General features: G+C 33.7%; 15 protein-coding genes and 1 long non-coding RNA gene across 27 annotated transcripts; 8 read left to right on the top strand and 8 right to left on the bottom strand.

Moving 5' to 3' along the window:
• Positions 1–3,297: 3,297 nt before the first annotated feature.
• Positions 3,298–6,052, bottom strand: LOC114739574 (laccase-17-like). Its single transcript, XM_028927655.1, has 6 exons — positions 5,935–6,052; positions 5,668–5,819; positions 5,201–5,445; positions 4,970–5,098; positions 3,875–4,834; positions 3,298–3,656 (listed from the first exon to the last, which is right to left on the bottom strand). Exons 1-6 carry the CDS (start codon positions 6,043–6,045, stop codon positions 3,526–3,528), a joined length of 1,728 nt encoding a protein of 575 aa, XP_028783488.1. The 5' UTR covers positions 6,046–6,052; the 3' UTR covers positions 3,298–3,525.
• Positions 6,053–9,978: 3,926 nt separating this feature from the next.
• Positions 9,979–13,474, bottom strand: LOC114739571 (WD repeat-containing protein 44-like). The gene is made up of 7 exons (XM_028927652.1): positions 11,834–13,474; positions 11,666–11,756; positions 11,429–11,586; positions 11,273–11,324; positions 11,115–11,194; positions 10,929–11,022; positions 9,979–10,772 (listed from the first exon to the last, which is right to left on the bottom strand). Exons 1-7 carry the CDS (start codon positions 13,472–13,474, stop codon positions 9,979–9,981), a joined length of 2,910 nt encoding a protein of 969 aa, XP_028783485.1.
• A 4,292-nt stretch (positions 13,475–17,766) lies between these two features.
• Positions 17,767–18,385, bottom strand: LOC114739581 (cyclin-dependent protein kinase inhibitor SMR3). Its single transcript, XM_028927665.1, has one exon. It carries the CDS (start codon positions 18,347–18,349, stop codon positions 17,783–17,785), a length of 567 nt encoding a protein of 188 aa, XP_028783498.1. The 5' UTR covers positions 18,350–18,385; the 3' UTR covers positions 17,767–17,782.
• Positions 18,386–29,609: 11,224 nt separating this feature from the next.
• On the top strand, positions 29,610–32,621 carry LOC114739573 (laccase-17-like). The gene is made up of 6 exons (XM_028927654.1): positions 29,610–29,794; positions 29,906–30,057; positions 30,277–30,521; positions 30,602–30,730; positions 30,954–31,913; positions 32,449–32,621. The coding sequence occupies exons 1-6, from the start codon at positions 29,672–29,674 to the stop codon at positions 32,577–32,579; spliced, it is 1,740 nt and encodes a 579-aa protein (XP_028783487.1). The 5' UTR covers positions 29,610–29,671; the 3' UTR covers positions 32,580–32,621.
• Positions 32,622–33,285: 664 nt separating this feature from the next.
• On the bottom strand, positions 33,286–35,067 carry LOC114739578 (DNA ligase 1-like). 4 transcript variants are annotated; one of them, XM_028927658.1, is made up of 2 exons: positions 34,727–35,067; positions 33,286–34,234 (listed from the first exon to the last, which is right to left on the bottom strand). In XM_028927658.1, the coding sequence occupies exon 2, from the start codon at positions 34,200–34,202 to the stop codon at positions 33,369–33,371; it is 834 nt and encodes a 277-aa protein (XP_028783491.1). In that variant the 5' UTR covers positions 34,203–34,234; positions 34,727–35,067; the 3' UTR covers positions 33,286–33,368. The 4 variants fall into 4 exon arrangements, with proteins under 4 accessions (XP_028783491.1, XP_028783492.1, XP_028783494.1 ...); XM_028927659.1 differs by having other exon boundaries at positions 34,805–35,067; XM_028927661.1 differs by having other exon boundaries at positions 33,286–34,228; positions 34,805–35,067.
• A 13,529-nt stretch (positions 35,068–48,596) lies between these two features.
• Positions 48,597–53,843, top strand: LOC114739572 (putative respiratory burst oxidase homolog protein H). Its single transcript, XM_028927653.1, is given in 15 exon segments — positions 48,597–48,957; positions 48,960–48,992; positions 49,082–49,247; positions 49,720–49,768; positions 49,848–49,961; positions 50,049–50,858; positions 51,456–51,551; positions 51,631–51,746; positions 51,843–51,945; positions 52,366–52,451; positions 52,533–52,692; positions 52,833–52,964; positions 53,067–53,195; positions 53,289–53,367; positions 53,464–53,843. Coding segments are annotated over 15 exon segments (2,544 nt in total). The 3' UTR covers positions 53,574–53,843.
• LOC114739575 (dol-P-Glc:Glc(2)Man(9)GlcNAc(2)-PP-Dol alpha-1,2-glucosyltransferase) lies at positions 52,685–72,177 on the top strand. Of its 2 annotated transcripts, none has more exons than XM_028927657.1 (9): positions 52,685–52,696; positions 57,120–57,125; positions 67,781–67,839; positions 68,884–69,217; positions 69,887–70,157; positions 70,281–70,418; positions 70,504–70,708; positions 71,353–71,495; positions 71,583–72,177. In XM_028927657.1, exons 3-9 carry the CDS (start codon positions 67,817–67,819, stop codon positions 71,840–71,842), a joined length of 1,374 nt encoding a protein of 457 aa, XP_028783490.1. In that variant the 5' UTR covers positions 52,685–52,696; positions 57,120–57,125; positions 67,781–67,816; the 3' UTR covers positions 71,843–72,177. The 2 variants fall into 2 exon arrangements, with proteins under 2 accessions (XP_028783490.1, XP_028783489.1); XM_028927656.1 differs by lacking the exons at positions 52,685–52,696; positions 57,120–57,125 and adding exons at positions 65,384–66,210; positions 67,296–67,648 and having other exon boundaries at positions 67,751–67,839.
• LOC114739603 (WUSCHEL-related homeobox 3-like) lies at positions 57,240–58,716 on the bottom strand. The gene is made up of 2 exons (XM_028927682.1): positions 58,150–58,716; positions 57,240–57,470 (listed from the first exon to the last, which is right to left on the bottom strand). Exons 1-2 carry the CDS (start codon positions 58,552–58,554, stop codon positions 57,240–57,242), a joined length of 636 nt encoding a protein of 211 aa, XP_028783515.1. The 5' UTR covers positions 58,555–58,716.
• Positions 72,178–72,676: 499 nt separating the features above from the next.
• Positions 72,677–75,945, top strand: LOC114739561 (pentatricopeptide repeat-containing protein At5g16420, mitochondrial). Its single transcript, XM_028927638.1, has 2 exons — positions 72,677–74,876; positions 75,136–75,945. The coding sequence occupies exon 1, from the start codon at positions 73,174–73,176 to the stop codon at positions 74,785–74,787; it is 1,614 nt and encodes a 537-aa protein (XP_028783471.1). The 5' UTR covers positions 72,677–73,173; the 3' UTR covers positions 74,788–74,876; positions 75,136–75,945.
• LOC114739567 (uncharacterized) lies at positions 73,102–92,639 on the bottom strand. The gene is made up of 3 exons (XR_003739615.1): positions 92,504–92,639; positions 87,950–87,953; positions 73,102–73,113 (listed from the first exon to the last, which is right to left on the bottom strand). It is a non-coding gene; the product is annotated as an uncharacterized LOC114739567 (long non-coding RNA).
• Positions 79,666–82,616, bottom strand: LOC114739558 (pentatricopeptide repeat-containing protein At3g54980, mitochondrial-like). Its single transcript, XM_028927635.1, has 2 exons — positions 79,767–82,616; positions 79,666–79,678 (listed from the first exon to the last, which is right to left on the bottom strand). The coding sequence occupies exon 1, from the start codon at positions 82,359–82,361 to the stop codon at positions 79,788–79,790; it is 2,574 nt and encodes an 857-aa protein (XP_028783468.1). The 5' UTR covers positions 82,362–82,616; the 3' UTR covers positions 79,666–79,678; positions 79,767–79,787.
• On the bottom strand, positions 86,480–107,545 carry LOC114739565 (uncharacterized). Of its 2 annotated transcripts, XM_028927648.1 has the most exons (4): positions 107,541–107,545; positions 106,872–106,878; positions 86,910–87,022; positions 86,480–86,819 (listed from the first exon to the last, which is right to left on the bottom strand). In XM_028927648.1, the coding sequence occupies exons 3-4, from the start codon at positions 86,994–86,996 to the stop codon at positions 86,724–86,726; spliced, it is 183 nt and encodes a 60-aa protein (XP_028783481.1). In that variant the 5' UTR covers positions 86,997–87,022; positions 106,872–106,878; positions 107,541–107,545; the 3' UTR covers positions 86,480–86,723. The 2 variants fall into 2 exon arrangements, with proteins under 2 accessions (XP_028783481.1, XP_028783480.1); XM_028927647.1 differs by lacking the exons at positions 106,872–106,878; positions 107,541–107,545 and having other exon boundaries at positions 86,910–87,150.
• On the top strand, positions 92,520–93,477 carry LOC114739564 (metallothionein-like protein 2). Its single transcript, XM_028927646.1, has 2 exons — positions 92,520–92,645; positions 93,018–93,477. Exons 1-2 carry the CDS (start codon positions 92,581–92,583, stop codon positions 93,187–93,189), a joined length of 237 nt encoding a protein of 78 aa, XP_028783479.1. The 5' UTR covers positions 92,520–92,580; the 3' UTR covers positions 93,190–93,477.
• On the top strand, positions 99,070–101,790 carry LOC114739562 (tRNA-splicing endonuclease subunit Sen54). 6 transcript variants are annotated; one of them, XM_028927640.1, is made up of 6 exons: positions 99,071–99,196; positions 99,530–99,594; positions 99,731–99,873; positions 99,978–100,109; positions 100,417–100,821; positions 101,423–101,790. In XM_028927640.1, the coding sequence occupies exons 3-6, from the start codon at positions 99,749–99,751 to the stop codon at positions 101,559–101,561; spliced, it is 801 nt and encodes a 266-aa protein (XP_028783473.1). In that variant the 5' UTR covers positions 99,071–99,196; positions 99,530–99,594; positions 99,731–99,748; the 3' UTR covers positions 101,562–101,790. The 6 variants fall into 6 exon arrangements, with proteins under 6 accessions (XP_028783477.1, XP_028783473.1, XP_028783472.1 ...); XM_028927639.1 differs by having other exon boundaries at positions 99,530–99,609; XM_028927641.1 differs by having other exon boundaries at positions 99,530–99,609; positions 99,708–99,873.
• LOC114739563 (mitochondrial import inner membrane translocase subunit Tim9-like) lies at positions 103,431–105,281 on the top strand. The gene is made up of 2 exons (XM_028927645.1): positions 103,431–103,654; positions 104,879–105,281. Exons 1-2 carry the CDS (start codon positions 103,557–103,559, stop codon positions 105,063–105,065), a joined length of 285 nt encoding a protein of 94 aa, XP_028783478.1. The 5' UTR covers positions 103,431–103,556; the 3' UTR covers positions 105,066–105,281.
• Positions 106,681–115,778, top strand: LOC114739559 (transcription factor MYB3R-3). 2 transcript variants are annotated; one of them, XM_028927637.1, is made up of 11 exons: positions 106,681–106,751; positions 107,242–107,393; positions 107,655–107,706; positions 107,971–108,028; positions 108,778–108,872; positions 108,955–109,058; positions 109,428–109,556; positions 109,782–110,936; positions 112,112–112,319; positions 114,726–114,847; positions 115,091–115,778. In XM_028927637.1, the coding sequence occupies exons 2-8, from the start codon at positions 107,248–107,250 to the stop codon at positions 110,857–110,859; spliced, it is 1,662 nt and encodes a 553-aa protein (XP_028783470.1). In that variant the 5' UTR covers positions 106,681–106,751; positions 107,242–107,247; the 3' UTR covers positions 110,860–110,936; positions 112,112–112,319; positions 114,726–114,847; positions 115,091–115,778. The 2 variants fall into 2 exon arrangements, with proteins under 2 accessions (XP_028783470.1, XP_028783469.1); XM_028927636.1 differs by lacking the exons at positions 114,726–114,847; positions 115,091–115,778 and having other exon boundaries at positions 112,112–112,536.
• Positions 115,779–132,631: the final 16,853 nt, after the last annotated feature.

The following is a 132,631-nucleotide window of genomic DNA, read 5'->3' as shown; positions in this document are numbered from 1 at the left end:
TTTACAAAAAATATTTTTAAAAAGTACTTTTTTTTTATACCCTAACACCCCCTTAAAATCAATTGAGGTAGCCCTGGAAGTGATGCCCTAAGAAAACTTTATAAAATTAGGTAACCACTAACTGTATTTTTGTTTTGTGTCATTTATCAACTAACCAATGAAAAACATTTTATAATCTTAGACTAAAGAAAGAATTTGATGTTCGAACTATCATGTGATGGAAGGAATAGCTTTAAAAAATTTTAAATATATAAATTATAAAGTGTAAAACCTAAAAACAAAATGATTTATATTTTTCCAAGAGATTTAATTTTTTTTGTCAAAAAGTATCAATTGCCATTACTTTTAAAAACATAATAAAGAAGTGTCAAGTTGCTAAGGGACCTTAAATCCCAATAAAGTGTGGCTAATTGCTACTTCCTCACAACTTAATTATAACAAGTTACATCACCTAAAAGTATATTAATTCATAATATTTGGAATTCACTTTTCACTCCTTAATTTTACAATTGAATAGATAAAAAAGCTATTTTCACTTAATAGAATAACTTAATAATTTCTTTGAATAAATGTATTATCTTCCATTTTTGGTTATTTTAAAGAGTATCGATTGTCATTATCTTCTTGATAAATGAAACTAAGTTTAATTAATGGGGAAAATTTTTTAAAGTTTCAGATTCCAAGGCCTGAGGGGAGCATTAACTTTTCCTTTTAGGTCCACAAGCATCCATCACGCCCGTCATAATCCTGTTTAAGCATTATGAACTCTAGCCCGCTCTGGGTTCGACTAATACTTTTTTTAAAAAAAATTTTGTGTTAGGCATAGATATCTTTTCGGAGGTAATTTTAGTCCAGACACTCTTAGATTTCTTTGGGATTATTTCTACATAAGTTAAGATAAAACTGTTCTCACATGCGTATTTTATATTTTGTAAATTACTATTAAAAAACTGCTTTTGAAGACTTCAATCACTTGTCCACAAACAACTCTCCAAACAGGAATTTGAACATTAGTTCATCACGTAGTGTGCTTCATTAGTTGAGTTGGCTGTTTTCAATTAATTTTAATTTCTTATATTTATAAAATATAAATGTAATATTCTGCTGGCAAAAAAAATGTAATATTCAAAATTTAAAAAAGATATGTTATTAGTAATATATTCAGCTCTGTTCCATCTTTATTTTCTGCTTATGGGAATAGAAATATATGATTATATGAGCAGACCTAACTTTGTCATAAGCATGTTTAGCTTAAATAAATAGCCCCTCGAGCACACTTTTTGAGAACTGATTGCCATTTTTTTTTTAAGTCTAAAATGCGGATTTGGATTCTCTCTGCTTTTTCTCCCATCCTCTCCCTCTCCACTACCCTTTTTTTCCCTTCACAATTATTGGATCAAAATTTCAATGGTCCAGATTTAACATCTTATAAAATAATATTATTAAAAATAAGTAAATAAATTTAAACTGTTAAAATCTGATATAAATAGTTAACAACTGTAATAAAAGAAGTTGAAAAAAATTTGCTCTGTAATAACAGTCTGTAGATATGAGCTGTTCAAATTAGATTTTAACAGTTTAAATTTATTTATCTATTTTTATAATTATATTTATTTTTATAAAATGTTGTAAAATATTAAATCTGGATCATTAAAGTTTTGATCTAATGGTTGTAAAGGGCCAAAAAAAAGTAGTGGAGGGGAAGAGGATGGGAGGAGAAGTGGACAGAATCCAAATCCCCAAAATGCTGTCTCATGCATTGTACATATGTGTCTTAAACCAATACGTTTGTAATATGAAAGCTTTTTTTTTCCGTTTTTTTTTAAGGTTACGAGTTTAATTATGCGTGTTATTATCTCATGTTATTAGCTTGCATTTATAGGCAAAGAATAATTAAAAGCTAATATAACTAGATAAAGCAAAGCAAGCTACTGTTCAGCAAAAAATATAACTGAGTTTCTAAAAACAATATAATTATTAATGCCAAGACATCATATAATTTTTTATTAATATAAATTTAGTATTATTTATAAATAAGATTTTATAATTAAAATTGGAGGTAATATTAACTTATCGCCAGGCTTTGCATGCAAATGTCCAATCTGATGAGAGATGTTGTGGGTGTCATAGTAAAAAGACATGAAAGGAATGTTTCTGTCATCTCAAAAGATGCGAAACCCATTTGAATTACCTCTTCCCAAGTACACAATGAGATGTCATGTCTCACTGTAAATTAGATACCTTCACTGGGAAATTTATTGATTCAATTGCGTTAAATGTATTTTACATTTTTACTCAGAGTGTAAAATGAGACAGTAGTGCTCAACTTACTATCTTTATTGTGCATTAATTAACTTTTAAAAGCGTCTCCAGCCCCATGGGTGTGTGAGTGTGTTAGTGTGTATAAATAGGATATTCGGGCTGTTTAAGTACCACCCGCGTTAGGTGATTTTCCCTTCAGTCTCTAGTCCCAAAAAAAAAAACACTTTTAAAGGCACTGATAGGAAAGATATATCGGACAATATAGAACTCTATAAAAAACGATGGATAAAGAGCAAGAACAAAGAAAATGCTCAATAAGAAAAAGTACGTGATAAATTATTTGTAAAATGGCTCTGTTGCGTCCCATATCACTTGTAAAACAAATTTCTAGAATTATGAAACCAATATGAGGTGCAGAGGAATAATTTATTGTATTTTTCAAATCACCTGTTGGCCCAGTAGTATGGGGGTGTGCGTGGGTGTGTGTGACGCGGGTTCGATCCCGCTCCCTTGTAACTCAAAAAAAAAAACTAAGAGACGTTGAAGTTGAACAGATTGTTTGAATTGGCCTAATAGAATTAACTAGGAGGAAAATAAAGAATGAGTGCGGGCTAATAATTTCATATTAATTCCAGCCACTCCATAATACTACTTTCGATTCTATTTATAAGAATTAGTTGACAAATTTGAGGAGATTAAGAAAATAAGTTAAGTTAGTTATTGGTCATAAATAGATGTTGTCTTTCTTAAAATATCCTTGCTAATCAAGTGTATTGGTTAGAACTATCATTACTAGAAAGACTACATTAAAAAAAATATATAAATATAAGAGATAAAGTGGATTGGGATCTTATATTTAGAACCAAAATAAAAGTTAAACGAGGTTTTATATTAAAGACCGGAGGTAGTATTCAATAAAGTTATTGAATGAGATTTTTTGAATAATGACATGTCCAAAGATTTAGTTATATATAAAACACAATAGTATCATGTGATTCTTCAATTGTGTGAATGTCAAATTTTATGATGTCAAGAAGAAAGAATACTCATTAATTAAAATGGAAGAATGTTACAATTTCGCAGAAATCAACACTTTTGGTAGTTAAATATAGAGGCATCAAACGATCAATGCCTCTTCTTTCGACCAAACACTTAAAAAAAAAAAAAAAACCAAGATGCAATCAATCACTCGCCAAAAGAATGCCATAAGAGGCAACAAAAGCCGGTTCAAAGAAAGGAAGGGTCGCAATTTCAAGCGAGAGTTTAACACTTGGGAAGATCCGATGGTGGTGGAAGCAGTTTTTGATTGGGAAGCTTTCCGTCCAAAACAAGCCACGCCATTTTCAGACCCCAGCTTGTGTGAACTTCCAGGTGACAATGCATGAACCATACCCCTGCACAAAATCGTTCTTCATTAGCACCAATCAGGTGTCTAAGACAAGACTTGTACACTGGCTGTTTGTTCATTTGTCAGAACTAGTGGAACATTTAAACATTAACTTGTGTTTAATTACTTGTCTAATCGAAACTGAAATCTGAATTTACTATTGTGGTTATAGAAAAAATTAGCTTGCTTTGTTATGAAGTATTAGGAAACACAAATCTTGCTAACCTGGGTTATCTGCTAGGAAACGAATGGCAACCCATCCACCAGAGGGGACGCCCACTGTGTTCCTCTCAACAGGATCAACAAGATTGAAATTTGCAGGGTCCTTATTTGGATCGAAGTTGCCAAAACCTTGGCCAACAACGAAGAAGTTAAAGCCATGCAAGTGGAGAGGATGGCTTTCAGCACCTAGTATACTTGTGTCCTGCATGATAAGCTCCACGCTAGTGTTGAAAGGAAGAACAACCAACTTTGTCCCATTGCTCACCATGCTGTTGTTTGGTGGGGTGCCTGTGTAGTTGAATGGAATCAAGGGGCTACTTGGAAAGTCAGGGGAGGAAACTTCGTTGGATTGCCCAAGGTAGTGGGCTTGAAGAAGAGCGGTGGTTGGGAGAGTGAAAGATACATTATTGACTGAAGCTGCAAACATTGTTCCATTGGGTCCCTGACATGTTTGATTGTTCTGACAAGGATTTGTACCAAGGCCTACAGTGAAGAAAAAGTGCTTGTCCACTTTTTGTGGAACATTAGCAGGAAACTGAGCATTTGCAAGGCTTCGGAGTTTGTTGGTGAAATTGGTTGCAAAGGAAGTGTCGTTAAGGGCAGGGAGGAGTGGTTTGAAGAGTGGAAGCTTCTTCAAGTGAAGAGATTTTGATGGGGATTCATATTCCAGGATACCAGCGACAGTTGAGTTATCAAAAGTGCCAAGGCCTGTCACATATGGTCTGGCAGTCATAAGGAATGTGGCTTTGGGGTAATGAGATTTGGTTTTAAGAAGAACATTTGTAGTTTGTCCTGGGGTAATGAGAATAGTGTTAGTCTCAAACGGTTTAACATATACTGCATCCGCTTCAACAACTGTGAGGGTGTGATTCGCAATGCTGAAGAAGAGCTCATCATTTAGTGCTGCGTTGATCAAACGAAGAAGGTATGTTCTTCCAGGCTTCACCTTCAGCTTGAATGTATCTGCCAAAACCAATAATTAATGTAGAATGAAAACATTGCAACTGCAATCTTATTACCTTGCATCATCTTGGGAATTTGGCCACTAGTAATATTCGGTATCATACAGAAGAACATCTTAGCACTTGAGGCCGATACCTTTAGCAGAGCAGTTATATAACGGCCCTGGAAATCCATTGATAGTGTAAGCATCAGATACATTCGGTCCTCCACCAGTTTGTATGGCCTGGGCTATGACTGCCTCAGGATCAGCATTCCACCATTCTCCTGAAAAGTTGAATGCACATCAGATTAGGTTACTAGGATATGAATGTTATCAAACAAGGAAACCCAAACTGTCAGTAGAAGAAGACATCACTATTTCATTACCAAAGATGATGGGAGCTTCCTTATAGGGTTTGGTGAAAGGATATGGAACACCACGCTTGGGAAGGATGACGATAGGACCATAGACAGTTGATCTTAACCATGAAATATGAGCATGCCAAAAGAGAGTGCCTCTCTGGCCAACAATGGTGTAATTGTAGACATAACTTTGTCCAGTTTGGATGGGACACTGTGTCACATATGCTGGTCCATCTGCCCACCCTGTTCGAAGTTGTCGAATCCCATGCCTATTTGAAAGATAACCATATTTTTGATATATAATTAAGGATTTTTTTTTTCAATATCATAAGGAGAATCCTAGGTAGAAGCAGTCTTAAAAACAACATAAACAAAGCCAAATGTGAAAAGATATTTAAACATGTGAGAGATGAGTCCTATTGAAACTGTGCAGACTAGGTCAACCAAAGAGTTTTTCCTTCAAGTTTTTTAAAAACAAAAATTTTCCCTACCAATGGATGGTGATGTTGTTCTGTACATGGTTAACCACTTTGATGACAAGACGATCACCCTCCCTTGCTACAATCCGAGGTCCTGGAAACTGACCATTGACCGTGACCATGCTCTTGGTGTGGCATAGTCGTGTTACATTTTGGTACTTGATCTGCATTACAAAGTCAAGCCCAAAACAGAGGAGTAAGAATGTGGAATGCTAAAGATACAAAAACGAAATATAATTTAGCTTCAAGATAAGAGCATCAAGTCCTTAGGACAAGTACTTCAAAATGGTAATGCCTTGTAACTCCCCCTTGTGCTACAGAAGGGAAAATAATCACTGAGAAAAGGAAGAGTGCCGGGAATGCAAATGATGGAAAAGGAAGAACACCCATTTGCTCTCTGTTCTTTGAGAAGCTAATGATTGCTTTAAGAGAGCTGGAGAGAGCAAAGTGTTCCTTTGTAAACTGTGGATGCAAAAGAGACCGTGGGTCGGCAATAAATAGAGGAACGAGATCAGTAGTTTGAGTAGGTGATGCAATATATCCACATGTTTCAAAGAGAAGCTAAGCTCTAGAAGAGCTACAATTGCTGTATTTTAACGGGATGAGTTGTTTGAACAACTTTAGATTGGTGTCCAAGACAATCAATTTCTTTTGATCTCCTTCCTGTTCAAGTGAAATCCTCGTAATATTGCTTGTCTGAGACACTGTTCTTAGAAAACCCATGTTACCAGCTGTTTTGTTACACTTCTTAGTGCATGCAAAGTGACATAACCTGGTCTACAGGTGAAAAGAACTTGTTGATTTACTATGGGAATGTAAGGCAGAACAGGTTTACTATATAGACCACCTAAAAATTCATGTCTATTGATGATCAGTTTAATTTACAGATGAAAACTTAACCTAAGATTATGCCTATTGATGATGTTAAATATCTAAGCTTGGCTTACGTAAGAACTTATGGAATTTATCTTTACTGCAGCTTGTTATCTGGGTTTAAATCCACAGGACATGAAGCTTCAGAATCAGAAGTGAAGCTTGAAAAACCAAATCTCACTGGTCAGAAGTAGCTGTCTCAACCGAAGTTCTTGGTGGCAAAGGAATATAATAATGTTGAAGGACGTGAGAGAGGGTTTCTATATGGCCTCTCAATGTCAAGAAGTCCCTTTGAGAGGTGGAAACAACGTCTCTTTTCCATAATTTTTTATATTATCATGAACAACACGACACAGAACATGCATGAAGAGTAAGGAAACCTCAAGCAAACAAGGTTGTATTAGAGAAGAAACCAAACAGAAATTTGACATACATTGAATTTCAAGGAAAATGATGGTACCCATTTTATTTTTGACATTATATTTTCTAGGGGTGTTCACGGGACGGATCGGGACCGGGACAGGCCCGTCCCGGTTCTGTCCCGATGAACAGTAACGGGACAGATTTCTGTCCCGTGTCCGGCCAGTCCCGGGGTTGTCCCGGTCCGGTCGGGACGGGACCGGGACGTCCCGAAATTATTTTTTTTAATTTTTTAATTTTTTTTAAAAAATTTGATTTTTTATTATATTTTTTGAGCTTAAATCTTATAAAAACATATTTTTATTTGTTTGGCACTCTTAAACAAAAGCTCAAAATATTACATATAATAGTTATTAAAAACTCTAAACAAAAGCTTTTAACACAATAAAAACTTGCTAAAAATTCTAATCATCAATAATCTCAAATCATTAACAAATATAAAACTCTAAATAAATATATCCATAATTCCATACAATAGTCTCAAATCTAAAAAAATATGAAAAAATGATATTATATAAAAAATTAAAAAAATTTAAAAAAAAAAAAGAACCGGGACGGGACCGGGACGGGACAACCCCGTCCCGTGTCCCGTCCCGTCCCGATCCCTTTTTTGTCCCGTCCCGGTTTGTCCCGTCCCGTTCCAATAAGACCAGGACGGGCCGGCCTTGAACACCCCTAATATTTTCATTACTGTCCTCTCTTCATTGTAATCTGGGAATGGCTGGCTGGTAGTTGGCTGCCTTAAAATAAACACACACTTCATTAACATGTGCTAAAAGCCATAATGCTTGACCAAAAATTAAACTGTAAATGATTTAGGAAAGGGTCCCCTCTATTTAACTCAAAAAATTAAATCTCACATTGACCCTCTGATCTTTGCTTGGCTTTTGCTTTTAACAGAACTTTCTCCTCGTCAATATTTTGAATCGACCCCCAGCAACCATTGGACTTGTAAATGTTTTTAAAAGTTTGGTCATGCATAGTACTGCTGTATATGGACCTAAACATCATCTTTGTGACCTTTATATAGTAACATAGATTATATATGCTTTTTCTTCTCACCAAACTCTTCCAAAAATGCTAACAAAAATTAGCTCATTTGGTGAAAACTGAGTTAATGGGAACACAAAAGGCCTTAGATTTGACTCTTTTTTTTTTTTTAAATTAAGAGGGACAAACTTTCCTGTTTTATGTGCCCATTTTTTTTGCGACATATTCTTTCATTTCATCTACTATTAAGTTTATCTCGGGATCATGCATGTCAAGGCATGCCTGGGTTTTGGTGAATTTAAACACTCAACTCATCTAAATTTTATTGGGAAAAAAAAAGAAACTCCGAAAATATTAAATAAATTTTGTGAATTCAAAATATTATAATGTTAAATTTAAGTGCATATTCCAATTCCAAACATGCGGGGATCATGCCGTTATGGCAAACCGGTTCCTTAACATTTTCGTCCAAACCAAGTCTTGCGTATATATTTTCAATTATAACCTTTTTTTTTAAATAATAATAGAGAATAAACAAATTAAGATCAAATATAAACTGCCGTTGCTATATTGTTAGAAAAATATAAGAATTAATAAAAGATAGTCATGTATGCAAAATGTTATTGTAATTAACTAAGTGAAAGTTCGTAATTGTTAAGTAAAATTCATAAATTCAAAATAATATGGTTTTAAACTTAAATTATATATATTTCTTAACTTTTGAGTATTATAACTTAATGGTAAGTGGTTTACTTGCCATTAGCAGTTTTATTAGATATCAGGTAAATATATTTTTTCCTGTTAATAAAGATATTCCAGTTGGTAAATCGGAAGTCTTTCATATTAATGCGAAGTCCTTGCTACACGTGAAGCATAGGTACTCTGTTTTGTGTCTCTTTAAATTATTTGTACCACCACCAATCCTTAATATAAAAGTTACTTTAACATTTAATTTGGTCCTAGATATAAAAATCTAATTCATTTTATCTCTCATATTTATCTTTTTTTTCCAAGATAATTCTCGTCATAGTTACCTATGTTAAAGATTTGGTCAAATAGTAGTTCTAGTTAATACACTTGATTAGTAAAGGTATTTTAGAAAAAAAATAACACATATCTATTATAAATAACTAATTTAACTAATTTTCTTAATCTACTCAAATTAGTTAACTAGCTCTTATATTAAATTCGAACGTAATATCATTTTCCTTGCATGCAGCTTATGTGTCATGTATTTATTTCATAATCTTGTAAAAGCCCAGTGTTTTTATGTAAATGCTGAGTAAAATTGTCCTTTTATTTAAAAATATAAAAGTGTTGAGCCCTCACAAGTCATAATACGTAGCCGCCTAAATCGTTTTTTATAAAAGAAAAAAAAATCAATCTCCTTTTTGCAGTTTGATTGTTGTCAAGGCTTTTTTCTACCTAAATTCCTTCTTTAATTGTATTCCCTTTTTGAATATTTAGTAATTGGCAGTGGGGTGGTTTTAAATTTCAATGTTCAAGTTGCTTCCAAAATCCCCAAATTGAAGAAGCCAAAAGAAGAAACACATAGCTTGGTGTACCCAATCTCCACTGTACGAAGTAACAAAGAAGTCTGAATTTCATGTACTTGCTGCTCCCTGGCTTTATATCATATACCTTGCAAAAAGTATCAAGATCTTCTTGCCCTTCAAAGGCCTACAATACAAACATAAAAAATTTCCCCATGTATTGCCAATCTCATGAGACAAAAACTTGACATGATCTTTATATGATTCCTGCATTAATTACAACTCTTTCACAAAACTGCCATGTCATGGGACAGAAGCTCTGTCATCAGAGTCTGCTACCTATGATTCCCATGACAAAAACATATTTCCTCATTTGCCTCGTATTCTCTTCCGGTGGAAGAATATATACTGAACATATGTATGCACGAAGCATTCCGCTATATGACAAAGGGTGTGGTATTCTTGTGCATTTTCGGTATAAATATCAAACGCTACTTTTTTTTTTTGAGCAAAAAATATCAAACACTACTTTTAAACTGTATGTTTTTCATACTTTTCTAGGTAAGCCGAAATTTTGGTAACACCTGATTTCACCTCCAAACCCAGCTGTTACAATGACCAAGCCCCAAGCTGAAGCATGAGAACTTGAATTGGCAAGGCCATTGTCAAACTGCATTGACCAAGATGCAGAAGGTGATCTACCAGAAGCAGACATGGAAGAAGGCGAGTCGCAATACCTCATGGAAGCAGACTCAGAAGAAGAAAACGAGTCCCCAAGTCCAGAACTGGTGCGAGATATGGCTCCAGGGTCTTCCTCTTCCATGGCATGGTGACCATTATTACTGCTCTTCCTAGAAAATGGGGACCACCTGCTCTTACTACCACTATGAGTGAATGAAATCCCTCCAATCCCAGACAGGGTACGTGAAATGGCCGAGGGCTCCTCTTCCCGGGAAGGGGAGGCAGTATCAGAGCCATGGTTATGGTTGTTCTTCTTTTTGGGAAGAGGAGGCAAAAATGTTGGCTTATTGTTGTTATTAGAATGGTGATGTGGAGATCCGCATGAAGGAGCTGGAGGGGCTGAAGAATGTTTTGTGTGCCTCTTCGAGTGTAGGGCTGGCCCTACTGGAGGGTCACCCTTGATGGTGCGAGGCCATGGTATTGCTATTGCCACATCTCTGCATTGGAATTGCTCGTGGGATTGAGTCAGAATCAAGTTCCTGGCTTTTGCGTGGCCTTCATTCTTCCACACATATACGTTAGAGTCTTCACTTGCACTTATCACGTATCTTCCATCTGGACTAAATGAAGCTGATATTTGGCTGTTTGCATTTCGAAAACCTGTTGTTCACCAACAGCCAATCCATTTTATGATCTCTTCGTTTTTCTGTTTTCTTATTTGCACCTTATCATTCTATTTCTAAGACATGTTTTTCATCTGAATTTGCTAATTAAAAAATAAGACACAGAGAGGTTTTAGAATACAAGAGTAAGCACCTACAAACTTATGAACAACTCTGGAATCTTCCACAATTCTGATCCTGGAATCAGCTGAGGTAACAAGCACTTCTGATGGATTACTTGGAGCAAACTGGATATAAGGATACAAAGCCAGTAATATTAATTACTTAACCTCTTATCTTATGGTTTAGAATGCAATCAATGGCATGGACTACGAATTACCTGAAAACCAGTCACCTTTCTTAAGTGAGATTTCTTCTTTCGCCGAAGCTCAACTGTGCCTATTTGACTTAGTTTGCAATCTGTGTCACCATTTTGAACCGAATTAACGATATATTTCAAAGTTTCAAGTTGAACTTTTTTCGACTTAATTAAAGTACCTTCTGTGCTATACATGCGACAACTTCCTTTATGAGTACCAACAAAAGCAGCCTGCATGAACAAAAAACACAATCCATCAATAGACAAAATATATAGATGGTAACTTTTCAGTTCATGCTTCTTCATAAAGAGGGTAATAAGGAGAAGAAATATACTTGAGCGTCAGGGGTGTAAGAAATAGCAGTGACCATTTCGTGGGCATCGATCCAATCCACTACAAAGCGTTGAGGTATATTCCATATCCTCACCTTAGCATCCAGACACCCACTTATGAAATAGTCTTCGTCCATTGGGTTGAATTGTACGCACGTTACTGCAACATATATATTCCCATTCATTCATTCTCTAACTAGTCTTAATTAATTAATCAATCAACTAAACTTCCTTCTCACCATAGTCACTGTGGGTGAACACCTGCAAGCACGCCCTGCTTTCCATGTCCCATAATCTCACTGTTTTATCCATTGACGATGACAGCAGTAACTGCATGCATGCGCGTTCGAATTCATTAAGAAATCACAACTTGACAATTAGTTAACTAACTTAGTGAAGAAGCTGACCTGAGATCTAGACCAAGACAGGTCCAGAACGTCGTCGGAATGGCCATGGAAAGAGCAATGAGGTTTCTCAGAGAAAGAAAACACTGTTTCAGGGATATGAACATAATCCGGAATCGTAAAACTACTTCCTCTCTTGCTTCCATGTTTCCCCTTCTTCTTCTTCTCATGCCATTCTTCCTTCCCATTTCGTTCTGGGGTTCCAAGTAACGATGGATGAATCGGAGTTAGACTCCCTTCGTCTGGCTTCATCGACGTAACCTCAAATTCTTGAACTTCCCATACGTGAATTACCTTGTCTTCCCCTGAACTCGCCAAGTAATGGCCATCATTACTGAACCTGATCGTCCAGATACATCCTTCATGAGCTTGAAATTCCTGACACAGATGCAGAGCTGAGAGCTCCTTCATGGATTTACCACTCTGCCGTACTCTCACCCACTGTTCGTTCTTCGTGGGCTTCTGCTCAGAAGTTGACAATTGTGCGGACAGCGATGACGATTTCTGTGGTTCATCTCTTTCTCTCTCGCCGATGAACCCAGACGCTACTCCCTTGATGTTCTTCAACAGAGCCGCCCCTGTTCTTTTGCTCTTCCTTAAGCTCTTTGAGAAATATGAATGTTGTGTTGTGAGTTTTCTATCGTACCCAAGACCGTCGCTGGTACTTCTGGCGACTTTGTTACGACTCATTAGCTCTTTCACCATCTGGGAATGCCCAAGGTGTCGTTCAAATTCCTCCATTGTTAATTTCTTCCCCGTTTGCAGATCGCTTAGCCTGTTCCACATCCCGTCTTCGCTTGACTCGTTAACGATGAACTCTTTTCCCGTGTCCAAATTCTTGATCAAGAAGAAAGCCCCTAATCCCCAGTTAGACTTCACCGACGTCATCTTCGAGCCGTGCTGCCGTGGCGACCGCCCCGGTTTCTCCTTACCTTTCAGTGCAGCTCGGGATTCACCTTGGCAGGGACGAGAGCCGCCGCGAGAAAATGTCACGTCCGATGTGGTTCTCGTGAGGCGTTGCTTGGAGACTTTACCGATGAATTCCTCTTTTCTGCATTTTGGCATCGAGAAGGAGTCAATGTCGCCTTCAGATCGCGAGCGACCCAGAACGAAGGGAATGATGGACGGCTTTCTTGACCTTCTATGCTGTTTAACCTCTGATTGTGAACTTACGGTGGAAGAAGATGAATGAGGAGGAGAAGGAGAAGATTTACTTGTGCTTGTTGGTGTTGAAGGTGAACAATCGGCCTGGTCGTTTTCAAATTTTTCCGAAATGGCGCGATCCAGAGCCATGCTTGTGATTCTTAAGAACTCTTTGTTCTCGTCCAGACCCATACCAAGAAGTAACCGTTTTCTTCGCTCCGTGATTGATCCTGGAGACGCGATCCACATGTCGTAATCGGAGCCCAAGGAGGCGAAGGGCACCGGAATTGGCTTGACTCTCTCGGATCGTTTGGGAGAGATGTTGGCGCTAAACGACATGCGGCTGTCTTCAAAGCCATCGTCTTCATCGGAGGAAGAAGCTTCCAGATCGATCGGAGCGGCGGAGGACATACGTTCGCGCGTCTCGAAGAAGTGGTCGTCGTCTTCATCGTCGTCTCGGAGACCGTCCCAGTTGAGTGTGAGTGATTTACGGCGCTGCATGGCGGCCACCGGCGGTGAAAGGCGGAGGTGCTGGTGGTGATGGGTTCGTGAAGAAGCGGAGAGAAAACTACTTAGCTAAATTTAATTTGTGTTTTTCCTGAAATCGTAGAGAGATTGGAGAGAAAGGAGAAGAGAGAAAATGAAGGGTCAGAGGCTGGTTACCGTTATGGATGTTTTGGAGGCAAAGAAACGGTCAACGATTTTCGCTATTTGTTTATTCATTCAATTACTTGTGAATTTTTTGTGAGTGACTTTGCTTATTGTGCATAACGAGGAGGAGACTACTTATGTTGCCACGTCACGTTAGTGACGTGCCTATCACTACTAGCCACGTTTTAACTTCTATTTTTTATTTGCCAAAGTCAACCTATTTGGGCCTTGTTTGACATCATGATTGAAATTATTTATAAACATATTTCATGTAAACCGGTACAAAACTTTTCTCATATATTTATCTCGTATTTCATATAAACTATTCTAAACGGATTCTTAGTTTCATGTAGAGGAAAGAAAAGGCCGGATTATAAGCCTCAGTTGACTAGAGTAAAAGAATTAGTTTCTCAACATCAAACATCTGAATTTATGTTGAATGAATCGAAAGAAGTACCCCCACACTTTTAGGTTTAGTTAGGGGAAAAATAAGAGGAAGAGAATATTATGAATCAACCATTCGTCTTGAATTTTTCCAATAAGTGTCATTTTCCTTCTTATTTGCTATTTCATGATTTTGAATTGAATCGTATCGATCTCTAATGGGGTTACTACTCAATTTTGTACTTACTATTTTATTTTTCCATTATTTCTTCAATTAGAAGAGTAGTAGTGTGTGTATATATCAGGAATTCTCTCAACCCAAAGTATGACTCTTTATGTCTCTAGGCATGACTAGGTACTTGATGAAATGTGGAGGAAATTAAAGTGGGACAAAGCTTATACTATCTCCGATCCTGAATATAAGACTTTGTTTAATTTTTATTTTAGTCCTAAATATAAGACCCCAATTTACTTTGTCTCTCATGTTTATATATTTTTTCTAAGATAGTCTTTCTAACAATAATAGTTTTAGATAATACATTTAATCAGCAAGGATATTTTATCAAAGACAACACATATTTATTATAAATAACTAACTTACCTTCTTTTATTAATCTCCTCAAATTAGTCAATTAGCTTTTATAATTAGGACCGGAGGTAGTACTACTAAAAGGATTCTTCTTTGAATAATCGGAACTGTAACTGGTATTCCTATAATCTCTCTAATTGTTATTTTCTTTTATAATTCATATTTTGGGTTGAGTTAATTTGTATAGAAATCAATAGAAGTAAATTTTCAGAATGAAAGCGTAAGAACTCAAATAGACCCCTCTTAGCCCTCTTATTTTCTAGGTGGGTCTTTCCTTTCAATCGAATGAAAGCCATGAAAGCCTTCTCGACGTTGACTATGCCTTTCATTCAAACTGAAGTTACTTTTGTTAGAGCATCTTGTGCAACAACTTTAAGAAAACAAATCATATGATAAAAATACTGAGCATTTAAAGGAGAAAATAAATTCATATAGCAATAAATATTATTTTTTGGGGGAAAAAAAACACACACACACACAAGCGACGTAACTTGTAATATGGAACATTTACATCAAATTAATGCAATCCATGTTGGAAGAGTTATTTTTCATTTAAATATGGCAATATTCATATTTGAATTAGTAATTAGCGGTATTGGATTGGCTCTTCACATCCCAAGCCGACCGCTAAAACATCTTCTTGTACTACTCTCTGAAAAAATTTAATTAGAAAACGGAGTTGATGGATAATGGGAAAAATAAACAAAATGTTGTAAAACTACAAGAAATAAGGAGAATGAAGAGTAGAAAAGAAAGCAAAAGATAGAGAAGACAATGGCCTTTTCTCATTCACTTTGGTTCAAGGTACAAATGCCTCATGTATGCCCTCTATTTATAGGCCTCCAAGCATTGAAGTCCTATACTAAGGTTACAAAGGAATAAAGAACATCATAATAGCATTAACAATGAGAAACTCCTCCCAAGTCATTCATTAGGGAGGTTATGTAGTTTATGACACTTGAAGGTAAGGAATCCTATGATAATTCTAACGGTTAGGGGTTATGGACATCCACTCATGCAATATTCATAACACAAAATATATATAGCAATCAACACATATTTTATTAACACTCAATTTATGGCTGTAGTAAAATTAATACTCGAAAAGTTAAGGGAGTTAGAAATCAAGGAATAAATTTTACAAATCTACAATCTATTAGTATAAAATAATGTAAAAGCATAATATGAGTCTACTAAACTTTCCCAGTCTAAGATAACCGTATTCTAATTGAAGCTCGAACGCCCATTCAATAGTCATAAAATTATTGTTTAGTACGTTATTTTAAAAAAAAAAAAAGCAAAGAAAGGAAAATAAAGGAAAAGGGATAGCAAAGTTAATTATATTATGGTTTCATATTTAAAATAGAGTAATTAAATGTGTGTGTATTTGTGGTAGGAATATAACTAAGCATATTGGTTGGTAATATTGGGAAGGGAGAAGATATCTCCCCACGTTGGTGCATGTTTGTCATGGATTGGATATTTCTTTCTTTCTTTCTTTTTTATGGATAGATCATACAATGCCATTAGATTAATGTAATAGTGGCAGTCTGGGACCCAATAACACCGAACGCTTTTTTAAGTCTTTATATTAAGTATAATACTGCCAGTTTGAACTGTCAATAAAATAAAAGATATAATGGATCTGGGGTATGTCATAAAAACAAACAAATCTAATTCCTATATTTAAATTTGGATTAAAGTCTTATATTAAATACTAAACAAATTCTTTTTTTTTTGGGTGAAATACTAAGTAAATTCTTTAACTAGCTAACTCATATATTTATGATCGAAACTAGTATTATTTTTGTTTCTAGCTATCTTATCTCTATATTTTTATATTTGAATTTCGATTCGAAATGTTTGATGTAAAATTTTGTTGAGACTAATATATGTTTCAGTCCAAAAATTTCCATCTAATTTAAAGACATTATAGTTTGAGGTAAAAGTTAATAAAAATAAATATAATTTTCAAAGTAAATATATGAATTTGGCACAAATTAATTATATTACCTCGTATATATAAATGAGCAAATATAATTTATCTGAAGTCATGATCAAATTATATAAGGATTTTTATTATTTTCATTTCCATTTTCATTTCTTGTGAAGTTTCATCCAAGGGGACGAATACATTAAAGTATGGACCATTGATGAAAGCATGTTTGTCAAGTGATGAAAGCCAATATTATAATCTTCAGGGAATATTAAAGATTTATATAAATTTCAATAGACAAGTATATAAGCTTGGGATTTGAGCTTCTCCGTAAATTGAAGTCTTGAATTTATACCCAAAAAAAAGAATGCTAAACAAAATTAAAAAAGCAGGGAAAAATATATTCTTATTATTCTATATATCCAATCATAGTGGAAAAAGTAGGCCAGTATTGAAGAATATATATAATCATTTCAACCATTACCAACTGCTTCTTCTTCTTCGTCGTCGTCCTCTTAGTTTCTCTTTAATTAAGAATCCGAAGACAAGTTTCCCAAGCGTAAAACAGAAGGAAGAATCTTTCAGAATTGGGAAAGAAAACTAAACCCAGATTTAAAGCTTTAATTAACAAAATCAATAGAATAGTATATATTCTGCGTATTATAAAAACAAAAAAAGAAATCTACCAGAATAAGTTCTCCTCTACCTTTAGCTACATAAAGTGGATACATAGACCGTAACAACAAGGTAGGAACAAAAGAAGCTGGTAGCAGCAGTAAAGTTATAAACTTCTACACCCAACTGTTCTACATATTCCTCTCTCTCTCTCTCTCTCTCACAATTCACATTAATTGATCTTTTTCACTTTACACCATCACAAGCGCTTTACAACATATCACTTGAGATCTTAACAAGTAAAAACATGTTCAAAACAAAAAGTAGAAAAGAGAAACGTAAATCTGACGTTTGGCAGTTGCGTAACGTTAATCTCACCGAACGCAGCTAGCATTATCTGAAATATATGCATTCCCAATTCAACTGCAAGTCCAAATCCAAGAAGCTTGACAAAATATTGAATGAAACCAAATATTGATCGATCCATAAATATCTAACAATTGAAGCTTTAAGACTGAGACGATGAGATATATAAAGTTTTGGAACAGTTGAACTCACGAATACATGTATATAGGTCCTTGTTTCTGCATCGTGCTGAGGAACATTTGAAGAAGTGGCACATGGGTGGATATAATTACATCTTACACTCCTGTCTTCGAGATTTCTTGGGGTTTTGGTGAGAATCAGAAAGAGGGTTACGTTGGGTTTGGAACAATAATAATTCAACCTCTCTGGAGAGATCAAGTGGGTTTCTTCTGCATGATGATGATGAAGAAGATGTGAAAGAAGTAGTGTCAGAAGCAGCTTTTCTTTTGAGAGATGGTTTGGGTTTTCTGGGCGGAGCTGGGCATTGTTTGGCTTCTGGGATTCTGTGGTCCAAAGACGTTGGAGTTCTGAACCCATCATTATCATCGTCAACATGATCATCATCTTCTTCCTTTTCTTTCTCTTGTTGCTTCTTCTTGAGCTTGATCTGTTCCTTTGACTCTTCTCTATTCTCGCAGCTTTCTGCTTCTGCTTCTTCTTGGGCTGTAGAAAGAGTCTCTGAAGTGTTTGAAGCAAAACTCTCACTGTGTGGAACGAGCCTTTCTGCAAGCTGCGAATTGGCTGTATCTTGTTGGTCCTTTCTAAGAAGAAAGATGTTATCAGAAGTACTTGATGACATGGTTGAGATGAAAATGGGAAGGGTTTGAGAGTACATGAGAAGCAGAATCTCTCTCTATCTTTCTGTCTCTCTCTCTCTCTATCTCTGCAAAAGAAGAAAAAAGGAGAGATGAGAGGAAGAAGGGAGGAGGAGGAGGAGGAGCAGTTGGGGAGGGTAGTTATAGAGATACAAAAAGATGGAATGTAATAATCAAATCTCACACTTTTTCATCTTTTTCTTCAAGTGTTCTCTAGTTTGGCTAGCTTCTTTGCCCGTACTTTTTCTTTGGGAATTTAAATATGCTTGAAAGTCTCATGGATCACCCAATTTCTAACAAAAATCATATGTATTACTAAATTATAAACTACACCCTTTAAACGACTTGGACCACTCCTATAAAATGTTGAATAAACTTCACCAAAATATATATATTTGTACTCATATAAATATATATTAGACATCATGTATTGGTGAGATCTTGAGACTAAAAGTCATACTCTTTAAAATTCTTTAAGCCAAGACTGGTTACCAGAGAGCTAGCTAGCTTTTAATATATATTTATGGAGAGAGATATCTATGGTAAAAATGTGGAAGAAACTTTTGGAGGAAGTGTGTTTCTAAATGTAACCAAATTGGTGTAAAGAGAGTGCATCGGATCCTTCGCCAGAGACCTGTACATCTTGTCACAAACTAATGTCTCTTTCTTTTTCTTTGGTCGTCACTATTTGCTTACAAGTCTCAATTTTCTTAATATTCTTCTGCTTCTTCTGTTCCTTTCCCCTTTTTTGTTTTCTTTTTTCAACTAAACTGATAGGTACTAACAAACTGGGACTCTAAATGAAATCAAACCTATAATTTCTTAAGGAGCACGATATAACTAGACTCTAAGATTACAAGCTTTTTGGTAATAAAAAAGTTTGAACTGAATCTCAGAAACCCCTCAAGATCATCCCCGGCGTGTTTTAAGGCTCAAAAAATCCTTCAAAGTGTACTTATATGTCTTCTGCTAACAATATTCTTATTACCGGTGGGATTTAAACTCATAATCCTATGAATTATTATGAATATGTTTGTTTCCCACACAGTACAAGGCAAAACAGGTTTTGCTTTTTTCTGACTTGTCCGAACTTTGATGCATCTCTCCCACGTGCTTTTGCTTCTTCCTCTTCTGGGACCATTTATACGCACTTCCATATATTTTCATTATTATTCACTTAAGCATTTACCCCTCCCATCATTTCCTCCCTTGCATGCCTTTCTTTTCTCTTTCTTATTTTTTTCCCCCAAAAAAATTGAGACTTTATTATGATGTCTTCATCACATATTTAATAACTTCTTCATTCTTCATTTGTCTTATTCGTCTCAAGTCTTGCTTATTTTCTTCCTAATCTCATATTCAAAGTAACTATTTAGTAGTTTGATTTAATCTTGTTCTCTTGTCTAATTCATTCCGTTAATTACGTAAGCATTCGATATTATTGATTACTGAACTGTAGTTCTTGTGTCCAATAATTATATAAGTTGTTCAAAGATAAGGGATAACTCTGGATTTTGTCCTCACGTGTGTTTGATTTTATCCCATATTTAAACTTTCAAACTTGGATTTGAAGATATGTAATATAATTCTAACATTATTACCAAGTAAAAGCTTGACAATAATTGCAAATTTCTTTTATTTCTTGATTTGAATTTTTGTATCATTTATTTTGCATACACTGTATATTGCCTGCTAGCTTTATATATGTTCGTGAAGTATTTAGCAGTGATATATATATATATAGATGTCGAAATTTGTTTAGAAAATTGTAAATATTTAATGAATAAAACTGAAAAAAAAAATTAAACATAGCGAAAAGGATCCGAGGAAAGCTCACATCAAATCACATAAAGTTCAAACTTCAAAGTCTAAAATATTACCTACCAAATAAATAAGTGACCTCTCTTTGGGTCAATGAACTATCACGAAAAATCTCTTTACCTCTCTGTCTTTTTCCCTTTAAGTTCAAATATGCATTTCTTTTCTTCCTTTTTTTTTGGTGAAGGAGGGTAGTTCAAATATGCATTTCTGTTTCTGTCTAATTTCTCGATTATATAAAATAATCTTCATTAATTACACGCAACAATTTTTGTTTAAGTTTTCATTTAAGGTATATTTATTCTCAAAAAATTTCCTGAAAAGCTTAACGCAGAGTATTAACCATTAACCCACAAAAAAAAATATTTTTATGAGTTCAGCCATATATGTAGATTTTTTTTTTAACCAGATATATGTAGATCTTTTTAAATTTATATATTTGTGCGCATCTAAAATTTGAAGCAGTCATAGGATTCCTTGACTGAAAATGGAAGTAAAAATTTCAGATTTGGTTGAGCTTCCAAAGCTGCTATGCCTATACCTGTTCCCTGACGTTATCAACTATCACTATCATATCTACAGCCCAAATTTTCATGATTATTTATGACTAACGGTGATAACAATATTATATTTTATAGTATATATATATATAAGAGTATGTTCTTGTTACGTTTCCATCAACTATCAATCACCGAAATATATTTTGCCCATAATAATATAACATTAAACCGCGTGGTAGGTTGTGTATTTGTTGGCCCTACGATGGTTTAGGAACTTAAAAAAATAATTAAAAATATAATTTAGGTGAAATAATGAGGAAAAACGATAGTGATGCACGAATGGATTTGACTTTTGATGTAACTTCCAAAGAGTTGAGATCACCAATCAGTATTTTACCAAATATTTCTAAACAAAATTCAATCGTGCAAAATAATACAAACAAAATCAGTCTAGCAGTTGAATTTTGATGTAGTGCCAACTACAAATATTTGAGTACTAATTTAAAAGCAATCCAATCATTAAAACCATCAGACTTTTGTTACTTCGTTTCAATCTTCAATCACTTTTTAAAAAATTATTTTTTTAACTCCTATTTATATCAATTTTTGGAACATCTATGTATGGTATTTATTAAATATATCTCGTCATGTGAATTATTTGTTATCACATATAAAACATTCTAACTACTTTATTTTTACTTATAATGAAGTGTGAATGAATATTTACTTTGCATGGAAGATTTAAATTATAGTAATTATCTTGTTTCAAAATCCGAAAACATAAAGCAAAGGCATGCCGGGAATCTCATAAGCAAGATAATGATTCAAATATTGGAAGTTAGTGAATAATAATGGCGGTTTTACATTTTTTACTATAAAATAATATAATTTGCTGAAAAAGAAGAGCAGCATGCATGCAGAGGCATTGTTTAATTAGAGAAAATAATTATTAAACTGTACGTAAAAGAACATAGAGACTTTCACTTTCATTGGTCATCATTAATTTCAGTTCATATTATTGTGACTTTTGATCATTTTGTTTCCATACCTCTTACTATGTCTCTTTCATCCTTTAATTTGTACTATTTTGGATATGCATTAACGCTGGATCTACCATAATTAATTATATTGTAAAACATGTTTTTATCTGTGCATGTTTGGGAGAGCTTGAAATAAGCTCTTGTACGTTTTCTTAAGAGGCAAGATTATTCTCTCTCTCTCTCTCTCTCTCTCTCTCTCTCTCTCTCTCTCTCTCTCTCTCTCACACACACACACACTTATCTAATATAGTGCAAATTAAAGTTAAGTCAAGATCAAATAATATTTTTCTATTATATTATTACCTTTAGTCCTAAATACAAGAGGTAGATGAGAGATTTTTTTATAATCATAAATATAAAACCTTAATCAATTTTTCTCAAAATTATAATTTTGCCCAAAGTATCCTTAGTAAGAAGTTTTTATCAAGGACAGTTACAATATACTACCTCTAGTTCTTAATATAAGATCTCGTTTGACTTTTATTTTGGTCATAAATATAAGATCCCAATTCACTTTGTCTCTTATATTTATCTTTTTTTTTCTTAATATAATTCTTCTAATAATAGTAGTTCTAGCTAATAAACTTGATGAATAGGGATTTTAGGAAAGACAACACTTATGTATTACAAATAACTAGCTTGACTTATTTTCTTGATTTACTCAAATTAGTCAACTAGCTCTTATATTTAGGATCGGAAGTAGTATATAAATAGAAAGTGGATGTTTGAAAAAAAAAAATCAACATGCTTTTGTCACAAATTAAATAACTAATTTAATTATTTTTCTTAATATTTCTAAATTTATTATCTAACTCTTATATATATATATATATATATATATATTAATAACAGGAGGGAGTAATACTAAATGATACTCCTTCTGGCTCAAAATATAAGCTAAATTTTGTTGGAGGGATTTGACTTTTTTAATAAGATAACATTCACTTTGTCTAAACATTTAATGAGTTTTTTTTTTCAATTTTATCTCCATATATTCTCTTTCCTCTTTGATTCATTTATTACATCTTTTACCTATTCTTTTTATTAATAAGGGTATATTTGGGGGAAAAAATGCATGCCTTACATATTTATTATTTTAAACTGATTTAACTAGTTCTTGATAAATATAAATGGATAAAGTTTACCTTATATTTTGAACTAGAAGGAGTAATTATTCATCAAACTATATTCGCCCCAACTCTAATTAAAACCATAAGAAAACAATAAAAAGCAACAATAAATCAATTATTTTCTATTTATACTAATATACTAAATGATTGTACAATCAATATTGAATGTTTCATCTACATGCACTGCGTGGAGTCAATATAAATATGGTTGCATTATAAGATTCTGAATACACACACATATATATTGTGTCATGTGGTCGGGTGAATAGAAATAACTCACATTCTCATAATTCAACTTCTGAATATTTCCTACCCCTTTTGCTCTTGATTTTAATTTAAGGTTGTAGTTTAATCACGGAATCAATTTCGGTGCTCATATGTAGAGATGAGCATCAACCATTCAAATTTAATATTGACGGTTAAGATTTAATATTTAATACTTTTGTTTTTCAAAAACTATTTTCTTTTAATAGGCACACAATCCAAAATAAATATAATCTGTTAACTGTAAGTTTCTTAAAAAAATATTTTTATTTAAAAATTATGAATTTAAAATTTTAAATCTAAACTATTAAAATTAATTTTAAATAGTTTAGATTTCACCTCAACGATGATTATTATTGTGCCCATCATTGCCATCAACACTAAAGCTGGTTTTGGTCAATCACTCTAAGTTTATTGTGATTTTCATCATTTTCTTTATGAATATATATATTTATGAGAACTTCATCTTCTAGAAGCTATATGAAGATCAAATGCTATATCCGGAGTTTATTGTTGTTGTCGACATGGATTAGATATCGATTTTATTGGGTGGACGTCATCTAATCTAAACCACCATTTTACCTACTACAAATAATTCCAAAATTATTTTTATTGTTGGTATCATCAGATCATGTGATTCGTGTCTGACTTGATCTGCCTGACCTATTAATTGGATGAGCTAGGTTGCGTAAACTGCAAGTTAACTTATTAAGACACGCACACACATGAATCCTCATGGTACCTACTCGGTCATAACTAATGGTAATTAACCATACAAATTTTGAGTTATAAACCATGTGCCTCATCTCAATATATAATATCTAGGTAATAGCTCTTCTTATCCTTAATATAAAACATATTTAATTAATTTGATTAGATTAAAGAAGTTAAGTAAGTTGGTTAATTATAAGAAATATTACATGTTTTTCTTAAAACACTATAATCATCTTTTTTAATATTCTCCCTCCCTCTTCTATTTGATTATGGTTGAGGGAGTATCTATAGGGATAATTTAGAAAAAAAATGATAAATATGAGAAATAAGTTTTATATTTAGGATAAAAATCAACTCAATAATTATATCCTATATTAATGACCGGAGGAGTAATATTTTCACTCTCTCAAATGTCTCATTAACTTTTTTTTTTCCTTCCATCCTCCAACATTTATTTTCTAGGAAAAATCTATTTTTCATATGTATTTGAGTATATATTGTCAAGCTTAATTAGAGGTGACTTTCCTATAGACGTTTTTTGACATTTACACATGCTCAAACTTGAGACTTCGTGCTTAAGCGATTAAAACTCCTTCTACTTGTACCTATTTGTTTGCAGAAATCTATTTAATAATTCGATCTTTAATTTGAAACTAAATTTTCCTCCATATTAATTATATTATCTTCCCCACAAAACTCTCTCCCAAGTCGTTAAATGGTGCGGGCTAAGTGGTGAGTACTAATATGTTCAAACTTGTAGAGAGGGGGGCAGCTCTATCATATAAAGTTATTCAAAATTACAATTTTAATTTTTTTTTAAAAGAAAAGATCGTAGTAATACATAACTTTTCAACTAGGCAAGTGGCTTTTGACCAAAAGAAAAATTAAGCAAGTAGTTTAGTTACCCTTGCACGGGTGAACTGAATCTAATTATCTTTAAACATTGTCTTATGATATATTTTTATTCAAACGATATCTTTTGCTTTGTTATACTACCTCTAATAAGAGCTTGACTAATTTGAATAGATTAAACAATTAGTTAAGTTAATTATTTGTAATAAATATGTATTGTCCTCCTTAAAATATCTTTATTAATCAAGTGTATTAACTAGAATTACCATTATTACAAGGATTACTTTAGAAAAAAAATAGCTAAATATGAGAAATAAAATAAATTAAAATCTTATATTTATGACCAAAATAAAAGTCAAACAAGTCCTTATATTAAGGACTAGAGATAGTAATTTAAAAAAATTATATATTTATCATAACAGACTACAATATACTCCTCTGGTCCTATTTATAAGGTAGAGAAAGAATATTTTTTTGTCTTATTCATAGGGCACTAAGAGAAATTTTTTATATGAAGGTACAATTTTACCACTCGCTTATTATTGTGTTGACTTTATTTACATGAGGTATAATATATATTGAATAGGGATAAAATTGAAAAGTTATTGAATTTTAAATAAGAGTTAATGAAATTTAAAGTTTTTCTTAACTATGTAAAACATACTGAAAGTGACTTATAAATAGAACTAAAAGAATAATATTTTGCATATACTTATCAAATGACTTTAAGCTCCGAGGGTTGATCGGTAGAGGCATTCCCCGCTGGTTGGCCGTCGACGGGCAATGGAGACTATTTGACCACAACCCCATTAAGAGAGATTTTTGTGTTTAATCATGATTAAAACGGCGGAGAATTACACTGAAAGCAATTTTACTCACGCACAAATCCACGTGTATAATTATCTTTTCAGACACCATTCAACAATATTACTTTATATACATGCTTGTCTGTATAAAAGAAAAACATGAGTGCTTCTTTAATTCTTTCACATTTTTTTCAAAAAGAAGAAGATAATAGTGTGATTAACAAGCTAAGGAATTTTAACATAGACCTTTCTTTTCTCCCTGAGACCAAAAGGAGTAACTTCTCTATCACAAACATCAGCACCATGCCAAACATATCTGGGCATAAATCGCCGGAAATAGAAGAAATCGGAGCTCAGGCGAGACGAGGACGCTCCGAGCACACGGACCTGGGCAAAGCCGGGCCGCCACTCATCGGAGCCGATCATTTTGAGGTAGAGACGGCAGATGGGAGAGTCCAGGCATGGGGCAGTGACCAGAAACTGGTCCACCATGCAAGCCTGAAAGGGCTTTCTGGGCACATCGTCCACAACCTGAGGTTGCAATGGGTCCACTTTTCTGATGTGCTTGGAGTTGAGGTGACGAACCACTATGTCGTTTGAATTGGTGCCTCCGAATCTTAGGCTCACATGGTTCGACGTTTCGGCTCCCACCATGCATGTTGTTTCTATTGTGATTACATATGTGCAATTTTTCTGTTGTTTTTACATGAAAATATTAGTGTAACTAATTATCAATGTGGGTGTGAGTTTTTTCAACTAGTTACACATAATCTATAATAAATTAGTACTACCTCCGATCCTTAATATAAGATTTTTTTACTTTTATTTTGATCCTAAATATAAGATCCCAATCTACTTTATTTCTCATATTTATTTATTTTTTCCAAAATAATCCTTCTCTGACCAATAAACTTAATTAGCAAAGATATTTCAGAAAAGACTACATATTTATTACAAATAACTAAGTTAACTTATTTTCTTAATCTACTCAAATTAGTTAATTAGCTCTTATATTTAAAATCGAAAGCAGTAAGTAGTATGTTCAATTCATTTGAATTTTCACTTGTATTGACAAATCAGTGCCAACTCCTAATCTTTCTTGAAAACTCAAAAATGACAGCATCATCAAAATTTTATACTCCTTCTTATTCTTAAATCTAGATTTAAAAAAAAGTTAAATAAATTAGCTAATTATAATAAATATACTATGATGTTCAGAAAATGCCTATTTGTAATAGTGTTACCTATCGGCTTACAATTTTAAGTAAATTAGTTTGAAAAAAACTCTTATATTTAGAATCAAATTCATTTTCCCCTTAGTTTTTATATCAAAGAGCAGAGAGGGAGTAACAGATTGTGTTATTTATAAGTCATTAATATTAATAGAGGGTATGATTTACCTTATATTACACGCATAATATGGAGAAATATATATATATATATATATATGTATGTATGTATATGTGTGTAGTCCAAAATTGACGTAAATAAATAAATACCTTGATTTCAGAAGGAAGGATCTGCTCAGCTTGGAGGAGAAGAGGAAGCAGCAAAAGCAGAGGAAGACAGAGGAAGCATGGCCCCGTCTTTGCCATTTTCTCAGATTTCTAAGGCACACAAAGGATCTGATGGAACCATTCGCAGCAGTTGACGATGCTGTCTGTTGAGAGATTTATAGACATTCATTCTTAAGCTTCATCATCATATTCCTGGCTTGACTCCCTCATAAAGTGCAAATTCTGCATCGTACTTTACATTAACAAATGAATTAATTAATTAATGACATGGTTCTCGTGAAATGAGTACAATGAAGTTCCTTTACTTTTACTTATGCTTCCTCGCTTTAACAGGGCTAGCCTTTTCTTTGTTAAGGCAAAGTATCTCTTACTAATCTCGGTTATCTCCTCTCATTTTGTTGGTTAAAGCTAAGATTCCAACCATTTCCTCGTTGTCATCATTTGTTTAGTCCAAATCCCGTGTTTATCATTGTAATGAGATCTGAATAATCCATGTTTAATCTCAGTTGTAAGCAATCATGAAATTTAATTCCTTTTTTTTTCCATTAGTCTTGCAGGCGTTGATATTACTTAGATGATATACTCCTCCGGTCCTTATTATAAGACCCAATTTGACTTTTTATTTGGTCCTAATTATAAGACCCAATCCATTTTATTTCTTATATTTATGCATTTTTTTCCAAGATAATCCTTCTAATAATGATAGTTTTAGCCAATATACTTAATTAGCAAGGATATTTTAGGAATGACAATACTTATTTATTATAAATAACCAACTTAACTTACTTCCTTAATCTCCTCAAATAAGTCAATTGGGTCTTATAATTAGGACCGGAGGAGTATCTCATTTTGTTTTAAAATTAAGGAAAATTTATTTGTAAGTCTTGGATAAAACAATTAAATACAGAGATTTACAAAGAAACCCAATTTTTCTCACAAATTTTACAAGGCTAACTTATAAATGACGCGATACAGATTGGACTTGCAAATATAAATTTTTATCACTTTTCTGTATTTGATTTTCTCATTTAAAACCTTTGTGTAATTTTACCTAAACTTAAATGGTTTGATGAGAATGTATCCTTTAAATTTTAAATAATTAATATGCACTCAGAAGATAAACTAGACGGTATGGAACTTACCAACAGTGATAATGCTAACGGCTAATGATAAAGCCTGAAATAAAAAATATAAGATAATTTTTAAACTTCATCGCCTTCCACTTTCTACAATGAAAACACTGTTTGAACCTTTAAATTTTATCGATCCATTGAATGCTGTTTTTGGTAGAAATCAAGTAGTATCCTTCAACCGATAGCCAGAGACTAATTCTCTCAAAATGCAGACTTGAAACTTAGAAATTTTGGGAATAACTCAAAACAATATGGGTCCATGTGCAAAAAGTTTAGGTCTGAAACCTTTCTTGTCCAATGCTATAAACATCATGGAATGAGCCCAACCTTATATTTTTGCAACCTCCGGCCCAGGAAGAACACTAGAGCTCATAGGGTAATCTTCTTCCCCTTATATGAGAGATTAAGTTTTAAGAACAACTTGACCCAGAAGAACAACTAGGAATCTTCAAAGCAGCATCTTGTGTTGAAATACCTTTCACCTAAAGTCTCCTTTGAAATGTTTTCTATTAAATTAATGAGACTATTCAAAAGAATACATTCAAGCCTATGATCTAACAAAAAATTATTAGTAAATATTGAAGAAATTATAATTCTAAGGTACATTAATGCCTATTGCAATTAAAAATTTTAAATTAGTCATAAGAGGAATTATAAATTAATCTGTTTAATTTTTCTTAGGATGCTTCTCTAATACTACTACAATGTTTGTTTGAGGCTCCGTACTATTGTTGCAGGCTATCTGTCATGTGTTAATAATAATATTAAAAAAAAAAACTAAACTAAAAACAAAAGAGGCCTGCGCATGCATCTACCTTTAAATGACTGCTTGACAGAGACAGGCAGCAGAAACCTCTCTTCTATGTCCTTCTCCTTCATTTCAATATTGCTTTGGAACCAAGAACTTCCGTTGAGACAATTACATCTAACCAATGGACTATGGCTTCTCAATCTCCAGTATCACCTGTGAAAATGACATGGAAATTTCATATTACTAGTTTCACTTCAAAGAAATTCTTAGAAGGATTCAGTCTAAGAATCTGGAAGGCCTCATCAATCAATTATTAATCAATATATAAATATCTTAAAGCAGTGTAAACGTGTAAAACTCACTTTTGGCATGTCTATTTACCAAGCGTTCTCACATTTGCGGCTTCAGTGAATTGAAACCTTGGTTTGGTTTACAACTTAGAACTGTCATTTTCCATGTAAAAAAAGTGTACAAACCAAATCAACCAATAACATATGTATCTTGCAAGAACAGGGGCCTTAGACAAGCAAAATATTTTAAGATTTGACTTAACCAGGAAGGAGGTCAAAGGTAATTGATTGTCTTAGACACCACTCTTTAGTTGTTATGACAGCTCATCCATTAAAATACAGCAAATTAAGCTCTTCTAGTTCTAGATTTCGCTTTCTGCATGAAACAAGTGGTTTTGCATCACCTAATTGAACAGCAACGTTGTCTCATTCTTCTATATATATTGCCAACCCATGATCTCTTCTCCATCCACGTTTCAGACTGAGAAGTTTACACCAACTCTCCCAAAGCCATCATTAGCTTCTGTATGAAAAGAGAGAAAATGGGTGTAACTCTTCAATCATTTTCATTTCCAGCACTCTTTCTTTTCTCAGCGATTCTCACCCCTCAGTTTGCAGAAGGAGGCATTACTAGGCACTACCATTTTGATGTACTTTCCATTATCTTATAGCTAACTTAAGTTTCATGAATATGCCTTTAGCATTCAATGTTCCCATTCACTGTTTGCTCTTTATCTAACGCCTTTAGCTTTCTGGTGCAGATCAAGTATCAGAATGTAACACGACTCTGCCACACCAAGACCATGGTCACTGTCAATGGTCAGTTTCCAGGACCTCGCATTGTAGCAAGAGAGGGTGATCGTCTTGTTATCAGAGTGGTTAACCATGTACAGGACAACATCACCATCCACTGGTAAGGAACATATTGTTCCAAAAGATGTTCACTGAAAAATTCTAAGGAATGCTTGGTCTAACAAAAACATAAAAATGAAGTAGCTCATCTTAAAACAACAAAAAAGCACAATTCTTCAGAGAGACTCACATCTGACACACACAGTTTTATGATTGGTGCAGATCACTTATATTTTATAGATCAAGTCTACTTAACTTCTCTTGGTTGTCTTTTTGATAGGCATGGGATTCGACAGCTTCGATCAGGATGGGCTGATGGACCTGCATATGTGGCACAGTGCCCCATCAAGACTGGTCAAAGCTATGTCTACAATTACACCATTATTGGCCAAAGAGGCACTCTCTTTTATCATGCCCATATATCATGGTTAAGATCAAGCGTCTATGGTCCTATCATTATTCTTCCCAAGCTTGGTGTTCCATATCCTTTCGCCAAACCCCACAAGGAAATTCCCATTGTCTTTGGTAATGAGATATTGGATTACACTAATGTGATTTCTCTGTTTATATTCACGTTCTAACCTAATTATATGAAAATTTTGTAGGAGAATGGTGGAATGCAGATCCTGAAGCAGTCATAGCCCAAGCCTTACAAACAGGTGGAGGACCAAATGTTTCTGATGCTTACACTATCAATGGACTTCCAGGGCCACTCTACAACTGCTCTGCTAAAGGTATCAAGTAACTAGTAAATATATTTCTGTAGGATACTTAACATTACTAGCGGCTGAATCCCAATGATTATTAACCCTCACCGGCTTTCAATGACTACTCATTATTGCTTTGAGCTACATCAAGACTCATACTCACATAAAGGATAGGATGCATATGAATTGAAAGTTTGAAACCCCCACGTGTTTTGATCGTATATAAAGTATAAACCATTGGTTGTGGCAGATACATTCAAGATGAGGGTGAAGCCTGGAAGAAAATACCTTCTTCGTGTGGTAAATGCAGCACTCAATGATGAGCTCTTCTTCAGTATTGCGAATCACACCCTCAGAGTAGTTGAGGCAGATGCAGTATATGTTAAGCCTTTTGAGACTCAAACTATTCTCATCACCCCTGGACAAACAACAAATGTTCTTCTTAAAACTAAATCTCACTACCCCAAAGCCACATTCCTTATGAGTGCAAGACCATATGTGACAGGCCTTGGCACTTTTGATAACTCAACTGTTGCCGGTATCCTGGAATATGAATCCCCATCAAAATCTCTTCACTTGAAGAAGCTTCCACTCTTCAAACCAATCCTCCCTGCCCTTAACGACACTTCCTTTGCAACCAATTTCGCCAACAAACTCCGAAGCCTTGCAAATGCTCAGTTTCCTGCCAACGTTCCACAGAAAGTGGATAGACAATTTTTCTTCACTGTAGGCCTCGGTACAAGTCCCTGTCAGAGCAATCAAACATGTCAGGGACCCAATGGAACAATGTTTGCAGCTTCAATAAATAATGTGTCTTTCACACTCCCAACCACTGCCCTTCTTCAAGCCCATTACTTTGGGCAATCCAATGGAATTTACTCCCCTAACTTTCCTAGCAGCCCCTTGCATCCATTCAACTACACAGGCACCCCACCAAACAACATCATGGTGAGCAATGGGACAAAGTTGGTTGCTCTTCCCTTCAACACTAGCGTGGAGCTTATCATGCAGGACACCAGTATACTCGGCACTGAAAGTCATCCTCTTCATTTGCATGGCTTTAACTTCTTTGTTGTTGGCCGAGGTTTTGGAAATTTCAATCCAAATAAGGACCCTGCAAATTTCAATCTTGTTGATCCCGTTGAAAGGAATACAGTGGATGTTCCCTCTGGTGGATGGGTTGCCATTCGTTTCCTAGCAGATAACCCAGGTTAGCAAGACTTGTGCTTATTATTACTTTACTTTTTTTACAAGGAAGGCTTATGAGCAATATTTAACCACTACTATTTACAAGTCCTCCCTACCAGATTCTCCCGGCAAATGACAAGTGAATAACTTGACAGATTAACAGCACATGATTTGGGGCCTTCGAAATTTCATCTACATGTTTCTTAAATTATTATTGGGGAACATAAACCTGGTTCAGTGCCTATTTGGCTGGCTAAATTTTTAATAATAACCACGTTAAATTCAACTTTAAGTTCAATTAAGGCAACTGATTAAAGACTAGCTTTTTATTTTTGGGCAAGTAGTAGTTAAAACAAATGTTTGTGACCATAATAGCGAGAAACTCATTCTCATTACCATTCTCCCCCTTTTCGGGTTAAATTCGTTTTGACAAATTAACAAACACCCAGCACGTATATGTTGTTTTAACTAAAAGAAATTTATGTATGAAAAGCGCGAGATATTAGTGAAAAGCTCATGGAGTCTCATTGTTGATTTGGTGCTAAAAAATTGTGCAGGGGTATGGTTCATGCATTGCCACCTGGAAATTCACACAACCTGGGGTCTGAAAATGGCGTGGGTCGTTTTGGACGGAGAGCTTCCCAACCAAAAACTTCTTCCACCACCATCGGATCTTCCCGTCTGTTAACTTCGGCCTCAAATTACTCTTTTCAACCTTTCTTGATCGTATTTGGCGGCCCTTTATGGCATTCTTTATTGAGCAAATAACTGTTACGAGTTACTCCTCTCACTCCGGAAATTCGGTGGAGAGAAATTGGTGCTCCTTCTTCTTTTTTTGATTTCAAGAAAAAATTTGTTTCTGTTTCAAGAAAATATTGGTACTTTATTGTAAGCCACCCTTGCATTCTACAGCAACAAGTGTTACTCCTAACTTTGAGATATTCCTGCGTTTAAATGAGAATTCCTATCCAACAAAAAAAAAAAAAGGAGCATTCTTTTGTCAATTGACTTTCTGCTTCCACGCATTTTGACGTTCGCAAGTAGTTTAATCCGAAGTCTTGTTCAACCAAGGGCAGACTGCCACCAACCTGAGATCAAAAAATCTACTACTCACTCTCCCCAAAAAAGCAAAAATTACGGCTCCCATTCCGAAAGACATTGATTCGTAACACTTCAGTACTGGGAAATATAAGCAAATTACAAGGAACACCGGAAAATGGCATATTCTAACAGATGCCAAGTCATAATAATTGCAAGCCTAAATTCACTTGTAAATGATCCTCCACGGTCCGCTGCATGTGTGGGCGTGTTCATAATTTGTTTGATAAATTGAGCAGGTATGCTGCGGCTCCAGTCCACAAGACCAACAAAAATTCATGTGATGTTAATAATGGTTTTGGAAGTAATGCCACAATCAAGTTAATCTAACAAATTACTTCTTAAACAACATCGACGTTAAATGCTAACACACCTGCAGCTACTCATCTCCCCCATGCTTTTTCTTAATCTTTTTCTTAGTTGGTTCCCCTGATTTATCATCATCTCTTCCTACAACATCTTCGTTCTTCCTTTTTTTCTGCAACTTCTTTACCTCATCAGTATTTATTTTATCCTCGCCGCCTGCCATATGTCTCTTTTTCTTTTTATTTAGGAAGTCCTTTTGATCAACAGAGTCTTCATCTCTGTTCTGAACACCACCATTGCTTAGTATCTCTTTTCGGTCATCTTCCCTACTTGCAATCTCATCTTCTGTTTTGATAACCTCACCCTCTCTGTCAGAGAAATTATTCATAACATCCTTCTCTTTCTTTTTCTTCTTCTCCTTTTTATGTTTCTTTCCCTCCTCCAATCCCCCGTTGTTATCACCTAAATTTCCCTTATTTGACCCCTCTTCAAGTTTAACTTCATCAACCACATGCTTACTGCGCTCATCTTCAAGTTTCTTTTTCTTCTTATGCTTCTCTCTCTCAACGGGTTCTTGACTAAAATCAAGACCACCATGAGTTGGTTTCTCTTCATTTTCATCTCCAGCCTCAGCTAATGGCCTGTGATCAGCTTCCCCCACTCCGAATTTCCCTTTGTCATCACGAGTCTTTGATCTACTCCTTTTGTGCTTCCGATCAGAATGTGGTGATTTGAGCTCCTTGTGGAGCTGGTTCAGCTCACTGAATGAACTAGAGGCCCGACGGAGATATGCACTGACAACATGTGAAGCACCATTCTCAGCAGAGATAAACTTCGAGAGGATTTTTGCAGCTTTCGAAAGAGAAATTGGTTTTGCTGATATAGGCTTTCCAGAGATTGTCTTCATTTGTACGCCCTTCAGCCTTCACACATCTATACCTAGAACAAAAGACATTTAAACATCTTTAGTTCCATATCTTTACTCTTACAACTAGCAAAAAAAAAGTTAAGATGAGGAGACGGTCAATCTAATTTTATAACTAACAAGCAGACACGATATGCTGCAAAGATATTAGGACCCATAAGAATGAGTCAGAAGGAACTCTTATCCATCACGTTATCTTGACAAATACAAAGAAAAAGTACTTAGCTCACATACCCCGTTACCAATAGATTAGAAGATAGTTAAACCAAGACAAGACTAAGGGCCTAAGCCCTAAAACTCATTAAAGACTACAAATGCCACTTCCTTTCCGCTCCCACAGCAGAGACTACTTAAAAATATAATCAAGAGAGTTGAGGAAGAGCCCTAGGCGGACGGCGAGTGAGGTTTGGAGATAAATTAACAATAAAGTGTGTAAGTGTGCGGGTGTGTGCGCGCGCGCACAAGCAGTAGACAATAGTCAATCAGCCCATCAGAAGAGCACCAACAAGCAAAACTGAACAGAGCAGTAGCACGATGGACGAGGGTCTACGAGACTGAGAAAAGCATGGAGGAGGAAAGCTTACGAATATGCCGAGGGGAACACAAGTTTAGGCCTAAGATTGACGCCGGTGAGATGCAGAACGAGAGCGAGTCAGCGGGAGAAGGAGGAAGCAGCATGCAAAGTAAACCGGAGCAACAGAGCGAGACCGACGAGTTGAGGAGAGAGAGTTCGCCGTCAACGTCGGCGCCTGATGGGGGACGAAGGGAGGTCACCGGGCTTCAGATACGCTGAGTCCCAGTGAGACTGAGAAAGAAGCCCGCTTGGCTAGGGTTTGGTCTTCGAAAAGGGGAAACGAGAAGAGAAGCTATTGCTCAATTTTCAATTTTTTGTATTAAAAATCAAAGATTCGTTGCAAAACAAAAATTCCTGCACCTATGTGAAACTAAGCCCTAAATTTACGCTCTTGCTCGCGGGTTCCATGTCGTATGGGCCCATTCCTTTTCCCCTCTCCAAACGTTTGGTTCAATTCCACTCCAATGAACATGAAGCCCAATGGGCCCTGTAATGTGCATAAATAACAAATTGGTAACGAGCCTATCAAATCAAGACTTAAAAATTGATAAAAAAATTTCTGTTTAAAAATTTAATTGACTAAAAAGGAATTGAATTTGAGCAGAGTGTAACATATCTTCTGCTGTGTATAACATATCATCAATGATATACAACAATCATCAATACGGAAGTCATTTACACATAGCAAAAGATATATTGTATTATACTTACTGATTATACTTGCACGCGCTCAAATGCATGTCATTTTAGCCAATTAAATTTTTAAACAGAAATTTTTTACCAAAATTTTCCTACTTTTATTTCTTTTTTTGATTCTTCAACTTTTGTCCATCAAGGGAGTTGCCCATACAGTTCAGGAAATCCTCTCAAGGGCCAACGGAATATTAAACGGTGTTAAAGTAGAAAAGAGGAGGGAAAAGAAGATGTGGAGAGTGGAGACGCAAATGCACTGCTGGTTTTGCAACAGTCTTCTCCTATGTTCTATACTCGTCACATCCTTAACAATTAACTAGAGTAATAATCAAAAACTCATGGACGCAAAAACACAAAATACGAGATTGTGTCGAATTGTCAATATCCTCCTCTAATCTTAAATATAAAATCCATTTTATAGTATAAATAGGTCTTATATTTATGATTGGAGGAGTATTATCAAAAGAAAAAATGACAATAAATATAAGGAAACGTTCTGCACGGCATTTCACACTTCAATTGCTGCTCTCAGACTCCATTGAAGGCCAGAATATAAAATTAAACTAATATTGCAGAAAATCATCAGTAAACAAAAGAAGTGAACAAAGATACATAGACTTTGGAATTGAAGTCCAAATCGCACCCACATTAGCGTACCTTTTCGAATCAAATGCACTTTTTGATGAGGAATGAGTAAATCGAATAACATTTGTGACTATCAGAGAAGTAAATCGAATGGTAGAAATTCACTCCCTCAAAACAAATAAAAAGATTCGTCCTCCCTCAAACTTTCAGTCACAAAAATCCACGGATTTCGTAGGAGCAAATCGCCTTGATGGAGAAAAGTTAAAGGATTTAAGAGGGAGAAAAGTAGAGGTATCAAATTAAAAATTAAAAAAAATTATAAATACCTGCAGAATGACTTTTGCAAAAAACAATCAAGATCTAAGAACTAATAGAATTAAGCCTAGGAAAAAGAACTAATTCCTCGTAATATCAAATCAAAGTTTGAGTTTTTATTCAGAGATGTGCCTATTTTTAATATCCGATAGTTTTTCAAATATAATTACCTCCAGTCAAAAAATACTAATGCATAACAAGAAAAAAAATCCAGACTTAAGAGCAAGCAGATAATTTATATGTATAAAATTAATAAGGTGTAAAAACATCTTATATTCATAACGGAAAGAAAATGGTCACCTAAAAAATAACAAAACAAATAAATAATAATTTATATTCTTATTTATAAGTCATTTCCAATATATTATATTAAAAATTAAAAAAAAATTAAACCTTATTAAGTCTGCATTAAAATCTAACAACTTTTAATTTTACATTATTTAATATATATATATATATGCATTTCAAAAATAATAATAATCTGTACAATTATAAATAAAAGGTAAAATAATATATTCATATTAAAATTTAGTGATGTGGTTTTAAATAAGAAAAAAAATTATTCTCTAAATGTGTTAAAATAGAACTAGAGAATGAATAGCAAGTAAGTTGAAGAAGTTCACATTAGAGCTGGGAAATGGATTGATTTGTTCTTTTTTATCAGCTTAGCTTGTTAGCTTGTTCAAAATGAAAAAAAAAAATTTGAAACAGAAAATTTCAAAATGTGCAGCTAAAATTTTCAAATAGCAGTGAAGGAGGGAAAGTCTAAACCGAAATTAAGAAAATATGAGAAAATGATTAATATATCCTTCTGTGATGCTTAGAAAAGGATGTTGTTATTTTGTATTTCAAACTTATTAATTTATGTTTCAATCTCACTCTTTTCATATCAAATTTACTCATTTGGTCTGAGAAAAAAAATATTATTCTGTATTCCAAACTGACGCGAACACATATTGTAATAAGAAGAATGTTGTAATCTTGTCATTTTTAAATTAAATTTAGTTATTGTTCCAAACTGATACAAAGATGCACTCCCTCCGTCCCATATTATAAACAATATTGGAGTCATCATGTAGATTAAAATATTAGTTAAGATTAGTTAAAAACAATAAATATGTAAAAATTAGAAATTTTTTCACTAAAATGCCTTTATTTATAGGGGGAGAAGTATAAAAAAGAGAATAAGAAAATTATAGAAGAGAGAAAATGTGTGATGAGAGATGATAGTTTGAAAAAATGAGATAATAAATATATTGAGTATTAAAATTAGTAATTAATGAGGGCAAAATAGAGAATTGGTTACAAAAATTTAAAACAATTTGTAAATATTTCTTATATTTAAATACATGAGGGAGATGGTAACTGTTGCTTATAATATAGGACTGAAGGAGTATTGATCATTTCCTTACATTTTCATAATTTTAGTTGCTTGTATTTTTAAAATGTTAGCCACATTTTTCTTGGAATTTTCTATTTTTAAGATTTTTTTGTTATTTTCTCTTAAAAATTAAAAATTTGTGGGGTTTTGCGATTCACCAATTTTAAGAACAACACGTGTGATTACAACTCATGGTCTCATGCTATGTCTTCCAATTATCAACATAAGTAATGATTAAAGATTTAAAGTTAAATTTTTTGGCACACAAAACTTTAAAGTTAATTAAATACTCATTCCCATCTATCATTTTCACAGCTACAACACCTCCAACCACCTTTTTTTTTGTTTTTCAAAAATTATTTGTGACGATAAATAAAAACGAATTGTAAGAAGACCTTTGTGTAATACTAAGTGTGTTTTTTATAAATTCTCTCTAAAAAAAATTTTCTTTTAAAAGTCTCACTTATAATATTTTTTTCTTGTCATCAAGGATTCTGAGTATGTTTTGCATTTGTCTTTCTAAAAAAATATTCTGTATCAAAAATAGAATTTGACCATGATCTAATAAGGTGTGTTTAGTGACGACTTTCCGAATTTTTTTTAGATTTAGTATTCAGAAGCAAAAATCCTAACATAATCTGTTGATGAGTTGAAAATAAGTAGTCTTATTTGGTCTAGAGTTTTAAATATCAAACTTTGTTAGTTTATGATCAGGTGATTAAAAAAAAAAACTCCATTTCAGTCTTACTTGTAAAACTCAAATAATCCGTTTAGGTATGATTTTGATTACGCTTCACCCGATTAGAGATTCAATTCGCCCCATTTACCCTATATTCAAAATAAAGTAGGATTTTAAAATTTTGTCCCATAACTAGGATAGTGGGGAATATAATATTATTCAAAACCTAGCCATGTACGTGTGGGATATACACATAAATGATATTATTATGAAAAAAAAATAACTTAACCGAATCAATACTTTCAACCTGCTTTTCTAGTGACAAAATGTCAAATGATCAGCCGATGATCATCTCATATTTAAGATGCAAAGAAAAGATCATCTAAAAAATAAAAAAGCAAATAAATAAATATGCTGGTAAAAAAAACAAATAAATAATACTTTTCTATATCTGATATAAGTTATTTTTAACATATTTTGTTGAAACTAAAACAACCTTAAACCTAATTAGCTCTACCATAAAATCTAACTATTTTTAACTTCGTCCTATTTAATATTCCCACTGGTTTATATTACAAGAAGTCTTTTAAAAAAATTTCCTCTCATTTATAAGATGTTTTGATAGTTTCAATTAATATTAAATGTTTTTTTTAACATATGCCCATATTTAATAAGAGTGGCAAGAGAGATGTTAGAATTTAATGTGATTATTAAAAATAATATTGAAAATCACTTAATATTTATAACAAATTTTGATACTTTTAATTATTTTTATTAGTACACATGAATTAGTTAGAAATGTTTGAGAGAACATACACATATTTTAAAAATAAATAATAAGTCTATATAATAACAAATTAAAGGTAAAATAGTATATTTATATAAAAAATTTAATAATGTAACTTAAAAATAGGATAAAAAATTTTTATCTCTCCACTTTATAAATATAAATAAGACTAAAAAAGTTTTTTTTTCCAACGACTAAATAAGGTGGGGTGGAGATAGATGTCATTAACTTCACATAAGGACTGGAGGAATGAATTGATTTGATCTTTTTGATAAACTAAGCTTGTCACCTATTTTTGGTTTTTTGGCCAAAGCTTGTAAGCTTGTTAAAAACCCTAGTACCTTACGGAGTTACGGTGTTGTAGATTCACTAATTTTAAGAACAACACGTATGATTACAACTCATGCCATGTCTACCAATTTACTAACATAAGTAATGATTAAGGACTTAAAGTTAAATAAATATTTATTCTGGTTTTCTTTTTGAAAAAATCCTATCAAAAAATATCTCCAAAATTTCAAAATCTCAAATTAAAAATAATTATAAAAATGTATTATCGTTTACTTTTTAAATGTTATAATTACTATTAAAATGTAGTGAATCAGACTAATTTAAAATTTTAAAATTTAACTTTTTTTTTGGATTCTCCCTTCTTTTTCATTCCAACCAAAAATATTTTTTTAAAAACCCCTCCAACCACTTTACCAGCATCTCAGTCAATAGAAGGCGATTAGGTCATAAAATTTATTTAAGAATAAAAAATTATAATTTTATCTTGCTCAAAATTACGAATTATATGTTTTAACAAGAAAAAAAACGCGTTACTAAACTTTAAATATGGAAAATCTTTTAAAAATATTATTCATCTCTCATTTAGTCGATATAATAAAGACCACTCATGCTGGTCAAAAAAAAAAAAAAGGACCACTCATTCCTTTTAAAAAGGCATCGTATAATATGGAGTAGATGCATCAGTTATTTTCTAGAACAATGAGATGGTCCTATAACATTGGCTAGTTTACGTAACAAGGTGGAACATCAGTTAACTTTTTCCCACCAAAAATCATCCTGCTAAGGCTTTTTTAATGGAAAACATCTTCCTTTTAAATAGAGATAAACTTAAAAAAAATCATGTCATTCTTAAATTATTTTAATACTTCAGTTGTATATTATTGATTTTGATAAAATAGTTAGAAGTGTTTTATATTTAAGAAACAAAATAAAATACCTCCATTCTTTTTATTCTTCAGATATCTTTTAAAAGGTGTCGATTTTGGTGTTCCCATAAGATAGTTGGTAAAATGAAGGACATAATTAAATTGTTTTTCTCAAAAATGCTTTTTAAAAGGAACCTGTACCCTTTATTTTATATGAAGTCCATACTATTTGAAACCACATAAAAGGATACATTTTTTCTTCGCATGAGCATAAAAAGATACGTATAGTTGGGCCTCCTGTCAAAGTTGCCGATAGCTCCTTGTCCTGCTAGAGCATGAAAATACTACTGTATAATCTTTGATTGGATTTGAAATAGGGAAAATGACATTTAAAAAAAATTAAAAATTAAAATATTTCAATTCAAACATCTAAAACTTCAAATCTATGCTTGATCGGGTATTTTATAAATATAGTTAAATAACAAAGCTACCCTTATATCAAGACAAATGTTAAACATGAAATGTATTAACAATGACAAGTTATTTATTAATAAATTGTGAATTAGCAATGATAAGTATTAAATAACTAAGGATAAGAAATGTACTGGCAATGACAAATTTGATAGATTTTTTTTTAAAAAAATATGATACAAGGGCATTTTAGTCATTTGACTATATTTACAAAATACTAAATCAAACACCACTTCGTTCTTTGGAATTTTGAGCTCTTAAGTATTTGAATTGGAATATTGCAATTTTTAACTTCTTTTTATGTCATTTTTCCTTTGAAATATCTAATTCTATTTTTTTCTCTTTTCTTATTTTTCTTACAAAATAAAGAAAAATATGAGTAGACTTTATGGGGAGACTCCTTTTTATCTTATGATTTTTTTTTTTGGATAAAAGATCAAACTTTATAAAAGGGTAAAACGATTACACGCACAACCCAACTGATGCATCAGAGCATAAATGAGAAGGGCTTAAAAACATAACAGAGAACACAGAAGAAGAACAAGAAAATAAAAGGAACGCAGAAATCAAACAAGGAGGGTATGCGTAAATCAAAAGAGGCGACGTGGACCACGTCCCCATAGAACTGTGGAAGGTGCCAGAAAGCTCCAAAACCTCCAAACGTGCAAAAGATAGCTCGGAAGAAGAAGTTGGTGAAGATTTATCTTCATCTCGAACCAGCAAACATGGACAAGTGGATGGAAGCAGACTATCAAATAACAGGAGCAATGGACTAAGGTTGGCTACAAAGCCCAAATTAGGCTTCTTAGAAAAAATGCAGATGAGAACGGAGCAAACAATCTTCCAAGTAGAAATAAATGAAGTCAATTAATAAGTACAAAGAAAATAAATAAAACAAGGAAATCTATGATTGATAAAACAAAGAAAATAAATTAAATAAGTACAAAAATCTACACCTATTTATTTAATTATAAAATATGTGCTCATCATCCAACAGTGCATCATGAAAGAACTCAGTAATTTCAAATTGTGGTTTTTGGCAACTTATGCTTAATTTAAGCTGAATTGGTCCTTATGCTTTTGAACAGATTTGGTTGTGGTTTTTGGACCCTTGGAGGGGCTAAATCGGGAAAAAAAATTAACTGCCACATTTTACCCTATATTCATAATGAAGTAGGATTTTAAAATTTTGTCCTATAACTAGGATAGTGGGGAATAATATTATTTAAAATTTAGTCATATATGTGCAGGATATACACGCAAATGATATTATTATAAAAAAATGACTCAACTGAATCAATACTTTCCACATGCTTTTCTAGTATCAAAATGTCAAATGATCGGCCGATGATCATGTTCTGTGGCTAATTAAATATTCACTTGTGCGCTGGATCAAGTCCAAAAACTGAACCTAATTGTAGACGATCTGGCATGTTATTATTACTCCTTCCTATCTTTAATATAAGACTCATTTAACTAATTTGATTAGATTAAGAAAGTTAGGTAAGTTAGTTAATTATAAGAAATGTGACACGTTTTTCCTAAAATACCATAGTTATCTTTCTTAATACCCCATCTTTCTCTTTTATTTAATTATGGTTGAGGGAGCATCCATAAAAGTATTTTAGAGAAAATTGATAAATATAAAAAATAGGTCTTATATTCAGGACTAAAACTAACTTAATAATTGGGTCTTAGATTAAAAACCGAGGAGTATTATTTTTTATATTGACCGATTGCAACCACCCAGCGGTATTCGTACCAACTGATATTATTCAAGTGTTAGTCCAAGTTCATTACACACACACATATATATATAAAAGAGACTTGAATCGAGGTCCAATTATAATTAATTAATTAATTGCCCTATAAATTTTACACACAGACGTTGTAATTATTATTATGAGGTTTAATAGTGCTTAAAAAGGAGCGAACCTGTCAATGTCACACATGTATAAAGAGAGAGAATTAATTAGGGCTTTTCCCAAAGGTAAAATGAAATATCTAACCAAACAAATAGAATGAGAAAAAGTGATTTTGTACCTCAAGAATATTTTTTGCGTTGCTAAAAATAAGAATTCACAAATAAAAGCATGATTATAAATATTAATATATTGAATATTCTTTTTGTAAAAAAATTCTTAACCTTGCCCCAGGGGGCCTACACACACACATTGTAATGTTGTAATTCTTTTGTGATAGATATTTTAACATAGTTCACTGTCCTGCCTTGGTACCTTTTACTATATAAACAGAAGAAAGGGTGACATTGTGTTCTACCACCTCCTCCTCCTCAACCAGTCCAGGCAGAGGTAACCCCCACACACGCCAGCCATGGCCTCGCCTTCGTCGGCACCGCCACTTTCCGGCAACTCTGCTTCTTTTCCGACGACACCACAACAACCAAAGCTTCCATCTCTGGACGAATCCAGCGCTGTTCTCGCCGCGGAACGAAGAGAAGGAGCAGAGAAGCCAGCAGGTTAGTGAAGTTTAGTCTATATTCCCCACACACACGCACACACAGTGATGATTACATATATGAACTTCTTCATCATTTGATTAGCTTGGAGCATTTTCATGGCTTTATTGATGAGTTTCATTCTTCTCGTAGATATAATTAATTCGTTAGTACGATGATGTCTGATTCTCAGTCATCCTTCTTCTCGCTAGCTACATACGATGTTAATTATATGAAAGATCGAGACATGTTCTAGATAATATACACCAGATCTGTCAAGAATAACTGTGTCTCTGCGCGCGCGTGCTAATGGTTTTCCAGTGATGGCCCCCACCATCACATGTGAGTGTACTGCTTCGTTAATTTATAATTTGTGTTAATTAAGCTATACTAGTACTACTCCGTTCTTAATATAAGACTCTATTTAATTTTTATTTTGGTCTTAAATATAAGACCCAAATTTACTTTGTCTCTCCTATTTATACATTTTTTTCAAAATAGCCTTTCTAACAATGATAGTTCTAGTCAATACACTTGATTAACAAGGATATTTTAGAAAAGACAACACATATTTAGAACAAATAATTAATTTAACTTACTTCCTTAATCTCTTCAAATTAGTCAATTGGTTCTTATAATTAGGACCGGAGATAGTAGAACTTACAAATAACGACTCGTATTTATCTGAAAAAACAATTTGCAATTTTGTAGGATAATTAGGGAAATGGGTACCATCATGATGAGGAAAATGTTGCCATTTGTTTTTCTGTTAAGTTCAGCCTTTGAAAAATTGTCGCCATAAGTTATGTAAACCGTTCCTATTTTTATTGATCGAAGGTAAAAAAATAGTTATATGCACAGCTGACATTATGGTCAGTATAGTACAAGTGTGAATGAGAGAACTTTTATATTAAAAGAAATTAGATTGTGAGAAAAGTATATAAGTAAATTGATCCATTAATTTAATATTTTATGATATATTTGTTATGTAATGCTGCCTCCACTCCTTAATATATATAAAAGCCAGTTGACTAATAAAAAAAACTAGTTAAGTTAGTTATTTATGATAAATAGGTCTTGTCTTTCCTAAAATATTCTTGCTAATCAAGTATATTGACTAGAATTATCATTATTATAATGACTATCTTTAAAAAATGGATAAATATGAGAGACAAAGTGAATTAGGGTATTATATTTAAAATCAAAATAAAAATCAAACAAACTCTTATATCTAGGAGAGAAGATAATATTAAATATTCAAAAGTTAAGGAAAAAAAAGCTCACGATGCATAGATGATTAACCCCACTAAACATGATGAAGAAATGACATAATGAATATCACCTTTTTTTTAATTATTCTTTTTTTCTGAGTTTCTCCTTAATTCTCCGATGGGTAAACCAAGTAATAAAAAACTAATTGTTTTATATAATCATGGTGTGCATGTCTTACCACCAAATTCATAAGAATTTTAACTTTTTTTAAAAAAAAAGTTTGCTAAACAGACTGTCTTCGAATTTATTTGTATCTATATTTGTCTATACAAATACTAGAGAAATGTGCAGTGGTTGAGTTTTATATACAAAAAAGGAAAACCTAAATATGAGATTTTTAATTTGATCTGCAGATAACTTACAGAGATGATTGATTAGTATACAAAAAAAAAAAGATGATTTCCATTTAGTTTTCTATTGCATAAATTATTTACAGATCTACACGTGTCTATTATATATATATTTGTGTATAAATGATATAGACAGAATTATAAATTAAATGGGAGAGTGACAGTTTAAAACTCAGACGTGCCAAGTAGCAAATAAAAAATAAACACATCAAACCACATTCGTCTTCTTATTTTATTTTTTGGTCTTAAGAAGACAGCTATGCACGAAGATAATTGTTGTTTTTTTTTTCCTTGGATAGATCATATCATTGTCGGTTCCATGATTTTAGAGTATTAATTGATTGTTGATTTTTGGAGAGAGCATTTTTAATCATCAAGTTGCTTTCAAAAGAATTCAACTTAAATAGCTTTTTGACGTTTCTAGTCTGCTGACTAATTGGTTTTATCAACCCATGCCACTGAACCCTACATTGGTTGGTAATAATGTCACTCAATTATTATTATTTAGTTACTTTTTGATAAAGTTATCACCACATGAAACATGCTTCTTGTTACTTGTTATCCATTCACATGATCTAATTTGATGGCTAGTTGTTTTAGTAACAAGTAACAACCTCAGTAACTTGGTTTTATTAATGTTTTAGGTTTGTATTTAGTGTTGACATGAGTGTATGTTTAAATTGTCTGTAACGATAATTTTAAAAAATGGTAAAATAATACTCTTCCGGTTCTTAATATAAAACCTACTTAACTAATTTAATTAGATTAAAGAAGTTAGGTAAATTAGTTAATTATAATAAATATGACACGTTTTTCAATTCCTAAAATATCATAATCATCTTTCTTAATACCTCCTCTCTCTTCTACTTGATTATAGTTGAGGGAGTATCTATAGGGGTAATTTAGAGAAAATTGATAAATATGAGAAATAGGTCTTATATTTAGGACCAAAATCAACTCAACAATTGGGTCCTATATTAAGAACCGGAGGAGTATTCAAAATCTTGATATTATTTTCTTCATACAAAAAACAATATCTTGATGTTATTTTTCAGATATCTAATATTCTTATATTATTTTTCTAATATTTTCAGCACTCTAATCTTATATAAGATTACAGTGCTGAACGTAATTAGAAATTAACATTAAGAAATGTTGGATGTACCAATAAAATATTATCAGAATACTAGATGTATTATAAATAAGATTAGAATAATAAATGTTTTGTACTCCTCCGGTCCTTATTATAAGACCCAATTTGACTTTTTATTTGGTCCTAATTATAAGACCCAATCCATTTTCTCTCTTATATTTATGTATTTTTTTCCAAGATAATCCTTCTAATAATGATAGTTTTAGCCAATATACTTAATTAGCAAGGATATTTTAGGAATAACAACACTTATTTATTATAAATAACCAACTTAACTTACTTCCTTAATCTCCTCAAATAAATTAATTGGGTCTTATAATTAGAACCGGAGGAGTACCTTATAAAAAAGTCACCTCATCTGCATAATAATATAAAGTTATAAGCACGATATTTAATAAAAGTTAGAGTACATAGATAAAATTTTTTGTACCTCCACGATGGTTTAAACTCTTCTGACAAAACTTTCAAGCTATATTTTATTATTTTTATTAAAGTATTTACATTTTTGAAGTATGCATGACCACGAACGATCTGTTTTACCTTTTCTGTGTTGAGACCAGCTGGCTTCAAATAAAAAGTTGCGCAAGTCAAAATGAATATAATCAAATATTCTGTGGCAACAACCAGAAGCATAATGGGCTGCATGATGAATATTCCAAAAGTTCATAAATAATTAATCATTACCTTCATAAATCAGTTTTTTCTTGTTAGAAAAAAAAGAATTCCTAAATTTTTTCCCCTCTTTATTTGCAACGACTAGTTATAACAGTTGAATTTTTAACCTTGATACAAAAAATTGAAATTTTGAATTTTTTTTAGTAATATTCTTGGATTTTATATATTTCCTGTTGCTTCTCCCCATAGTTTGGTGTTGAAATTTCTAGGAGTTCCTGTGAAAGGAATAAATGAATACCCGAATACACATATAATTATTAAAAAGGAGGGAAAATTGATTTGAGGATAAATCTTGCTCTTGGTCACCTTTTTTTTTTTTTGGACCGATCTTGCTCTTGGTCACTTGAAGTGAATGAATTTGAACATTTTGACGCAAAAAAAAAAGAAAAGAATAAATTTGAATGGTACAAACTATACGGTTGTTAGGGACATGATAATAATGAAATGGCCAAAAGAAGGTACATGATATGATGTCACTTAATTGTCTCTCTGTTTTTTTTTTTGGCCAATAATTGTTTCTGATTTCTAGCGAGTATTAAAAAATTACATTTCTTTTGTTTTTTTTTAATCGTGAACTACTCGTTACATTCCGTCGTATGAGTTACATCTTCAAATAAAGAATTACATATTTATATTTTGTTAATAAGTTTTAGGATAAATTAATCATTTGATCCCAATATTTCGATTCAAGTAGGACACATTTTTAAAATTTTGATTTGGAGTGAGTTAATTTTTAAATTTTAACTTGGTACAACTCAAATCTTATAATTTTAATTATTTAAAATATTGGTCACTACATTTAAAACGATAAAATTATTTTTTTTTAAATTTAGGGACTAAAATTTTAAATCTTGGATCAAGTTAAATTTTAGAGGCCCGGCTATATTTGAATCAAACTATGGGATCAAATCAAATGATCAAATTTTCCTAAATTTTAATATTTTTAAAATTTTAAAGTCAATAATTTTTTTATAAAATTATTTATTTAATAATAATATGCATGTAAATAAATATAATAATGCCTTAAACAATTATGGGTGTTTGTTTGTTTTATAAAAATTAGTACAATCAAATAAACAATTATGGGTGTTTGTTTGTTTTATAAAAATTAGTACAATCAAATAATGAATAATTGAAAATGAAAATTCATTTGAAAAACTATTTTTTATATGAAATTGATAAATTGTGTAACTAATGAGGCTCCCTAAAACAACGTAAAAATGCAACAAATCAAGACAATATTGAAACAAATATTCCTTCAACTTTTTATTTAAAGAATATGATTTTTTTTAATTACCAAAATTAGCATTAGGTTGGTCGTAGGTGTAAGAACAGCATATCTGACGTCTCCCGTTGTAGATTCATGTGTCTAACATCTGTCTTGCAAAAATAAATTAATATTCCTTCAACGTGCTTCATGTGCCTATTCTATTTCTGCACGTTCCTGTTGTCTGCTTATTCTTTTTCTATGCTTGGAGAAAAGCTTTGATGTTTGTAAATGTCCAAATGACTTCTTTTGGAATTATTAGCTGTTCCTTGTTCACAGCCTGCAAATGGTTTCCCATGTTTCATGAACATTTAAAAGACGAAGAGAAAACGAAAAAGCAAATCCCACAACCTACACCCAACACAACCTTCTTCCCATTTGGTCTTCACTCCATAAAGTTTCCAACTTGTTTGGTTCCCGGGAAATATAAGAATGATACAGAGAAAACTCTTGGATGTGGGAGAAAAAGCATTGAGAACAAAAGCACGTTATTAGCCAACATACATTCGACCTTTTCGTATTTACCCGTTCAACTGTACGTGGTTATAACTTCTAATCAATGTCGTCAGAAATGGAAAGGCTGCGTGAAGAAGATTCGTCACAATGGGCTCTCGAGAGTATCCAGATTGATCCGATGGCTGATTTGCCTGAAAATGAGCAAGCTCAGAGAGCAATGGCGTCAGAACGTGACAATGAGGCTGCGCCAGAGGCAAAGACGATTGGCAATATCGATGACAATGACAATGGAGGCCTAAGGAATAGACATGTGGGTCAAGGAAATTGTGCAAAGATGGGGAGGTTACAATCTGGAGCATCAAGAGGGCTTAAGGGTTTACGGTTTCTTGATAGAACAGTCACAGGGAAGGAACAAGATGCATGGAATGCAATTGAGAGGCGATTTTCTCAAAATGCAGTTGATGGAAGCTCTCAAGAGACAAATTTGGAGCTTGCATTGGTATGTGTTTATATGCTTCTGATATTTAGTGGGATCTGTGAATTCTCATTAAAGAAAAAAGTTTAGACTATGAGATTTCTGTTTCACAGGGATGGGAGCAGAATCAAAGGATTTTGCAGGAGAACTGTTTGATGCCTTGGCAAGACGAAGGAATATACATACTGAAAATGGGATCACTGTGGATGAACTCAAGGTGTTCTGGGAGGACATGACCAATAAGGACCTTGAATCCAGACTTCAGGTGTTCTTTGACATGTAAGATCACTCTTTCACTATCTATTTATGCACCCCAAAATGAAGTCTCTACTTTTCTTGCAAGTTGATAGTGCCAATTTCAAAGAAAACAAATGTAAAGTGCGTATTGCCACACACACAAACACTGAGAGAGAAACATGCTGCAGAATTTAAGTGGGATCCAACTTCTTGTGTATTCATGTAATATGTACTACACAATGGGTGTCTTTGTAAATCCCGCCACCTGTAACAGCTGGCTTAGTAAATTCTATTGGCCTATTGCAGAAACAATTGTTACATCTATGTACCTAAAATGTGTGGAAGGAGAAAATGCTGTAATGTTGAGCTGTAGAAGCTTCTCCCTGTTATGCTTTTATTGCATAATTTGATGACCACCTAATGAGGCGTTTGATTTGTGTGGTAAGACATTTTTATGTCAGACCATAATCCTGGTAGTAAAATATTTGTGATGAACTTGGCTGTTATTGTTCAGGTGTGACAAGAATGGGGATGGAAGGCTATCAGAAGAAGAGGTGAAGCAGGTGAGGACAAACACCACATAAATTCTGATTTCCACCTATTATTAAATAAATCATAAATTTTGCTGCTATTTTGTAAAAGGTTATAATGTTGAGCGCCTCAGCAAATAGGCTAGGGAATCTCAAAAACCAAGCTTCAGTATATGCATCTTTGATCATGGAAAAGCTTGACCCAGATCATAATGGATATATAGAGGTTAGAAAGACTTGACTTCCATGTTTCTTGTCAAAACAAATGGCATCTTCACCTGGGATCCTTCTTATTGACTCTATGTTGATACAGATGTGGCAGCTTGAAACTCTGCTAAGGGAAATGGTGAGTTCTGAAGATAATCCCAAAGCCATGGGCAAGAGAACCCAGACTTTGACAAGAGCTATGATACCAAGTCAGTACCGAACTCCTGTAAGCAAGTTTTTTCATAAAACCAGGGAGTTTGTACTTGAGCACTGGAAGAAAATATGGGTCATCGCACTTTGGTTGGCTATAAACGTGGGGCTTTTCATCTGGAAGTTCCTTCAATACAAAAATAGAGGATCATATGAAGTTATGGGTTATTGTGTCTGCTTTGCGAAGGGTGGTGCTGAGACTCTCAAGTTCAACATGGCTCTTATTGTCCTCACCATGTGCAGAAAGACTCTCACAAAGCTCAGAGAATCATTTCTTAGTAGAGTCATCCCTTTTGATGACAACATAAACTTTCACAAGATGATTGCACTAGGTGTAGTTGTAGGGACCCTTATTCACGTAATAATGCATATAACTTGTGATTTTCCAAAACTTATATCGTGCCCACATTCAAAGTTCATGAGTATACTTGGGCCGGGATTTAGCTTCAAGCAGCCTACTTACCTCGACCTGGTTGAAAGTATTCCTGGAGTAACTGGAATTTTGATGGTCATAATTATGGCCTTCACCTTCACACTGGCAACACATAATTTCAGAAGAAGTGTTGTAAAATTGCCCTCTCCATTTCATCATTTGGCTGGATTTAATGCATTCTGGTATGCACATCATTTGCTGATTCTGGTATACGTGCTATTGGTCATACATGGCTCCTTTCTATTTCTCACCAAGGATTGGCACAAGAAGACAGTAAGTTCTGCTCTAACGATTCTACCATTTTAAGTTTAAGCAACGTACATCTCAGCCCATGTGTGTGCTTGTGTATATATTGGCCATTGCTTTTGGGTGTTTCTTAATCTGAAATATTGCTAGATTTTATTAGAACACCAACGTACAATTCCTTAGGCGTTAGTTATCAGATTTTAAATAATGATATGACACGTGGAGAAACCTTTTGAAAGATTTTGTATATTGCCAAGTTGTAAGAAGAATCCATGTGTTACGTTGTTAACGAGGCATCAACTAGCAAACATTTGAATGACTGTACTTAGTAAATTTTATTTTGGAGATGAGAATGAAATATTGACTTCCTGGTGCATCTTCATGTTCATAATTTTGTTAATGTTTCTTGTCACTGGATACTCATTTCCACAAAATGAATCTGTATTATCCAGACTCAGTTCAATTTTTCAAAAGTTCGTTCTAAATGCAAATACCAGAGTTCACTTGTAGATTGATTTCAGTTTGTATCTGTTGCTGAAACATGTCTGTATTACGGCATTCTGAATAAGCAGCAATCTGAGAACATTTATATACTAATCAGTTTCACTACCTTTCTCTATGCAGACTTGGATGTACCTCGTAGTTCCAGTAGTACTCTATGCTTTAGAGAGAATACATCCATTTTTGAAGGGTAAAGATCACCGCGTAAGGGTAATAAAGGTGTTCTAACAACTTCTTATCCCTTTTTTTTTTCCCAATAAAACCATGGGGAAGTGATCTTACTACTTGAATATGTCAGGCAATAGTCTATTCAGGAAATGTGCTAGCACTGCACATAACCAAACCTCCAGCATTCAAGTACAAAAGTGGCATGTACCTTTTTGTAAAGTGTCCAGACATATCGAGTTTTGAATGGTAACTGAGGATAGTATTTTGCTGGTATTAATCTGAAAACTGATTTTGCCGTGAGATCATTTTAATTAAGATGTTCCGATTTTCCCTATTTTTCAGGCATCCTTTCTCCATCACCTCTGCACCTGGAGATGACTACTTGAGTGTCCATATACGAGCCTTGGGAGATTGGACGACAGAGCTTAGAAACAGATTTGCGCAGGTGATGCTTGCTATAATACAATTACCTGTTTACAAGCAGTCAGAAAATAATTTTGATACATGCCCAGAAGAGGTATCAAAATGATATGATGCATTGTAATGGCATGCTCCAGTAACTGCTATATATCTTATTGCTACATCAGTCGCACGTTAGGCAAAATCAATCATCTTTCGCAACTATTTGTTAACAAGCTTAATGTGAAAACGATATTAAAGATAAACTACTCTTTAGAGAACTGACATTTAGTCTCCAAACTTTGGAGGATTGAAGCTCTGACAAAAGTATCCTCGGAAGACTGAAATCTCAATTTGTTCTTTTCGGGTGAAAATTTTCTCTAACTAACAGCGTGAGATGTTCTATTATTTTTTAAATAACAATTTTTTCAAAGAACTAGTTGGGCTAAGACCACATAAAATGCAGGTTTGTGAGGTCCAGAATGCAAGAAAGGGAAGCCTTATGAGGATGGAAACTAGAACGAACCTTAGCTATGATCAATCAGCAGCAAGGTAGATAGAACCTCTTATAGCTTAGTTCTTAAGCTGTTAAATGATACACTGATATTGATTTTGTTCCTTTTAATTCCCTAGGTATCCGAAGATCCGCATTAAAGGACCCTATGGAGCCCCGGCACAAAACTACAAAAAGTATGATGTGCTCTTGCTTATTGGTCTGGGAATTGGTGCCACGCCAATGATCAGTATTCTCAAAGATCTCCTCAACCACATCAAACCGGAAAAACCTGAGCCTGTGAGTAGTCTAGTTTTTACGTTTTTGCTATCAGGTTATCAAATAAAGGCCTTCCGTATGGATTTATTTTTCCTTTACAATTTAGCATGACATAAATTTTATCCTTCCTTTTACTGAAAGTATGCATTCTCCATCCGCAGGACTGTCACAACAGTTCACCAGAAGATCAAAAATATCCCGAAAGAGCATACTTTTACTGGGTGACAAGAGAACAAGCTTCGTTTGAATGGTTCAAAGGAGTCATGGACGATATCGCAGAATATGACCACAATGTGAGATTGAAAGCTAACCAACGTCATATATTTTTAGTCGAGTTACCTCCATGACATGATATTTCACTATAATAATTTTTCGGGCATCTTTGAATGTTACAGCATATAATTGAAATGCACAACTACTTGACTAGTGTTCATGAAGAAGGCGATGCTCGGTCAGCACTTATTGCCATGGTGCAGAAGCTGCAGCATGCTAAAAATGGTCTTGATGTAGTTTCAGAAAGCAGGGTAATGATTTAGTACTAATTAAGGGTGAAGCTTTATCTACACAGTAAACCATACAGCACTATTAACATTTTCCTCATGTTCCAATATGCCCAGATAAGAACTCATTTTGCGAGACCCAATTGGAAAAAAGTATTCTCTGATCTAGCAAGCGCACATGAGAACTCTAGAATAGGTATGCATAGATTCTGATTCATTGTTCGGGGAATCCTAAAGGACATTCAGATTTGAGAATATATGTTTTCTCATTTTTGACTGTTGGTTGATGTAGGTGTGTTCTACTGTGGCAGTCCTACTCTCACCAAAACATTGAAGAACCTTTGCCAAGAGTTCAGTTTAGTCTCATCCACGCGTTTTACCTTTCACAAGGAGAACTTCTAGAGGCGCAATACATAGTGTCAATCATGAATTGTTCAGTTTTAATTTGTCGCTCTGCTTCACTTAGGGGGGGGGGGGAGTACTCGTGGGTACATAGAATAATAGAACCAAAGTTGGACTGTTTAAGTGAATCACTCTCTCTCTCTCTTCTTTTTTGTCTTGTTCACTCTAACTAGATCTCTACAAATCTGTGTCGGTAGTGAAATAAGCCATCTAAATTGTTTGAGGGGAAAAATAAAGATTGACAAGAGAACGCCATATATTTTGCAGAAACGCTATATATAATTGGTCTCACGCTTCATTAACCATATTGATCAGTGGAATTAAATGATGAACACGACAGGTTGAGGTTACTATCAAGATCGTTTTGTCACTTTAACTGCCGTAGCCTTCAATTCCAAATTGCATGCTGGAACCATAAGGGCATATAGGAGAAGGAAAGAGAGGGAGAAGTAAGAATTTGAGTCTATCTTCTCTAAATTGAGTCCATATAAGCAATCAAAGACAGAACATATAGTTCATGCACAATTTTTGTGTCACTTTTTGTTTGAATGCACAATTACGTAGCATAGAGAATTCCACCTTTTCCCTTCCTCTTAACTCTTAGTACATCTCTGGCTCTGCAATTCTGTGTCGGTTGTGAAATAAGCCATTTTGAGGGCCGGGGGGGGGGGTAAAGATGGACCCATGAGTGGGATATATTTTGCAGAAACGTTATTTATTGGTCACAAGCTGCATTAACAATATTGATCAGAGTAATGAATGATGAGCATGACAGGTTAGTGATTGCTTTTAAGATGGTTTTGGTCACAGTAACTCGCCCAGAGTAGTCCATGTCGCTCACCATAAAAGCTGATCACCCATGTCCTTAAAGTCCATTACTTTGAGTCCCCAAGCATTTAATCTTCATGTACACATGTGAAAGCAACTTGATACTGATGAACAAATGAAAACTGCTGGTTAAAAAAAAAAAAAAAGAAAAAGAGAAAAAACAAATGAAAACCCACCATACGTTGTATGAAATTAAGGCTCTAGCAGGAAAGGACCATACTGATAGATGATTATTAATGGCTGGTTCACAGTTTATCATTCAATAAGCCAAGGACTAATCTGATCAATAATGGAACTGAGCACAATAACATGCTGTGACAGCGAATATTTTTTTTTTTAAAGCGCAAGAGGCTTTATTGCCAGCCAGGCAACTCAATTATTTGTAGATTCTTTCGACTATGTCTTAGGTACGCGACTGTTACTGCTAGTAATATATCATTCTCGCATGTTGGTGATGTTTTATCTAAAAAGGCTGAACCTTTTAAATAGAATTTAAGATGTGCTTATAGGATATCTAGTATAATCTTTCATAATTATGCCTGTAGTCTTCTCAACTACATAGAATGCAGGGTGATTTCTATTATGCAAATTAGAGGTACTATAAATCGCATCCATGAAATGTAAGAACAGTCTTATTACACACACACACACACGCACACATATATCCCAACAAATATTCAAACCTTTCCGAATACCCAACATATAGTAAAATATAGACTCATAGTTACAAGGGAGCACGGAAATATTTTTATTCATGTTAGGTGCAGTAGATATTGGCACAATGGTTGTTTAATAAGCATATAATTAGCATATGGTCATGTCAAAATAAGAGGAAAAATACTTATTTTTTTAGTTTTTAGTTCAAATACAGATTGGTTCCAAAAAGTAAAAGGACCAAAAAAAAAAGTTCAAGAACATTACCGAATGTAACATCAGCCATGTGCTTTGTGTGTAGGTGAGAGAGAGATAGATAGAGAAGGAAAAAGGTATAGAAAATAATTTTTAATGTCAATTATATATTTATTATCATTATTAAATAATATTTATTCTTCTATTATTTTAATCATTTAATCTAACACAAACCAATTTTTTTTATATGCTACTTCCTTAAAAATAAACCCTATTAAGAAATACTCCCTCCGTCCCTAATTATAATATCCTTTTTTTTTAATGGATTTGTCTTTTTTTATAAGGTTTCTTTTGAGTTTGTCTGAATATTTAATGCATTGTTACTTATTTTACTCTTAATAAATTTCATATATTATATTCTCTCTATTTATCTCATTATTACTCTCTTATATTTATTAGAAGTATATTTCGAAAAAAATTATATTTGTTACATATTAATTGTTTTTAACTAATTTTAACTGTTTTCTTAAAAAGCATAATTTGACTAAAAGGTTCTTATAATTAGAGACGTAGTAGTAGCTTTAAGTTAATCGCATTCTTAACGAGTCCTTCAGTTCGCTATTGTTAATATCTCTCCGACGGCTCGCTATGGCTATGCTACCTCGCGATGCTATTTTACCAACAGTCTCACAACTACGGTGGATTTATAAGTTTAAGGGTGTGTTTGGATGAAACCAAACCGTGGCTTAGAAAAGTGATTCTGGAGAATAGATTCTGTGAAGAATAGATTCTGTGAAGAATAGATTCTGTAAAAAAGTGATTCTGAAAAGTGAAAGTGTTTGGATAGTTGTTATCAGAAGCACTTTTTATATATACAAATTACTAAAAAAAAGACATAAGTTAATATGATAATTATAAAAAAAATAGATTTTATGATATATTTTAATTTGAAGGAATAAAATTGTTAATAATTTTTTTACCAATATAATTAATAATACATAAGATAATATAATTAATAAATAATTAATATGTATATATATTTATAAAATATAAGATTAAATATGTTTATAAAAATATATTTATAAAAAAAAATAACAAGATACATATCATATAGGCTCTCACACTCTCCCTTTTTTCTCCAAAAGCAATTTTTTACTTTTTCCAAAACCATGGTTTTGACTCCAAAACCATGGTTTTGGTTTTTGAGGGGGTGTTTGGGTGATTTATTCCCCAAACCATGGTTTGGGGTGTCACCCAAACACACCCTTGAGAGCTTTCTTTCCTAGAAAGATAGTTTTTTGGGATTAAACTTTTCTTTAAAATTTGTGTTCATCACGTTGATTTTTTCATTAAGAGCTTGATGTTTGTGAAAAGGGTTATCTATAGAGGGTCTGACTAGTACTAGGCTGAGTAAAGTGTTGTGTAATGAAGCCGCCGAAAACATTAACTCTTAAAGGGGGTGGCACTATAATGAGCCCGGCATTAGGAGCCTCACAAGTATGGTAGACTTTATAATTTTAAGGACTTCTTTTTTAAAATAAACGAGTCCTTTAAGATTTGGTTTTCTTTTGATTGTGATCCTATTATTTATATGTTTATGCTCATATTCTTTGGATGTTACAAATTACAATGTATATATTGGCGAAAGCATGACTTGAAATTTGGGTTTATGCTGCATCGTACAGTAACATACTAATATTTCACAATAATAATAAATCTTTTATAAATCAGGTGCCGACAAACGCTAACCGAGGAGAATGTCCTTGTTCCCATTTTCCACAAGAAAATCTAAACGGGTGAACGCTTTTATCATATATTTTTAAATATAGCATGGCTCAGGGCCCTACGTACAAGACCAAGGTCTATTAGTACATCGTCATCATCATAAATTCCTAAAAGAAGCACCACAGAGAGAGAGAGAGAGAGAGAGAGAGATCATTCGTTTCCTCAAGTCTTAATCGATAAACAAAGAAACATGAAACGCAGTGATCAGAGTTTGGGGTTTAAGGGGTCTTCTTTGAGTTGGGTGGATGTAGTTGGAAAGAGGTCAAGAGTCCTGAGAGGCCGGCTTGTGCAACATGAGGATGCTTCATTAAAATCCACAACATTCCAACAACTCATACCATAGTTGTAAAGTGATGACGTCTTTGTTTTATCCACCTCACCTTGTTGGCTCTGCGCAGTCTTCCATGTCTCTGATGATGTCTCTCCTGTTTGTCCCTGAACATATCAAATTAAGAAATTAAGAAATAAGTCCAAAAGAAAAAAGCACAACCTTGAAACTCCATACTTCAACCTGGAAACCATGCGACTTTCCAGCAATACAAAGACTTCAACCCTCAACCCCACCATTTCTTTGCCCTTCTAATTCAGAATCAGAATTGTACTTTATATTGTAATAAAGTAAAAAAATGTACCACATATGCACCTGTCCTGTCCAACATGACAGATTAATTTAAATGATATTTGTACCCTACATGTTTTATTGTATTACCATTTTCGTATGGTGATTAAGTATCTAGTCATGTTACTTTGCCCACATTTAAGCCAGAAGTCAAAGTCCCAAGGGGCTTCTTGTGCCTTCCATTCCAACATCTGTCTTAAACCAGAATATGATACGTGCATTCACTTTTATGAATGAAAAAAATATTCAAATTGCACAAAACGGATATAAGACATGAATAAAAAAAAATACCTTCGCCACGATGCGAAAATACATGCAACATGATTTAGCAAGAAAATGTAATTTAAAGTGGTTTGTTATATATCAATTATGCATGAGAGGTTCGCTGTACTTTGAAGTGTCTGAGGTTTTGTAGGTTTCTTGTGCTGTGCTCCTTAAATTGCAATGTACAGAAGAGACTTAGTACAATATAACTAATACCGAAATGTATATTACCTGAGAAAGTAAGATAGCTGGGTTACAAAGAGAAACTGGTTGCACAGAAGAACCAGTAGAAGAATCAAAGCCACCAAAAAACCAGTGATGAGTCTTATCCTGATTAAACACTTGGCATTGATGGACTAGCATCTGATGATGTTGTTGTTGTTCTTGATGTTGAAGTTGTTGTAGTTGAAGCTGCTTGCTTAGTTTCCTCCTGAGCTTCTGTCTATCCCTAGCCTTGTGATTCTGAAACCAATAGAACACATTCTTTCCTTCAATCCTACCATAGAAACAAAGGTGAGCTGTTATGTGTTGGATTTGGGAAGCACTAGGAGTTCTAATCCCACTCCTATACAGTTCCTCCAAAATCATCAGTTGTTCTGGGGTTGGACTCCATCTCGATGAGCCTGCTCTTGACATTGTTTCTCTTCAGATTGTGGGTTTATTTCTTGAGAGAACAAGGGTATGGAATTGGAATGGATGTATATATAGAGGGACACATAGTAAAGATACAGTAAAGTAGGTAGGTATATGTATTGAACTTTTTTTACATTCGTAGGTGAGAAGTAGCACAAGTCATTATTTTATATAATAAAACTTGAATTAATGTGAATACTCAATTATTTTTGCCATTGGTTGGACTGATAAAAACCCATGAATCTTTTATTTAAAGACTCAGCTATAGCAATTGATTAATAAAGAGGCTTATTAGATTATTTGTTGAGTCGAAAAAGAATAAAAATCAAATAATAAGTTTTTCCTAGTTGAATGAACTTTTGAAGAGATGATATTAATGTCCAGATAGTATTTTAGAGCCTAAATATAAAAATGGGTAAAATTAAAAAGAGAATCGAAGAACTCAACTATTGGAGTAGAGCAAAATGATCAGTCAATACAAATAAATTGTGCACACTGCCGAGGACAACATATTGAAATATGTAAAGATTGCAGCAAAACTGGCTTTTCAACCCATGTCACTAAGTGAGAAAATTTTCTCAAGTTAGGGTCACAGCTTTGAAATTTTCTCAAAAGGAATAAGTAGAAATTCTATTCTACTTTTAAATCACAGAAAATCATAGAATCCTGTGCCATTTGGACATAAAATATATATATAAAAAAATAACACTTTCTAAAAGCATATTTGAAACTGAACATTCAAATATGGATGTAGAATGAGAGGGTTCTATATATATGCGCATATCTTATTATTTTAACGTTTACTCTTATATAAAGCCAATGTAATATGTGAATTATGACCTATCATTCCAAAGTATTTATGAACTTCAAGGAATAGACAAAAAGGAAAGAGATGTAGCAGGGAAGAAAAGGCAATGGTGAATGAGATTGGTGAAAAGTACAAGTCTCATGCCCATGTTCCTTTTGGAGGAGCATTCAAGTGAGGTTCCAGTCCGTGCACAGAGAGACACAGAGAATCTGAAATGAGATAATAAGTCATTGAATTAAAGGGAAAGAAAATAACGATTGTGAGTTGTGCATATGTCATGATGACCTTGTTATTAACTTCTGAAGAATGAGCAATGTGCTCATCTCAAAAACAGGGTTCCCCGCTAATTTGGTCAACAAAACTCTTGCTGTCCCTTAAGCACGTGATCAGCACCTGTCATTGGCTATGCCAGAAGATACTATTTGCTCCCAGTGTTGCTCTAGCAATAAGAAACTTCAAATATGCCAAATTCCTGAAAGAGAAAGTAGTGATAATGTATCTTGCATTCTGCTAAAAGAAAAAGTAGGAATAAAAATGTTATTTTAAAACTACATGTCAAGAAGCTAATGATATGATCAGAATTTTTTTAACCACCACAATCATTTTTACGCATTCTAAAGATGATTGAGAATTATCATAAAAAAGGATTTGTTATTAACATGAATTATCTGTAATTCCAACACCCTTGTGCCTTTAATCCAATAAAGGGTCGTCCTTTCATTTTCAAGCAAAACCTTGAAGCAATACGGTTTCTACGGGCTTATGCTTGTCATTCAACAGATCAAAACCGACTAAGGGATTGATACTCAATTAAAAACTAACAAGCACTGATCAAAAGGTCCATAACTGTTGAGTTATAAACCTGAGGCCAAACTGCGACGTAAGATAGGACAAAATATCTAATAAAAAGCTATTGAAAACAACTTATTTTTTAATAACAAATATTTTTAGTGGGAGAATACTTTTAAGAGCTTTGAAAGTCAGAAACATAAAAGAATGAAGAAAAAGTGGCAAAGCGGAGACAGATTGGGGGCGGTGGTCCCATATGTTAGCTCTTTTTTCATTCGAGTTAATATTCCTCTCTAAATATATTTTGGTCATAAATTGGTTCCAGACGTGAAGGATGAAGCCAATTCAAGCTCTGACAGGTATGATGATGGAATATGATATTTGCTTCCAACGTCCCTCCAGGAACTAAGAAAATCACTAGACATATAAAATGTCCTTGCTAGCCAAGAAATGACAAATTCTCTTTCTTGTGTTTTCACACAGTAAAAAGGTTTTAAAATTTTCATTAAGGGCACATGAATTCAAAACCATGGCCAGTCACTAGCCACATGCAATTGCCAGAGAGACAAATCATCAAACAGTTCATGAGCATTATCTCTCATCACCAACAACAAAAGTGCCCACATCAGGATTTATTGAACCCTTCACTACACCGCCATGTTGGCACACAGCAATATTATCAAAGGACAATGATAAAAACTAGCGTACCATAAGATAGACCAGGCAAGATGGCTAGTCATTCCACAGTAACAGAAGGGTAACGTGGGGTCTCTGTACGTGTGTGTGTGTGTGTGTGGAAGAGAATGCATAGAAATAGCATTAGCATGAGCATACTCCTGAGATCTGACAAAAACCTGAGAACTCAAGCCAGCCTCCGAACAGTTACAGAGTCCATAAATGCATGCTTCAGAGCGTCCAATGCGTTGTCCGTTTCGGGTTTTGTGTGTGGGGACTTGTCTGCTTCATCTTCACCTCTCTCTCTCTCTGTCTGGCAACATTCCTTGTGATATATATATCAAAATTCTAAACCCTCCGTTCTGTAACTCGATGGATTGCTGGGTGAAGTCAACCACGACCCACAAGTATATCTGCTGCCTTTATCCTTCTCCCTTGTGGCTATTGCTTCAGGACATTTCCTTGGGAGAGTCGCTTTGTGACATTGAATGTCCACACGTCTTGTTTGCATTCCACGTACAGATTATAATGGGTTTCATGCAACAGATTCTGCATTTATACCTTTAAAAATAAATAAATAAATAGGAAAAGTTGCTGCGGAAAAATTTTCACTGCAAAATTTACTGCTCGGACTCAAAGTACTTAAAATTTGTGTAAAAATTCATGTGCAACTTATATTTAGCTGGTGTAACTTTTCTTGAGTTATATGCAAATTATCTTCAACTATATATGCAAAACGAAAGATATCTACACATAATTGAAGACACATCTGAGGAAAAATTACACTCGTTGGCATTCGCTTATAACTTGGATCCCTTTGAGTAGTAAATATTGCAATGTGAGATTTTTTTTTTAGCAGTTTTTCCAAATAAACATAAGAAAATGGTTTATTAAGAATATATATTCCTCTAGTGCTTAATATAATAACGTCTTTATTAATTTAGATATATTAAGAAAATTAAATAAATTAACTAATTATAATAAGTATGACTTGATTCTGCAACAAAATTGCATTTTTATACTAATGCTGATTAAATTTGGTGGAAGGGATTCAATAATCATTGAACAAGATTAATGATTCACATATTTTTAAAAAAATTAAATTAGGGAGAGCCATGTGTGATTAGGTCTAGTCGTACTTAAATTTGACCTAATGATATTGGATAAGAATAATATCAAATAATTGTATTAAAAAGTTATATTTTCATGTTATTTTAACATTATGTTTAGTACGGATTTTTTAGAAGAGATAGAAGATACTCCCCTCCTTCTTGTTTAGTTAAAATATTTGTAGGACTTGTTTAAAATAATTATTAAAGTTTTTAAAAGTAGTTTTTTAATCATATGTTTAAAATAATTATTAAAGTTTTTAAAAGTAGTTTTTTAATCATAATTTAAAAAACACGTGAAAGGAATTTTGTTACATAGAAAAAAAAAGCATTTATATTAAGTAAACTCTAAACATTGTTGCACTGTCCATTAATTAAAAACTCTAAACATTGTTGCACTGTCCATTAATTAAAAAAAGACTAATTCATATGAAATGATTTTTATTTTTTTAACCAGCGTATGAAAGAGATTCAGAGAGTACATGTCTGTGTATATAATTAAAATACACATGGGGCCTAATAATAAATGACATGTCTAGAATTTTGTCAGAGGATGAAGAAGATCTCAGAGCAGATACTTTCTGAATTTTGATGAGGAAAATAATTGTATGAAAAATGACATAAAAATTCCAATTCAATCATCCCAAACTAAGAATTCAAAATTTTAGAAGGGCAAGTCGTACCTGATATGATATTTTGAAATACAGTCAAATGATTAAAATGTCTTTATGTCAAATTAAAAAAAAACTATTAAATTTGTGATCGTTAATATATTTTTTGTCATTAGCTATTTAAAAATTATTATTGTCAGTTCATACCTTATCAATAAATAACTTATCATTGCTAGTATATTTCTTGTCATTTATTGTTTAACATTTGTTATTGCTAGTTCACAGTTTGTTAATAAATTTTTTTTAATACAATAGTATTTTTATCATTTAACTACATTTGGAAAATACCCAATCAGACATCACTTTTTCTTGGGATTTTGAAATCTTATGTGCATGAATTGAAATATTATAATTTTTATTTTTTTAATGTCATTTTTTCATAATTGTATGTGCTTGAGGTTGGCTTGTTTTTGAGAGGAGACGAGGTCTGTATTTAGGCCACAGAGAAAATTAAAGAGATCTTTTTCTTTCTTTGAAAAAAAAAACAGGGAGAGAAATTTAATGATACAGTTTAAAAGTTAATGGATGAAATTATAAAAATAAAAATTAGAAAATTTATTTCTAATTATCTATGCTCCCATTATAATCCTTTTAACTCTTCCTATTTCCGCATCATATATCTCATGCATATGATCTGGTCTCATTGTTCGTCGTTAGTTCCCACAAAATTTGTTTCACAGATCTGATATAATTTCTTGTCATTATAGTACTATTTGTCCTTTTGTATTCACTAGATTATCGTGGGAAAATTACTACGTGGTGTCAAACAACAAATATAATGGTCCAAAAGAAAAAATAAAAAACAAGCGAATAACATAGTACCTTTTTTATATTAATTGTTTTTTTAGACTACATCCTACTAGTATTTTGCTGTATCCGCTACACTATTTATCTTTTTAATTTAATATTGTTATATCAATCATATTTGCATGTATTTCCCTTTTTTTTTTTTGGGGTGCATGCATGTATTTCTGTTTGGAAAAATTACAAATAAAAACCCTATAATATGTAAAATTGTAATTTGAGTTCCTTAATTTAGAAAATAGCAAATAAGGACCAGATCTCACTTTTGCAACTATGAAATGTGGGTAAAATATCTAAAATATTTCTCAACCCAATTGTGATTTGGTCTACTGAAGTTGTCATTCGTTAAAATAAACTTGTCATTTAGCATACTCTCAGTAAAGTTATGATTTGGTCTACTGAAGTTTTCATTCGCTAAAATGAACTTATAATTTTTCATAGTCAATTTATCATTTGATTGAGGGATATTTAAGATATTTTATCACGATTTCATATTTGCAAAAGTGAGATCGAGTCCTTGTTTGCTATTTTCCAAATTGAGGGTTCCAAAGCTTAATTTTGCATATTGGGGTCTTTATTTGCAGTTTTCCCTTTCTGTTTCCCATTCTTTTTTAAAAAATTATTTTGATTTTTCGTATGTAACCTTTTCCAAATACGTGAAATTATACTACCCCCTAATCTTAATATAAAAACTCATTTAATTTTTATTTTGATCCTAAATATAAGATCCTAATTTATTTTGTCTCTTATATTTATCTATTTTTTTCCAAAATAGTCTTCATAGTAATGGTAGTTCTAGCTAATACACTTGATTAATAAAGATATTCTAAGAAAACCAATACATATTTATTATAAATAAGTAACTAAATAAATTTTCTTAATCTATTCAAATTATTCAATTAATTTTTATATTAAGGACCGGAAGTAGTATTATGGAAACTAAAATCACAATTTGTCCTTTTTTTTTTTGTTACATAAAATTTTAGACAAGAGGTTGGGTTCACCCATAATTTAAGAACAGCACATCTAATGCTTGATCTACTCAGAGCTGGCTTTACAGATACAGAAACATAACAAGCAAGTTTTTTTTTTTTTCCTGGCCTAATTTCAATGTTTGAACTTGAAGGCAATAGAGCGGCTGACGGAGTAGACAATCAGTCTCTAGCTATCGATTGGGCCTCCATGTTCTTGACAGACGACAACAGTGTCCATTTGGGCTTTGATGGATCTCTTTCCCCGTTTCACATGCTGTGTTTGGATGAAACCAAACCGTGATTTGAAAAGTGATTCTGGAGAATAGATTCTATAAAAAATAGATTTTATAAAAAAATGATTATGAGAAGTGAGAGTGTTTAGATAGTTGTTATCAGAAGCACTTTTTATATATACAAATTACTAAAAAAAAGACATAAGTTAATATGATAATTACAGAAAAAATAGATTTTATGATATATTTTAATTTGAAGGAATAAAATTGTTAATAATATATTTTTTACCAACATAATTAATAATACATAAGATAATATAATTAATATGTATATATATTTATAAAATATAATATTAAATATGTTTATAAAAAAATATGTTTATAAAAAAATAACAAGATATATATCCTATAGGCTCTCACACTCTTCCTTTTTTCTCCAAAAGCAAAAAAATTTTGCTTTTTCCAAAACCATAGTTTTGGTTTTTGGGTGAGTGTTTGGGTGACTTAATCCCCAAACCATGGTTTGGGTTTAGGTTCCCAAACTATGGTTTGGGGTGTCACCCAAACACACCCTTAAGTAACATGGAAATGGAAATGATAATGATTTCCATAACAAATGTTAGCTAGGTACGATGAAATTGGAATTCCATTTCTACTAAAATTGATGGAATTCATTTCCATCTTATACCAGGAGAATTCAATTCCATATCCAGCGAACCCATTTTTACCCTCTCCCCCAATCCTTGAAGCTTCCAACCCCCAGCCACCACTCACCACCGCCGGCGAGCCACTCAACCCTACTTCCGACGATCTTCTCACCCACCGTTGGTGAGCTACAGTTTTACCTCCTCCATAACAAAATCATTATTTATTCAAATCTCCTCAGAGCTAAGAACTACTGTAATCAAAGTAAAATCTCTCTCTTCTGGTTCATTCAGATTTGCCTCACCACCGGCCATAACGACTAGCGACCGTCGCCGGCGAGCTTCTCAGCTGTCTTCTCCATATTGAACGACTGCGAGGGAGGGAGGGAGAAGTGCAACCACATCTAAACTACGACTTCATCTTCATCTGACTCCGATGGCCTTTTCAGTTCATCTAACACTTCAAAAAAATCATCTGTTAACGCTGAATCCGATAACCCAAGTTTGTCGTCTTCCTCTTCCTCCAGCGGATCTTACATTTCCTCCTTGCCTTCAAAGTCTGTACTTTGGGGCACTGTCTCTTCTTCTTCCACACCAAAGGTCGCTGGAGTACTGGCCTGCATCAGAGCTTTGTCTATTTAGCCGCCGCCGGTCACGGGCTTCTGGCGGGGGAAACGGTTGACAGCTTCGATGAGGAGTAGGGAGGCATTAAGGAAGGGCATTTTGGTATTTTTATCTGAAAATTACATACCAAACACACTTTTAAATCCTATTTCCATATCCATCTCCCGGGTACCGAACGGGCCCAGCTGATGTCACCGAAAAAAAAGAAACAGAAAATTTTCTAGTTCGGTTCGGTCCCTGCACTTGCCATTCCCAGCTCTCTTTCCCTGTCGCTACCATCCTGGATCACGACGGGGTCGTCTGTTTCGACATCCTTTTCTTCTCTCAGGTTCGCTCTCTATGTCTCTGTGACTGCCCCCAATTTCTAGATGCTTATAGGTTTTGGTGTTTTATTTTATTTAAGGCAGACAGTTGTAGAAGTGAGTACAAAATTTTCCGGCTTTTGAGGGAAATGACTACTCTAGATCTTGAAGTGCGAATGCAGTTAAAAGTTGGAATCTTTTGGTGATAACTATGCTGGGAATATTGTGTTGGCACAATCAATTGAGAAAATGAGGATGCTGAGGATAGGAGGAGAGATTGTTCTTCAAAATTGAAAATTGAACCGAGTCAATTAGGACTGAGCTGCGGCTTCAGAAAGCAAAGAAGTTTCTTGACTTAAAATTTTATCCGCTATTTCACAGTCACAAAAAGTTACTAGTGAAGATATAAGTAGGTTAAGAGACTATCAAACTAATTATTTTTGTTTTTGGCACCCATTATAGTAAGCACCAAACCACGAACGAATTGAGATGTTAATATATCAGAAGTTGAACTTGGCCACCGTCAACTTGCTGAATAACCTTATAATTGTGACTTGTGAGGAACTATTTTCTGTTTTGAGCTGGAAGAATTCATTGTAAAACATGGAGCAAACTAAGACTTCTAAATTTTTTTGAGGATCAAATATTTTTTAAAGAAAATATTAAATCTGATGTGACATGGGGCACTGTATAGGGGTAACGGGCTTCCAATCTATATATTATTAAAATAATATATTTCTATATGTTTCAACTTCTTATGAAGGAACGAAGGCTAGCACATTTGTTCAGCATTTTAACTATGGAATGAAAGTTAGACATTCTTTGTTATCATGAGGACTTTTGCATGATATTATTTCTTCTATAATATTTTTCTTCTTGTTGCTGTAACTGAATTAGGATTATATTACAGTTTACACAAATACTGATTAAAAATAGTATACGCAGTTACCATTCAGCGTGGAATTGACTCCCTAGGGTTAGTTACCCATTGTTTATGAAGTTTCCTGGGAACTTTGTTTTGCTTTTATTTAGAAAGAAAACCTGTATATGCACTTTTTCCATGCGATCTGACAGGTAGATGTGTCAGTAACTTCAGTGTTTCCTGGTTTAGGTCATGCGATTTTGCAGTTGCAAGAAAATTTTTCCCCATTGCTTCACATCCGCTTCTCTTGGATGCTATACTCTTTTGAATTTCCTGGAGTGGCTCCAGTGTAAAGATTCATCTTAAAGAGGCCCATTGGTGATGTTATCCTGATAAGGACCCCTGGCCCCCATAAAGTAAAGAAGTTATCTGTAGTTGTACTGACAGCAATATACCTTTTGGTCTGAGTCTCTAGGACCATAATTTCATATTGCTGTCACGTAGAGGAAGAAATGGGAAAAATAGCTCTTGCAGTGATTGTGAGCTTGTGGGTTATTCCTATCTTCATACTTGTCAATCGCACTGTTCCGGAGCCATATATGGTAAGCAAAGCTTTTGAAACTTGGAGGGATGAATAGTTGTGGATGCTTATGAATGATTTGAGGTTCTTGTCTTTCAATATGACTGATGCTCTTGTTTTGTAGGATGAGATATTTCATATACCACAGGCTCAGAAATATTGCAAGGGAGATTTTAGAAGTTGGGATCCTATGATTACTACGCCTCCTGGCCTGTATGTTATTGGAAACTTGATGCTTGTTGCCTTATAAATTTGAAGAGACATTTTTTTCTTCTAATTTTCTCAGTAGAGCTATATAGTTCTACAGTCATTATTAGAGCAAACTTATTTCTCTAGTTTCTTGTCAAAACTATTTAGTCATCTCTGGTTTCAATAAGGCCTACCTTTTTGGTCTCCTTATTTGAAAATTAAAAAGCTTATATGCTCTCTTAGTTGTTAAGTCACTTAGCCAATGCGCTGTTGACATAATGTTGTATTTGCTAATATGCCTGATGCTAATGCCATTTTTTCTTATGTGGAATGATCTGCATGGCTGCAATTCTCTTTGCTAACATGGAAATGAATTGGTAGTAGCCACATACAAATTCAAGAGGGAAGCATTGTTCAATTGAAACTAGGGAGATCAGTATGTCAAAATTTTTGAACAAAATGAATTAAAATTGTGATTAAGTCCCAAAAAACAGTATTGAAAGATAATTTTAAACTCTCTTGACTTAAATGAGGCTAATTATTATCCCTCAGTCCCTCTGACTAGTATATTCTACTTCCTAGATGTGATAATTAGAGAGATAGGTTGCTGTAATTGAAACTCAAAGCCCTAAGTTGCATTGATGAGTAATCTGGAAGGATAACATTGATGAAATTACTGCAATTCATAATTAGAGATTTTTCCTCCTTCTGTGTTTAGGCTGTTGTTCTGTGATCTTTTAAGCCATTAAGACATGTAATTGTGGTAATTGATGTCATTAAATTTATGCAATGCTGTTGTTTTCTAAAATAATTGAATATTTATATACAGCATATATAAATTATTCAAAGTTTTGTTTATTGATCTCATTGCTTGTTCTTTTTTTCGATTTTGTCAAATAGTATTTGAAAATCATGGTGATTGATTCATGGACTATATTTAGTGCTTCTCATGTCTGAGGAACAGGCTGAGGAACTTAAAATAGTCCCACACGGTTGAATATTTTTCAGTAACTTAAGAACAAATTATCAAATACCAAGGTTGATGTTTGCAAAATTAATACTTTGCAGGTACTGTCTTTCACTTGCCCATGTTGCTTCTTTGTTTCCAGGCTTTTACTCTGTGCAAGCAGCTTCATCATTTGCCGATTTGTGCTCTGCTGCAATTCTTCGATCATTCAACTGTGTTCTAGCAGTCATATGCAGCATAATTATGTACGACATAAATACTCACTTGAAGCCAACACTTGATGATAAAAAGGCGACGCTTCAAGCAGTGATTCTATCCTTGTATCCCCTCCACTGGTTCTTCACTTTTCTCTATTATACAGATGTTGCATCTGTAACTGCAGTGCTTGCAATGTATCTAGCATGTTTGAAAAAGAATTACTGGCTTAGTGCATTGGTAAGATATTTTAATGAGTCTGTGCTGTAAAATATCTGTCCATTATGAAATTTGTTTGATTTATTTTGGTGGATATAATATTTTCATCCCGGAGTTCCTCTTTCTTAGCATTTTGCATCATTCTTTGAGCACGATTTTTGATGTAGTGATTTTCAACAAAGATACCTGTCATCTAGAATTCTTGGCAGCGTATAGAAACACAGGTGCCCTCCATTAAACATTCTTGCTTATTTGATGAATGTATACCGCACAGACCTCTGGTGTTTCTCAATGTTGTTTTTTGGGTTCTTACTAGCAAGTAGGGAAATCATATATCCGTGTCGTTGTCTAAATAAATCTGTGTTATCTTTTTGCCTGCATGCCTACAAAGTTCAAAGCAATAATCTACACCTCAGTCTGGAACTGAGTTCAAGAAACTCAAGTTTGACATAGTGCATTGTTTTTTCCTTTTATCTATGTAGTTGATGATTACATTTATTATGGATAACTCAGAGAGAACATGGAGGGGCAACTTTTTATTAAAAAAATGAAATATGGATCATTGTTGTTGGTGCAATATACACATAGTTTACAAGTAAATGCTAAATTTTATAGTGGTAGTATTCCAATTTTATATATGCAATTTGAGGTTAAAAAAAAAAAAAAACTAATCCGATTTTATATGTGCAGAGTGGAGCCTTTTCAGTTTTTATTCGACAAACAAATATTGTATGGGTGCTTTTTGTCGCATGTACTCAGATAATAGACATTGCCATAACCCATGGAAAAAAGAATGCAATAAGAGCAGGGTCAGATATGTCTATCAACAAACCCGGTTGGGCATGTGATAACAATACTAGTTCAGCGGGTTTAAATCTGAGAAAGCGAAGGGTTGTTAAAGTAATGGACACTGTCAAGAATCCTTTGGTCAATGCACACGCATCTTCTCCATACTCTTCAGGTTTACTATCTACTTGTTTAGTAGAACCACCTAACTTGGTGGCTGCTGAAAAGTTATTCCAATCTCACTCTCTTGTTTTAATGAAGTAGTTTGAATAACTATATATCTGATTTCTTCTTGCAGGCTTGCTTGAGGATATATGGGCAATCCTTTTGACGTTGTGGCACATGAAGTGGGAACTTTTGTTCTCGTTTAGTCCCTTCGTGATGGTATTGGTTGCCTTTGTTTTGTTTGTCCTATGGAATGGGAGTATTGTTCTGGGTAGGATTCCTTCTGTTATTATCATCCAAAGTAAATTTTTGGGCCACTAAAATTCCTATTTTCACCTATCCTTCTGACACTTCAGGTGCAAAAGAAGCTCATGCAGTTACCCCGCATTTTGCTCAGATACTTTATTTCAGTCTGGTTTCCGTAATGGCTCTGGCTCCTATGCATTTCACTGTCCCCCATGCTGTAGACCTATTCAAGCACTTTAGGAAAAATATGACCTTTGGTTTCTTTCTGGGGTTCATGGCCCTGACCGCTGGCTTTGTCTCTGTACACTTTTTCAGGTTAGCTCAGATAAGATATTTCACATTTAGAACATAAAATTTAATGCGTCTTTTGATTATTAGTAGCCATGTGCATGCTCTGGTGAAACTATGGACTGATTTTTCTTTCGTCAGTAATGAGGGTGGAGGTGTCAATATGATTTATTTAAATTCAAATGAGTCTGAAAATATTCTCTCGTTTCATTCTATGCTTCATCTAGGGTCTAGCGCTTGGTAAATTTTTAATCAAGTAATAATAATTATTATTTTGCCCATTAATTGTTACGGCTATTTAGCTTTAATTCGAAAATTATTTAATGTGATGAGTTAATCTTCTAAAGCAACAAACTTGCTGCACATTAATCCTTTTGCCGGTGACTCAAGTATATGAGAATGATCAACTTGCAATGAGATTTTTCGATAGGGGATTGACCTGTTCCTTCACTATTTTCAAGGGACTAAAGCTAAGAGGAACCAATTACGTAAAGACCTAATTATTTGTTCATATGTTTTCTTGTTCCTACTGTGTATATGTAGCAAAACTGGTTCATGAGAAGCTCACTCTGACGAAAATAAACTCGTCGCTGTTAATTTTGGTTCATTATTGAACTGTTTAACTCTGTTACTCTCATGTTCTTACAATCGCTGTTAGTTGATTAATGCAGTGTTGCTCATCCATACCTTCTCGCTGACAATCGGCACTACCCTTTCTATCTATGGAGGAAGATCATCATGGCTCACTGGTCAATTAAATACCTCCTGGTCCCACTCTATATCTGGTCATGGTTTTCCATTATTCATGCCTTGGGTTAGCACAAATCCTTAGCAAGCATTTCCTTGAGTTTCATTTACTTATAAGGTTATACTTGCTTAACTATTTTCTGCTCCCAAACAGGGAAATTTCGAAATAAAATATGGGTATTCGCGTACTTTATGGCTACTGCTGCGGTTCTTGTACCAGCTCCTCTGATAGAGTTCAGATACTACACCATACCCTTCTTCTTCTTGGTCCTTCACAGTAATAGTAACGAAAGTGGACGTTGGTATCTCACAGGGATACTTTATATTTGTGTAAATGTTTTCACAATGATGATGTTTTTGTTCAGGCCATTCAGTTGGGATCATGAGCCTGGAGTCCAAAGGTTTATATGGTGACTTAATTTGCGAGAAAAGAGAGAAAAGAAAAAGGGGGGGGGGGGTTCTCATGTGCTCAAGGCATTTTATTTGATTGAAAAACCAGTTAGTTTGTTTTACTGACTTGTCTTTTCAAGTTCTCTTACAGTCATGTAAATCTTGATTAACCAGGAATGACTGACCGACCTGAAGCCCCGTGACATTTTCTCTTTGAAGCTTTTCATTTTTGCAGTTAGTTTTACCTTTGGTTTGGGATCCAAGTCTGGTGGACCCCATATTTACAACCACTCACTGATGATCAACCATTATGTATGAAGGCAATTGATCTTACCCTAATAATACTACCATTTCCAGCATGTGCATTGGGCATTCTGGATAGAACATCCGCAATTAATTTAAAATAAGGCCAGAGGAATCTCTTCCTTGTCTAACCTTGAAATAATTGAACAGTTAGGGCTTGTTTGTATCTTGCATAACTGAAACAAAACTCTCTTTGCATGCTTGCTTTGTATTGCATGCTTACTTTGTATTCTATAAATTACAATTGGAGAGGTGATTTTTAAAAAATTCAATTGCAACTCCAAATGAGTCCTTAGTTGATTCTTAGTGACAATGTTAATTATCAGACCCTTCATTCTATTAATAATTAGGTTACAAAGAACTGGTAGTTCTAAAATTGGTGACACCCTCGGGGTTTTCAGTTCTACGAATCATGATCAAATTTGTTTCATTCAATCCCCATAGAGCCACAAGATACCTCATCATCATTATGCAAAATCTGACCTCCCATGGCCTATGATATCCCAGGAATTATGATCGGAGCTGCCTCATAATCTACTCTTGGGTTCTTCAAATGCTAATGCTCTGCCAACCTCACTCCCTATTCTGAGAATATTCTCAGTCATACCCTCACTATTTTCTCCTTTCTTTCAAAGTTGAACATGAACTGATTCTCTCCGAAATTTGCGACGACCATTTCCAAGACTTTTCTGCCTTAGCCTTCACAGATTCCTTGTTAACCGCCTTCATCACATTCAGTTTTCCAAAATTCGTCTTGACATCCTCTTCAGTAATCCAGTCTCGCTCCACTAAATTACTTTCGCCGCCAACTTTATCGCGACCTCGCTGCAGCTCCATCACTCCGTCACACGACCGCCCCCAAACCACCTCACAAATCCCCAGCAAAGAACCGTAACACACGCTCTCCTCTCCAAAAGACCCTACCTATTCAACAAACACACACGGTTTCATTCACACACCGAAACCCAAGGGACACTTGACACACCCACAGTCTTCTGTGCCATTATCTTCAACCTCTGATTCTTTTGCTTGAATGCTCATCTTTATTCGCCATGAATACCTATTACAGATTCTTCTCGCACCACCGCTTTTGTGTGCTACGTTCTCTTCTACCTAATATCACTGCAGTTGCTTCCTTCTCCACGACCGCTGGTGCCGACTACCTCGATTCCGCTCATCTCAAATCCTACACCGTGACACCACCAATCAAACCCTGGCCTCAGCGCCTCTACCCCAAGCGTCTCGTTTTAATGATCACTCGTCAACAAAATCTCGACCTTGCCCTCCAAATTTTCGACTACGCAGGCAAATATCATCCTGGGTTTTCCCACAATTATGATACGTATCACGCCATCATTCAGAGACTCTCCCGAGCACGTGAATTCGATCAAGTCGAAGAACTTCTCTCTCAGTTGCAGTGTTCTGGAATCAAATGCGGCGAGCAATTGTTCATAAATGTGATTCGGAGTTATGGGCTTGCGGGTAAACCTAAACTGGCCGTTAGAACCTTCTTGCGGATAGAATCATTCGCGGTTAATCGATCGGTGAGGTCGCTGAACACTTTGCTTAATGCTTTGATTCAGAATAAACGATACGATTGGGTTCACTTGATGTTTAGAAACTGTAAAACTAAGTTTGGTGTTATACCTAATGTCTTTACCTGTAACATTTTGATTAAAGCTCTTTGCAAGAAAAATGACGTTGAGGGTGCGCTCAAGGTTTTGGATGAGATGCCTGTAATGGGTATGGTTCCAAATGTGGTGACCTATACTACAATTTTAGGTGGGTATGTTTCTAGAGGTGATATGAATGCTGCCAAGAGGGTTTTTGGTGAAATTTTTGATCGAGGATGGTTACCTGATGCTACTACTTATACAGCTTTGATGGATGGGTTTTGTAAGCAAGGGCGTTTGATTGATGCAATTAAGGTAATGGATGATATGGAAGAGAATGGGGTTGAACCAAATGATATCACTTATGGGGTTATGATTGAGGCTTATTGTAAGGACAACAGATCCGGGGAAGCCTTTAACTTGCTTGATGATATGCTTGACAAGAAATATATACCAAGTTCATCACTGTGTTGCAAGGTCATAGATTTGTTGTGCCAGGAAGGAAATGTTGAACAGGCTGTCGAGCTGTGGAGGAGGCTTTTGAAGAAGAACTGTACTCCTGACAATGCTGTATCTAGTACCCTTATACACTGGCTTTGTAAGAAGGGAAATATATGGGAAGCAAAGAAAATGTTTGATGAATTTGAGAGAGGTTCTATTCCTAGTCTCTTGACATATAACACACTTATTGCTGGAATGTGTGAGACAGGGGAACTCTGTGAGGCAGCTAGGTTATGGGATGACATGGTGGAAAGGGGTTGTGTTCCTAATGCTTTTACTTATAACATGTTGATTAAAGGATTTTGTAAAGTTGGTAATGCAAAGGAGGGTATCAAAGTTCTGGAGGAGATGTTGGAAAAAGGCTGTTCACCTAATGAAACTACTTACTCAATGTTGGTTGAGGGGCTTTCTGTTTCAGGAATGAAGGACGAAATAAAAAAGGTAGTTGCAATGGCAACATCAAATGGAATTGATAGTGAGACCCGGGATCTCTTCTTAAGTAAGGTCAATGAAGTTGGACATGATAAAAATTTATCTTCAAATGTCTCATAAACTGCAGAGTAAAATGTATCATTTGAAAAGAAGCAGACTGCTTGAACTTGTAAATTGTAATCGGTGGAAGGTGACTTGTAACAGTCAAGGTATTTTGTATAATGTGGTGGCATTTTGTGACCCTAAACATTTGTGGCAAAATAGAGCCTGGCTTGAACTTGAAAGCATTAAGAAGTTGCAGAAAACAAAATATTACAGGGTTTCACCTTTAAGCTGTCTAGTTATAGCAGCGCACCATTTAGCAAGGTGTCTCACAACTCAATGTGCAAAGTTGAAGCTCTGATTTGTACTATGTTCTCTCTACCTGGAGCGTTTATATGCCAATTCAAGCATCTTGTAACAGTCAAGGTATTTTGTATAATGTGGTGGCATTTTGTGACCCTAAACATTTGTGGCAAAATAGAGCCTGGCTTGAACTTGAAAGCATTAAGAAGTTGCAGAAAACAAAATATTACAGGGTTTCGCCTTTAAGCGGTCTAATTATAGCAGCGCACTATTTAGCAAGGTGTCTCACAACTCAATGTGCAAAGTTGAAGCTCTGATTTGTACTATATTCTATCTACCTGGAGCGTTTATATGCCAATTCAAGTATCTTGTCCTACCACTTAAGTCAGGTTGATTATGCAAATATGCAATGCGACTAAATAACTAATCTGGCTTGGCTACTATTGTCTCTGCTGCTAAAACAGAAATTGAGAAACAATATTTGCAGGTGGCTCTTGTTCTTTGCTGATGGCAATGTATGAATTCTGTGAACAAAGAGATGTGGTGAACTTCTAGCATTGCTTAACTTGTTGCTACACATGGATGGCATAGACAGTAGCTCAATCAATTGTTCAAGAATTGTTGAAGTAAGGGTGCTTTTGGCAATTTTAATGGTCCGTAAGGTGGAGGTAAGATGAAGCTGTAATAAATAATGCAGTCATGGTTGTAAAGAGAAAACATAATGCTCAAACTAATGATGGCTTTCTCTGATTTTGGAATCTTTCAAACCCTTTGAACTCAGGGATTCGGTTTAATTGAAATTTATTTTCTCAACTCATTCCATGGAAATTCAGTGAGCTCGTTTAGGAATGAGCAGTTCTGGTCTATTTGTTGTTCTCCGGCCTTTTATGCAATGTAAGACTTCATGATAAATATTCTGCATTTGTGCTTCTATTGAATGACTATGCTAATGGGACTGAGCAGGCCTCCTGCTAGAGCGCCATCCAGTGCCGCACGTTGCAGAACTTCTTTTGCATCTGGTTTCAAAGTTATATTTCCTCCATTAGTTTGAAGAAAAGAATGCTAACCCTAGCGTTGATCATAAAATCGAGAATGGTGAGATGACATTCTTGGGTGGAGCAAGAGTCCTCCACCATTAGCCATGTAGAAAAGAATGATGGAGGGAATGTTCCTGCCGCACTCATGGCAGGTCCTTCTCTTGAAACCAAAGTCCTTCCAAGAGATGGCATGTGGAGCGAACAGGGCGTATCGCTTAATCTTTGCACAGAATCGGTGTGATTTTGATCCATTGGCAAAATCTGTTCATAGATTTTTTTTTCCTAAGGTGATTTATCTGTTCGTAGATTTTCCTGTCAATCAAATTATCAAAGTGATCCGATACGATTTTTTATTTTTCACTATGAATCCCAAATATCAATACTTCTTATCAAGCCTTGTTATAATTTTGCAAGCTTATCGTCAGTTCAACAAGAACAGGATGAGTTCATTTTATGACGGAGTCCGTTATCATTCGAAAGCTTTAAAGAAACCATCATTTTTTACTGTTTGTGTTGGGTATATAAGCTTTTTTTTTTTTTAAAAAAAAAAAGATCTATGAAGTTAAAGAAAACTACATTTCAGACGGAGAATTATTGTAGCATCCTACTCTTAGAAAAACTAGTTCAATGCCCGTACAATGCACGGGTATGTTCAAGGCAAATAAAAAGTTTCACAGCAGGCACTTTTTATCTTTTTTTTTTACATGTAATAATTGTTGGAAAGAAAAAAAAAATCTGATAGATGGAAGGATGATAACTCAAATAAAAAATCAGTTTAAGTTTTTGATTTAATAATATTTATATTTTCAGTTGTATTGACACAAAACTAAATAGTTGTGGCTCGATGTTTAGCTTTAAGACGTTGAGAAAGACGTGGAACTATGACCAAGTAGCAGATCATGTTGGTAAGTACGAAGCCATTTTCTAAGCTCAAGAGCACCCATTTAGTTGCAACTCGCAACCTGAGACCAAAGCAAGCACAGTGACCAAATTAGGAGCATAGAAGTCAGTAAATGTTGTTGATTTACCAAACAAATCTAACTCATCCTAGCAAACCCCTTGGCAAAAATTCAGTATAGGTCTTTGCTTTGGTCTTCATTCTCATAATACTGGCAAATGGCATAGACAAGATATATTTATTACTTGAGAAGTAAATAGACTATTCTTTTCTGACCATATTGAAACCATTTGAAGACAAGCATTTATTTTCTTCTAACAGCATATCCATAGTGACTTTAAATTTAATTTTTAGCCATTAAAAATTCAATTGTCATGAGTTAAAATACACCATTCACAAGACAAATCTAACCTGCCCAATATGGGTAGTTTCGTTTTAATACCTCAGGAGCCAAGTAAGGACTTCTAACTATCTCATTAAATCTTTCACCTGTAGAAAATGACAAGCATTAGTAAATGAATCTTGGACAGAGACAACTGATTGATAAAAGATAGATTTCTTGTAGTTATAAAATCCTACAATGACTGTAGTAGATATAAATTCATAGTACTCTGTCGAAAGCAGCTTCCAAAGGATCGTCGTTCATTGGGTCCATCCTTTTTTTAATTTTTCTGAATTAAATGTATATACCTATATTTGATTAGTATTTCGAGGTGTATGGTAGAAAAAATTGAAACGGCAAGGGACAAAAGAAGAAACTTTTTATAATTAAAAATCTACAATACTAATCAAGCAGATACCTGAATGGAAATCAAAGTTGAATCAGCACTTGTCGCACTTTTAAATAGCCTTATGGAGACCCCTCTCTTATAATAGTAATAGATAGATAGATTAAATCACACTAAAAAATTAATGCAAAATTGAAAATATGTACTCTACATCATGGTTGGCATAGTCTCCATGTTCACAAATCGAATTTGAAATCCAATATAGTCTCCACGTTCATAAATCGAATTTGAAATTACATAACCACCCGAAATTACTTGCATGAATAAATAATTACTTTCATCTTATATATACATCATGATTTGTGATGACATGAAAGGAATTAGAATTAGAAGCTCATATATTGGATATTAGGTGAGTTATACATAGGGACGTGCAGGGAATTTCAGTTTTTGTTAAAAAAAATAGAAAAATAAAACACATTTATCCAACACCACATGTGAGTTATATGCAGGAACGTGGGGAACATAGGTAGAAACATGGAAACATGGCTTTTAAAAAATAATCAAAATAAAAAATAAAGATCATTTATCTATGCATAGGTGATGCCATGGGTTGGCCTGTCAGCAATTCCTACTTTGTACTCTACTTTTATATATTAATAGATATAAATACTTAGTGGCATAAAAATGTAATAAATATTATTAATGAAATATCATTTGAGAATAACTAATTAACAGATTCTGCAATCGCGCTCAAAATTTGTTTGGGCAGGGTTATGGCAGAACTTCATAAACTTGGAATAATAACCCTGCAAAATTGTTGTGCTCCATGTTCTGAACGTGATCCACCTTGCTTTTATCGCTGCCCAAATACAAAGCAATACGAGGTTCAAAAGCCCCCAAATCACTCTGGCCAGGGGAAAAAAATAAAAAAACCCAAATCAAGTTATCGACCAAGAGGCTTGGATCTACAAGAGTTACGTATGGCCAGGGGTAAAACTGCAGTAATTTTATACTACTTCCGGTCTTTAATATAAGATCCTGTTTAACTTTTATTTTGGTCCTAAATATAAGACCCCGATCCACTTTGTCTCTCATATTTATGGATTTTTTCCAAGATAGTCCTTCTAATAATTGTAGTTCTAGCCAATATAGTTGATTAATAAGGGTATTTTAGGAAAGACAACACCTATTTATTACAAATAACTAACTTAACTTCTTTCCTTAATCTCCTCAAATTAGTCAACTGGGTCTTATAATTAGGAGCGGAGGTAGTATTTTAAGAGTAATAATGCTACACAGTGTAAGCAATCCTATGTGCAGTCCAGAGACACGAGTCTATGCCTCAATAATACATTTGTGTCAAAATACATGAGTTGGAGAAAAAGTGCTTACGGAGAAATATACGCTTATGCCTAGTTCTATATTGTGAATCCGTGTTCTGAACATTTTTATCATAAACTATCTGCGGTGCTGTATTCAAAATTGTACAGAGTTGAAGGAAACTTATGGGAGTACTGCACCTAAGAAAAAGCTAACTCGAGATTGGAAAATCCAAGGACTTCACTAAACATCAAAATTTTATATGTTGAAACTCAAATCTCATAACTTGCAACTGAATCCGAACATTCCTCCCTGCTGCTTTAGGCTATAGCTTTCCAGCCCTCAGCTATCTGCATAGCCACGCTTAGAACACATGGAAGGTTCTAATGACAATTGATAGGAACGTTGGGCCTATGAGAGAATCACACCCCAGAAACTTTTTGGTGGGCACAAGTATCTTCCTATTGGATACTATTGAGTACTAAATGTGGATACATCTCTCAGTAAAAATTTGAATCTTGATTCACCATGTTGCAGAGAAATAGTCTCTTCTGTTAGGCCCAACTCTTGTTAGGTTATCACTACCCCAAAAGCTAGTTCATGGGGTTGATGAGCAAAGTCTATCAACCGCAGGTCCAAATATCATGCTCCCAATGGGAGACTCGTCCCTTGCTTTGCACCTGGGTCCCAATAAAGATTTGCAAGACAAAGTCAGCTGTGGTCATTAGAGGAAGATACTCGTGATCACCAAAACCAAGAATATTGGACCTGTTGATGGATCTTCAAGACTTACACCCCATGATGAATATATGATCCTCTTAACTTTCCGCAAACAAGGATGTCATAGGTAGAGTCATCAGGCATGAGACCCCTTTCAAGCATCTCATCGTGCAGTCGAAAAGCCTCTTGGAAATTCCCCTCCCTAAAATATCCAGCAATTAAAGTGTTATAAACAAGTACTGTAGGAGCTATATTATTTCCATCCATTTCTTTCAACATCTTGCAAGCATCCTCTAGCTTCCCTTCATCACAGAGTCCACTGATCAAAACAGTATACAATATGATATCAGGCAGGATGCCCTGGGAACGCATCTCTGAGTAAATATCTAAAGCAAAACTCAATTTACCCACTTTAAGAAATCCATCAATTAGGGTCGTGTATGTCCGCAAATCACAAGGAATATTCTCACTTATCATTTTCTTCTGCATTTCAATTGCTGCGTCCATATTTTTCAAATTTCTGAAGCCACTAATCATGCTGTTGTAAACAATTTTGTTCGGATGCAAACCAGCCTCCACAAGTTCAGAGAAGTATTTGCTTGCATTTTCCATGTCTTGCCTTTTGCAGAAACCATGGATGAGAACACTGTATGCAGTAATATCCAATCCCAGACCTTTGTTTTTCATCTCTTTATGCATTTTCAAAGCAAGATTAATGTTATTGCTTTTGCAACATCCATCCATTAAACAGGTATAAGTGACAGAAGTGGGAGAAATTCCATTTTCACACATCTCCTTGTAGGTTGATATTGCTGAAACTATTTCACCTTTCTTGATATATCCATTTATTATGCTGTTATAAGTCATTGAAGAAGGACGAAAACCCATCTCAATAAACTTGTTCAGCATATCCCACATTTCAGACATTCGACGAACTTTGCACATGCCATTTACAATGGTGTTAAATGTGAAATCCACAGGTGCAATATTAGCAGCCTCCATCTCGCCAAACACATCTAAGGCTCGTTTAAAATAGCCTTTTTTGAAGAAACCATCAATCAAAATAGTCATAGTAATGGCATTTGGTTTTAAACCCCTTTTAAGAATCTCCTTCATCAAATTAAGTGCGTCATCCATGCAACCCTTTTTACAGTAACCAAGTATCATGATGTTGTAAGAAGCCACTGACGGTACAATTCCCTTATTTATCATCGTATCCCATAGGTCACTAGCCTCATCAACCTTACCATCTTTACAAAGCCAAGAAAAGAAGATATTATAAGTAATTGTGTTGGCAATACCATTATCAACAGCCTCATCAAACAATTTATATGCGTCTTCTACCAAATTTATTCTCAAGAATCCCCGTAAGAGGTCACTAATAATATAGGCAGTGGGCTGGATGCCCATGAGTTTCATTTGGCAGTAAAGTTCATATGCCTTTCCCATAGTCCCAATCTTTGAGCACCATCCAATTAAGATAGAGAAAGTAACCTTGTTTGGAGTGACGCCAGCCTCAACAATCTCATAAAACAAATGTAATGCACTAGCCACATCCCCTTTCACACAAAATCCTTTCATCAAACTCGTTGCAACAATTATGTTCATAGGCATACCACTGTTCGTCATCTCATCCTTTAGCATCAATGCCCATGCAAGATTTCTCTGCTTCACACAAGCACAAATCACAGATGTATATGTACCAGCGGATGGCGTCCATCCTGAATCTTTCATCTCCTTCAATAGCTTCACTGCCAAATCTGAGCAGGGCCTCTGACAAGCAGCCTGGATAACAACGCTATATGCTGCGGCATCAAGTTCCACTCCTCTAACCAATGCCTGTCCAAAATACTTCTCTGCCTCCTCAGGCTTCCCTTCTCTCAGACATGCACGCATTACTATATGCACCGTATAGCGATCAACACATATTTTTCTTCTAGCCATTTCATCATGCAGGTCATATATTTCATCAATCATATTTCTTCTAAGCATTGCCGTCAGAAGGATATTTATATGTGGAGCCCAGGTAGACACATCGTGCTCAAACATTGTTTTCAAACAATCAACAGCACTACTTATTTTATTAGCTCTAACACAGCTATTCAATAAATAATTGTAAACGCGAGGATCTGATACCAGATCGTACTTTTTCTCCGACTCAAACAGTTGTTCCATGAGCACCATTGGGGAGCCGCACAAATTTTCCAAAAGATATTTATTGAGCAACTTCCTAGCACCTTTCCGAGTCCGAGAGCTGGGTACTAGAATATGGAGCAACAAACAGAAAACATCAATGCAATATAGATAACCACTTTGTTCTTTAAAGAACTTCAACGCCAGTTCAGGTTCACTCTTGTATATTAGAAGGGTGTCCAAGACATGACTTTTCGATATAACTGGATTGCCTTCAGTACAGTTAGTAGACTGGATAGCAGCAGATTCCATGCAACAAGAGCTTTCATCTGAATGAGTTGCTGATGAAACGTTCTCAAGAAAAATGGACGACAACCGGAATTTCTCAGAAAAGTGGTTGCTTGAATCAGCCTCAGGTAATTGTTTTGAGCACAGATAATTATACTGTAAGAAATTGCAGATTCTGTGTCGATGGAATGAAGAAAAATTGATGGAAGATACGGGTCTCATTGCACAAAAGATTCAGAAAGTAAGCATGAATATGAAGGAAATTCGAGTTCAAAATTCTGACTTCAATGCTTGGAGTATCTGAAAGCTTTACAACCTGAAGATGAGCCTGTGGCACGAGGAGGAAGGCAGGAGAATGTCTTCTAGGGTAGCGTTTACGAAGGAAGAAGCACTTTTCTCGTCGCCGGCAGCGTTTTCGACGGAGGACCTATGGTCGTCGCGTGCAAGGATGAACAAGGGAACCGGCGACTACGGTGAAACACAACAGGGCAGCTATCGCAGGGTTTTGCCGGAAAGAGCTTGCTTTATTGATCCAACGGCCACGATTATCCTTCACTAGTAAACCCTCACGACTCTTTAGCATAAAAAGATTTTATTTAACTTTTATTTTGGTTCTAAATAAAAAATCTCAATTTATTTTATCTTTTATATTTATATATATTTTTTTAAAATAGTCTTTCTGACAATAATAGTTCTAGTTAATATACTTGATTAGTAAGGATATTTTAGAAAAAATAACACATATTTGTTACAAATAACTAACTTAATTTCTTTCCTTAATCTCTTCAAATTAGTCAATTAACTCTTATAATTAGGACCGGAGCTAGTAATTCATATCTTTAGATTAGAGTTTGAAAAACCATTTCAAACATTGAGTCAAAATTTTTCTTTAAAAAAAATACTAATTAAGAATAGGAAAATTACCAGCTCAAAAAAAAAAAAAAAGAATACGAAAATTAGAATGGAGGAGCTGGAGCGAGAATAATAATCACTGGGGAGGGTGAAGGATCAAAAATTAAAATATAAATTTAAAAATACTAAATTGTTGCTAGCCAAATTAAATCTTCTACATTCCTTCCTAAATTATCTCTCCCACATTAATTCTATTTTAAAACTTCAAATTTCACTAAGTTAAACAAAATTTTCCTCAATTTTTACAACTTGCATATATATATATATATATATAAAACAAATTACACGAATACTTATCAATTTTGAGATCTTTTTATGACTTTTGGCTAAAAAAAGATCTTTTCATAATTTATTATATATGTTAAAAATGTTATATAAGTCTAAAATGTAAAAAATAAAGTTAACCCAGTAAGAATTCAAAGAAAGTTTGTACAATTTTTTTATAAGAAATTTATGTGACTTATAAAAATAAAAACTTCACAAAACGTTAACAAAATAAGAAAATTCAGATAATATTTCATAAGTTTTGTGCAAGAATGGTAATTCTGAATGCTTTCACCGGAGAATACTTGTGAGTAAGCCAAAAAATAAGGGCTTTTAAGAAAACATATTCTAAATGGGTATATTTTAGTTACAGATTAACTTTTTTTTTTCAATGGTATCTAAGTGTTTTTATTATGCTATGATTGTAGATCCCTCATTTTTTTTAAAAAAAAAACTCATAATAAATGTTTTTCTTCAAAAAAAAAAATCTCAATAGTACCAAAAGTAGAAGAGCTCTTGAAAGTACTACAGAGAAGAACCACAAAAATAACAGGGGGTCCAAATCTAGCCTATTTAAAACATCTTCGAGGATGCAAGCACTTTCCCTGAATGCTCTCCCTAGTTACTGTCCACTCTCTATGAAACAAGCTTTACGCTTCTCTTGATTTACCCTAAGATTAGAAAGCATAATCCGGCTTTTCCTTTCTTCATGATCTTTTACAAAATTGTTCTGCTCCAACTCTTTTTTTTATGCGTCTGAAGTGATCATTATTTATAAATACTACCTCCGGTCCTTAATATAAGACTCTTTTTGACTTTTATTTTAATCCTAATATAAGACTCCAATCCACTTTGTCTCTCATATTTATACGTTTTTTTTCCAAAGTAGCCCTTCTAATAATGATAGTTCTAGTCAATATATTTGATTAGCGAGGATATTTTAGAAAAGACAACACCTATTTAGGACAAATAACTAACTCAACTTACTTCTTTAATCTCCTCAAATTAGTCAACTGGCTCTTATAATTAGGACCGGAGGTAGTACAACTTATTATGGTGAGATTGCGCAACGAAGATAGTTCCAGTAATTTATGGCTTCCCCAGACCCCTCCCCATGTTTGCTCAGCTGATCAATTTATAGTTTGTTGACATTGCTGCTTGTGTACCATTCTTTCTGTTTAACCACTTTCGCTTGCTAGGATCAGCTCTTTTGCCTTGTGATGACATCCTGACTCTAACATTTAGGGGAAGTTTGGGACCCCTTAGAAGCACTTAAAAGAAGTAAATTACTTTCGCGCAAGTCTCTCATATAAATTACCTTGAATACCGTAATTTGCTTTGAGTTTGCAAATAAGATTGAACAAGGTCCTTGCCCTGTTCAAAATTCCTGAAAGGTGTGAGTCCTCTATCTTCCATATACAAAAGCCCACGAAGCCACCTCAAAATGAGTCGCATGCATGCCCGAATTGCCACACTTCAAACTATACACGAAAACACCAACAAGGATTGAATTTAACAGAAGGAACTGGTCTCTCACAACGTGACAAATCAAGGCTCGAATCCCCGCTGGGAGAGGTATCCACGTTTAGTACCCAACAGTACCTCGAATAAGATTGTCTTCAATAAGAGGATACTTATGCTTTAACCAAAAAAAATTATACACAAATACTTCAAATAGTGTTCTATTTCTTAACTTGTACCAAATACTGAATACCTTTTTTTAAAATAAAAAGCCAATTTCATTAATTAAGAAACTAAACTTCCTAACCAATGGTCAAGAATACAGGGAAGAAGGGCACCTCCTAACATCATTTGAAATAAGAGAAGAAACGGGAGAGAAGAAAAAAAAGAGAATTTTTTTTGCCAGCCAAAAAAAAACAGAGTATTAAAATCAGAAGACAAAAGATTATTACATAACCAACATAACTTGCTTCCATTAACCAAATGCATCCTGAAGCAGCGGACAGACCAAGACAACGAATCGATCTCGAGCTGGAGCTGACACCAAGTCATGAGAATGCAGATCAAAAGCATGCGGCAAATAATACGGAGGTTTGCAGAGGTCCATGGGCTTTCCAAACTTGATCTCTTCCAAGATAATGGAAGCTTGTCCGATAAAGATTAAACAAAAAGTTTTCATGTTAACCCTTTTCCTCGTAACTCAAATTGACCAGAAACCTTCAAATTGGCAATCTTCCTGGGCATTAAAGGGAAGAGGATACCTATTTGGCTATAAAGGACATCCTCCTAACTTCTCATTCCTGCACCACTATTGGATATAGAGAAGCTACCATTGCAAGGCTTAAAGAGTTTCTAGCAGAAGAAGTCAAGGAATACCATTTACTCTTCAAGTAAAAAATGAATCTCACGTATTGCGGAAAAAAAAAACCGGAAAAAAAAAGAAAGAAAATAGAGTGAATCTTATGAGATTCCACAGACTACATGTCAGCATTAGAAATCTTTGAAGGCAACATTTACCATGGCAGTTTTAACTGTCAACTAGTCTGCCACACACAGGAGTACCAATCAGTATAACCATATGCAGATGCATAACCAAAATATAACCAGTTTTGCAGCTAGTCGCAAAAATCTAGGTTGAAAGCAAATCATGCGATTGTTGCATTTCTCCAAACCAAAAATATATCCCAGAGAGAATGCAATAAACCGCTAATTATAATGATGCTACCTATTTCTCCATTTCTTAAAACAACAACCCGTGTCTTACTCTTACACTTACGGAAGCAATTACTGGAAGTTGCTTACGTTATTGGAAAAATATAGGTTGAAATACTACATAGTTCCCAAGGTTTCACCTCTTTCTAACAAGGTCCCTATAATTTTGTAGTTTTTTATTTGGTCCTTCTGTATATATACATGGCTCTGGCATTAAACTTATCTATATGTGATGATGAATTCTTCAAAACAACCGTCTTCCATGCCACTTTAAAATGCACCATTGATTTCAATTATTAAAAATAAAGGTGAATGTAGATAATGAAGTAATATCCACTCACACAGTCACGTGTAACATGTGATACCACTGGCTTGAGTGAATCAGCAATTCAGCATAAATCATACATGATTCGAATGCCACAATGAGACAATAAAATCAAGATTTTAAGTGGGTGTTGAAATCGAGTGACACTGTCGAAGCAAATCATAAATAAACCAAACCAAAATCAAGCATAATTTGTAAGCGGAAAAATGCATTTGAAAGCAAGTATCACACCAAGAACATAAATTCAGTTGGCAACAGTCTTGTACAAGAAATTACAATCTTTAAAAGTTAAGATTTTCAGAAAAGCTCATCTGACGAGCCAAAACTAGAAGTGAGAAATGAGAAGGGAAGAGGTTACGACAAGGACGTCAATGAAAGATATCAAAACAGAAAAGAGAGAAATTATATGTTCATGTCATTTTGGATGGAGTAGTTGATCCGGGGATCGAGAAGGGAGGCAATCGCAGCACAGCTTCCTCGGTCTCAATAGGATCAGACCTCAGTATCTATTTGAAAAACAAAGAACAGTTTAATAATCCAAGTAAAACAATCTCCGAAACATGAAATTGATTGATAAAGAGAGAGAAGGAGATTACTGGGTCTTGAAGCACAGGCTTGGTGTCGTCCTTTGCTGGCCTGAAAGGAGGCTTCTGGTTCTGCCGTGGCTTCTCCGAGATCCGCATATTGCTGTTAGGTCGTATTGAAGAATCTGAAGTGTTCATCACTTCTGCCCGAAAAAGCCTTGGTGACTTTCCCTCCCGATTGGGCTGCTTTGCTACTCTAATCGCCGATGAATGAATTGAAACTGTTCATTCTGAGATTTCGCGCTACCCTTCCACTCTCTGCGATAACAGCTAAAACGCTGAATCTGCTGCCGTTTCTCACTCAGACACTTAAAAAAAAAAAAAAAAAACTTATATTAATTTTTTTAATTGAATTATTGATTATTGATATTTTCTTTTAGATACCAATAATAAGTTTTTTGTTCCAAAATAATAAGTTAAATATACAATTTATAAGGATAAATAAATTCATTGTTATTGATTAGCATTACTCGAAGGAACTATGGAAATCAATAATTTTATTTTACATAATAGATACCATTCTTCATGTTAACTATTTAGGACTAGAATAAATTTTTTTCCTTTGAGATAAAGTTTTTTGTTTAACTCTTAAACTACTTCTGATCTTAATATCAGAACTAATTTGATATTTAATTTGGTCTTAAATATAAGACATCATTCACTTTATTTTTCATATTTATCCTTTTTTTAGGATAATCCTTGTAGTTGTACATGTTAAAAATTACATCAAATGGTAGTTCAAGCTATGCACATGAATAGTAAGAGTACTCTGAGGAAAACAACATTTATTTATTATAAATAACTAATTTAACTGATTTTTTTAAAATTAATCAATTGAATCTTATATTAAAGATCGGACATGGTACCAAGACCGGACATGGTATTTAGATTCAAAATAATGTTTTATTGTTTTGTAATTTAAAAAATAAAAAAAGCATGAAAGTGACAGTGGACGGCTACTCCCACATGGAGTGGGGTGCTGGGAGCATATCAAAGACTTTTTTTTGGGCCTCAATCCGATGAGATTCCCAGTCCACTACAAACGATCCAACTTCCCTTAGGGCCCACCACTTTGTGATTTCGTAATCCGCTCCCTCTGTGGGCCCCAACCTTCATTGAAGTCCATCACTGACCCTCCGTGACTCAATGCTCCGCTGTCAATGACACAGCTTTCTGATATTCCCTTTTGGGACCACTCCAATCTACGAATGTAGCCACGCGCAATTACTCATGTGAATTCTGTTGGCCAGAAAACAAAAAAAAACTCATGTGAATTCAGTACGTAAAAAGTTTGTTACTAAATATTAATTACTTGTAGGATAATTAATGACATTTTTTCCATTTACTGATATACTCATGTTGTTTTAAATAAGTGAGAAAAAATATAAAACCTATCTTTTTTAATATCATTTCTATAATAAGGACAATTATAAAAAAAAATTATTATCAATTTAATATATTTTTTAGTTTGCGGGCCTAGGAGACAAGTGAATTATAAATAGAAATAAAGTAATATTATAATTCACTAGTTTATCTAATTTTTTAATTTACTGAAATTGAATGAGTAACACTTATATATTAATAATTATTTAAATACCGTATAATAAATAGACAAGATATATGATTCTCAAGTAACTGGCCAAAAACCCAACCAATTAGATAGATGAAAAGACCAATAAACCCTGTATATCTACTCATAATCGCTGACGTTGAGTTAATAGGAATTCTGAATAGTATAAAGCATTGTTGGGTTTAATACTGTGATGTATAGTGATTTCATTAGTTATGAGAAGCATTCGAAACAATTTGATCCCTCGCACTAATATAATCAGAGAGATTAAAAATTTGATTAAAAAGAAGCTAACAATTTATGTTGACTGAGAGTTGAGACTACTAGCTGAGCCTATTTGGTCTTGAAGGACTCGGCCAATCAATTTTTTCATATTAGATAAATTTATTTTTTTAAAAAAATATCATTATATTTCACAGTGTAATTTTATGATCACTGATTAACGTACGATAGATGAAAATAAGAGTAAATCGTACCTATTTATCACTCATAAAGAGCATAATTGATTCTTTAAAGTTGGTATAATAGACAACATATTTACACTTGATTTGTTAATAAAACAGTCAATTAGATGAAAAGATCAATAAACTCGGCCTTCTTCTAGTCATATTCAATCAGAATAATTAAAATCTCTTGTTGGGTTTAGGGGGGGTTTAACAACCCTATAATTACTTAAAAAAGTATTTTTCATAAAATTCGGAATAAAATTTTTCTCACGTATTTATATTATATATTGTAAAACCAGTTCTAAAATGTGATTATATATAATGATTACATCAGATTCTTAAAAGTTGTTTCGGATCAAACAATTTAATCACTTATCATCAACTGACTAATGCTGTTAAGGAGATTAAAGATAATGGCATGATGGGAAGGATAAATTTTGATTTTAATTGAATTGGGGGAGCCACAATTGATTTCAGCTTTTCTTTTGTTTTGAATACTTACCAAATAGTAGAGAAAATCATGGGGGAAAGAACTCCCTTCTCCCTGTGATCCACAGTTTATAAAGAGATTTGATTATTGTTTGCTATACAAAAACTAATTTATCATTAGTGTCATGGTTTTTTAAAATTGTTAATTTCCGTAAGATTCTATTAAGGATGTTGGTGTCATGGAGAGCCTGAAATATCTCATCATGTGGTCTTTTGGGAAGTTTCGCACTATTTTATAGCCGACTGAGGATATCATTAATTTTACAAAATCATTTTGCTTGCCAATAAAATAAAAGCAGAAAATTTTTTTTTGATACAAAAAGTTTAGGTAAATTCGGCACCGATCATCCCACCAAGGCCAAAGCATGGCACCAGGGCTCAGAGAGCACTTACAAGAAACTTATGAGATTGCCTACCAACAGAACCCTCACGACGGCATGGGGAATCAAATTTGCGTCCTTGTGGGATACAAATCCACTCCACTGATCATCTGTGCCAACGCCTGTTGGTTAAAAGCAGAAATTTGATTACGTATGATTGACCATCACTTTTGACTATATGGTGAAAAAGAGCTAATGACAATATCGATTAAGTTGCATAACAAGCCCAACATATGAATTTTGGTTGAGCACATATGGTATTCATCATGGGTATCAGTAATTAATCTCCTCCTATCATAGACTTTCTGAATAAATCTTAGTGCTGACTGCACAACTCTTTTCATACACATCGTTAGGAATCAACCCATTAACTAGATGCCTAAAGAATTTAACTATAGGCTTTGTGATTAGCATATCAATTTTGATTATCATAAACAACTACCTCCTGGGTGGAACAACCTTTTCCTTGTTAATTTTTATGATAGATACCATATTCCTATTTAAAGGGTGTTTAGGTAATCCTAGAAACACTTTTTCAGAAGTAATTTTTTGTAAATCGAAAAAAATTCTTTCACATATTTACTTAGTAAATTGTAAAAAATATTTTTAAAACCATGGTCTTATTCTCATCCAAATATCCTCTTAAAGTATGGTCAATTCTCATAATATATATTAAGAAAAATACATAAATCAGCAAAAAAAATTAGCAAAGCAAAAGCGTAGGCCCCAATGTGATGCCAGGAGCCGAAGACCATGTGGGTGTGACATGATGGGAACAAGTTGGGAACGAGAACTTTTGAGGGAATTGGGAATATGGATATGGATGAAAAGAGTGGGAAGGCAATTAGGTCCATCCTTTTTTGTTTTTTTTTTAATTGGCCCAAAGTGCTCCATAGAATCAATCCATCAAATCCTTGGAAATTACCAACCTTACTTTACTTCTTTGCTTGACTCTAGTGTTGTGTCCATCCATCGGTCATCCCAGAGTCAAGGCAGGCATATACAGTTCTCTTGTGCGGCACTAGTTTATGCCCACCTTTTCCCCCTCTTTTTGCCTTTTGGTAATTAAGTAATCATTATACATATATGCTTTTAGATTTGGAAAAAAAAAAGAAGAAGACAATTTGCAATACAGTCCTATTAAAAAAAATATATCAAAAAGTCTTAATAACAAATGAGGAGTTATCATTTTCTACTCTGAAATTTGTTCTTATAAATCATTTAATTGTCATTGAGATTTAAGTAATTATATTTCTTCCTTAAAATTTTATTGCAATTCTCCTAAAAAAAGTTTTTTCCTCTGAGAAAAAGTAAAAGCTAATATTGAAGTGGAGCATCCAAAGCTTCCATATAATAATAGCAACTTTATAATATTATATTATTATACTAAATTTTTAAATTTTGGCCCACTTCAAAGTAGGTTACAAGTTATCAAAGGCATTCGATCAAACAAAAGCTAATATTAAGAAAAATGGACTGGCTAAGGCATCCATCGCATTCTGGTTCACTCATGATGTTGAAATAATATGTCCTTAAACATTAAAAAAAATAACTATTCAAAATGATAAAAATGAAGAGTTTCATCCAAAAAAAGATATACTTATTTGACAATTTATAATTTTAGTACATACATGCCTATTTATTTATTCGTCTTCATATGAGTAAAAAAAACATGAATTTTAAGTTAAAAAATTAAATACGTGATTAATTGGTTGGATTATTGTCTTTATTAGTCAAACCCGATTTGTCATTAATTCTTTAGTCCTCCGATTTATTTCATCTCCATGTAGGACGTGACTGTCAGTTGAACTAGTCGATCTGATTCTGAAAATATTTATAAGAAAAACTTAAGTGAAGTTGAGAATTCAAGCATATTATGAATGAAAAATATGTTAAATGAATTATTCTTAATTAGACTTAATAATTATCCTCCGGTCCTTAATATAAGATATAATTGTTAAAGTGATTTTGGTCCTAAATATAAGACTTATTTCTCATATTTATCAATTTTTTCTAAACTACTCTTATGGATACTATACCAACCATAATTAAGTAGAAGAGGGAGGGATGATATTAAATTTTAAGAAAAACATGTTACATTTTTTATAATTAACTAAATTATCTAACTTTTTTAATTTAATCAAATTAATTAAATAGATATTTTATTAAGGATTAAATGATTACTAGAATTAGGCAAAAATATTTAATTTTTGAAGTCGTGCATGCATTTTGAGTAGTGTGACTCACCGACTCTTGTGAATCCATTATATATCCATCAGCCTTTCTTCGTTTTTTTTAAAAAAATCTTTTAAAGAGCCCCAAAAAAAAAAAAAACTCATGGGGAGAATGATTGGCAAGCTCTGCGAGTTTTCACGGCATGGGTGCCAAATGTCGTGGAACTTCAGAACCCTGATATTAGGGTCAAATTTCGCGACGTTTATCACCGTCCATCAGTTCCATCTCAGCCGCTGATAGTCCACAGTCACATCAGACGGTTTGAAAATGCTATTCAAATGCACGGTGTAGAAGACGCCAGAAAATGCGCTTGTTGTGTTTCCCCATAAAAAGGCCGGTGATGACAATGTCGCACACGTAGACACAAATGGATCAGTACGCAAGTTTCGGCTCCATCCGCATGGATGGAAAGCCTTTCCGATTGTGACACGTGTACGGTGGATAGTCCTCGTCCCTTCCCCCTCCTTCATTATAAATCCGGGCCACCCCATTCCCAGCAACTTGTTCTGATCAGTGCATTGTCAGTGTTGCGTTGATATCGTTGTGAGTTCTGTGATCTGAAAATGTCTTGCTGTGGTGGAAACTGTGGTTGTGGAAGCGGCTGCAAGTGCGGCGCTGGATGCGGCGGGTAAGTTTCCGACCCCTGTTGTCAATCTGTGTGTTTATGTGGAAAATCTTCGCCGGCGTTTTGATTGTCTTTCTTGGCAATTTCGATTTTGTGCCGTGAAACTTTTTGTTCTGCCTTTCGGTGATCTCTTTTTTTGGTTCACTATTTCGCTTTAGTTTAATTTCTCATAGATTTCACGCGATCCCCAACGATTAGAGAGAAGAGAATAAACCAGAGAGCATAACAAACAGGCGATGACAGAGAGATTTTTAAAACTCCTCCACAACACTTTTCTTAGTCCTTTGTAATGTTTTCATCTTGGTCATGTTTTGATGACACTTGTTTGGGTAAGATAATTAACTGAGCCGATTCATTTGTTAAATTTTGTCACAGTTGCAAGATGTACCCAGACATGAGCTACACCGAGACGACAACCACTGAGACTCTGGTTATGGGAGTCGCCCCGGTGAAGACTCAGTTGGAAGGAGCCGAGATGGGCGAAGCCGCTGAGAATGGCTGCAAGTGCGGGCCTAACTGCACATGCAACCCCTGCAACTGCAAGTGAGAGGAAGAAGAAGATGAAGCTAGAAGCAGAGATGGTTCCTTTAGGCGTTATATCTAATAGAATAAGCGAATGTAAGACGTTGTTGTATTGTGCTCTGGAGTGTTAGAATAAGGTGGTTATGGCACGACTAATTACCTCTAGCTAATTCTAGATTTTCTAGGGTTTTCCATGTGCGTGTTTTCAGGTCATGGCTGCTTTAACTTGTATTGTGTTTTAAGGGTGTTGTATAAAAGCTCAAATGAAACTGGGCATCTCTGCCTTTTAATGGAATCATATTATGGTATTTGATGAGCGTGCTTGGTGACCTCTCTCCCTCTTCCCTTCTTTCTTTATTCCTTAAAGTCCTTTTCATGTGGGGGAGTTCTTTTGTGGGCAGAGAAGAAATCCCAGATTTCCTGGCAATGATGGATGAATTTTGTATGAATTCTTCTGTTGCCTGGAAAAATGTGATACAAAAAATCTGGTCTCTGAGCCGATAGGGATTGGTCTTACGGTTTTCTACCTTCTTTTTCAACAAAGATATGGGATAATTTTCTTTAATTCTCAGCTTCCAAAACTCCCGTCACTCTCCAAACATCAACCCCTCTTCAACCTAATCACTTGAAAATAGATTTAAAAAAAAGAAAATTACAAACAAAGACTCTTGGATATATAAAATTATGATTTGAGGTTTTGAATTTAAAAATAGCAAATAAAGATCCGATCTTATTTTTGCAAATATAAAATAACAGTATGTTTAGAATACCTCTTAGTCAAATGATGACTACGAGAAATGACAAGTTTACTTTAATGAATGGTAATTTTAATAGACCAAATCACAACTTAACTAAAGGTATATCAAATGACGAGTTTATTATGGGAAATAACAAATTCACTTTAGTAAATGACAATTTCAGCAGATTAAACCACAGTTTGACTGAAAGACATTTCATACATTTCACCTACATTCATATTTACGAAAGTCGGATCGGATTCTCATTTGTTATTTTTCAAATCCAGGGTCTCAGATCACAATTTTATATATTTAGGGGTTTTGTATTAGCAATTTTCCCTTTGAAAAAATGTTGTTAAATTAAGTAACATTTTTTATGTCGCAAAAAATGTCTTATTTGAACTTACGGGTATAAAGCAATTATTAAACAAGAAATCAAGAACAAGCTTGTCGGGGGTAAGAATTACAGATTGAATATTGAATTGATAATCTAATTAAGATTCGTCCAAAAAGATACAGTTTAAATAATATTTGCGAATAATTTTGCTAGACACTACACTCTCAAAATAATATAAAAAATTTTAAGTCTAGATTTCTGGCAAAAAAAGAAAAAAGGAGAAAGGCTTCAGTTCTGGATATGAATGGTCGCAAGGGGGGGTTTTGCCATCCGTAAATACGGAACATATACATATATCAGGTTCCTTATATACATATACATGTATATATTACCTCCGGTCCTAATTATAAGACCTAGTTGACTTATTTGAGAAGATTAAGGAAATAAGTTAAGTTAGTTATTTGTAATAAATAAGTGTTGTTATTTCTAAAATATCCTTGTTAATTAAATGTATTGGTTAGAACTATCATTATTAGAAGGACTATCTTGGGAAAAAATGAACAAATATAAGAGATAAAATGGATTGGGGTCTTATAATTAGGATCAAACTAAAAGTCAAACGAGGTCTTATATTAAGAATCGGAAGTAGTATATATATATATATATATATATATATATGAAATAAAGACAGGTCAATGAATTGACTACCAAAATAACGAATCCCAAGTCTTACCATCCACGTTAGACAGCAAAAGGTTCAATCTGGAGCAGGTATGCTTATTTAAACAAAATATAAATTTTTTTTTTTCCCTGATTGCAGATACATTGCAAGGTTGCATTTTTGGTTTTCAGGCCAAAAAAAAAAGGGGTTGCAGTTTTGGCACCGTTCAATGTGCAATGGAAGTGGGAGATTTAGCGTCCATGAAGAGTGCTGGCTAGATTTGTTGATCTATCTCTCTCACAATCAAATCATTTCAAGATAAGGATTGTTGCTTAATTTAATCCCTTTCCATGTGCAACAACCAACGTGGGTCTAAACCAACTGATAATATCTTTGTACTGCACATGCTCATCATTACATTTCTCTTCTGTCAAACATTATCTCTCAGCAATATTACCTGCACATCCCAAAGACGATTATTACAACTCTAAACTTTGGATGACATTTCGATCATAATACTTCTTATATATTTAATATAAGGCCTAATTATTAAATTGATTTTGATCTTAAATATAAAAACTATTTTTTATATTTATTAATTTTTTTAAATTAGCTCTATAAATACTCTTTTGACTATAATCAAATAAAAAAATATTTAAAAAATATACAATATTTTTTATAATTAATTAATTTATCTAATTTTTTAATTTAATTAAATTAATCAAATAGTTTTTATATTAAGAATGAGTAATAAAATAATAGTCAGTTTTTCAGTACAACGTACTGCCACATCATTGGCGTTGATGACCGGCCATGTTAGTACCTGTACTTCACCTGCAGTACTGCGAAGATGAACATGAATGCAGATTATAATAGGAAAAATGAGGCACACGCTTAGGGAGTAGATTTTATTCATCTAAAATCACATAAAATGTGAAAATTTAGAGTGTTGTATTCTAATTATAAAATGACATTATTATCTTTTAAATTTTTAATTCATATTTTTTCTGTCATTACAATTAACAATCTTAGTAGTGATTATTAACAACCCAATAAGAAGCTATTGACAACCTAAGCAGTATTCGTTAATAACTGACTTTATAGGATCACATAACCTCTATATAAGAGTAAATTATAACTAAATAGTGTAATACAACAATTTTAATATTGAAATGGAAAGTTTTTCGAAGGCATTAAGAACTTTAACTAAACTCAATAGGATTATAGTAGAATTTTAATGCGGAGATCTATTAACAACCTCAACAGTGAGTATTGACAACCTAAGAGGAGCTGTTGACAACCTCGAAAGTGTCTGTTGACAATTAACTTTATAAGATAATATAACCTCTATGTAAGATCAAATTATAACTAAATGATATAACTTAACAACTTTAACACTATTTAGTTATAGTTGTTAGATTTGTAGTTATAATTTAGTTGTAGTTGTTAGATTTCAGCGTCATTATAATTTAGTTATAATTGTTAGATTTCTAGTTATAATTTAGTTATAGTTGTTAGATTTCAGTGTTATTATAATTTAGTTATAGTTGTTAGATTTTTAGTTATAATTTAGTTATAGTTGTTAGATTTTAGTGTTAAAGTCGATCTTATGTAGTTGCTATGTTATATTATTTAGTTATAATTTAATCTTACGTAGAGGTTATATTATCCTATAAAGTCATATGTCAACAGACATTCTCTAGGTTGTCAACAGCTCTCCTTAGGTTATTAATACTCACTGTTGAGATTGTCAATAGATCTCCGCATTAAAATTTTACTATAATCTTATTGGGTTTAGATAAAGTTCTTAATGTCTTTGAAAAACTTCCTATTTCATTGTTAAAATTATTGTATTATACTATTTGGTTATAATTTATTCTTATGTGGAGGTTATGTGATCCTATAAAGTATGTTGTCGGCGGATACTGTTTAAGTTGTCAACGGTTTCTCATTGAGTTGTTAATAATCGCCGCTAAGTTTATCAATCACAATGACAGAGAAAATGTAAATTGGGAATCTCGGAGGTAGTGATGTCATTTTACAATTAGAATATAATACTCTAAGGTCCTTAGAACCTGCTAATAATTTTGACATTTTGTGAGATGTTAGATGAATAAAGTTTATTCCTCCATATCTGTGTGTCATTTTTCTATTATAATATTACAGAACAACAAATGAAGTGTATATGTTAAGCATAACTCGGTTCAACTGATAGAGAATCATATCAGCTTAGATGAAATTACAGAAGTAATGGAAATAAGACAACTTAAGGAAACACCTAGGTTGAAATAAACTATAATTGACGTCAAAAGACTCGCATTAAAAGGCCTTTTTTCCCCCAACAATGAACATGAATGGAGATACAATTGATTAGGGGCTTGTTTGAAATTGTTTTAATATAAGTACTTATAAACATATTTATATAAACGAGATAAAACTCATTACATGTTTACTTCATATTTCTTAAATGAGAAAAGTTTCTTTTGAAAAGCCCTTTTGTCATTCTAAATAAGCATTAGATAGGGGTGTTTGGCCACATAGAATTTTTCATAAAATGAGACACTTCTCTACACATTCACATACTATAATTCTCTAAAAGTACTTTTAAAATTATATTTTTATTTCCATCCAAACACTCCACGGTCATTGATGTGACTAAGGTCCTAAGCCGTTAGATAGATCCCATTGCTTCAACCCCCAACTTCTTGTTTTTGTTTCTTTTTTTTAGGGGCTAAACACATGTAATTTTTTTATTTGAGGCAATGTGCATTATTTGAGATGTTATTCAGCACTAAATGTGAGTATTTTTCTTAATAAGATTTAAATATTGATTTATCACGTTGTGAAGGGTTAAACTATTATGTTAGTTCCAGTTTTTTTTGTTGAACCATCACAGGGTTTTGATTTTTTCCCCCCTAAGATTCTGTTTCTTTCCCTTGGTTTTGCTGTTGGGCTCCCGCACAACCTATTTGGGTACAAATAATTCTATTTATTAGTTGTACTGTTCTAGAGTTCAGCACTTCAAGTGCCAATCCGGTCCAAAAAAGGAGCACTTCAAGTACCAAAAACCCAAAAAAACAAAAAAAACGAGGTCAGTACTTCAGTCTGATTATTTTTCTATGACTTTTGTATTATTTTTTATATTCACAGTATGCGTCTTACCTATTCACAGATTTCTTAGAAATCATGAAAATAGAAAAGAAAAGTCTCTTCAAAGCAATAATAGGTTATCACGAAAAATTGGTTATTATTTGGTCCTTCTAGTAGTAAGTATTATTACAATTTTTAATTTTTTTTTATGGCTCACTCCTTCTTGTTATTATGTTATATCGTCATTTGAACCCAAAACCCCAATACCACCGGACCAGTTTTTATCCTTTTTTGTGATAAAAAATTAATTCACACACAGTTTTTGTTTTGGCCAATTAATTCGTATAATTGTTTCATATATATATAAATACACACACTATCTCCGCTTCATAATATAAAACATTGTTTGACTTTTATTTTGATCCTAAATATATGATCCCAATCCACTTTGTCTCTCATATTTATATATTTTTTCTCAAAATAGTCATTCTAATAATAATAGTTCTAGCCAATACATTTGATTAGTAAGGATATTTTAGGAAAAACAACATCTATTTATTATAAATAACTAACTTAAATTTTTTTTAATCTTTTTAAATTAGTTAATTAGTTCTTGTAATTAAGACAGGAAATACTCCTCCGGTCTTTAATATAAGACCCATTTAACTAATTTGATTAGATTAAGGAAGTTAGGTAAGTTAGTTAATTATAAGAAATGTGACACGTTTTTCCTAAAATACCATAATCATCTTTTTTAATACCTCATTTTCCTTTTCTATTTGATTATGGTTGAAGGAGTATCCATAGGGGTAATTTAAAAAAAATTGATAAATATGAAAAATGAGTCTTATATTTAAAACTAAAACCAACTCACCAATTGGGTCCTATATTAAAAACTGAAGGAGTAGTATATTTTAAAATTTTTCATAATTTTCGGGTCCACGAACGGGAATAATTTCTGTCTCCCCTCCCCTCCCCTCCCGGCGAAATTAGATTTTTCTGAAGGGAGAGAAATAATCTGCAAATTCTCGCTAAATTGCCTATGTAAGTTTTTCAAGGGAAAAGTCAAAATTCCAATTTTACCCGTTTTGATCGTTATCTTCAGCCCCTCTCCTTCAGCGTTGTCGCCTTTCTTGGTCGCCTCTCCTCCTCCGTCGATCGTCGCCGCCATCTCTCTAGTCGAGGTTCTTCAACACAAATCTTAAGGGTGGGTACTGAATCGACTCCAGCTTTCTTCATCCTTCTTCCTCGCCTGGTCCTTGTATTTCTTCTAATCGCCAGAGATTGACGATTGGTCGTGTGTGGAAGCCGCATATTGTTATATGCCGTAATCTCAACCTTCTAACTCTTGTCTCAATGGCTTTACATGTACTTTATCATTTGGTGATGACAGTAGACCCGTAGAGGATTCTTATTGCATTGTTCAAGTCTCCCCTTCCATCCACTTTTTGTCTTACAGTTCCGAGTCCTCAGTGTCCTCTACTCTCCCAGTAATGTCTAATTTCACACTCAGTCTCTTTGTAATTTATCGGACTCCCAGGTCTCTCGTCGCTGCCGAGGTTTAAGTCAGACATCGTCGGCGGCGCTCTCTCGTCGGCTGCAAAAGTAAAGACTTGGAGGGTATATTTATTTCTGCTTCTATATGCTAATATAAAAAAATTAGAATGTCGCTATTTAGAATGTTACTTGTTACAAATTTTAAAAAATAATTTGCGCAGTTTCCGTTTTTACAATTACTTAGAATTGCGGCACTTAACACATGGATGATGAGATACGGGGATGTTCTACAAGAGAGGACAGCGACGATGAAGCCTTTTTGCAAAATAGTAGTGACGAAGAGGAACATCACTTTTCGGCTGGTTCCATGCCCAAATTGCAGTTTCGGTAAATGATTTTGGATGACTCAGTTAGCTGCTTAGGGCGGATATATATATGTTTGCAACGACAATTAACTTCGGTTTTTATTTTTCTTGTGTTTTGTTTTCTAGGGCCGTGAAATCCAAGGCTAGGTGGAAAGATGACATGGGAATGGCAGAAGTTATTGAAAAGAAAGGCAAATTGTGGGTAACAACTGGAATCATTCGTGAAGGCAGGACATATTGTTCAATTGAGGAGACTCTGTAGGTGGAATGTCAACCTTTTTCTTTATTGCCTCTCTCTATTTGTGAAATAGAAAGGGAAAATTATTCTGGAAATCTGGAGTTGCTCTGGTCAATGTTTATAAACAGTGATATAGTTGAATAATGTCTGAATCCAAAGATTTCTTGGAATTAAATTTTTACTTAGAAGTAGCAGACATGTATTAATATTTTGTAGTGTGCTACAGCTAATATTGTTTGAAATGATAATCAGATGTGTGTTTATATATTCTTGGGAAAATCAGATGTTTCATAATCCTTCTTGGTTATATTAAGTTTGATTTGGCAGGTATTTGATGGAATTAGGAGCGTTACATCTCTTGGATAACTGTGATATATGCATACGTCTAACAGACATATACAGGAAGGCTGCAGGCAGGGAGGATGGATGCTGTTGGGAGCTGTTTGAGGCCTACAAGCACCTTAAATCTCTTGGTTACATAGTTGGACGGCATGGTGTTTCTTGGAGTATGAAGGATATTTCAAAAACTGTCCATAAACCTGCTGCTCTTGAAGTCACTGAAGAAAACAATCAATCAGAAGACATGGGTTCCAGAGATGAGCAATCCTTAAATGAGTTGTTCAGTGAGATGCATATTAACGAATTGAGGCCGGATTTTGATGTTTATCTCCCAAATAACAAGTTTCGGAAGACTTCTCCTGGTGATCCAAGTTTTCTGCTCCACTTGTCCAGGTAGTTTTAGTTCTTTAATTGTATCAATTTCATTAATAAGCTGAAGAAAATTCATTAGTTATTGATCCAAAAGCTGGCTTTTTTTTTATTTTTTTTGATCTTTTATATAAATGATAATGTTGTTTTGAAATCAAAGAATATTGAATAGGCTTTTTCTCCTTTTTTTTTTTTTTTTTTTAAGTGTCACTGTCTCACCGACTTATTTTGTTGTAGGACCTTCTAATTATGAATTAAAATTAGAGGAGTTTGATCTCTGTATAATGAGTCGGGAAAAAAACCCCCCTTTCTTTTTGTTTTATATATTCAGTGAGGTGCAATAATGATATAAATCATCTACTTCTTCTTTGCAATGCATTACTTTGGTAGATATTGCTTCATTTTGTAAAAGATTGTGTTACCCTATATTCTTGGAGGGTTTATTGGTAAGATCATGCATTGGAATTATGTGAAACCTGAATCTTAATACACTAGGGAGTGATGAATCTCGGTGAGAATATTTATTGACACGCTGAGGATTGCTTCAACTTCTGTTCCTCTCTTTATCTCATGCACACATTAATATATCTGAATTTTGAGATTACTCCTCCTTTTCATTTGGAAGGGGCCATCCACCATCAAGAGCAGAAATTGAAGTCCTCGAGAAACAATGCGGTGAGATTCCTCTAAAAATTTCTCTGGTTGAGGATGGGCGGGTCAGTTTCTTTTCGTTTGACAAAGTGGAACTTCCTGTACTTCCCTGAATTGTATTTTAGTATTTTATTTATTTCTCCCAATTTTGTTGTTATTGGCTTAGCGGAAATTAGAAAAACAATTAGTTTAGATACTTGTGAAGCTGGATAGTTATGAGCATTGAGATAAGCTTTGTTCAGGTAGATCCTTCAGTGGAACAGTTACTCTGCTCTGTTTCACAAAGCTATGAATGCTCTGTTGGCAATATGCATATTAATATCAGTATTTTAGTTTGCGCCAGCAGGAGTTCTTGGTCCGTGGGCCTTTAAAAATTGAGATGGCATCGTTGGCTATCAAAATATTTTAATTCATTTAAATAAGTTGAGAAATACGGCTTCGTCCCCCTATTTGAACTACAAACTGGACCTTATATTAAGAATCAAAAGTATTATGTGGGAAGTAGGAAGATGGATGAATTATATTGTTCATTGCCTACATAACGGGTTCTGCAATCCGTTCCAAGAATGCACCTGAGTGTCCGAAGAGGAGAATTAAGGTGTGTTTGGATGAAACCAAACTATGGTTTGAAAAAGTGATTTTGGAGAATAGATTCTGGGAAGAATAGATTTTATGAAAAAGTGATTTTGAGAAATGAGAGTGTTTGGATAGTTGTTATCAGAAACACTTTTTATATATACAAATTACTAAAAAAAGAATAAGTTAATATGATAATTACAGAAAAAATAGATTTTATGATATATTTTAATTTAAAGGAATAAAATTATTAATAATATATTTTTTATTAACATAATTAATAATACATAAGATAATATAATTAATAAATAATTAATATGTATATATATTTATAAAATATAAGATTAAATATGTTTATAAAAAAAATAGCAAGATACATATCCTATAGGCTCTCACACTCTCCCTTTTTTCTCCAAAAGTAAATTTTTTTTGCTTTTTCCAAAACCATGGTTGTGGGCCAAAACCATGGTTTTGGTTTTTAGGTGGGTGTTCGGGTGATTTATTTCCCAAACCATGGTTTGGGGTGTCACTCAAAGCCTTAGTCCTACAGAATTCTTACCCAGACAGGAACAAATGTAAGCTAAAATCAAATTTGTTGTCACTTACAAGTGCTGTATCGATGACCATTTTAGTACTGGTACTCCGCTTGCGGTACTGGTTACTTGCTGCATAATCTGGTTAATACTTGGAACGCAAAATATAGGACAAAATGCTAGAAGCATTAAAAATGGAGAAGAAATAACCATGACAGATGAGCGTGATGGTTCGGCATCTCGTTCTTTAAGCAAGTGGTTGGAGGGTTTGACTCCTAACTCTTGTGAATGGAAAACACCTCGTGACTAGCTCCCTGTTGCTTTGTGCGCCGACAGTGGGGACGAAGGATTAGTCCCATGGCTACTAGCTGTGGGGATATTATGGGAAAACCTTAAAAAAAAATTTAAAAGAAATAAAATAAAAAAATTATTTCTTTCATTCGCCACAGAAAAATATAACTTCATTTGTTCAAAACGTTATTTTTATGAAAATTATTATTAAAATATTATTTTTCAAAATAAAAATTGCTTAAAAATCAAAATTATTTTTATATAATAGTAGTATTAAATTAAGAAAGTAGTTTAAATTATGAAGAAAATTAAAACACTGATGGTAAGAAAATCACAATAATTGCAGAATTCATTGACCAATAAGACAAATAAAAATTACTTAAAATCAATAATTATTTTGATGGGGCTTAAAGTCATCGAGCAAGATCAAGCCAATCAAGTGAATTCAGCACCCTTCTAATTTAGGGGCGGTTGTGCAAGGATCGGATGAAAATAACACATAGTTGAAGGGCCTAGAAGCAAACAGCTAGATTTTAGCCGGCGATATCGTGGCCTGTTGCATCGTTTAGACTTTAGGGTTTAAGCAGGGGCTGTTTCGTTCTTTCCTGTTTCGGACAACAGAGCCGTTATTCTGCTGTAGCATTGAGCCGCTGAAACCTTGAGTACGGTAGGAATATTTCTCGTTTTCTTTCTTTCTTCTTCAAATCGATGATGGACAAGAGCATCTTCGGAGACTTGGATTCTCTTGCTGGAGAAGATAAGGAAAAAATGTCTGCCATGATCGGTCAGCTTCAAGCCCGAGACAGGTTCTTTCTCCTTCTCTCACACTAATAAATGCATGAATACCAGTTTCTAATCTATGGTTGCTTCTGTTGTCCTCTAGTTGCTTGCGTTATATGAATCATGCAATGGGAAGTAAAAGTCATCTTTGGGTTAAAACTTGTTTTGCGCAAGTTAATTGAATTGACGGAGGAGAAGTCGTGATTTTAGTGGAGACCTTGATGCTACGCTCTTGTTCGTGAGCGGAACCTTAGTTGCCCATTAATGTGTTAGTGTTCGTTAATAGAATTAGATTGATGCTTTGATTATGGAAATGTAGAAGATACAGGGATTGCTGAGGTAAAAATTGGAATACATACTTGTGAATCAATGACCCGCTAGACATATAAACCACTTGTGTAGTGTGTCTTGTATGTGGCTGTTGAAGATTTGAAGTCATGAACTAAGTCATGCTTTGATTTCTTTCTGTCACTTGGAAATGCTTATTGATCTATGTCCTGTAGAACAACAAGCCATACCAGTGCAGAAATTTATACTGAGGAAGAACAAGATTATTTATGTTGGGTAAAACAGCTTGGAACAGAGGAAAGGATTTGTATAGATATAGGAAAAGAAGTAAATAGACTTCATCTTTAGGTCATTTACAAATAGTTCATCTGCTTGAGAAGTACAAAACTAGCTCCCCAGATTCTGGTTTTTAAGTATTTAAAACTTTTTTTCCCATTTCAATGACGGGATACTACTTTAGGCTGTTTTCTTGCCACGTAGCACACTTCCATTGGTCTAAAAATGGAAGTGGTGTTTAGAATATTAAAAGAACACTTGTACTGGAGTGAAATGTCCCTACCCTATAAAAAGGGCAAACACGAAAGGATGATGAAAGCCTGGTTCGCACTTTCTGTTTTATTATTATTAATATTGAAATGGTTTTTGTAACTTCATTTGTATTTTTACCATAAATATTGCCATAGGTTTGGACGATAGTCTTTAACATATTAGTTGATGGTTTAGAGGACAACTTGAATGAATGCTTTAGAATTGCACTTGTATTTGGAGTTTAGAACACCAATATCTCACTTAATCGCAAGCTTTTAAGCAAATTGTTATATATCTACGTGATCCATGGCTTTTCCATATAGAAAGCATGTTTTATCTTTTTTCATAATTAATCTAGAGTAGTTCTGTCTTCTTCATTGGAGCATATGTTGGATATGATTATTGATTTATTCTCCTCTAAAACAAAATTACAGTCTAAGGATGTATAATGCACTAGTAGAGAGATGTTTTGTGGACTGCGTGGATACATTTTATCGAAGATCCCTGACCAAGAAAGAAGAAACATGTGTTCGTAGGTGTGCTGAAAAGTTCTTGAGGCATTCAGTTCTTTTAGGGTTGAGCTTTGCAGAACTCAATCAAGGGGGAACCACAACAGATTAATGCGTTTTTGTATAATATCTGTCATAGATTTTTTTTTTTTGTTCTTCCATGTATTTTTCTCATTTTAACCCAAAAATAGTTGATGGCAAGTGAAATTCCTTCAGTTAGGAAATTCAAAGAAAGTGAAATTACTATAGTTTTAATTTCGCTTCCTTTTTCTGTAATGCTGAGCTCTTCTACATTTTAGATGATCTTTCTACGTTTTGTTCCACTAAACTTCCCCCTTGACATACAAATAAATATGATTATTTTATAAATAAGCAAAGTCCATAGATAAAGGTAAGTAGTGAAAACTACATAATTGATGACATTATTGCAAACCTTTTTCATCAATTTTCTTCAACCTTACTTCCAGTTTAGCACTAATTATTTCATTAAACAGTTTTTTTTTTAAAAAAAAAAATTTGCCCGAGCATCAAACGATATTAATCGTTTGACATTCAAAATTGGAGTCCATGTCAACACTACAGATTTTGGATGTAAAAATGGGAGAATTATCAAGAGGTCTTAGATAAAAAATTTAATTACTAAAAAGTCTTAATAACAAGTGACTGATCTGAACATCTTGTCACTCTCTATTCTGAAACTTGTTATTGATTACTCTTCACTTGTCAATAAACTTTAAGGTAATTAAATTTCTTTTTTTTGAGAGTTGATTGTAATTCTTCTTATTAAAAAAAAAAGCTTTATTAAATTTTTTTAAAAAAATATTTAAAATTGTCTGTTAACCTTCTTTCTTGCCGGAGTCCGTTTACTATATCATTAATCGATAGTTGAAGTCGATAGACCATATGTTTCAAGGTAGGTCCTCAAATCCGATGCAACTAATCATATTCAACCTGGTTGTTGATGTGATCATCCGAACTTATTTTAAATTGGACTGATCTACGTGGTTCACTTTATTCGCCCTTTTATCTGAATTATTTAAATTAAATGTAAAGGATTTAAATGATTTTTCTCCGTTTTGACCAAAAAATTTTTTTTATTTAAAGAATAAAAGTAAAAATAGAACATAAGTAATGATAACTAATTGAAATAAAATTTTCTACATTAGAATTGAATTATCTTAACAAATAAAAATAACATTTATCTCTCTTGCATTTTTTTCCAACAATGAATCAATTTTCTGTCATATAAATTAAACACTGAACCCTAAATGCCTAAGAAGAAAAGAAGAAAAGGCTTATTAAAATTGTTTTTGTTTGTATTATTATAAACATTGAACCCTGACTCATTTTTTTTTAATAAACACTACACTTTAACCGTTGGAACGTTTCATTCACACCACATGGCAATTAACGTCTCGCGATCTCCCTCCCATCCAACGGTCCAAACTTTCCCGCGGTCCCTTCCCCCGCCATCCATCTCCCAAACTTGTTCGACTTTTATGTCTTGTTGGGCTTGAGTGCCGTTTGAGTTCAAACTTTTTGTCTCTTAACGCACAGTCATCCCGTTAACCGCCGTTCACCGATAGGTTTTTTTCCTTCTAATAACCTGCAAACCCCGATAGGCTTTGGTAACGGAAGTCAACGGAGACGTCGGTGATCACATATTCGTTATATATAAACTTGGCTTTATTTTATGATTTGATTTTTCTTTTCCCGTTTTGCTCCTTTGTTTCAACGGGCGAGGATTTTTCGAAACCATAGCTCTCTTGTTTCTCTTCTCTGAGAGAGATAATCTAAGGTTCGAATTCTTTGGATTCTTCTATTAGCTGGACTTTGATTCCCGCCACTCCTCTGCTAGCAGAGGTTCACCAATATCGAACAAGTTACAAATTGTTTCTTTTTTTGTTTCGCTCTCCACAATTCAGCTTTATTTTCTCTGGGATTGATCGAATCGTTGCGTCCTTTTTCATAATAAAGGACTTTGATTTGTCTCCTACTGATTTGGGTTATTTTTCTGGTCAAAACCCGAGAATTATGTGTTTCTTGTGATGAGAGTTTTTCTGCTTTATTTCGTCTGTAATTTTTGATCTGATGACTGATTATAAGATCTGGGTTCTGCTTATCTGTCTATTTCACTGCGGAGGTTTTGAAAATTATGGACACCAAGTGGGGTTTTTGGGGTCTTTGGTGATAGGTAGAGACACTTGTGTGTGATGGGTTCTGGAGGTGCTTCTTAGTCTTTTGCGTTATCCGCCCGTTTGTTGATTTGGTTTTGGAGATGATTATAGGAGCAGATGGCCGAGGTGAAATCGGTGGAGTGTTGCCTGGAGAATAAACAAACTATTGCTGCTTCTAGTTCCTCTATATCTGAAAGCAGTGGCAGTGCTCTACCCAAGTCCCCTGGAATATGTAGCCCAACATCCGCATCACCCTCTCATCGGTATCAATCATTCAAGTTCAATACTTTTTCATTGCAGCTCTATTCTGGAAATTCCAGATGGTCTGATGCGACATGGGGGGGATTGATTTTTGTGCCCAGTGTGCTGCACTATTCATCTTATGCCTGTCTATTTTTGCTTAATTTCACATTCTTCATTAGTGACCGGTTATCTTTCTCTACAGTGGAAAAGTTTTACATTTTCAATTTCCTCTATAGTCTTTATGAGTTTCTGTTCATAATGTGAATATTTTGATCATACAGGAGAACTACTGGCCCTATAAGGCGTGCGAAGGGTGGTTGGACGGCTGAAGAGGTTAGTATCTGGAGAGGGTTCCTCCTTTTCTCTCATTTTTTGGTTAGATGCAGCCAATTAGGAATGGAACTCAGCTTAGTTGATTTAATTTTTATGAATGTTCGTGTACATCTACAGAAAAAACATCAAAACTTTCTTTGATTTTATGATGTCGTAACTCGAGAGTGCTAGATATGTTAATACGTCTTTTATATCATTGTGCTTTTGCTAATTTTATATGCTGCCGTCTAAATTGTTCTTAATGCTTTCTTTATCTTACTGAAGGATGAGACACTAAGGAATGCTGTTGCAATTTTCAAGGGAAAGAATTGGAAGAAGATAGGTGATTATGTTTGCTTTTACATAGCATCTAACTAATATGATTTACTGCTTCTATACTGCTTTGGCTGTGTTCAAAAATGGGTGATGATCCTTATGCGTGATTTGCCTGCTATGGTGGATATGCATATCTTCTAGGAAAGTGAGTCCATTCAAATCTAGGGAGCATGGACGTGAGACATGGCAGTAACACGGACATGATGCATGATAAAGTTTGAAACGTTGATGTGTAATTTAAAGGGTCACATAGTGTTGCATTGTTTCTAATAAGAGCGACCAACATGTATTGGGCGCCCCTTTTTTTTTTTTTTTTTGAAATCTCTGTGAATTATAGGTTTAGATGAATTTATAGTTGAAATTACCTCCGATGCTTGTAAAGAAAGTTTTTGTTATACAAGACTTGTTTTGTTATTATTGATGCTTTGGATCCTAGAGTAGACAGTAAAATTTATGCAGTGAAATGGGAGAAGTATATAATTTATAATACATAGGCTTCTCCTCATGTTTAGCTAAGGTGCTGCTGCTCTGGAAGACAGAGAAGTGAGAAATAAACTTCTAAAATATATTTTTTTAGATATAAGTTTCTTGCCACTTTATCGTTTGATGACAAAATATACAGAAAGAAGTGTTGTATTTGTGCAAACCACAGCAATTTGCTTTTAAGCTATAGTGTAGATGATATATTTAGTACCTGGTGTTTACCGTAAAAGAATTGCAATCAGTTTCATGACAGATTTAAATTTTGGAATGCAGCTGAGTTTTTCCCTGATAGATCAGAAGTGCAATGTCTCCACAGATGGCAAAAAGTTCTTAACCCAGAACTTGTTAAAGGGCCTTGGACTCAGGAGGTTGAAACATATTTCTTTTTGGGGGTCATTTTCCCTACAAACTTATTGAAGCGTTAACGTCCCTTTCTTTTCTGGCTTACAGGAGGATGATAAAATTGTTGCACTAGTGTCAAAATATGGGCCAACAAAATGGTCAGTAATAGCCAAGTCCCTGCCTGGTCGTATAGGGAAACAGTGCCGAGAGCGGTAGGTTTACTGTTGTCTAAGTGGAAGTTTTATGTCTCTCATCTCTTTTACTGATAATTCCTGAAATTCAATGCTCACCAAAATGACTTATGCCTTTTTTATTGCATATTTCGAACTTATAGAGTCTTCATTTAATCAGCATTTTCCCAAGTTTAAAACGGTGATCAGAATCTATTACCGCTACGTCTGATATCTTCTTCTATCTTCTTGTATGAGCTACTTAATAAATAGTGGTTTCTTCTTGTTTGCCTTTCATTTTCCCCCTTCTTATGTACTCTTCTGGACATGTGTTCTTCATAAACATCGAAGAGTTAACTTGGTATTAGTATATGGGCTGCGTTATCATTGATTAATTTCAAAAATTTACAGATGGCACAACCATCTTAATCCTGACATAAAGAAGGATGCCTGGACTTTGGCAGAGGAATTAGCCGTCATGAATTTTCACTGTATACATGGGAACAAATGGGCTGAAATTGCTAAGGTCCTGCCTGGAAGGTATGCTTCCTTTCATTTGGTTAGTAGTTGTCATGAAGAAAATTAAGCTGATTGTCGAGTATGATTTGAGCTGAAATAGCACAGTTCATCACTGGGAGTCATGTTTTCTCTTATACTTCACTGCCATTAACAAATGTTGCTTTAAATAAAAAAGGTTGACGTGTCATATTAAGTTTACTTGTGTGATCAATAATCATATTTATCTACATGAATTTTCTCCTGCAGGACTGATAATGCAATAAAGAACCACTGGAATAGTTCATTGAAGAAGAAGTTGGACTTTTATTTAACTACTGGACAACTTCCACCAATTTCAAAGAATAGTCCAAAAGTTGAGGTCAAAGACAAAATAATATTCTCTGCAACAGAAACAATTCTTGTTAGTTCAAATAAAGTAGTAGATGCGGCTACTGCAACATCATCAGAAACTACAGAGATTAATAAGCAAGATGACAGTGGTAAGAATCACTCAAGGAATATATCAACAGCAAGAGATGTTGGTGATTCTTCAAATGTCCCTGCAAATGAATCTGCTGATTCTGATTGTATAGAATGCAAGCCCAAGTCCTCCAATTTAGACTTCAGCTGCTGCGACTCAGAACCAATGTCAAGAGACAATCCTGGAATGAATGGTGAACAAGCACATGAGAAATCTGGACTCAATGACAAGCTAGCAAGTGAGCATTGTATAAATAATGGTGAAATGAGTAGTAACAGGTTGACCACAAAACCTTGTTCACAGGAAGGTCCAACTTGTGGTTCTTTATGTTATGAACCACCGCAGATGGAGAATTTGGTTCCCTTAGATTCTCTTTATTTAAATATATTCTGTCTCCAAAATGACTACAGTTCTACCCCCGTGATGTCTCCTGCTGGTTTCTTCACTCCACCTTGTGTGAAGGGTCGTGAATTTTTCAAACAGACTCCTGAATCAATATTGAAAATGGCTGCTAAGACTTACCCAAATACCCCTGCCATATTGAGGAAGAGAAGGACTGGAGTCCAGACACAAGTCACTCCCAATAAAGTTGTGAAAGTTGATGGAGAATCTCATGCTTCTATTAGTCAGCAGAGAAATAAGAATAATACTGATTCTGAAGTAGGGAGGTTCTCCGAGAGTCCAGCAAGCCATGTCCATGGCAATGACCTTCCCGATGGCAAAATTTTCAATGCATCTCCTCCCTACCGGTTAAGATCCAAGCGAACAGCAGTTGTCAAGTCTGTGGAGAAACAACTTGAGCTTGCATTTGATCAAGAAAAGGACAACGGAATCATGAGGAAAATGGAAAAGTCTTCAACGTAGAGCAGCATGATGACACTGCGATGACTGTAGGACTGTTTATAAGAAACAAAATTATGAAGTGGCATATTGCATAAGTTGTAAGTCCTTGCTTTTACTATTTCTTTTTATTGCACTGGATTATGTTTCTGCTTAAATTTGAACGTATTAGATGGGTTATGGTGCACAATGAGAGACCCATTTGTCTGATTTAATAGAAGTTTAACAAAAATAAGGAACGCAAGTCAATTAACTGGAAGTGGAAGATACTGATGAGGTGTTTACTTGGATTATGATTTGATAATTGTTGGAGACGGAGGAACTTTTGTCTCTTATGAAATGCTTTACATATGTTGCTGAGATATGATGTTATAACTACTTTATATAATGCCATTGAGATTTGAATATAGTCGTTGTTAGAGGGATGAACTTTTATATTATGTGGCTGAAACGATTAGTTACAAATTACAAGGTGTGGTCGTTGGTCAAGACAGAAGAATTAAAAAATCGAAGTAGTTGTCTTTCTTACCTGATCTGTGACTCTCTCTCTATTTTCGTGAATAGAGTTGTAACTTTTATGATGTTCACCAGGAAGAGATGTAACATCTGTGAGCTGAAAAAAAGTAGTCATGGAAATTGTTTACATCACACTTCTGTTTTAGAACTATCAATATTAATGTTATATGTTGACAATAAACTTCATTAGTAGTTTGGTCATGTGTTCTCATTGCGGGAGGATGATGTTATTCAGTTATATTGTCGCTATCACTATTGGTTTTATCAATCAAGAATAGCCTTCAATCTAAAAGGCAGGGAAACATGCTTCGCCTTGTTTAAGGGAAATTTACATTTGGTCGGTCAGAAAAGATATGTCGGTGTTGCTTTTTATAGCTGCTGGTCATTTATATTTACATTTTTATCACATTTTATACCCTGTCTTTGTCCCTCCTGGAGTTTTTCTAACGAAAATAATATGATAATAGCAAGATTTGTCTTGGATATGTTAAATTGTTATTGTTCTTATCTTGTTTGTACGCTCTAATCTGGATACAGTTAAAACTTGTTGATAGAGGAACTGGAGTTCATGATATTGTTCGCTGTATGGTATTGAGCTGTTTTCTATCGTTGAACCATATCATATAACTCCATTCTCTTGCCTGTATTTCTTTTTGGAGGAGATAACGTCTTATCGTTGAATTGCCTTTTGGTTATGTTCAATTACCATTGGCTTATGTTTGTGTTCTGATACGATCACATTGGCTTTGAATTGATGTAGGGTTAAAGGCGGGACTTGCAGTTAAGACATTGGCCATCAGAAGCGGTCAACTGATAGGAGTTTTAACATGTTGTAAAAGCTTTCTCTGAATCAAAATAAATTGAGCACGCTTGAAAGTTGAGTTTTGCAGACAAGAGATTAATACTACTACAATGAAGGTGACAGGCAAGAGGTTTTGTTTTACTCTCGTGAATAGAATTCATTAAAGGTAGGGTTCTGGTATATTAGAAAAGAATTGATGATAGATTCCATTTACTTGTGGATATGCACAAGTTTTTGAACATACCAGATTTGTACAGTGACCCTTTATAGGAACTAAGACATTGTTAGAGCACATCTTTGTTCTTTGAAATAAGAAACACAGAACACTAGAATTTTAAATTAGACTGAGAGGCTATTCTTTTTTTCCCTCTCTTTGTTTTTCATAGACATTTTTTTTAAAACAGGTATGGTACATGTTATTGCGGCAAAGTTATAGTTAAGCATTAAATCGGGTGGTACAATGTACTATCTCCGGTCCTAATTATAAGATCTCATTTGTAGACTATAAACGAGGTCTTATAATTAGGATTGGAGGAAATATATTCTTTAAATTTCAACAAGATAAAGTGGAAAATTTTTCTTTACGCTTCTTACTGCTTGTAACTTTGCTATGTATCAACAAGGTTTATTTGGAACAGCCATTTGTATGATTTGCATCCCATAATAAAAACATTTATTCTTGTTAGATTGTTAAGGGTAACTTGTTAGATTGTTAAGGGTAAGCGTATTTGATCAGATAGAGTTGGGTTAAATAATTTATATATATATATATATATATATATATAAGTAGGACAAGTGGGTTTCAAAGTTTTAAGTTAAGATGTTATATCGAATTCATTTGTAATTGCGTTGGATTGTCACATTCCCTAAAGCCTAAAATTAAGTATTGGTTTTGGCAGGAGCTTGCGCGTGAATTCATAGAAGCCCAATTTTAAAAACTTGAAGGTGCACCAACTTTTTTGAAAAAACAAACAATTGAGAGACTTGTTTGAGCACATATATGAAAAATTTGCAACTGATATTCCAACTTTTAAAATGAAAATTTAAAATAAAATATAATTATAATACATATAAAATTATGATTTCCGTACCGACTTTCCAAATTTGATACTGATATATTAAAGAATTTGATCAAATTTTCCATATGGAAGATTATTGGAAAGACGTCATAAATTTTTCGTAATTTAGGAGGTGTTTGGCAACTTCCAAACCATAGTTTTAGAAGTACTTTTCCGCAAAACGAGACAAATTCCTCCATATATTTACTTCATAAACCGTAAAAGCACTTTTGAAACTATGTTTGATTTTTATCCAAACACCCCCTTAGTACTGAGTATACAATGATTTTCTACTTATTTCCCAATATTTAACAGGGAATATTTTAGAAGAAAGGATAATTATGTAATTTTATATGTTATTAAGGACCATAAGTCTTTTACCGAAATTTAAAATTTTTAGTCCCAAACAAAAATTAAATTAAAATTTTGGTGGCAAAGTGTCATCCTCCAACATTTTAGCACGCTCTTGCAAGTCATTACGAACTTTTAAACAATATATATTTTTCTTTTGTAATCTTCTTTATCATTGTTCAAAAATAATTTTACGTTATTATATATGTAAAAGAAACCTAAAGCGTTGGATGCTAGACCATAAACGCTGCCCTGTCTGGATAAATTAGGCTCAGCTTATTGTCAAAGATTTGGTTAGGGTTTAGGGTTACTTCAATTGGATACTCGACCATAAATGTTAAATACTACCTCCGGTCCTAATTATAAGACCCAGTTGACTTATTTGAAGAGATTAAGGAAGTAACTTAAATTAGTTATTTGTAATAAATAAGTGTTGTCATTCCTAAAATATCCTTGCTAATTAAGTATATTGACTAGAACTATCATTATTAGAAGGATTATCTTGGAAAAAAATGTATAAATATGAGAGAAAACATGGATTGGGGTCTTATAATTAGGACCAAATAAAAAGTCAAACGGGGTCTTATAATAAGGACCGGAGGTAGTATTTGATTGTTAATAGAATATAATATCGTTGTATGATTCATGCAGCCAATTTTACTTATTGAGATAAGTTTTGTTGTTGTTGTTATTGTGGTTAAAGTTATCGTCAAGAGGATTATAGAAAGAGCAAACGAGGAATGATAGGAAAAAAACAATCATTTTTCTTACAAAAGAGTTTTTTTTTAATAGTGGAACAATTTATCAAACCATTTCCACGTTTGATATATTTCACCTTAATACAAATCAAGACAAAATCAATTAATATGGCAAAAATAATGAAACCATGAAGTGAATATAACGCAGTGGATGCATATATATGAATCACCACCAAAGCATAATCTCTCACAATAGATATACTTTACTTTCTTAGACAATAAAATTATAGAAAGAGAAAATAATGAATCATGAAACATCATTTTTCTTCACAAGATGTATTTCTTCCACTGAAAGAAAAAAATCTTTCCTGTTAAAACAATAAAATCATGTATACATTAGAATCAATAAATTGTGCAATAAATAATGCCCTTTTATGACCCCCCCCCCACATGATTGCGTCGCAGTATATGTAGCATGCTTGTTCGGGCACAAGAACATCAAGTTCATCAGAAAGAGAACCACCCAGCTTATGCAACGGAGACCCATAGTCTCCAAGCTTATGAAAAAAGATCAGAACTTGGAAAAGGTAATTATTGTATATTTCTAGCTTATGAGTGAAAAAAGTCTTGAATTGAATCTATGAGTGAAAAAAGTCTTGAATTGAATCTTACTTTATTTTGGATATATATAATCAACCTGTTTTATGGGGTTTTTAATTTCTTCCGAGAAAGATATACATACTGTAATGAATTATGTGGAAGAGCAAGCTATGATCAGAACGGAGCCTGCAGATCAATCGCTTAACTTTGTTGAAATCATCAATAAACAGAACCAAAACTCTCAACAGAACCTGCAACTCCGGAAGAGGCTACGCCAAAGATTGCTCATGGCGAGCTTGAGGGGTTTGGAGATCATGAATACGATCACTCTGTACAGAACCAGGACTCGCAAGAGAACTTTGGAGCTGTAGAGAAAATTGAAACTCTGAAAGAAGCTTTGCAAAAGCTTGTTCATGTCAAGCTTGAGGGGGTTGATGATGAAGATGATCGTCACTTTAAACAGAAACAAAACTACTCGCAAGAGAACTTTGGAGCTGTAGAGAAAATTGAAACTCTGGAAGAAGCTTTGCAAAAGCTTGTTCATGCTCGAGGGGGTTGATGATGATTATCGTCACTTTAAACAGAACCAAAATTCGCAAGAGAACTTTGGAACTGTGGAGAAAATTCATACTCTGGAAGACGTTTTGCAAAAGCTTCTTGATGATGAATATGATAACTTTAAACATCGTACTTTTGAGCATGCTCCGGTGAAGCGTGTCCGAATTGATGATGTTTTACGTCGGGCTAGATTTTTGTTAAGGAATAAAAGAAGAAAATATCGTAGATCGCTGGTAGGAAAGATTAATGATCAATATTCTTAGGATTTTGATCAAATTAGATGTTGGGATTTCCAATCCGCTTTTTATATATGTAATATATAATAATGACATCTTAATTATATCGTCTATAGATTTCTAATGGCAATAAGGTGCTATCTTAAGGAATAACGAATTTAGCCAATCGATGTAATATGTAATACGGCATCTTATTACTATTTGTCGTTCGATATGTTAAATAAAACTTACCAATATATAAATATATATCTATCTTGATCTATTATGCTAGTAATTTCTATTTGGTATTCCAATAGATTTCTGGAAGCTACATTAAATGTATATAGAGAGAGAAGGGTAGAGAGAGAGAGAGAAAGGGGGAGGGATTAACTTGATGCGCTACAATATTTTTCTTTTGACCTTGGATGTGTTACAATATGAGATCACAAGACCAGAAATTATGTTGTGTATGAAGTCATTTGATGCGAATTCCGCTTGCAGATTCATTGGAAGGCGTGGAAGAGATTCCTTCAGATACTACCTCCAGCTTTTAATACAAGACTTAATAAATTAATTTGAAAAAAATTAAAGAAGTTAAAAAGTTATTTAATTATAACATATATATGTTATATGATTTTTCTAAAATACTTACTATATCATTAGATTATATATTATTTTATAAGCGGAGCAAATTAGTTTGGAGAAAAACAATAAAAATAATACTTTAAAGTACTTTCTTTAGCTTTTTTAATTTTTTAATTAATCAATTGGGTCTTTTATTAATGATCAAAATTAGTATTTAACAAGGCTTATTAATCATGAACTCAAACTACAAAATTATAGATTCAAAACAATTAAATTTTATCTTATCACAATAGGTCTGAGCGTCTGATGAAGTTTTACTCTTTTGTTCAAAAGCATATTTTCATTTTCTCGCAGGCCATCAAAAGCATGTATTCAAGTCTGACTGAAGTTATACAATCAAAATATTAAAGTTCTCATTATAAATTAAATTTAATTTGCAGCTATTGTTTTTGTATAAAAATCCCAACCTATGCGCTTGCTTGCAAGTCGTTAATTAGGAACATTGAAACAGTGACATATTGTTATTCTTCTGTAATACTCTATTACCATTATTAAAAAATAATTTTACATTATTAAGCAAAAAAAATGCATCCCAATAACAAAATCATACAGATCATTATTAGTATATATTTTCACTTTACAAGAAGTGATGACAGTTTCTCGACCATAAATAATGCTGAGCTGTCAGGATAATTAAGGTTTAGTATAGGGTTATCATCAAGATAATTTTTTTTTAACAAACATCAAGATAGTTATTAAAAGAGCAAAAAGAATGATTTTTCTTTACAAAGTATGTTTTTCAATTTGAGATATTTGGTAGAAACATTTTTCCGCTGAAATACAATGTAACGAACTATTTCCTTGTTTGATATATTTCACCTTAATACAAAATAATCTACTGTGCATGCATATCAATCATCTCGATTATTGTACAGATAACTTATTCCCCCAAATAAAATCCTACTTTGCTTTCCTAGACAAAAAGATTATAGAAATAGCAAAATGATGAATAATGAAAAATTATATTTCTTCACAAAGTATTTTTTCCCCCCCTTGAAATCAAAAAATATTTTTCTCGGCAAGATAATAAAATCATGAGATGAATATCCACGGTGCATGTATATGTAAATTAAAATGATTAAATGATCAAATAAATAGTACCCTTCTATGAACTCCATACATGGTTGCCTCGCGGTATATATCGCTAGCTTGCTTTCCCTTCCACAACAACATCAAGTTCATCTCAGAAGAACAGAACCATTTATATGCATCAAGCTTCAGATATGGAGAACCAGCTTAGTCGTCAGATTCGTGATGAGCAGATTTGTGAGGAAATGTCGAAATACGAACATCTTCAAAGTATCCTTAAAAAGATGATTTCCGTAAGTAGCTAGAAAAATCTCCCAAAAAGCTCCTTAATTTATAGTGATCACTATGATTTTCTGACAAGTAAAGTTTTATGTGTGTATCTTTTCATATGTGATTTGCAGAAATCAACGAAGGAGATTTGTGCTGAGTGTAAAACCTTGAAGAAAAATAATCCTTCATCATCTGATATTTTGAGACCAGAACTTTTCGTCTCAATCCGAAGACCCGACGAATCAGACGTTGGTGATTTGGCACTAGCTCTAATGGTACTTAATTTCTTGCTTTCCTACTAATTAATTAACCTACACACACACACACATATGTGGCTTCTTTGAATTGTATTTTGATAGTTTGTTTCATATGACATTGTTTGCAGAATGAGATAAAACAACTTGGGAGAAGGATCAAAAACCCTGTAATATGTGAGAAAGTGGTCTGTTACAGTATCCCTGAGGATTTTGACGTGGAAGGTATAAAAAATATTGAAGAAATAAAGGATCGTCTAGGAAAGTGGCGAATCCAAAGGAGACAGCGAGAGACAAAGATGAACGACACGGTATATTACACATAATTGAATAGTTGTGTGATTAACTCATAATTTAAATGATGTTAACAATAACGTTATTCAATATAATTTTACATATTTCAGTATTATTGTCACTTAGTCTCAAGACAGGCATTTCGGTCTATCCCAGAGGTTCTGAACTTTATGCTGCACGGGACTCGAAAGAGAAATGCTTCTGACATGGCTTCAACAAGCGAGGTGATGCATAACATCTGAGTTGTTATCGTACATATATATATTTCATTTATTCATCATAGTACGTATTTAATTGATTTATGAAAACTAATGACATATGCAAAACTAACGTTGACTACTTATGTAGGGGGGCAACATCATGGTGATATCTAAGTCGTTTTCGAAAAAACAAAGGAAGGCTAAGGGGAAGATGGTGGTTACCTCGCAAGAATCTTCGTCGTCTCCTGAAAGTACAACATCTTCGAATTTGGAGCTTAGCATGGTTCCTTGGAATCCGTTTGAATCAGAGATGGATATGGTAAATTAAACACATTATATAATGTTTCTGTATATTTGTGTGTGTATTTTCATAATTTGAATGATATGATTAATGATGGCAATAATAACATTCATTGTATTAATTATTTTTCCAGTACTATTCACACCCAAGCTCGAGTCTAATTCAATGGAATCCACAGCCATTGAAAATCATGCCCTATGAACCTGAAGCCAGCAGTATCGGCCGAGGCAAAGAAAAAGTCACACAAGAGGTGAACTTTGTAGATCTCACAGAAGACTCTGATGACGAAGAAAATGGAATAATACACTCAAATTCAGAGATGACTGAGTTGACAAAGGACAAGGTGATATATATATGTGCAATTATATATATATATTGTATTTATTGGACATAATGTATATTTAATTGATTTATGAAAATTAATTTATAAAAGAAAGCTACGGTGATTTGTAGGTTGACAATTGTATATCTTGGTCGCCTTTGAAGAACTTGGCGGATGTTGCACTAGGCACTGCTGAACACAAAGGATGCAAAGGTTTCGAAATGTTTGGTGATCTTTATTCCAATTTATCTAAGGACCTTGTGCGTCAAATCAATGCCGATAGTGATATTCCAGTCGCAAACGAGAAAGAGATTGAAAAAGGTAATTATTATGGGACTGCATCATTTCCAGCTTTAATTTTGAGTGAAATTTCCTCGATATAAATAAGCTGTTCTATAAAGTTTTCTTCTGAGAAACATATATACATATATATGCTTATAATGACAACGTAACCCAAATATATATAAAGACATACATAGCTAAGGATCATATATATATGTGTGTGTGTGTGTGTGTATACACGGATTCTAACACTGTACATTTGATATACAATTATGCAGAAAATCAAGGTTTGATCAAAACTGAGCCCGTGGTGGAATCACTCACCATTACCGAGTCCAGCAATAAACAGAACCAAAACTTGCAGCAGAACAGTGGACCTGCAGAGAAATTTGCAACTCTGGAAGAGGCTAAGCAGAAGCTTGCTCATGTCGAGCTCGAGGGGGTTGATGATGATAATGATGATGAGTTTCAGCAAGTCGTCTCTTTTTCTCAGCCTGATGATCTAGTGAACCATATTTTAGATTATGATTATGATTATAATAATGTGGTTGATTTCTTATTTAGAGATTAAAAGTAAGAAACTATTGTACGTAGCTGGTGAGAAAGAATAAAGGTCAATATTACGAGAATAATGATCAAATTAAAATGTACCTAGATTTGACAATAAAGCTAGAGAGTTCAACAGTGCTTGGTTCAATTAATTGCTACAATGAAATAGTTTCTTCACTTTGTCAAACTCTTGGTCGGATTTTTGTAAAGAGCGCAAGGACAAAAAGTTTTCACATCAAGTTTTACAGGCGTCTCTCTCTTACCCTACGCATTGTTCTTTACTTTTTCCTAAGCATTTGTAATTTTACAATATATACAACACAGAATTCACTTTGCTAGGATAATTTTAATTAATTTGAAGTAATTTTTCTCTTGCAAATCGAATGCCATATTGATGATCATTTTTATATCTGAATTAACAATATAAGCAGGTTATTAAATAAAATTTTGGAAAACTTGCGCCATTTTGGTGAGAGCACTTCTGCTTCCATAATTAATACATCATGAACCACAACATTTTAGTATCGTCAAAATCACTCTTGTTGCTCCAGGCAAAAAAATAAAATTAAAAAGTGTCTAACACAACCTTCCTCTCCTTTTATTTGAGCTTGGAACCAGCTATAAAACATAGGTGGAGTTACTATGCCATCGTGCCAATGAGGTCGTATGATTATCTAGCTTCACTTAACTATGAAAGATACGGAAGCTTGAGAATTCAAACAACAAAATCATCAAAATGTTTGCTACATTATAAGAAATTTTTAGATGTGGGCATCGGAAACTAAAAGAAACAATCAAAATGGATGAGTGAGCGCCTCTGGAATGTCACAATACACACACACACACACTATCAGAAACAAAAGCTCAAATTATTCAATCATGAATAATAAGACTTCGATAAAAAAAACGCTGATTCCCAAGCCTCAAAATTTTAATATAGAAGGAAAAGAAAACTTAGTGATGACAATCCCCACCTAAATGAAGTACGATTACAGTGGTAATTACATTTTATTCGTTGTTCAATATTAAACAAATGATGGTTTTGATAAAAACTTGTGAAAATCACTGTGAAAAATATTACGGCCCCTAAAATTACCGTACCTCTTAAACATGATACAGGCAGTGGCTTGCTACCATATAGAGTTTTGCCTAGGCGTGGAAGACAATAGGATCTTTTTCAATTCAAAACAGTTGTTTTAGAGCAGGCGTCATAGGTATATGTAGCAAATTGTGTGGTTTTAAGAAAACAATATAGTGCAATATATGAGTTTAGTGTTACCTCTCACCCACGCATGTACAGCTCGGTTGCTTCATATACATATGCTAAATTAAATAAACCGAAGAAGAATCTAGGGAATCAATTGTGTGATCAAGTTTTCTAATGATCGGTTTAAATACTTTGTCATTCTTCATAACAAATTGGTAAGTTTTGATGCCGGCAACTACAATCAAGTCGACGAGTAGGGCATCATATTCTTATGACGACTTTAATGTTGAATGTTTTCCTTAATGAGAAAAACAAAATTTACTGGATCTTTCATTTGATTTTTATCTCTCGGATTCATAAATTCATGACATTGGGCACATTTTTCAAGTCATCATTAATTATTTGCTGAAATGTGCCTTACTTTGTGGTTGTGTTTGAAAGTTACTTATTTTTGGGTTGATACTAAACTTTTTGGGAGTTTAATGATGTTTCTCAAATGCAAGAAAGAAAACCAAAATCACTATATATTTGGACTTGATGTGCAACAAATACTCAAATAGTAGTGCCTTAGTGAAGAAACCAGTCACTGTGACGCACATTTTGATAAAACAACATATCGTTGTAATAATGCTAGAAAAGGGAGTGTCATTTAATAACATTATGTGTTTGGGCAACACACTAAAAGTACTTTTCCCAATTAGCTAAGCGTTGGTTTGGCAATACACCAGGTCTTTTATTTGATTTTTATCTTCTACAATACGTCATACATTTTATTTTGTTAATAAATGTATAAAATGTTATTCATTAAATGTTATTTAAAGGGAAGGATAATGTATTGAATCCTATCCTTCAATTTTATTCTTTATGATGTTAAGTTGTCTGATGAAAGCTTAACTACTTTGCAAATCTTCTTATTATTATAAATCGGTTATTAAATTTTGTCTTTATTAATGAAACATTTGCATAGAGCAACAAATTTAAGCATGAAATTAATGTTAAGTGATTTTCAAGGAACTATTTGCTTCAATTCCAACATCTAAGCGTTTGATGCTTCTTGGACACTTCGTGAGAAACGGATTGTTTGAAATTCATATCTCCACTACAGGATGTGGAAGCATATATATATAATGGACCAATTTCTTGTTGCGGGGTTGTCGACATTGATAGGTTGCCAGAAGAACTTGATGGAGAAGACGATGACTGTGTCGTTCATGGTGGAGTCTCCTAGATTTGTTGTGCACACGGAGAGAACGCAGAGAAGAACTTGATGGAGAAGACGCACAAAGAGGATATATATAGACAAGGCAAGGAACTCAAGGGCATTTTAGTCTTTTTCCATGACTCTCCGTTGTAGGGGGCTGGTTTAATTTCCTTTGAGTCTCGAAAGGTGAGTGTTTCCCTTGCATTTTAATTACCCGTTTCTCCCTACGAAGCACGCTCTTAATCCAGATTGTCCGATTGACCTAGTCCCTAACTGAAATGAGTCAATTTTGGTCAAAGAAGAAAGAGTAAAGATGCGAAGATCGGATTGAGTATAGGATTGGTCCAAAAACCATTTTCCCGACCCGACCCACAACTGAATTTTATTCTATGTTGTTTTTTCCCCATATATCTAAATCTAGTAACTTCTTTCACTCCCTTTGTCACTCCAAATCTTCTATGCATTTGGCTTCCTTCCCCATCATTTCACTTTCAACCATTATTCTCTACTACTTCTTGCCTTTATCTTTGTTGACGCCAGAGCATCTAGCAAAAGAGAAATGAGCAAAGCAAAGAGGGGGATGAAAGAAGGCAAAGAAGAAGCCAAATAGTAGAAAGTACTACTAATGTGATGTCATTTTTGCGAGGGCATTGTTGGGGAACCAATGTCAAGAAGGTTATGGCTTATGTATAGTTTTCTAAGAATGATGAATTTTGTTATACCCAATGTAAAAGGAATATTTTTTAAAAGAAATTAGAAAAATTAAAATTTCTACATCGAGTAGGGTTTTATCTGACATAGATAGTCTTCTTAAAATGTCGGGTTGTGTTATACCTGCCATAAAAGATTTCTTAAACCCTTCTAGTCACACCTTTCCTTTCACATTTTTTTAAATCCAAAAACCTTTCAGAACCAGAGAACTCAATGTGATAGCACTTGAAGTTCTATCTCCAGCTTCAAATTCAAGAATTCTACCTTTGAAGCTTACTTCCATTGTTAGAGCACTCATCATTGACATCCCATGGTCATTCTTCTCTTTCTTCACTTGCTTCTATTGTTCATTGCCATTGCCATGGGTCATCATTCTTCTCACTTGTTCTCCATTGTTGTTGATTTGGAAGTCTTAAACACTAGCAAGTAAGAGGGTTATATTGGGTTGGCCCAATCACCAGTCTAAAATCCAAACCCAATTCCTTCGTCAGGTTGGGTCAGGTTAGGCTAGGTCAGGTTAGGCCCTGAGCCAGTTAGAGTCTAAACTCACCCAATATGACTTGGGTGCAACCCTAGACAAACAATTAATACACTACAATAATCCTTTCCCGCTAGTTATGCCTTTCCCTTCACATTTCTGAAATTGAAAAACCCTTTAGAATCAGAGAACTCAATACGACTATTTAGCTTTGTATTTGAGAAATCTTTCTCTCGAGCTCATTTCCATTGTCAGCGCACTGATCATCGACATTCCATGTTCATTCTTCTCTTCCTTCACATATTCCTATTGTTCATTATCGTCGGTCATCATTCTTCTCACTTGTTTTCTATCGTTGTTAATTTGAGAATCTCAAATGCTTGTAGGTAATCTCTCTTACGAGTATTTGAAAATCTCTTCTTCTGTTTTAAATTATGGATTATTTGGTGGTTGTGTATTTCCTCTTCTTTCATTCATTTGGGAATTTGAGAGTTGTTAGGGTTGTGTATAGATACATATTAATTTATGCTGGTGAAGTTTTAATTTTTGCTTTCTACACTTTGATGTTTGTTTTTCTATCTTCAGATTTCTTGTTTATGTTTTGGTAAACTTCAAATTCTTTGATGTCTTGTGCTAAGTTTGTGATAAAAGTGAGGTAATGCTTGCTTACCTTTGTGTAAAGTCATTGTGAATTTCTTTGTTCCATTTTGATTGATTAAAGCTAGGAAATGATAAGTATTATGGTGAACATTTAGAGTAACTTTAGAAGTGATACTTGAATTATATATATGTAAGCATTTTAATGGTTGGAAATGACAATTGAAAATATGAGAGAAAACCTTGTAAGCATTCATATACTAAAAAGGATTATGCTTGAAACTCTAAAGGTTGGTGTCCGATCTTTTGAGAGGTTCTAAGGTAAGGTTTGAGGAGTTATTTGATAGATTAAGTACTTATCCTTGTCCAATTGATTTGAGATGTGAAGGCATTCTTATGTGAATACTTTTGTGGATGTTTAGGTTTACGGGATGAAAATGTTCCACATATATATTGTCGTATTCAAACGGGAATGTTGGGATTCAAGTAGTATAATGGTAGAGGAAAGGAAATTTTTATTTCTAGACTTCTATTTTTAGGTGAACTAAGATAGGGTATCATTCGGCTTGATCCAACTATGTACTCGGTTCACACTGGGTCGGTCAAGCCACCGGTCTAAAATCCAAACCCAATTCCTTTGTTAGGTTAGGCTCTGAGTTGGAATCCCCACTCAATATGATTTGGGCACAATCCTAGACAAATAATTAATACACTTTCATGAGCCACTGCAAAGCATGATTGCACTGGATTAGATAATTTTCCTTCCTAGAAAAAGATTATGGATATAGATCAAGCGGCAAATAATGAAAAAATAGTTTTCTTAACAAAGCATTATACTTTGCTAACAGATCTTTTTTTTACAAAGCATACCATTTCTAACTTGACACTTCATTTTAATGAAAATTATGATAAAACCAATACGAAAGTGTATGAAAACCATGCGTGTAGTGTCTATCCACATGGTACATGAACATGGAAAATAAAATGATGAATTATGAATAAATACTTCCCTTGTATGAATTCCTCCACTGCTTATTATATGTACATGTAATGGATTTGCGTTAGACACAAGAATGTCAAGTTCATGAGGGGTAGAGAATTAGAACATTTCTTGTGAGATATGGGAAAGCTCGATCTCCAGCAAGGCGAACACAATCGAGGAAATGAAGATCTAGCACGGAGCATTAAACAAATGATTTCTGTAAGTAAAAAAATATGCCTTATCTTGGGAAAAAAAAAAGCTTTTGTTTAATGATCGTTCTAATATTTTCACGAGTGAATTTCCATGTGTGCATCGTTTCATATGAAATTTGCAGAAAACAGTGAAAGAACTCATATCTGAGGGCCGAGCAAAAAAGAAAGAGAATGCTTCTAGTGATGTTTTGAGACTTACAGCCCCGGAACCTAAACAAAGATCAGAAGATGGTGATGGTTCGCACACAGTGGTAAATTATTTTGTTTATACTAATTTCATCATATTTTTCTTATGAATTATTAGTTGAGTCCCAAGAACTGACTAAGGTTAGGGCATGCCCTCTAGGTTTAAAAAAACACTAACAAAAGTCCTCAAATCAACAAAGTCTTGACATTTAAACTTGCATGATCTTGCGAATTATGAATGAACTCTTTACCAACTGAATCATCTTTTGTCGGCTAATTTCATTATATTTTGGTTTGTGGAATAGAGAAGTGTTCAATACTTGTACATTGCGCATTTTTGAAAGACTCATTGCAATTATCTTTATTCTATAAAAAAAAAAAAAGTTGTTAAATCTACGCTATGAATTTTTCTTTCACCCAGTTCATCCATATGTCGTCCGTTTTTCAAAACCTTAATCATCGATAGACATTCTATTAGAACCAAATGATTAGATATAAAAGAAAAATATTATCTCTACTTTCTAATAACCCTATATTGGTTACAGAATGAGAGGAAACGAAAAGGAAGAAGTATAAAGAATCCTGTCGTTGGAGAAAAGGTGGTATTCTTCAGCCTTCCTGATGACTGTGATGCTGAACATATTAGAGACCTTGATAAAGTCAAAGAAAGACTCGGCGAATGGATGATTCAAAGACGGCAACGTGACTCAAAGCTAACTGATACGGTAAATTACATCATCATCAGACCCTAAGTTTTTGACACAGTTACAAAATGGAATTCACTTTGAATTCATAAGATTATTTTCTTTATTTCATTGAATATATATATTAGTTGTTATGATAATACAAAATATGTTGTTACATTGTGATCCTGTTTATAATTTGAACAATGTCAATGATGATAACTAACATTCGTTATGTATATAATTTTTCAGTACTATTGTCATTTAGGTTCATCATTAACATTCAGATCAGTCAACGAGGTTGCTGACTTCATAATCTCCGAGTCTGTTCCTAAGGTGAACCTAAAGAGAAAACAGGTGAGACATGAAATTATATCCTAAATTTGTATTGGATTTACTGAGCACAATATTTAGTAGATTTTATGGATGATAAATTCATTAGCTTCTTTCTAAATTGTAGGGTAAAAGTGCGATATCTGAGTCATCTTCTAAGAAGGTGAAGGGCAAAAATAAAGCCAAGAACCTAGAGGCCATCTCATCAGAAGAGCTAGCTGAAAATTTAGTGGATTCCATTAATAATGCAAAAGATGCCAAACTAGAGGCCATCCCATCATCAGAAGAGCTAGCTGAAAATATAGTGGATTCCATTAATAATGCAAAAGATGTAATCAATTCCAGTCCTACTGAAATTGTTGCGGATTCCCATCTGGAAGAATTTTATTGTGAATTACAACTACAAACATATGAGGAGCTGAACTCACTTCAGTTTGAACCTTGTGATGATCTCCCTACCATTTTTTCTTGTACATATCAGAAAGAAATTGGGAAAGGTAAATATGACTTGAACTATTACCACCTTAAATATCGATGTTCCATGTATTATAATCTATTTATTATCGCTGTGTTCTAAGAAACACACAAACACACACACACTAATATAAATGAGAACCCAACAGGATAGTGAGCAGGGATATGGATACTAACACATCATATTTGGTAGAAAATTCTGCAGAAGTACAAGCTGTGAGTTCAACTGAATCTGTGGAAGCACCTATTCTGGCCACCGAAGTTGATGATCAGGAGAGCGAAATGGTTAAAGAACATTCAGAGGAGGAAGAAACTTCCTCACAAGAGAATTGTGGACGAGAGCTTGAAACTGTTGAAGAGGCTACAGAAAAGATTGGAAATGCAAAGCTAGACGGAGCTAATGAAGATGACTTTAATAGAGACGATATTTATGATCAACTTCCAGATTTAACAATGAGCTGGAAATCAAAATATGGTTCTCATGCCTATTTCCATGAATGTGATCTGTGGAACATGCCAACGGAAGAGCAAATTCTTACCACCGAAGCCAACGATGGGGAAACCCAAAAGATTAAACATTCAAAGAAAGTTGATAGTACCTTGCAAGGATGTTGTGGACAAGAGTTTGAGACTCTTGATGAGGCTGCAAAACGGGTTGAAGATGACTTTGCGGATAATATTTATGGTCAACTGGAAGATCTAAATATGAGTAGGAAAAGTAATTATGGCATATCTGATTCTTATGTTGATGAGTGTGATATGTTCATCAGTGTCCCAATTTATTAGCTAGGATGTAGCTGATCTGGTGTAACTGTGATCTAATGAAAATATTGTATATAGTTTAGGCGAATTAATGAACATCATGATTGTAAGATACTTTGATAAACAGTGTATATGATCTTTCTCAAGCACTTTGATCTTGCGGGATGCACATGGACTCGAGGTTTGCATAGCCTTTGTTATTCATCGATGGAGTAAAACTTACACCATTCAAATTCAATTTCAAAGGCTTGTATTTAAAATTTTTAAATAAAAAATATCGTTTTAGAAAATTGACAATTAAGATATAATCTTTATTTTAGATTCAGTGCACATTTAAAATATTAAACTACTAAAATATAAAAATAAAATTATATTAAATCTCGAACTTTCAATTTTTGTTTGGACTGTCCAGATTTGGTATTCATCACATGAGTATCACCCAAATTGAATCCTTATATTTTGGTGTGACATTATTGAAATATGCAAACTCTTCTATATATATAAAGTGAACAGTGACAAATTATTATAACAATAATATATTCAATGGAAGGAAAAGTACAACATAGTATAGGATTAGGGCGAGAGAAAGGATTCACTTTGAAAGAATTGCTATGAAGTATCAAATAAGAAACATAATTACTAAAAAGTCTCAATAACAATAAAGTAGCATGTAGTGACGAGTTTCAGGATAATAAATAATAAGTACTCACATTTTATTGGGACTTATTGATAATTATTTTTTTCCTCATAAACTCAAAATTGTAATATTCTCCCATCCAATTTCTAGGAAATCAAAACCATATATGTTATGAGTCCAAAAAAAAAAAACCATATATGTTAAGTTTCTAGCGAGCTTAAGTATTTCGTAATCTTCAAATCGGTTAGTTTTTTTTTTTTTTGGTTACTAATTATGATAAAAGTAAGTACGTAAAGCGTTATATGATTCTTACGATCAAGTTTGACGTACATGAGTATACTTTCTCAAGGGAAAAAATGCAACTTATTTGATTTTTTTACTTTGTTTTAATTTTTTAAAAATGATTGAATGCAGAAAAAATAATATGTGATGATTTTTAAATTTATATTATTAATAAATTGACCTGGTCAAAAAAGTTACTTATAAACTGAGAAAATGAAATGGAGCATCATTTTCTACTGTATTTATTAATGCAAGTCTTACTTTTTTAAAATACAAGATTAATCAGGCTAGAAAAAAACCCATTGCTGTTTTATTACATAGGAATTGAATTTTCACAGTAAAATACTAAAATTCATTTTCACATAAACACATAACCGAACACGCTTCATTAGTGTAATAATGTGAAAACGTTTATTTATACATGCAACTAAAGGACAACATTAACGCTGTGGCTGATATATTTAATTTGGTATTGTGTGTTCAAATTCTAGTTACCATAATTCTAATAGTGCAATAGTATTAACATTTAAGTTGGCAAAAGAAAATAGTATTAAAATTTAAATAAAATATAGAATTTATAGCATATCATATTATTCATGAATAGTGACTAATAGTATGCCTAATTTTGGACTCAATGCAACGTACTAAGAAAGAAACTTAGTTATTAGGTATTAAAACATGAAGGGTCATTCGATTCAATAATTGATCATATTTCAGGACAAATGAATTAATTGCGCACAGCATTATTATTATTATTATTATTATTATTATTATTGCTGCTTCGGGAAGCTCATTGCATTTAAGATGGCCATTTAAAATTTTCGATCCATATGTATTAATTTGACCAGAACAGGTGAGTTTGATCTCCAGGAGCTATGTCCCTGTTTATCATTGTAATCCGGACAATTAATTTGGCCAAAAAAGGTCACATATTTTCCATTAATCCAAACAAATTCTTCTTCATCAATATAATACACTCAATCCAGTTTTTTCATATTTAAGTATTCATAACAAACTCATATTTTTAAAAAATTACAATATTTTTCAATTTTCACAAACTACAGAAAATTCATTTTACCTGCTGCAATGAAAAAATTATTTTAAAAATTATAGCCGAGTTGCTGAATGAAGTGTACGTATAGGGCCTCATAATCTGGTTATAATTATAGTATGCATTGTGGGCCTATTTTGTAGTAACTGTTGTACCAAAAACTTGTGACAGAACAAGGTTTTGTATCCTATCAAGGTGTTTATGGGCCTTTCGCTGTTGTACAAAAAAGAATATGTATATTCAAGCAAATTAATTAAACAATTTAAAAGTTTAAATAATTTAAATTCTATGAGACATAAATTTAAAATTTTAATTTTGACATTCAAATTATTAAATTACTTGTCCTACACTGCTTAATTTGATCACATACAGTGAATCTAGATATAAAATACTATATTCTTTTCCCCTGTGGGCATAGCCAAATGATTCGACTTTAATTAGAATATATTCTACTATAATAAATACTTTAGCTTGTTCGTTTATCAAGTAAAAGAAAACAAATTAGCCTGTTCAAAGTGATTATATGTATCCAAAATTCATATAAGTTTGTACACTGAATTATGTTTTTGGACCTACTGTGCAATTAATGAATCATTGAATGAAATAGTGTGGCAATAATTAGATTCATTTCCGTTGGCAACAGAAAAAATTAGATCCATTTCCCCTTGTCTAATAGTATATATAACTTACCATTGACTGACTATATACAAATTGTAAATGGTCAAAAACGTAGTCCACGTCTCAATTAGACATGTAAACAATTCTTTACCCAGCTAGATAACATTAAAAATGTAAAAGGAATAAAAAAATTTTAAGGATGAAATCAAAGTCGTAAATGGACAAAATAAACAAAGTCCATATATATCAACAAACTCGATATATCTTGTGACACAAAATAATAATACTTCAGGTCTTTAATATAAAAATTTATTTGACTTTTATTTCGGTCTTAATTATAAGACCTAAATTCACTTTTTCTCTCATATTATTCATTTTTTTAAGATAATCCTTCTAATAATGATAGTTCTAGCCAATAAACTTGATTAGTGGAGATATTTTAGAAAAGACAATACATATTTATTATAAATAACTAACTTAACTTATTTTCTTAATATACTCAAATTAATCCACTAACTCTTATATTTAAGACAGGAGGTAGTATCAAATTGTAAAAGTAAGTAAAAATTTTTAAGATAAAATCAACATAATATTAATTGTATATACATGCACAAGTCCACGTAAGTTAGCTGCATCTCGGGGCGGGTGAACAATTCTCGTTGTTTAGAAGCCGATTACTATAAGTAAGTTGGTTGTCTTCTTCCTCAATCTCCACTTAGATCCTATAGTAAAAAACACAGGAGGAATATTTCTATGGAGGAGAAAAAGATGATCGACTATCGCAGCCAGAAGCTACATATTAAGATATCTACATTTCTAAAATTCATGGTGTTTGTAAGTATTTCATTGTCTCTCTTGATTTTTGTTCGTGGTGATAATTCGCTGTTAATTAGTTTTCTCGTTTTTTCCCCCCGGGAATATAGCATAAGTTTTCACTAAAAGAAGGATCTAATTTCTCTAAATTTTGTGTTTATGAATTGTTTGGTGAAGTTGGAGTAGTTCTTCTTGTTATTATTGGAATTGCTATTCTACCCAAACGCCACTATTACATCTGATATAATTTTCACTGATATCACAAAAAGCCAACTTCGTCACAGGATTTCTTTTTTTTTTTTTTTTGGACCTTGAAACTTCGTCACAGGATTTCAAAGCATCAAGAGTAAACAGTTTGACTTTTAGAAGTTGTCAATAACTTGACCTGAACGCAAGTATAAAATAAAAATTATTCTTAGTTTCGATTTGTGTGTCACCACCAGGTAAAGAATCTCTCCACTTTTCTTCCTCTCTATTTCCATCTTGAAAGTTTAGCTTTCATGTTTTTTGAAAATAATTTTATAAAGTATTTTTTATTATTCTTTTGAATTATACTAACTAAAATTTAGTAGTTTTATTTGATTTTATTTATTTATTTTTGAAAATTTAACATTTTATTTATAATTTTATAAATTTGAAATCTTAATCATTAAAATCTTAATCTTATAACTAAGATGAGAAGTAGATGGAAATGAAGGGAAAAGAAAGTGGAGACACCCCTTGCCCGTTAGTGCCGTATGGTGAAAACATGATTTTCGAGAGGATTAAACTTACATTCAGGTACTTGCATCCTGGTTATCCAGTTCATCAATGAACAAACTAAATGCCATTTGGATCTTTTTCGAAATACGTATATCCATATATTATAAATGCATAGGCATGTTTTCAAACATTTCAAAATAACATAAAAATATTCGCAAAATCTCAATTAATTATATGAGTGAAGATAAAAGTTTAACAATTAATTTAAGTTGAGTATTCTAATTGTGATTGATTTTACACATTTGTTAGTAGTTTATTTTCAGAACACTAGCTTATTTAAATTTAATTGTTTCATATTTTTTACTTTTGTGCAAATATTTTAAACAATTGCTATATCTCACATGTCATACCACATTTAACTCAGATGCATGCATTGGTGCTTTTTAAGTTTCCCATTCTTTCAATGTATAAGTAATTAATTTCATTTGAAGGATGCGGTTGTCCATTTCTAATGACAACTGTTTCCTATTTAATACGAGGTAAACATAATAATATAGTAGATTTCACCTCACTATAACTATTATGCGTCAATCTCTCAAATATTGTAGAAATATATCATTTACTAATTTTGAGCTCAAACGTATCTTAGCTTTTTTTTTTTTTTTAATATCAACAGTTGTTTCAGAATTTTTAATTCACGAAATGTTTCTATTTTTGTGACTTACATAAATATAAATACATTGCATTTTTATTATAAATTTTTATTTTTCTTAACATTTTAAAATATTTTCATCTGTGTAAGCTAAATATATTATTTGTGCAATCGTTTATGTTTGTAATAATATTTCATTTGACACGAACAGAGAATAATATCCCAGATCAAAAAGGACCCAACACAAGTTGAAGCGACAGATGAGAACCAA

Source organism: Neltuma alba, unplaced genomic scaffold, assembly GCF_004799145.2.
Source record: "Neltuma alba isolate B1F8T4 unplaced genomic scaffold, ASM479914v2 tig00002863_pilon, whole genome shotgun sequence".
Classification (NCBI taxonomy): Eukaryota; Viridiplantae; Streptophyta; class Magnoliopsida; order Fabales; family Fabaceae; genus Neltuma; species Neltuma alba.
The sequence above is the reverse complement of the archived record's forward strand: the minus strand, read 5'-3'. Positions and strand labels throughout refer to the sequence as shown.

Excerpts from the sequence above, each read along its gene's own strand:
- LOC114739574 (XM_028927655.1), bottom strand. The coding sequence starts at position 6,045 with ATGGGTGTTCTTCCTTTTCCATCATTTGCATTCCCGGCACTCTTCCTT. Across the intron at positions 5,099-5,200 it reads GGAAGCTCCCATCATCTTTG|GAGAATGGTGGAATGCTGAT; the intron begins GTAATGAAATAG and ends TCAACTTTTCAG. Across the intron at positions 3,657-3,874 it reads TTTCCTAGCAGATAACCCAG|GGGTATGGTTCATGCATTGT; the intron begins GTTAGCAAGATT and ends GATTTTGTGCAG.
- LOC114739571 (XM_028927652.1), bottom strand. The coding sequence starts at position 13,474 with ATGCAGCGCCGTAAATCACTCACACTCAACTGGGACGGTCTCCGAGAC. Across the intron at positions 11,325-11,428 it reads CTTACACCCCTGACGCTCAA|GCTGCTTTTGTTGGTACTCA; the intron begins GTATATTTCTTC and ends TTGTTCATGCAG. Across the intron at positions 10,773-10,928 it reads AGTTGTTCATAAGTTTGTAG|GTTTTCGAAATGCAAACAGC; the intron begins GTGCTTACTCTT and ends GGTGAACAACAG.
- LOC114739581 (XM_028927665.1), bottom strand. The coding sequence starts at position 18,349 with ATGTACTCTCAAACCCTTCCCATTTTCATCTCAACCATGTCATCAAGT.
- LOC114739573 (XM_028927654.1), top strand. The coding sequence starts at position 29,672 with ATGAAAAGAGAGAAAATGGGTGTAACTCTTCAATCATTTTCATTTCCA. Across the intron at positions 29,795-29,905 it reads CTAGGCACTACCATTTTGAT|ATCAAGTATCAGAATGTAAC; the intron begins GTACTTTCCATT and ends TTTCTGGTGCAG. Across the intron at positions 30,522-30,601 it reads GGAAATTCCCATTGTCTTTG|GAGAATGGTGGAATGCAGAT; the intron begins GTAATGAGATAT and ends AAAATTTTGTAG.
- LOC114739578 (XM_028927658.1), bottom strand. The coding sequence starts at position 34,202 with ATGAAGACAATCTCTGGAAAGCCTATATCAGCAAAACCAATTTCTCTT.
- LOC114739603 (XM_028927682.1), bottom strand. The coding sequence starts at position 58,554 with ATGTCAAGAGCAGGCTCATCGAGATGGAGTCCAACCCCAGAACAACTG. Across the intron at positions 57,471-58,149 it reads CAGCTATCTTACTTTCTCAG|GGACAAACAGGAGAGACATC; the intron begins GTAATATACATT and ends TGATATGTTCAG.
- LOC114739575 (XM_028927656.1), top strand. The coding sequence starts at position 67,559 with ATGGGAAAAATAGCTCTTGCAGTGATTGTGAGCTTGTGGGTTATTCCT. Across the intron at positions 69,218-69,886 it reads ATTACTGGCTTAGTGCATTG|AGTGGAGCCTTTTCAGTTTT; the intron begins GTAAGATATTTT and ends TTATATGTGCAG. Across the intron at positions 71,496-71,582 it reads TTCCATTATTCATGCCTTGG|GGAAATTTCGAAATAAAATA; the intron begins GTTAGCACAAAT and ends GCTCCCAAACAG.
- LOC114739561 (XM_028927638.1), top strand. The coding sequence starts at position 73,174 with ATGAATACCTATTACAGATTCTTCTCGCACCACCGCTTTTGTGTGCTA.
- LOC114739558 (XM_028927635.1), bottom strand. The coding sequence starts at position 82,361 with ATGAGACCCGTATCTTCCATCAATTTTTCTTCATTCCATCGACACAGA.
- LOC114739565 (XM_028927647.1), bottom strand. The coding sequence starts at position 87,035 with ATGAACACTTCAGATTCTTCAATACGACCTAACAGCAATATGCGGATC. Across the intron at positions 86,820-86,909 it reads AGCCTGTGCTTCAAGACCCA|ATACTGAGGTCTGATCCTAT; the intron begins GTAATCTCCTTC and ends TTTTTCAAATAG.
- LOC114739564 (XM_028927646.1), top strand. The coding sequence starts at position 92,581 with ATGTCTTGCTGTGGTGGAAACTGTGGTTGTGGAAGCGGCTGCAAGTGC. Across the intron at positions 92,646-93,017 it reads TGCGGCGCTGGATGCGGCGG|TTGCAAGATGTACCCAGACA; the intron begins GTAAGTTTCCGA and ends ATTTTGTCACAG.
- LOC114739562 (XM_028927640.1), top strand. The coding sequence starts at position 99,749 with ATGGATGATGAGATACGGGGATGTTCTACAAGAGAGGACAGCGACGAT. Across the intron at positions 100,110-100,416 it reads TGTTCAATTGAGGAGACTCT|GTATTTGATGGAATTAGGAG; the intron begins GTAGGTGGAATG and ends TTGATTTGGCAG. Across the intron at positions 100,822-101,422 it reads TTTCTGCTCCACTTGTCCAG|GGGCCATCCACCATCAAGAG; the intron begins GTAGTTTTAGTT and ends TTCATTTGGAAG.
- LOC114739563 (XM_028927645.1), top strand. The coding sequence starts at position 103,557 with ATGATGGACAAGAGCATCTTCGGAGACTTGGATTCTCTTGCTGGAGAA. Across the intron at positions 103,655-104,878 it reads CAGCTTCAAGCCCGAGACAG|TCTAAGGATGTATAATGCAC; the intron begins GTTCTTTCTCCT and ends ACAAAATTACAG.
- LOC114739559 (XM_028927637.1), top strand. The coding sequence starts at position 107,248 with ATGGCCGAGGTGAAATCGGTGGAGTGTTGCCTGGAGAATAAACAAACT. Across the intron at positions 109,059-109,427 it reads GGGAAACAGTGCCGAGAGCG|ATGGCACAACCATCTTAATC; the intron begins GTAGGTTTACTG and ends AAAAATTTACAG. Across the intron at positions 109,557-109,781 it reads GCTAAGGTCCTGCCTGGAAG|GACTGATAATGCAATAAAGA; the intron begins GTATGCTTCCTT and ends TTTCTCCTGCAG.